The 144,179-nt window shown below is 44.2% G+C and overlaps 1 protein-coding gene across 1 annotated transcript; it reads right to left on the bottom strand.

Moving 5' to 3' along the window:
* Positions 1 to 34,142: 34,142 nt before the first annotated feature.
* Positions 34,143 to 98,753, bottom strand: mafa (MAF bZIP transcription factor a). The gene is made up of 3 exons (XM_084040197.1): positions 97,425 to 98,753; positions 90,789 to 90,854; positions 34,143 to 35,529 (listed from the first exon to the last, which is right to left on the bottom strand). The coding sequence occupies exons 1-2, from the start codon at positions 98,378 to 98,380 to the stop codon at positions 90,827 to 90,829; spliced, it is 984 nt and encodes a 327-aa protein (XP_083896323.1). The 5' UTR covers positions 98,381 to 98,753; the 3' UTR covers positions 34,143 to 35,529; positions 90,789 to 90,826.
* Positions 98,754 to 144,179: the final 45,426 nt, after the last annotated feature.

The following is a 144,179-nucleotide window of genomic DNA, read 5'->3' on the forward strand; positions in this document are numbered from 1 at the left end:
TTTTAATATCATAAAAGAGAAGTGCTCCTCATATTTACTGTATTACATCCGAGGAAAGACAAACGCCAGACGCTGTGTTTTCTGAGTGGAGTGGATGTTTCTCATTCATGAAATTAACAGCGTGACACCCGGCGCTGATTAATGACCTGAAGGTTGTTGTGGCGTGTCACCGTTGGTCGCGACTCTCCTCCTCGGAGGCGGCACGCGTCCCTCAGCTCCATCACTCAGCAGCCCTGCAAGACCGCAATGAGGGAAAGGTGAGGTGAGGAGATGTAAAGGAAGGAATGAAGGGAACGCGGCGACAGTCCCGCTGCTAAAGAGTCAGCTGGCTCACTTCTAAAGCTGTTCATCATCCTTCCCTGGTGACTGCGACCTGTGGACCCCTCCGTGGAAGGAGAGAGAGTAGCGTTACACAGACAGAGATAGATGGAGCCAGATAGATAGAGAGGCAGTAAGATTATAAAAAAAAAAGTGAGAATGGGAATGATCCCCCCCTCCTGTGTAGTCCAGATGTCAGACTGTGTGCAGGCCTCCCAGTGCAGGCCGCTGGGACGGGCCCAGCCTGGTGAAGCCCACTGACAGCACGGGGAGAACAGCTGTGCACAGGTCCTCGGCTCGGCTGCTCGCTGCTCAGATGTGGGACAAACAGATACCCCTCTCTGTTTACACATGGTCATTGTGTTCGCATCGTGCCTGTTTACTTGCTTTCCGCGTATGTGTTGTTTTTTGATGGTCTCCCATGACAGCCATTGTTCTGCATGGTCATCGTTTTTTGAAGTTTTGAGGCGCCTGGCAGCTGATGGATGTCCCGGGGTGTCGGGGATGCACGCCACAATGAGCATTTTATAAGAGGCCTTATTGGGAAAGTCTGCACCTGATGTCTGGGCCAGTATTTCCTGTACCTCAATACAATTCACCATTTATTCTCTTCCATTTACTTTGAGTTGCATTTAGTGTCATTTATGGTTAAACATAAATCCTTAGTTTTTTTCATATGTTTTTGATTGATTGATGGGTTTATTTAATTGTCAAACACCATGGTTGGTGCCCAGCCTCATGGGCTTATTAGACACTAATCATATTCATCAAATAATAATTTCACAGTCACATCCACGATAGCCACGTGAGACAATACAGAACACATCATAACATAACTAAACCATTGAAAATATGGATGCAAATACAAATGGATTGTCATATAGGATACAGAATACTTTGCCGCAGATACCAGGCCTTTTCTATATATTTTACCAAATCAAAAACATCATTTTCAAGCAACCAGCACAGAATCTCCCCTTTATATTCCCAAAATATATCAGGATACATGTTTTAAATCATAGGACAACAATCAGGAATCACTGTTGCTTTTTATTTTGAAAAAACCCCCAAAAAGTTTTAGTTTTAAACTTAACCTGCCCTCATGATGAACACACCAACAGCTGAATCCGATGCGTGTAAGTGACTGCTGCTGTCTCTGAGATCCGTAGCTGGATTCCCAGGCGTTGATAGACTCTTTGTGACAGCAACCCAAAGAGCTATCCATTATGAATGAAGCAGCGAGAACGGAGACTGAACCGAGTGAAACTGAAGAAGGCAGGGCAGAGTGCCTTACATCACTGCACACTTGACTGAGACCAGAGACAGGATTGCTTTAGTAATGTTGTACAAAGAACAATGAATGTCTACACTTTCCCCTTATGTAGTGGATGGCGATGGGGTCAGACGCCACTGGTTCCTGTTGCACTGCCGGCTCCCGGGTTTCCTTTCATGTTTAAATGCTAACAGCATTATGAGGGGTTTAAAGATGAAATGTATTGTTTTGTTTTGTTTTATTGGATAGTTTACAGACAGGGAGGAAGGAAATAGGAAAAGAGAGAGGTAACCTACAACAAATGCCCTTGTCTGAACTTGAACAGATGTCAAAGTTATTTAGTTTATGTGCCACAACAAAGGAGAACACCTACAAGTAGGGCAGGTATTGTTTGCAATAACATAATATTCATTAAATCTGTAGTTTTGTGTCTGCATGCATGCATGTGTGCAAGTATTGTTCCGTATTGCACTCTTTATAAGCAGCTGTGTTTGCATGTGCATATTCTAGCACACTTCCATGGGCCGGGTTCATACAGTGTGCAGCCAGTAACCGGAGCAGAGAGCCAGAGACCAACGAGTGCATTGTTGCAGCCAAATACCCTCACTAACCATATTATCAGTGTGTGTGCAGGAACCCAGCGGTTCCTGGCTTCCTCCTCTTCAAATGGTGATAACCTGTCCCAACCCCCCTCCCGTGATAACTCCAAGGTCCAAGGGGGTCTGCCAGCACCGCATCCCCCCACCGAGAGGAGGGGGAGCTGGGCCACAGGCATCCTGAAGACCGTCTTATTGGAGGGGAAACACAAGCGAGCAAACAAAGGGGTCTGCAGCCAGGAAGCCTTAATCACTGCCACTGCCATTAGAGTAATGAGGCCTGATGGACGCACAGTCTAGTGAGAGACGAGGGAGGGGGGGGCTTTCCTCACAGATGAGGGCTGATAACCCCCCTCTCATTCTTCTGCTCCTGCCACCGTACTCTCAGGGGCATATTCATGAAACAACAGTGCCCCTCTCTCTTTCTTTCAAGGGTTTTCTTCTTCTTCCTGAGATTAGCATTGTGTTGAAGGAGCGCTGTGTTGTTTTAAAGGAGACCCCGGTGAGGTGTGTAGAAGAGAAGAGGCAGCACCTGTAACCTCCATCGGACAAATCACATGATCGTAGCTGTAAAAGATGTCATTTTATCATATGAAATAATTTGGAAAGGCATCCCATAGTTGTCTAAATGTACACATGTTACATTTATGTGTGTGAGCTTCAGAAATGATGTGTGGCCGTGGTTATATGTGACCGTGGTGCTTTGTGAGCGGCGTTGTGACCATCACTATCCAGGGAGTGCCTATTGTGTACTCTCCTGTTTATGGATCTCATAGCTCTTTACAACACACTTCAAATATTAATCACCCCAGAGTCCCATACAAGTCTCCAGCATGCATCTGCTGAACTGCTCTGGCCAAGTTCGCTCACGCTGGGAGCGGCGAACAAACCGCCACACGGCATTTCATTAGGCGGAAACGAAAAAAAGAAAAAAGAAAAGTGCGCCTTTATAAGAACATTTCAATTAAATCACTCTGGAGAAGAATTAATAACTCACTGGTGTGTGTGTGTGTGTGTGTGTGTGTGTGTGTGTGTGTGTGTGTGTGTGTGTGTGTGTGTGTGTGTGTGTCATGTAACGTCACGAGGCACAGTTGACACTGATGTCTTGTCACAGCGCTATTTGCTAATGCTTACTGGACCGCCCGTCTCCCTGTGTTGGCTAATATTTCCAGCAGGTTTCAGTTTTAAAGCCCTCAGGTGGGCCTTTAAACGGTTGCTCAGACGACGGCGAAGGCCTCCCTCCAATTTTCCATCTCTCTCTCCTCCTGTCCACTGTCCTTTTCAGGGCCTGATTTATGGCTCACATACGTGTGCAAGAGACGCTGAGATTTCAGAGGAAGTCATAAATAGAACAAAACCAAGGAAGAGGGGAGGGAAGAGGAAACGGACTGAAGAGGTGACGGGGACATGCCGAGTGAAAGCGAGAGCGTGAGAGAGAGACGGAGAGCGATAACTTGACTGATGATTTCAGTCAGCGGTGCTGCAGAGAGACGGCTTTTCTCTGCTGCTGTATTTACTGTACTCACTGTCTGTCTCGCTGCTGCTCTTGTTTCCTTCCTGTCAGGTGACCTTTGAACTGCTGATGGTGGGTATGCCTCCCTGTGGTTTGTTCTCCTAATTAGAGTCAGGATGCAGATGCTCTGGCAGCTCAAGAGCTAGATAGATAGATAGATAGATAGATAGATAGATAGATAGATAGATAGATAGATAGATAGATAGATAGATAGATAGATAGATAGATAGATAGATTGCGGAGTATGTCTTTTGTTGTTTATTTAAGCTGGGATTTTCAATGCAGTCGGTTTTCCAAGAAATGGTGCTAAAGATCCCTTGTCATGGAAAAAAAAAAAAATATATATATATATATATATTTTTTTTTTATACTAGGAGTGGGTAAAAATATCGATACGGCAATACATCACGATACTTTGCCGCCCAATACAATATAGATTTTTCAACTCCAAAGATTGATTTAAAAAAAAAAAAATTCATGTTTAGACGCGTTGTGAATGCATTACTTTATCCTTTTTCATTTTATTTATTCCAGTGAATTTCATGGGAATTCATCTGATGTACATATACAGGTACTTGTGTTTTCATCTTTATTTAAATCGCAATATCGTGATATTGTGATACGTATCGTATTGTCACCTAAGTATCGTGATACGTATCGTATCGTGAGGTTCTTGCCAATACTCACCCCTAATATATACCATAGTCATCTATTACACATCAGTTGATGTGAGTTGAGTTTTCACGTGGGTTTAAGAGGAAACCAGTTCACCTTGAACAGCCTTTGTAAACCGGACTGAGCCCGGTAATGATCCCCTGTCTCGGGGCTTCCATCTCATTGAGACGCTCGGCTCCCGAACACCACACTGAGAAAGGGTTTCACCATCAGATCACCTCTTTATCATAATGATGAGGAGGCTGCTGCCCCTATGTGTCCAATAAAGCCATAACTAGGCGACCTATCATCCGTCCCACTCAGGCCTGATCCAGGCTGCTCTTTAACAGCCCGTTTGTTATTTCTACCCTTCCATGCTCGTTTGTGCTGATATTTGAAGAAGTAGTTTGTCGAACTAAACACGTTTCCAGGTGTGTGATAAAAGCAATAATGTACTGTACATCCTATATCAGCCTTTATTAGTATATGTTTTGTTTTGTTTTAATAGCAAGCCCTTTATGTGTACTTATAATATAGAGACAAAAAATATAGGAGTATGACATGGAAAAAAGTGTTTATATCATTGTGGTTAAATTCTCACTTTTTAATACTGACATGCTTTACAAGCAAAACCACCAAATCAGGACAGAGAGGTACCTCTGGCCCAGCAGCAGCACCCTGCTTGTGAATCTGGGAGCAGGGAGGTCACAGTGACCTTTTAACGACCTTTTTGTAATACACAGCTCAACTCTACACGATACGAAACTGCTCCATCTTTTCTCGTGTGTAGCTTCGTCTAAACTGGTGCAGTTTGTGCAGCTTGTGTGGATGCCTCTGGAGCGTCTTGATTTATTGTTTTACACTAAAATCAACTGCATTAAAGAACTTCCTCAAAGGGAAATATGAGTGATGATTTTGTCACAGTGATTAGAGGGAGATGAAACAAAATTCTAATATCGTTCCCAGTATCAAACGTCAGGTAATGTGTTTAGTTTATATGGTGATTACAGGGGAGAGAATCCATATTTCTGTGAGGTGTTGTGCCTTTGTTGCTGTGCGTTACCGTGTTGGTGTGTGTTTGTGGTGCACAGACGGCCCATACATCACATCCTCTTTACTGTGTTTCCCTGTGAGTCATTTGCATGTCATTACAGCTTTGTTTTATAAGTGAGTGGCTATTAAGGAAGCTGCTCCATAAAACGCCTGTTAAAATGGAGGAAGGCAGCAATACGGATCTTAAAAAGCCAAGAGCATTCTCCATTTTCTCACCTTACGTCGCTGATGAAAAGTGTCTGTGTGTGTGTGTGTGTGTGAGAGAGAGAGAGAGAGAGAGAGAGAGAGAGAGGCAGGGAGAGGGAACCCAGATGTCTCTCCTTTGGGATTTGCACATCTGTTGGGTCTTTTTTTTAATGACAGCTAAATTCATGCAGTCCCATTTCTCTTCCCACTTTCTCTGCCCTCCCTCCTGCTGCAGTCCCTCTGTTCTCCCCTTTTTTCACACATCTGGACTTAGCTGTGTGAGCCCTGGTGTGGTCCCCATCTGTGAAGGACAACACAACTGTTGGCAGCATTCTTACGAGCTCGGCTCAGGATTGGACGGACCATCCACGGCTCCTCCTCGACACTTTAGTTGTTTGTCTGTTCTCCTGGTGTTGGCTATTGTTATGTTTGAGACTAAAAAACATACTTTTGTTCATGTTTATATTCTTTTTTTAACATGTACAGTATAATAGTTCTTCAGCGTGTGTGACTCTTTTTCATTTCACTTTGTGAGGATCCTAAATGATTTAAAAACTGAAGGCAGTTTGTAAAATGAATCCAGCAACAAAACAAAACTCAAGAGCAGAATAACGCCATGTTTGCATGTTTGTTTTCTTGTAAAAGGTTTTTTTTATGTTGCTGCTAATGACACACCACAGACTGAGCTTGAGACCTGACTCCGATTGTTACGGGTGAGGTGGTCTGGGGTGTTGGAGGTAGCTTTGGGATTGGAAGCATGCGGCTCACATCTGGATCTGCTTACCGTGTCAAGGAGGGTGCTTTCGTGACAGCCAGGCACGTGGCAACAAAGTCGATCCTTCCAAGGGAAAATGTCCCCGTAACTCACTCGTGAAAGAAATGTTTGTGTGGCAGCAAATGTGACAAGCATTGTATTTCTACCAGACATGGACGAGCGTTTGTTCAAAGTTGAGCAACGTTTGGCTTTAGGAGGAGACCTCCTCACTTGCCAATACAAACATTGGAGCCGTCATTGTTGATTTCCAGGACAGATTGTATTTTTCATCCAGATAAACCTCATGCTTTTAACAGTCACGCTGTGTAACAAAGATACATTGTAAGTCCATTAATAATCAGGGGCAACTAATTGCCTTCTGCCCAATTTGTACGCGTTGAAATACACGGCTACAGATCTGGAGGTGTACTTTCCATCTTAATACATAAATGACTAAGTGTAAATTAGAGTCACTTGGACATTACAAGGTGTTGTTTTTGTCTCCGCGGGCCAGTAGCTTTCCTAATTCCTGTCTTGTCGAACGCTTCGTCGGCGAGCTGTGGTCAGAACAACTGGTTCTCATTTGCAGCACAAAGACTGGTCTGTTGGCGACGGGTGGATTCGTCCATCGTTACATGCATACGGTGTATTACAAGAGGGGTTTTACCTTCAGAGTGCCTTCTCCTTCCTCTGTCAGGTATGAGAAGTTGTGTTGATGTGCTGCGTGTACTACATACTCTTCATCTGTCGACTTGAGTCTTTGTCCTTTCATGTCCGTTCTTCACTCCCACTTTCTCTTCCTCCTCCTTCCTCTCCTTCTAACTCCTCTGTCCTCTCAGTCCACTCTCTCCCAACACTGTTTCTCACAGCTACCCCCCCCCCCCCCCCCCCTCGCCCCCCTCGCTCTCATGGACATGACAGTGTGGGGGGATAAGGGAAGAGTAATTATGGTTCAGTGAGGCTGCCAGGTGTGATAAATGACTAATAAGGGGAGCAGAGCCCTGGGTCCTCTAAGGAGGACTATTACAGTCTTATCAGCACAGGGCTGCAGCTCACAGCCTGGCCTGGGACAGAGGCCCTTGTAGCTGTGCTTGCTCCTCTCCTAACCCCTTCACCTCAGTCATCCTCCACAGCCAGCGTCAGACCGGCCCACCCCAGAGACGAGCTCCAGCGTTAACGCCTTAGCTGCCGCTTCTGAGAGTGCACGATCACCCCGCGACAATTTGTTTCCTTTTTATATGTATTTTAGTACGAGCACATTAAAAATGAGGAGGCACCATCATTATGTTTCTTTTATGTGCTTGTTTTACGGTAAAGATTCTGACAAGGTCAACCAAAAACAACCTCTGGCTATAGTCAGCAATGAAACATAAGGTATGTGTTTGTCAATTGTTCAGTGCTGCACCTACAGGTAAGCTGTATGCCATGTAAAAAACAAACAAACAACCTTCAGGTTTCCAGAAATCTGCAGATTTTGGCACCTCCAACGAAGCATCTCTTCCATTTTATTGGGCTTTTAAAAGCTCAGTTTTCTCGCAGATATATGATAGGTAGTCTACAGTACCAATGACTGTTGCTTATAAACAACCTATTTTTTTTCCCGTGGTGTGGTTATCATGCATCTCTGGCAATTACTACATGGAATAGTATTCATTTTCCCTCACTTTGGTAAATTAAATCAGATCTCTATTTATGGATGTTGAGAGCTCTGCAACTCCTCGTTGCCCTTAAAGGGGATTCATAGGACTGCATTGAATAACAATCGTGTAGACAACAACATATTGAGGCTATGGAAAATGTCCTGCAGCCAATGCATGGACCAACGTCACATTTGGCCAAATTGCACAAGCTGATACATTTAAATTGCACGTTCCCTGTTCATAGCAGTCAAATTTTAATCTCATCTTATGGTAAACAGCAGGAAGGCATGTTGTTGTCTCTTGTACCTCTGATACAACTAAGCCACACAAGTTCCCTATGCAAAATGTTCATGAAGGAACTACTGCTCAGGGCACACAATGTGTACATTCATAGGCTGCTGAATGATATCACGTCTGGTTTAAATTGCCTTGCAGACAGTTTTATCTGATGGCAGTACGGCTTTCTTTATGCATTACAACAGAAAGATGGTGTTCAAACATGATAAGGCCTCACTAAAAATGTTAAATGTGAACAATTCTGCTGCTCATCCATGTCTCCTCCCACCAACCTTCACAATAACGAAAATTCATATTCTAACCATATGCTCTTTTTCCAACAAAAACAGAAATAGCATTCCTTAATGATGTAATTTCCTCTGTCACTGGTCTTGTAGAACCCCCCAAAATCATGTGTTGTTATATCTATATATATATACTGTATATATATATAGATATATGTAAGCTGAGGCCCTGCTGCACACACCTACATACGGGCAACATTTACTGATTACAAGAAACCAGGAACTCCCTGAGTTGTAGGAGGGAGGATGTAGGAAAAACATATCTACAGTTTTACTTATTGGGTCACAAGCAACACTCAAGACGCCAAGATCCTTCCACCTCTTGGCAGCAACTCATTCCCAAGTCAGACAGGGAGATCCACTGTTTGGGATCCTATTAGGAGTGCTGACCTTCATCCTAACAGCTTCACAAACCGCCCCACTGAAAGTACAGCTGAAAGCCTGATAATGTTACCAGGACTACATTGTCAGTGAAGAGAGATAGAGGCATGAGGCCACCAAACTGCCCTTTCTTGAACCTTACATCCTCAGAAACAACAAACTGTATCTGAACAAAGTACAGCTCTTGCAGTACCACAGGCCGCAGAGAACCACCTACTTTGAATTATTGTTGAGGATGTGGTTTCGTGTCTCAGCAGCATAGCAGACAGGACACACCAATCATCTTTGGCCAGATCTACACACACAGGTGGACTGGACAAACTGTATGACCCCATCCACATGTAAAGAGTAAGGGTAGCAGTCTGAATTACAACACACCTTTCTATTCTCTGCTTTTAAAATTGGAGTCGCGACCCGGGCCCAACATGTCATGTTCTGGTGCTAGTCAAGCCGGCGTTTACCCAGATTCTGGGCAAAGGTGCTCTGTGCACTCGGCCTCTTCATGAGGTTCTTCAAACTGCTCGTTGTGTAAACGCTCGCCTGGAACCATTTTACCACAGGAGATCCTAACACATCTTCTGTGCTGGTGATTCCAGAAGAGAAACAGATGTGTTAGGAAAGTCAGTAATATTGACTTTAGATGAGAGGATGCAGGGAATTCTCCAAAGATGTGCCGTCTCTTCAAGTCATTGACGGAGGAAAAGTCCCGCAAACTTGAAGAACACACAGAAGAATGGTTAGGCTGGTACAGAAGATCCCCAAGGGACTGAACCCTGGTAGTACTATAATAAATAATACAGAAATAACATACGATGCAACTGAATGTTTTCAGCAAGTACTGATCAGAAACTCAGCATCGCAGCTTTAGAAACCCCCCTTGTCGCTTGTCTGTTTCTTCCTCATATTCCTTGTTGTCTATAAGTGATGCAGCATGTTCTCCCTGACTGCCTTGGCCTTGTTTATATGACAGTGTGACATCAAACCACCGACAGCCTCACCTTTTTGACTTGAAAATCAAACCAGAAGTGAAGCAAACGCACAAGATAATGGTTATTTACTCCTCTCGTTAGAGGCATGAATTATCCCCTCATGTTTAGTTTTTTATGGGTCACACATGGCAGTGGTTGTGGTTCTACAAAGAGGGATTATTTCATTTGGTGTCGGTCTACACTGTACAGGCCTACTGGTATTCAAGCATACTGGAAATGACATGTAGCCAACAGCAAGTGGGAAACGTTCAGCTCCCCTGGCGATCTTCCTCCAGCCGGCTGCCAACTTCTTCAGGCTTTTGTTGTGAAATGATGAGGTATCATGAAGAAACTGTAGATCCTCAGTTCAACTTTGATTTAACTGTTTCTCATCCATGATGGACTCCTGAAGCAAGTGACAGGAATTCAGTTCAACGGAACATCGCTGTGTGCAGGACAAAAAATAGATATTAATATCTATAGTTCTACAGTATTTGTTTTTTATTATTTTTATTTTTTGTTTGTTTTCAGAAGGTATGGACAACAAATGGGTTAAACATGCACCCCGGCCCTTTACCCCCCGCCCCCTTTTAAAACTCACGGCTAATTCATAGTCCCGCTGATTACCCAGGGGAATTCTTTTATCTCCCCCATTTCATTCCTGAAGCGCTCGGCGGACATTTTAATGGCTGCACTTTCATCGTCTGTCAGATATTTAAATGGAGAAGTGCGTTTGTGTCGTGAGGAAGTGGGGAAGCGTGGGAGCCTTCTCAGATTCTGCATGTCAATCTTTAATGTCTAGAGATATGGGCGAGCTCTGACCTCTCACTTTGTCATTTTGCCTCTCCCTTGCATAAATTGACCTCCCGATAATCATTTCCTGCTCCTATCTGCTGTAACGAGTGTTCCAGAGCACTTGACAGTCACATGACCCGAAGAGAGCCATTAGGCTTGAGAGATTGACCCTCCTGCAATGGCTAGGTTATAGAGCTTCCCTCTAACATATGGACTACAGTAAGACTGTTATGGCAAGTGAATTTCACTCCGCCTGTTATGGCCATGAACATTACAGAATGACATGTAATAGAAGGGGGAACCATTGGTATAATGGAACTGCCGGAGCGAGTCATTCGCCATCACTGCTATCTGTTGGTATTTAGAGCTAAAGGAATGTGTGGCTAAAGAGACGTGAGTGTGTAGTTTGATGGATGTTAGGTTCTTTTTACAGAATGTGGACCCGGTCATATTGTTTTCGTTGCTTTGGTCAGGTATTCTTCAACATTTTTGGCTTGGAATTGTCCCCTGATGGCCTTTTGAGCACTGCTGCTTACCTGGTTTAGCACCAGTTTAATGAGGCCCCCAGTTTCCTGTCTTCATCCTTCCCAGGCCACACTGCTGCAGCCATGTGCATATGGCTCCACACCTGCTCACAGCAGTGGCTGTTCACAGATGACCAGACACCTCCGACTGGGGCTAAGGCCAATAGAAGATGCTGTATTTTTCGACTATTCTGAGACTTTCCCTTTCCTCCTCCATCATATGATCTGTTTGACATATTTGCGTTCCTGCCCATGATGCTTTAATTTAATCTGATTTATCATCTGATTTTGCAAGCCTGTTTTTCCGGCTATGTTTGACCACAATTTAAAATAACAATTTTACTCCATCTGTATGGATGAAACCAAAACCCTGACCTTCTGAATGTCTCCAATTCTCCAAATGTGCCCACCTAATTAGCTCCAGATGCAAATTCTGCTTAATTAGTTTACTTAATCCTTTCAAGAATAATGGCCACACGCCAGTGGTCCTCAAATGAACATTTAATCCTTTTGGGGAAACCTCTAATCTTTTCATATTAAAAGCTAAATAGTCAAATGTGAGTATTGATCTAATTACACATGGGTTTCTCTGGAGAGTGCTGAAAATTAAATGGGTTTGGTATGTAGCGCCCAGCCCATGTTATACGTCAGGCTGTCGTATGTGTTGTAATGTGTATTACTCAGGCAGACCCCATGGTCAGTATTCATTTGCAAATCTATCGGTTGTATAAATGATTTTTAAGTTACCTCCTTATTTCCTAGCTTCACAATTTCCCCCTTTATACTTCCATTTATGTATTGGTATGCACACCATTGTTGATATCACACTCAGCATTATGCTGTTGTTATGTTGCATCCAGTAATCTAAAACCTTTTCATTCTATTTCCCTAGATGTGATTTGGCATTAAGTGGGCACAGAGTGTCCCTGATTGATTTAACAAATCAAAGGGTGATCTTTTTTCCCAGACAGTTCCTGCCAAGCAGTCTGATTGCATGCATTCCAACCATGGCTAGTTAGCTGACCTATCATTAACCCTGGTAGTTGGCAGTGTGTTTTATCCAGTTTCTGGGTTTTATTCTGATATGTAGGAACATATATGTGTGTATATGCTCTGGTCTGCTTTTGTTTTTGGTGACCCCAATATGATATTACTCAGATAGTGTGTTTATATTGTATTTTATACTGAGATATTTATATTTGTTTCCCCAACCCCAACATGCAAAACATATGTATTACAAGATTGTTGTGATGTGTTGGATTTGTTTGTTCTTTCACTCACGGTGAATTCATCTCCGTCCTGTCATACAGTAGATGGTCCATCGTGTGTTTATTGTCTTTGGAACAGATGCTACTACTCCCAAATGCTTCTATCTTTTTGCAAAATGTTTTCATAAACTGGTATGCAAACCTGGATTCGATTGTCCAAGGACATACAAATAACGGGGGATTTTTTCCACTGTTACACATGTCGTGCGTTGCTAAAGGACATGTGTTGTGCCCTTGGTAGTAGACGGTGCACTGGACTGGAAATGTAATTGCTTTTGTTTACTTTGTTAGAAATTGCAGTTTTTTTGTGCTTATGTAAGTGAATAATTTTTAGACAAATATGTACCCCAACTTGGCCGGCTCACAGGAATACCACAGCTGTGCTGTTGAAAAATACATGGTTGATATAATCGCTGAGCAAGAATAATGCGTGGAGGCAAAGCACGAAACCTTTCTTGTTCTGAGCAGCGAGGGCCAAACACGTCTATAGATCTACTAAATGATAGCAGTATTTTCAAACACATTTGTTTTTCTAAATCACTTTCAGATCATGTGATAAGTGTTTCCTTTTGAGATCATGTATAAATATGTGAACATGTGATTATCTCAGTGGTGTAATGCCACGCTACCAAGACCTACTCCATGCATATTAATGTATTTCATGGAAGAAAAACGTGGAGGTGGAGGCAGGTAGAATAAAACTTAACACAAAGGTGAACAAGTGCAAAAGAATCCAAGTAGAAAAGCATGAGGAAAGTGTTGTTTTTTAGTGCTACTGCCAGGATATTTTTTGATGCAAGATCCGAACAGGATCTGTGTCGCTCATCACGCAGCTAAAAGAAATTCAAAGCATATGTGTTCATCAGATTATATCAGTTAGATGGTAAAATAATTGATGGTAAATATGTATCCTTCTGTTCCAGTCAACCATTGGTTTCTATGAATTCCTGTAAATTACAATGAACAATTAGCACATGTTTTAAAACTGGCTTGGGTTGTGTAATATATATTGAGTTTGGTTATTGTTTAACAACATAACAACTAAAGCAGTCGTGATCTTTCCTGCGATGCAATACGCAACATGAGAGAGCCTGCTAATTCATGTTCATACAGCACAGAAATGAATGACGACCAATAGAAAGAGTGATTACAAAAGGTCTTTCTGTGAAATGCAGTGCTCTGTCCTGGACTCCTGGTCCTGTTAAACAGACTGTGGGATGCTGATGAGGCCTGATGGGAGTTGTGAGAAGTCTGCAGCGTTATACTGTTGATTCCTCCGGTCCATGAGAGCTCCCGGCCTGTCACTGTTATCTCCTTGTCCCTGGTGGGAGGAGACATGCTCCATGGGAAGGGCTATCACCATGGGCTGCTGTGGAATCAGATTCTCCTATCCAAGCCCCTGACCTCACTGTTATATGATAGAAAGTGAAAGTTAACCTGGATCAGTGCCTGGGGACAGTGTCTGCCTTTGTCGAGGGAATATGATGTTTCACCGCGTTCAAGTCTTCTCTGTCCTCGCACTCAGACGTGCATGTGTGTAGACGAGCACACACACACACACACACACACACACACACACACACACACACACACACACACACATTTTTAAAGCCTGGAAAATCGGTTCCGAGTCATGGCAGGCCACATACACTTTTCTATGCGTATTTGTTTATTTGAGGAGTCATTTCTTCGTGGGTCAGCCTGTTTACTCACCAACCTCTTTCTGCCTGGTAGTAAACAGTAAAAACTGGTGCTCTAAAGAGTGGCTTACTGTTAGCAGTTTCTTCACAGAGCATCGCGATTTATGTTGGGCAGGTGGCAACGCTGAGTGCAAAACCACTAAAGCAATAGAGGTTATCACCAACGCTGCACAAAAACAAGAAAACAAGAATGTTCTAGATTAGCGCTTCAACTTTTACACAGTACAGCTGTAGCTTTCAGGGCTGTGTGGGAGGAACACTGCTTCTAATCTGCTGGGGAGGATCTGTACATGCATTGTTCTGTATAAAGGTTAATTAAATTACACAGAGCTGCCATAGCTGCAGGTGTGCGCTCTCTCTCACACACACAGGCGCACTGAACAGAGACGGTGGGGAAAAGGACACGCTGAGCTCCATGGTTGCAAATCCAACGCCAAACTAATGCATGTTGCAAAATCTGCACATCTAATGTTATACGTGCAGCTTAATTGACCAGATTGAGAGATGATACACGGTAGGTGTTTCATGTTAACTAAATTCTCATAGATAGGATTGGTCATTGTCTCCTTTTACTTATTTCCACAAATATATTTCAAAAACATAGTAATCGATGAAAGCAAAGTAGCTTCTTTGGCCATATGTTTCATGAGGTTTTTATTTAACGTCTTGGTTTCCTGCAGCAGGTCAAAGGTCACATAGCGATGACTATGTCTGTGTCCGAGACGGCAAGAGTAAAGGATTTAAAGGAGCGGTATGAAAACGACAGCAGGACACATATATTAAGTTTCACTGTCTTCAGTCTGTTCTCCGTTCTGAAAGCTGTTTACAACTATGTCTGATCTCAGGGAACAGATGCTCGTCGCCCCCCCGCCCCCCATCCACTCATGCATCTTCAAACATTCATATCTCTCTGTGTTACTGTATGGCTTGTATTTGGAATCTATCTCTTATTCACTGTACAGTTTTTTTTTTTTTTTTGTCAGAAGTGAAATATTTCACTAACATTAATCTTATTGTCAGCCACTTTGCAACAAACTTGTTCAACAGATGTTTTTTAACATAGTAATCCCCATAGTTTATTAGCAGATTGTGGATTGTTTCCTTCATACTCTTAGCAGGAAAGAATAAAGCCAAAGGTTAGGTATTAAGTTTGACAAGACAAGAAACGACGGCATAATCAATAATGAAATGACAGACCAAATTAATTGTCATGAAACGAAAAAAGGAGAGATTGCAAAGAGCAAAACCATGGTAATAATAAATGGAAGGGGAGTGTGGTGATACTCTGGTGATACTGAAAACAAATGAAATGGAGTGGCATGGAGAGATGGAGTTAGAGACAGGGAGGGCTGGAGGGATACAGGCAGTGTTCTAATGACTTCACACCCCATTAGCCACTTAGTCTGATGCGTCACACCTCATTATGCTGCTGGAGCAGCAGTGCATGAACGCGTGAAACCGTCCACTCAGCCAGACCTGTCCACCCGCTCCAAGTGCTCACTCACTTACAGCAATTAGAGTGTGTGTGTGTGTGTTTGTGTTTCTGTGCGTGCGTGTGTGCGCAGGTAAGAAATCCTGTTTCTGAAAAACAAACGGTTAAAATGGATTGTTTTAGAGGCCCGATGAAGACCTTCTCGGGCGGCGCTGGCGACTCCCACTATGTGGCATTTCAACACGAGTTCACCATGGCTGCCCCGCGGCTCCAGCTGGAAATGCTGCGAACAGGCCAGGGCCGTGCTTTCTTTGTCAGCCTACATGGAGGAGGAGGACCGAGTAGCGTGCTCCAGAAGACTCTCCTTAATCACTCTCCCTTAAAGACGCCAACACACACACACACACACACACACACACACACACACACACACACACGGATAAGGAGATGGGATGCCATGCACGGGCAGCCCCAGTTGGCAGAGTGTGGAGTGTTCCTCTCCAGGACAAGGCCTGCTAACTCAAATCCCTGGCCAGCGGCCACGCTCCTCTCCATTACAAACACTAGGCCCATTTATCCCAGTGCCCCCCCCCCCCCCCCCTCCTCCCCCCCCACTCTTCAGTCACACTGCCCACCCTAGGGGGAATGCCACATAATGGCTCCGTAGCCACTGTAACTGACATCTCTTTTCAGCTAATGTTTATTGTCTTGCTCCGCTCGGTTTGTTGATATTCAACACACACAAAAAAAACAAAAATGAACGGCACACGAGGAAAAATCAAAATGAGTAAATAATTGTTTCATTGCGCCAAGCTTTGTATAATTCATGGAATCCAGACAAATATTCCATATTTAATCCGAGTAGTCTCCAGCCAAGTTCGACTCTAAAACCAAAGCGATGAACAAACTACTTTATTATGCAATTTACCTCTTTTCTTTTTTTTATGGTTGAATCTCTGCAGCTGACCTTAAATGATCCGTTCTTCCCCCCATTTAAGCATTGTTTACCTCATCCCAGCATGCTTTGCTTTGCTTAGATCGGGCTGAACAGGATCCTTCTTTGGCTCCTCCCAAGGTCGCTTTCTTTGCACATTCGGTTTAGTCTTTTCCTGATACATTAGTTCCAATAAAGGGTTCAGATTGGAGAAATCCACCACCTTATTGTTTCTCAATGTCTCTCAGCACCTTTTTTATGCTTTGATCCAGTCTCCCGCTACCACGGTTGGGTTTAGCGTGCTAGCTGGGGCCTCTCCCCTGACCTTCAGCTGCAAACCCAGAGATAATGTAATCATGGTCAGGGAGTCGCTGCTGTCAAACACGTCTCCTGCTTGTGATGAACGCATGCTGCGTGAACGTGTCAAACATCACACACCTGAACACCTGTCTGTTTCTGTCTCCAACCCCCCCCTCGCCCCATCGTACGGGACGAGCGAGGGGGGAAGGACGAAACCGGGAGGGGGTTGTTAAAAAATGCAGTGAAAGAGAGGAAATCCCCAAGTGTTAAAAAGGATCTTGGCGAATCGGTAATTTGCAGAAATGGAGGTTTAATTGCAGTGTTAATCCATTGTGTGGCTCACGTGATGGGGGTGCATGAGCAACGTAATTAGTCAGTTATCAAACCTGGCTGACTGGCAGCTGGGACAGTGGGCACAGCTTGCAGTGTGTTGGCCCCTGCAGTGTCCTGTTCCAGGGTCGCCGAGGCCTCGCGGCGCCGCTGTGTGCTGCTGACAGGGGGCGGCCTTTAGTGTCACGTTCTTCTGTGACCTCCCTCCCCTTTCTTCAACCTCCTCATCTTTCCTTCCTGCCTTCCAGGATCAAAACCTGGGGGTGTAACTCTTCATCAGCTCCGAGGACCTGGCATGCAAAAGAGCGGGCACCTCCATTGTTGTGCGTGTTGAAGTGTGAGTGTAAATGGATAACGGGGGTGAATAAGTGGCATCACCCTCCGTCATCCTCAGGAATCCTTTACACGAGCAGGCTGTGACTGCTCCACCTTTGAACTCGAACCTCCTCGCAACAGACATGTGATGAGCACGCCCTCGCCCCCGTCCAGATGTACAAAGAATAAATAGTACACTTTTATTTGGAAGACAGAGGCGCATGGGGGAGGGGGTGATGAAATATACTATGGTCAAATCTTCTCATTATCCCTCTCAGTTCATTATTCCCTCCGCTGCATCCATTTGCCGACCCTAAGCCCGTTCTCTCTCTCTCTCATTCACTCTCACACACTCCCCTCTTCTCTTTTGGACAGAGGTACAGAGGTATGGGTGAGATCATAATTATGTTTTGACACATGGCGTTAGCCCCTAGCGCGCTTGGATTTTAACTCAAAGTGGGAGTTGTCAGTGCGACAGCCCTTACCGCTCTTAATTGGAGGGGAGGACCAGGAGGCCCGCCCACAGACCAGGGTGGCACTTTTAATGAGGTTATGTTTGCACAGGAAGTCAGAGTTGTGACAGGAGGAAACTGTCATTGGCCCGTTAAACAGAGCGGCTGACATCTCAAAGCCTACTGTGTTCATCAGTGAGGGGGGGGGGACCTCTCCACTCCTCTCTCTACAGGTGGAAGCAGGCAATTAAAACAGAAATGAGTAAGTAAAAACACCCCGGGTTGCCACACCAACTCCAGTGCATCGCCACTAAACACCAATCAGAAGAGGAAAAGCTGCTGATAGAATAATAATTGTTAAATGAAATACTTATTAACCCCCATGGCCTCACTTCAACAGGCTTCAGTTGAAAAAGGAGCAATGATTACCTCAACTAAATGGCAATTAACACAAATCAAGACGGCTCTGTGTGTGTTGTTACTGGCTCATGCACACACATATGCAGTAAGTTTCTGTCTATAGCTACTTGTGCACACATATATACACACCCAGTGGCCACCATTGCATGCATATGCTGTCTGTATTTTATTACACGTCTATAGGTTTCTGCGTGTTTTGTGCATTTAAGTTCTGATGTTTTTCAGCCTCTGCAAAGGGGGAGTGAAGGTGTTGAAAGCAAAGCTGCAGACTCCTCTAGCCAAAACACTGGCCCAGTGTTCTCCAGGTGCACCCTGTTGAGGAAGGGTGCCGTTGCCAAAGTCCTGTGGCTGTTGGTAGTCTGCCCTAACAAACAGGCGGTGCGTAACCTTTGATCCGCACCACCCTATAAGAGAAAAAAGGTCCATTCCAAAATGTTTTCCATTCTTTCTCGAGGGTTTCTAACCAAAGCCGAGCGATCGGTCCAACACTTTCATTTCAAACGGACATTTATTTGGAATGGGAGCGGCATTTATTTTCCTAAGTGGTTTTTGAACAGGTTTGAGTTTCACCAACACTTTTTAAGCACACACACGATGTGCGGCGGCGTCCAACCAAAATCATCACAGAGATCATAGCCGTTTCCTCCCTGCGTGTCCCTCCACGGACCTCTGCATGGTTCAGACGCACCGGCTTTGTGCTGGCCAGGGATTCTGTGGGATGTTGAAAAGGGGTTTTACAAGGAGAAGAAAAAAGATTCACTCCGTTGGTGCTTTGTTGGAATAGCTCAATTTGTGTCTTTGAAGAGAGAGATGGTTTCCTTCCAAGCTTCCTTCTTCACTTTGTATGAAAACTGATGGCAGCTGGCTTGGTTTCCACACACATCACACTCTTTGCTTTGCTTCACCTGGACCATATATCATGAACTTAATAGACTCCCTTTGTCCACCGTGACAATATGTGGCTTCACACAATTAGAGCAGACCCCTTCCTGCCATACTGGAGATAAGCATCACCTGCTGGCCCTATAGATTGGAACAGGCTCTCCAAGGTTGTCTGGAGGGCGTTCTGTGTTTAGCTCCGCATTCGCACAAACACCAGAGCGCCGGCCCGTCCGAGGAGATGGAAGGGGGAACGTGGGAGGATCTGTCGTGACCTTGCGAGGCACGGGACATGGGTCATGAGGAGCAGAATGAGGGTGAGGTGCGGAGCGTGGTCCGAAGCAGAACGGGACAAGGTCACTGTGTTTTCTTCGATGAGCAGGAGGCTGTTTAGTTAGTTGACACGGCCCACAGCAAATGGGCTTATCAGGAGATGTAGACACCAAGGTGAGAAGGGGCAAAGTCCCATTTAAATCCAATCTAAATTTAATGCTATGGTGAACATGGTTCTTTCCTATGTTGCACATCAAAGCCCTCTGTGAGTGTTTTCCTGTGATCAGACCTGAAGAAACAAGCGAGTGAGGTGCCTTTTAATAGCTACTCCATCAGGACGCAGGGTTTCTAACATCTAACACGTATATCGAGTGGCTGCTACCCTCGGATATTCGGTTTCCACTCGTACCCATCGCTGTCGACCGAATCTGTGAGAACTGAGAAATGCGACTTTTGCTGTGAAACTGCAACGGGAACGAGAGGCGCGTGGTACGTGAGTTGAGATCATGTGTGTTAAACGAGTGTGTGTGTCATCCCACCTATGGTATCTGTCAATGCGCTGTGATCAGGTCTGACTGTCATCTCACCACAACTCGGGTTCACTCTGCACACATTCAGCCCTGGAACTTTGTCATGAGTTTCATTGGAGAGCACAAAACGGTCCCAATGCTGTTTGTGAGAGCTGCTACATCGTGAGAACTGACAATGTGTCACGTCAACACTGCGACGCAGTACTTTCAACAATGGGAAAACACGTACAGCTATAATATACAGCGTTCTGAGTGCATATATTTAAAAAAGGATTCTCTTTTTCTGATGTTTTGTAATATTTTTTCAGGATCAGGAAATGGTCATTAACGTTAATATATAAGACCATCAAATTGGACCAAGCTCTTTTCTTTTGCCAGGTTTTAAGGTGGAATCATTGTAGATGCATTACCTTCAGCTCTCCAGTAAATCCTTCTGTCACTCTTGTAAAATCATGTTGTACAGTATAGACTTTGCGCTGCCTCTACAGTGATCACCTCTGGTTAAATCAAGGATCCGTAATCCTCTGAGGTCCCCTTAGCCCCGGCTTCAAGTAACATTAATAATGCAGAACATTTTCCTAATGTAGGAACATATTTTTCCTTTTCCATTTTTCTTTCAACATGTTGGAAAACTGTGTTAATCAAGGCTTTACTTTCAGATTTCCTCTATAATGGCATAGCAAGCGGAAGGAAAAGGTCATGGTGCTAATAGACTGATGTGTAGTCCTCAGGGAGAATATCTCTCTCTCTCTCTCCCTCTCTCTCTCTCTCTCTCTCTGTCTCTCTCTGTCTCTCTCCCAGACAGACAGTCTCACTTCCAGACATCCTCATCTGCCTCCCACTGCGCTCAGCCCGGCTCGCCAGGATTTCAATCACAGGGCCAAATGGAATTATTAAGAGGTGTTAAACTTATTAATCATTAAATTAGCTAAATGATCCTCCAAGTACGGCCCAGATGAATGGCATGTCATTCTCTAATGCAATTTGCCTCTCCGGCAGGTGAAGGTCAGGAGAGGGCCCACAGCATGGCAGTTGATGGCTTCTTTTTCTTTCTTTTTTTTTTTATTCCCATTTCACATCTTTTCTGCATTCCCTTGATAAAAGCTTAAATGAGTTAAATTAATTGTATAGTGTACCTGACACTTCCTGTCGTCACTTCCCTTTTGATATCAGACACGTAGGCCTACCAAACCAGCTCTCGAGTTTCAGTTTCCTTCTTATCTTGATTTGATTGGCAGGAAAGTAGGCGAGCAAATGAAACGCACCTCCCACAACACCGATGTCCTCTGAGTTTAGTATGCACTGACATTCTCATGATATCATATATATATATATATATATATATACCCTCCTGATTCACAGGTTAACATGTTGGTGAATGCAAAAATGAAAATTCACATGCCAATATTTATTTTTACTCTTACTTTGATAACATCTCCAGATGAAGTCCTTACTTGGTATCATTTCTTTTTGTCGTTTAAGCGGTGATATTATCAGCTTTTTTTTCTCCTCTATCTTCCCGATTTATCTTCAGTGTAAGATCAGCAGAGCTGCTCAAAATACGACGGTGCCAGGCAATCAGTGAAGTTATTACAGAATTTACAGAAGGCTAACAAAGCGTACCTCTGCTCCACCAATCACAGCTGCAGTTAAGGTCAGCGCTGTGGATGAGCGAGGCTGAGTGGGCGGGGAGCTTCGGGAGGGACACGCAAGGTCAAATCAGCGGAAATATAAAAGGCTTCACACCGAAAAAAAGCTCCTCACAATTAAGCATTTTAATTTCAGCTTCAATTTCCACTGAAACTGATTTGGTCACATTGTGTGTCTCACAATGCGTATCAGAGAATGTGGTCAGAACTCTAGATCCACACACGTCCTTGTGCGCACAGGTCACACAAATGTTTTTGCTTACCTGCAAATTACTCATCTTTCCCCTGCTGCCTACGCAATGTTTGTGACTACAGCCGTGTGTGTGTGTGTGTGTGTGTGTGTGTGTGTGTGTGACATCCACACCAGTAGTGTAGATTACAGTCCTGAGGGATTTAAATATCATTTTAATTAATCTGCTCACCTGAATTTAATGAGACATGTCCGAGGGGCTGTGTGCATGTGTGCATGTGTGTCCATTTATCAGTGAAGGTGTGTGTGTGTGTGTGTGTGTGTGTGTGTGTGTGTGTGTGTGTGTGTGTGTGTGTGTGTGTGTGTGTGTGTGTGCCTGTACTGTATACGTTCACGTGTGCATGCCTGTGACTAATGAAGTTCATTGCAGGACTTTAAATTGCCTCCTTTATTTGGTCTTTTCTGAATTTGCATGTATCACCTGCACGTTATTGATGAGATGAAAGCCGGATCAATGACAGCGATGACAACGACTTCCTGTTTGTTCACCTCAGAACGCGCGCTCAAACACGGAAACCGCACTACACTTTTCTATAACAAATGAGCATCTCTGTAAATCAATGGCATCTGATATTAATACTGGTATGATGATATAATTAGTCGGAGATCAATATGACATTGATTCCAATGCAAACAAGGGATTAGGGCCTCCTGTGTTCTCTGGACAGTTCAGCAGACATGATGTGGACATGTTCGACAGGCTGACCAGCTGGCCCGCACAACCTTGACCAAGTTTACTCAATACCTGATTGAACAGGACACAGAGGTTATGGGAAAATATAGAGTTAGAAGTTACCAAAAGGAAGCATCTTTTAACATCATTTGTTGGCTTTGGCATAATCGTGGGATCTTATTTTTTTTTTTCTTACCGACTTCATGATCACAAACTCTTGTGAAGGAAGTAAGCACATGATGACATCAGTTAACTCTGGCTTCTTTATTGCTCTTTAAAAAAGTGTCATTTTGCAGGTCAAGGAATCAGCTTTAAAAATGTAACTCTTATATTAATATTAGTTCATTTTAGAATTATGCTGATCCTGTTTTTAGATGATTTTGCTTCGACTGTGCTCTTGAATGCTGCAAATGGATGGAAGGAAGCATGTTGATACATTTGTTAAAATATAAAAACAATTTCTAGTTTCTTTTAAATATTATGAAGGATGTGTAAAGATATAACGTTTACCTTCATGCAATTTTGCACCATGCAATTATACGTATTCCTTTTTATGTATGTTGAATTTTCAGTGTCATTTCTAGGCCTGTAAATCTGTGTGTGTGATTGCATGTGAACGTGTGTGTGTGTGTGTGTGTGCTCGTGTTTCTGTTGGTGTTAAGTGTGCCGTTGACAGAATGCAGTTGTCAGTGTGAAAGACGACAACAAACATGCAAGCGCGTTGCCAGACGTTACACAATAGGTGCACACAAAACCCTTCCTCCCTCTCTCAGTGTTTCTCTCCGTCGTGCTTTTGTTTCGTCCAGCCTCATTTGTGATGGTATTTATCTCGGTGAAGGATACGGGGGGGAAAAAAACCTCTCTCTTGTCTGAAAGAAGAGTCATTTACAATCATTTACATTAACAAAAACGGTATTTTACCATTACAATAACCTCAGACAATGGCACGTACACGCCGCGTTCATTCTGAGCACCAAACAAACAGAGGTACATCGGCTCACATTGTTCTGGAGGAAAATGTGCCCGACGTAATCGCCTCCCGCTGCACTCGGCGTATTAGATAATGAGAAGATGCTGATAAGTTCCTCAATACAATCTGCTCCCAATTGGCTAATCCACATCCTTCAGTATTGTGACGATCACAATGATGGTTTATTATTACTCATTCAGAGCTCAACAATGATTTAAACATTTGCAATATGGGAACAAGCGCACCGTCTCAGATCACTCATCCATTTAAGAGGATGCCAGTTCTGCTGAGCAGCAGCTGTGTGTCGCCTGTGAGGCTGCAGATCATTGTTGGGCTCACAGCAGTCCTACCTTTTGAAAAGCCGCATGACGGACTGAGATCGTGTTTATAAAAGATACACCAAGGATGTGTGTGTGTGCCTTTTGAAATGTGATGCAAGTGAGCTTAATTATACACGTCTATAGGTTTCCAGTGAAACGCAGAAAATGAATGTAGGATGGAAGTTGGACTGGACTGCAGTAAATGTTCCCATTCCACCAGGATCTTATAAAGAGAGAACATCTTCTGTTTAGCTCCCCGTCCCTCCTCACTGACACCCATGCCCTTAATGAGAAGCAGAACGACACCTTGGCATTATGGCTTGTGGCCCTACCTCGCTCCGTTTCTATGACTTGCTTTAATAAATTACTGTCCAATAAGAACTTTTATGATCTTGGCATATGTTGCCTTTTATAGGTGAAAATAATTGCGTTCCCCAGATCACCCTGCCCATTCTGAAACATGAGAATGAGACCAACGGAGCCTACGAAATGAGATAGTTTCACAGTGTCTGCACAAGTCCTTCTCATTTGGGTCGTTAGGCCTCCCCCTCCTTCTTTCTCCGTTTCCTGGTATACCTTCGCAGGCGCCACCCCCTCCCTTTGCCACTCTCGACTCCACTCATGCCTGGAGAGGCCTGCGCTTGCATGCCAACAGGCACTCTTAAACCCACAACACCATCCCCCAATCGACTTCACACACACACACACACACACACACACACACACACACACACACAGCCTTGTTTTTGAGTTCCCACTGAAGTGTGACAGAAGCCACTTGACAGGTGACACACACACTTGATGTTATCGGGTCAGGGCCAGAGATTCAGCCTCTTGAGTGATGAGAGACTGTCACTGGCATTGTTTATCTACGCTACAGGAGGGGAGAGAGGCAAACGACAGAGAGAAAGCTAGTGCTTCTTTCTTTGCCATATATCACTCAAGGGGAAAGGGGGGAGGGGAGGGGAGGAAGACAGAGCCTCACTCCCCACAAAAGACAGAGTCTACATGTGAAATTTCTGGGGCACGACCAGTGACTGAAACAACGTCAGAAGACAGAAAAAGATTCTCACGTTGTGTGCGATCTGTTGATAAGGTTCATTATGTGGCTTTCCTGCTGGAATGCCGGAGCAGACGGAAATAAAAGTGCTCTTCAATCATTTAGAGGAATGGGCTGAAGTCGGCTCAAAATTGATGTGGCTTTTGTTATCGGCATTGTCAATTGATTACACCTCAGGCGATAATGAAATAACTAATTGAATGTGTCCTCTTGTAAACAATTTGCGGAAACATGCGGAACACAAACGGCTGCGTCTCGCTCCCTGCGACTTTCAGGGAATTTTAATTAATTGGAGACTTGAGTCTGATAACCTTCACAAAACTATTAGCCATCCCTTTTTGTTACAGGTGAAGAGGGATCTCAATGATGAACCAGAACATAGGAATGCAGTGATACCAAGTACTAACATTTGCATACTTGTCTATACTTACTGATATGAGTACTTACTGATATGAGTACTTACTGATATGAGTACTTACTGTATATGAGTACTTGATAATGCCTTTTCAGTTCTGTACTTAGTAAACATGTTTTATTCTCATCAGATCTTCCTGGCTGCAACAAATTAAATAGACAACAACATTCAACTTGGTGTTTCCCTCATACAAGCAGCATACTTACAGTAGGAATGTTAATAATATAATGTTTAACTGTGGATAATAATTAAACATGTAAAATAAAAGAAAAAAGCTGAAAAATCTCAGTGTCACTTAAAGGAGAATAGTGCCGGTCCACCTTAAAGCAGCTAACTGTGGGGTCAGCCACCTTGGCTTTAATTAGCAGGTCACTGTCAAGAGTCGGGAGCTTGGCTCGGGTCTTGAGGACTTGTAGCATTTATATATATCGATAAATAAACTCTAAACACACTGCCCTGCTACATTCACGGCTGTAACGTTACTGCTAACTTCATAGTCATCTTCACGCTCTCTCTCCATCAGACACTCGCTAACGCTACGCCGGCCCTGCGATACGCCGTCAGAACCACTCACAGATTATGGCAGGCAGACACATAGCTGACACCTCGCAGCTAAAGGACTGGATGCAGTGGAGGCTTAGTGGGAAAGTGTCTGAGTCCAAGACAACGCATGCGACGTCGTGGCTGCTTAGTCTCCCACATGGGTACACTAGGGACTCAGTTGCCTGTTTTTGTGCATACATTGTGGTAAACAGTGGATTTAAGCTGGGCGGCTTGTTAGGCACGTCAACCACAGCAACGCTGCATGCACGGCACTAATCTTGTCCATCAGCGGTTCATGATCAGTTAACGAAGGTTCGCATGAAAAACCCCCCAAAAAAGGTTGATTAGAAGCCCTAGTTTGCATTCTGCTCTGCTTTTGTAATCATCACCTAAAATATCTCTTCAAACTGCTGCCTTGGCTCCTCCTCCTCCTCCGAGATTAGCACCACATTACCATAGAACAGTATTGGGTGGCGTTGTATCGGAGTAATACTACCATCACAAGTGTGATAACATGACCGCAGTATCCAGCCGATACTATTTACTGGTATCACACACAATATTTCATAAAGAACGTTTGGATATTAATAAGACTTTAACTCCTTCATGGATTTTATCTACTCATTGTTTTATTCACCTGGCTGTAACTATTATGTGTATACTACTTTAACTCATGGAAATGTGAGAGGAACAACCTGTCTAGTCTTGTGTTTCCTCTTTCTTGTTTTTTTAAGCCTTCTTGTTTTTTGTGAAGTTTGTAATTTGAAAATTTGAAAATAAAGTAAAAAAAAACAAAAAAACAACAACTTTGGGATCATCCACAGAATGGTGTACTTGAGACAGTCTGTTTGGCCAAGGTGAAGTGAAACTTAACCTCCCTGTTCCATCTTTCATGGCTGGGGGCCAGGGGTCAAAGGTCACCGTTTCTGAGACTGTGGCTTCTTTGTATTTCATCATGGATATAATGAGTGAAAAGACCCAGCACTTAAATCCCCGTCCAGAAGAGAGCACTTTACCAGGAGTTTAGTTATGAAGGCATTTAATAACTAAACTCTCTCTTCATCTCATCGTCTTCAGTAATATTATCCTTCATGTCCGTACTGGAAACCGTCCACAACTTGTTCAGAACACGACACATGTTTTCTTGTTACAATAATTATTTATTAAATTTAAAATATCTTTAGCACAGGTTAAAAATTAGACACTTCCATCTACCATGAGCGCCTTGGGATTTTACATGGTTCTAACATGGTTGAAAATAAACACTCTTAGAAACCAAACTGATTTCTCCCTACTTTCTCCATCACTATCTCCAGAAAATACCACATTAGAGTTGCTAGGGCAGAGGCAAATTTGGCATATAGATAATAATCCTTTTCACTTGACATAATATTAGAAATGAGAAAAAAAAAAAAAAAATTCTGTCAAAGTTTTCAAAATGTCCTTGCAAATCATGAGTTGGAGAATTTAGAATGAGTCAAAATAGCTTGTTGTACCAGCTTCGTAGTTGGTTTAATGGTTTCGCATTCATTTATCAGAAACACACGTGTGCTGTTTAAAATGACAGCACACTTTAAAGCTGGTGATATGTCTTTTTGGTGAGAACTGAAATGGCAGCCCATTTTCTATTGCTTTTAAGCAATGGTTTTGCCATGGCATTTTATTGGCTGTGTTAGACACTACTGATATGTAATTAGTTATTAAGTGTATGCATGTGAACGTGCAGTGGCGATGAAAAAAAGCGACTAGTATGGTCAGACTGCCATCCTTCCCCTCATCTTCTTATTCCCCAACTTTCCCACAAACCAGTGCTTTATGGTCCTTTTTGCCTCAGCCCTATCTTAAGAAACATAAAAAAGATAACAAGTAACATGAGCAGAGCACTGTAGTAAATGGCAGGCCAATGCATTAGTTATCAGTAAGAAAACATTAACAGCAAAGACATATATTTTCCAGTTTTTAACGTTGTTTACAAACCATATCCGTGTTCACAATTTATTAGGTTTTGTTTCTTTGTTTGATTTTTTTTTTTCTTTTCTTTTTTCCCGTAGTTACATGCCATATGAGAAGTCTGGGTTACAAAAGTACCTGAACAAATTGCTTGTATATTAGCATGCATAGCTGTTTGGTATTTACATCCTATTTACAGACTTGAACTAAGAAGAGAAGGATCTACAACGCATTTTCTTTTCATGTGTTTCATTTACATTTCAAGGGTGAAGAACAAAACGCAGCCTCATACCGATTTGCCGAGTACACAGGACATGCACATAAAATAGAATGTTTGCTTGACTGAACAAAGTATGCGTGTGTGTTTTAATCCCGATCACTGAAAAAGGAGTAGCTCGTTTCTGTAACAGTCTACGTCTCCGACCAGTGCAACTGCATTGCATAACACAGATCTATGTTTCTCCTTTGTCTGTATTGCGCACCAGTCTCTGAGCACAGGGGGCTGTGAAAGGTTAATTTACGATGTTAACCGTGCCGTGAAGGGAAAAGCAAATAGGAAAGAGCATGCACAGCACCAGAGAAGGACATTAAGCTGCAGCTACATCTTTCTCTTCCTCACTCCCTCTGTCTGTCCAGTGACAACAGTGGGTCTGATGTGTACAAAGACACAGAGCTATCACCATCCATCATTGCAGACATACTTAAAGGACCTTTCGTCAGGCTGGAAGCAGGCACACGCTACTGATGCCTCCAATGTTCTCACTTATTTTTTGATCCTAGTGTAATGCCCATATGCACATAACACATGCAAGAAAGAAATACATCCATTGGAGAACTTAGTCAGGATCAGGGTAACACAAAGAGGAAGACCGTATAACTAAAAGAATAAGTAACTCCAAAATGCAATGCTACATCATATCTGTATGCACATTTAATGTCCCTTTATGTTACGATAGTGCCAGAAAGATTGGAAGACGTGGATATATTTAGACAGCAGCCAGTATTTATAATCCAGCTGCTCGGGTGTTGCAGTCCTTAAAGATATTGCTCATTTAATGAGAATAAAATCAGTATCGCATCCTTAATTCTTCACACTATTACAGGTCCTTTGTCCACCTCCGGCAAATTTACACTCAACCTCTAATATAGGCAATGAGCAGCACTATACCCTCGCTGGGGGTCCATAAACACTTGATTTCGCAGAACTGCCTTTGACAAAGGGGGGGCGGCGACTGCAGGAGCATGTTAATGTGCTTTCCCATAAAGCTTATCTCTGACTGGGGTTACGGAGGCCAAGTGGCAAGGGGCTGATCGCCATAGCAATAAGACCCTAGAAGCCGTTACTGCAGCTTACGACCCCTCTGACAATAACGGAGCCGGCCGAGGCCTACCTTTGGATAATCAAACCCCTCATCCAGGCCCATGTGGGAAATAATGTGGACGTTTGCCACGGTACAATTGAAATGAGGGGCGAGCACAAATTAACCTCTGGTAACAGAGGAAGGGGGTTCATCATGATGGGAATCATGAATTTGTAATTGTCCACCACCAGCAGTGATTAAAAGCAACAAACTTGAACAAAAGAAACAAAGACAATTCATAGAAAAAATGCTCCTTCACAGTTCAGATGTATTGTTTTTTCTGGTTGAGCTGCGTGATTATTTTCCTCCTATTTTTGACAGGTGTATTGTGATGATATTGTATAATTTAGTGGACTAAAGACGGGAGCTTTGAAGAACACTTTGATAGCATATGGTTATCCCCTGCTGTCTCACCCTATCTGCTCTGTAGGGGGGCCAGACGGGATGTATGCATAACTTTCTGGACTCTGGCAAACTTTTCACTTCTCTGAAACTGAAGGATTACACTCTGTTCACAGCAGGGGGAACAGCATGTATCCTAGCATCTCCCTGTGAGCCACTTTAATCTCCATTTTACCCTAAAGACAAACCCTAATGTCCCCCCAAAGCACGGCCAGGCTCAGGTGGCAGGGTAAATAAAATCAATGCTATTGCCCTTTTCTTCCTTCCCGGTGTACCTGACCCTGACGGGAGTCCACACAGCCCGTTGCATGATCACAATAAGCTTGGTGCGGCTACCAGAAAGTCCATTCTGTGTTTTCCCATATACATTACTTTCATCAATAGTGTTTCAAAGCAGGCAAATTGGAATCTAGTTAAGCTGCCGTTAATTTTCCCTCTTTTCTGGCTCAGGTGCAGGAGACTAAATCAAGCTGTCAGAAAGCAGACTGCACAGCTAAATGGTGCACAGGCTGAAATGCCACCTGTCCACAGCTTCTGGCGATTTATTATTACCAGTTTATTTATTTATAGTGGCAACTGGGGGTATTTGTAAAAGTCCCTATACTGCTCATGACTTGTGTTTGTGTTGTGATACATTCACGCACAACCCTTTCCTGAAGGTTTGGACTTTTTCATCACGACTAATGGCTGCTAAAGGGACGTGTTTTCCTCCATTTTCATAATCAGATGCTAAAGATTTGGTTCGCAACATTTCTCAATGGTATTACACTGAGGCCAGCCCCGAGCATATTCTCCAATTGAGGCATTTTGGTTAATCCGATTCTTTCTAACCCCCCGCCCCCTACAAATCTTCTTGGGAGCCCATCTCATCGCCGTGGCTCGATGGCTAGCTGCTCACCCAGAGCACGAGCTTATGCACAACCCAGAATGAGGTGGGAGTAAGGGCTTTAAAGGCTGTATTATTCATCCCCATCATTAACTATGCGGCATAAGTAGGTCTGCTCTTTCCTGGCTGCTGTCTGGCTATTAGAACGACCCTCATCCACTCTATCTTAACATCCAAATCCACACTGCTTTAAATGCTCAGTTTCAAGCTTTTCTGTGAGTTCTTGTTCAGAGAAAAAGCCCAAACAAGTCAGTAATTCTGTGAGTAATGTCGGGGTTGTACACACGATGTGATGAGCTCATACATGTGAATACCCACTGTGTTGGCTCACTGTAATCCTCTCCCCTTTGACCCCACTCCCACTACTCCGACCATGTCTGGCTTCAGGTCACTGTTAATCATGACACCCCACCCAGACACACACAGGAACAGGAGTGTGTTTGTGTGTGTGCGCGGTGTGTGGTCGGTGTGAGGCGCCACTGGTTCCGTAAGTGTTTTCTTGGCCACGTTATGTAATCCCATCTTGAACAATATCCTCAGCGTTACTTGTTATAGAAACGCAGGTTCGTGTTATGGCCACAGGTTTTAATTATTTCTACTCTGATTCTCAGAAGTCATGTTTTGCCTTCCGGTTGGGCATGATGACAGCTCTGAATGCCCATGAGCAGAAATGTAAGCGTGACGCTTGGTTGTCTCTTGCTGCAAGGCACGTTGGGACTTGTAGTTAATGTCTCTCTTAAAGTTTTTTTTATGGACAAATGCTTCTACATTCTACCCTTTTAGCAAACAACCAGATATTATAGTAGTGCTCCAAGTGTAAATCACTGAGGGGGGAAATGAATGCGAGTTTCAAACAGCTTAATCCACTTTGAAACACTTTTATGCAATGTGAAGAGAATGTGTCATCTCTATGACTGATTGTATTTCATATGGGTTGAATACAGAAGCCCTGAACCACGTCCTGACCCAAACCAGGCCGAGGGTTTGGACTGTTGCCTGGCCACCTTAGTACCTGTTCTCTGTCTTACAGCTTGTTTTTCTTCCCAGTGTTCTGCCTCTATGTTTACTCTGTCACTTGGCTCCAATGTATATATGCCTCAGTAGTCCACTGAACACACACCAGTGATGACACTAATGGAGTGTTTAGTCAGGAGGACATGGACTTATTAACCAGTTGAGAGAATGGGCTAGATGGTAATCAAATAAACGGGAGATACGTTAATCAGCTCTGTGTGCGATGGAGTGAGCTACACAGGATTTATCTCCACTGCCACTTGTATGCTGCTCCTCACTGAGGACGCACACACTTCCAACACGGTTAAGAAAAGATAGCAGGGCATCGGCGTGAAGATGCATATCTATCAACTATGTAGTTTATCACATTGTTTGACTCTGTAAATGGTCAAATCTGTCCGGTCCTTGCTCTTTTGCTCACTCAGACCCTTGTTTGTTTTCTCCAAACATATGGTTTCCTCCTGCATTATCCCACTCTCACACGGAGGGAAATGGATTGTATCTGAGCAGGAAAAGAGTTAGTGGGAGTATAATGGAGGGACTGACGATAGAAAAAGTACGGAGACGAGGTGTTAGGGCAGAGAAATGGTAAAGAAAGGCAGGCACGTGGTGTCTGAGAAGGAGGTGGGTGAACGAGGGAGGCTGATTAAGTGGGGCCCGTACAAGGGAGTTAGAGGAGAGAAAGGCAGCGCATGGGGCCCAACAGGGGGTAAATCTGAGTCTGTAGTGCTCTATATCTTTCCTTTCCCTGCCCCCCCCCCTCCTCTCTCACACATATCCATCATGTTAATATACCTGCAGCGTGGCCCTCTGGGTAATATATCTTTGACCTGTGATTATGCTAACAGCTTATTGTTTGCACACGGAACAATCCCATTATGTGGACGATCTGTTTACATACAGCCTTTCTGTTTAGATTAGCACGGTGTGTGTGTGTGTGTGTGTGTGTGTGTGTGTGTGTGTCTGTGTGTGTCTGTGTGTGTGTGTGAGTGAGAGAAAACAAAGAGCAAAGAATGTGCCTCTATACGTCTGTGTCCATGTTGGTTCTATGAACATGTACATCTCTGCGTGTTTACGAGCCGTCAGGGTCGTTGCCGGATAAAAGCGGCCATGTTGGCTGACTATCGGGGCCGAGCAACGCCGCCTTCGCGTTGAAAAGCAGCGGCAGACACGTCGTCCTGTCGCGCGTCGCCCTGCGGCTGCGCAGAAACGGAGCTTTTGTTTGACTTCTAAAAGAAGTGGAAAGCCTCGAGGCTCAGAGAAGATCAGCGCTTGCTCAATGTCTTGTTTCCTCCCACATACAACGTCTCATGTTTGAGTGACATCTTCATCCTTCCTGTAGTTTTGAAGTGTCTGCTAAGTCATGAATCCTGGTTTCATGTTGACTGTAAATACCCTCGTGTGATCCAGTACGGTCTGACAGTATTGGATTTCAGAAGATTTCTTCATACATGGTGGTTAAATGAATCTATAGCACCTATGTTCTCCTGAAATGACTATTGTTCTTGACATAGGGTGCATTATGAGTTGTTAGTGAAAACACACCTCTTATTCACACATTTCATCTAATCTCTCCCTATTTCCGATGAGTTGATATCAGACATGCAGCCGTCGTGGGCAGGCACTGAAGAACTACTGGGACAGAAAGGTAACAAGTATTTCACCACATCTGGTGGAGCTGAGGGCCCGGCTCATTAACACAGAGTTAACCTCCGACAGGACATGAGGTCACGGCAGCCCGAAGAGCCGCATAATGGTGGAACAGTTTGAGGTTAAGGGGTTATTGAACTCTCCAAGGTGGCTGCTGGTCAGAAAAAGAATATTCTATAGGTGGACAGTCCAGGAGAATACTTGAACCTAAGCTCAGTGCAACCTTAAACGGCGGCCTCCCCCCCCCCCCATCCTTTTCTCCCAAGCCTCGCTGCCTTTCTCGGCTCTGCTCTCAGACCTCTCTGGCAGTCGCGTAGACTCATTGAGATGTGCAAATCCCTTTGACATAGGATGAATAGACAGTTGCTGGCAGGATGCCCCATGCCACTTTGTTTGCCGCCACTTAATTGGAGCGCCCCAGTTCGCCTCCTCTCTTCTCTGACCCACACTCGGCCAGGTTTCGCCTCATATCAAAGGCGAGGTTATGTGTCCCTTCAAAGGGGTTTAAAAATCTATCGGGGCCCGCGGTTTGGCTGAAGAGGACCCTTCACAATGGGATCAGGGGCGGTGGGACCATTTCTGTCATGTTACAGTTCACTTTCTCAAATCAAAGTAAGGAGATGTAGAGCTGACAAAGAGCTTGCATTGGCTAAGAGTCATTCCAGTGACCAGGCCTGCCTGCAAAAACCCCCTTCTGTGAGTAACGGGCTTCCAATCTACAAGTCAACATGCAGAGTACGGCGTCCGAGGCCGTACATAGTGGATATACGGTACATATACACAGCAACGTATTTGGGTGGCACTGTGTATGGTTGTGCATCTGTATGCATGCGCTCGTAATGCGTGAGTGTGTTCGTGTCAAGTGAACCAGTGTTTTTGCCCCCCCCCATTGCCACGAGTCCATCGGACCCTTTCCCCATGAGGCTACATGCAGTAGAGAAGTGCACTGAGGAGACAGTAGGGTCGCTGATAAGTCATGGTTTCCTACACTGAGAGGTAGAGGATGCACCGCGGTGGAGATGAGGCGTTCAACAACCAAGTATGCATGCCCTCTGTCCATGCAGAGGTCTTCACCAGCGACGTGGGAACCTTTGAGGTCGTCTCTTCATCGGCTCGGCATGTCAGTCCATTTGGTTGTCTTTGTAGTCCATTGAAGACGGAGGGTCCTCACGTCAGGGTTCATGTGTAGACTCGGGATCAGAGCACCGTTTCAAACAATGCAAAGAAAAGAGTGGCCCTCTCAGGCCGACAGCAGCTCGGCTAGCAGTTACAACCCCACAGGGAGAGGGCATTTATTGCAATAGAAAGGAATAAATATTGTAGGTATTGGGGCGAAAGAAAATGTAAACAACAATACAAAACAAAATTTTAATATTTGTAGTGCCAAGGTAGACTCGTGGCTTTGCTGGATTGCCTTTTCATCTTCAGTTTTTTTCCTGATGGAACTGATTGATACCAAAGAAAATCGCTGCTTTATCATCCTTGTAAGGTAGTCAAATAATAACATTACCTATAGCTTATGCCTTTATGCATCTATTTAAATACACAGGAAACGTGTCCAGATACCTGGGACTATGCCTCTAACTATCAGAAGTACTTTTAAAAAGGTTGTCTGAAATATCCACGTATTGAGATTTGTCATCTACTAGGGGAGTGGTAAATATACACTATAGTCTGTCCCATGCTGTTGTCCTCATTCATCTCTATTTACACATACTAGTGTGGATATTGGAGAGGAAGACTAGGCTGTTATGTAAAGAGAATAAGAAGAATAGGAAGTACAATTTTTACAGTTCAAATAACTCCAAAGAGTGGAGAAATGATATTGGAAATTATAATTACATGGTAATACTGACTTATATGGAAAAGACTGAACCATGAGTACTATATCCACAATCCTGAAGGTTTATGACGTTGGTGAGAGCGACTTGGTATGTTTCCTATATTAGTAAGAATAGGGTTTCATTATGGTCTATATACAGAGGCATGCATCAATGATCTTCCCACCAAAGAGAAAATAGTCCTTCCAATGTATCTGTCTGACATTGTCATCCATCTCATGAGTGTGAGTCTCTCAGTTGTTGTTTCTTTTTTTTCATTTTCCGTGTTTCGTAGAAAAAAGCTGGAGGTAAAACATCAGGGAGGGGATCGGAAGCGTAAGAGGCTTTTAAGAATTTCACTGTCGGGATTTCGAAGGATTTCAGCGGGTTGTTGTCTTTTGTTCTTCAGTGAAGTCATTTTTGAATGTTGTGCTTTGTAGGTGTCTTCGTGCAATTGGTCAGCTGCTCTGATGTCATCGTTGCTCAGTCGTTGGGTTCTGTTAGCGGGGAGGGGGGGAGAGGGGAGGGGGAGAAAAGAAAAAAAGTCATTAAAGTGTGACTCACCACAATACTCTCACACACTTTAGTTTAGTGCTTCCATGCATGTACACACACACACACACACACACACACACACACCATGAGGCAGTGAGTGAAGTCCACATTGTGAGCCATGCAGGACACTTGTCTAAACCCGGTCCCCCAGCCAGGGTTTATTGTGACACAGTGAGTCAGGGCCACGGTGATTGGGGGTGGGGGTGGGTGGAGCGGGGGGCTCTGCTGACAGCGGTGCCGGTGTGAAAACAAAGGCAGAGTGACCACTCTGTGAGTGTACATGGCAAGCCCACTTGGCTGAGATTCAGAGTGACAGTGGCGTCAGCATGGGGGGTGACTCTTTAATCAGCTTCAATTAAGGCCAAGGAGAGACGAGCAAGTTCAGTGTGGATGAGTCCGCTCTGTTTGTTTTTACGCAGAAAAACCCCATTCTTTATTCCGTCTCTGAGTCTGGAAACGGACACAATGTTGGGTGCGACCCCTCAGCACCTTGTGCACCGCGTGAGGGTGATTCATGTAGCCAGAAGGAGCACTTTGTGGGTGGGCCATTAGACACAGAGGCTACAGTGGAATCCAGCGACTATCTACTGGAGATCCAATTACATGACCCTCCTCTAAAGGTGCCCAGCCTGCACCCGTTATAAATCACCATAAACAAAGCAAAGTATTGACGTTGCGTTGCGTGCCGTTACGGCTCCACTCAGGCCTGAAGTCATTATCTTAGTCACATGCATCGAAGAGGGTGTTATTTATTAGCCATAAGATTAATTTTTATATTCAATAACAGGATTTTAGTATTCCCATAGACGAGGATAGAGCTGAAGACAACTTGTGTGAAGTCGTGACTATAATTGCACTGCATTAGAAAGGCTGTCTGATCGTACTGTTATTTGTGGTACACACAGCCTTTCAACCCGTCTCCGTGAGCCTTTCCACACATGTAGCACAAATCACTGCAAGCTATATGTCTGTGGCTTGTCGGCCTTTTGCACGGCAGCGAGCCGTGTTCTATGAGCTAATATCCTCACAACTGAGATCACAGCCATTGCCCCGGGGCATGCTACATCCACTCTCTCCGAGAACACCGGCAGTCGAGGCTCCGACCCCCCTTCAAGACCCAATGTGGTCCCAGGGTGTGTGATAACCTGAGGATGTGATGGGAATGCAGGGCCATTTGGTCCTCCAAAGCCAGGTGTTAGCACTTCAGCTCACTGCCTCATCAATAATTGACAGAGGCAAACCAATCAGAACAATTTGCTCCCCACAGCGAAGTGCCAGAGCCGCCTAACACCGGTGAATCATTAATGAGGCAATTAGCTGAAATGGTTAGACGGTTAGCCCTCACTGGCAGCGGCGGGTCTCCTCATACAGGAGCTGCACACGATGGGGCCGGCCAACGCTAGCTAAGAGGGAGTCCGGCTTTGGAGACGGAGCCGAGCCTCTTTAAGGTTGGAGTGTAACTTGTGTCAGCGATGCCAGCTCTCCATCTGTTGACCACGGATCACAGGGCCAATAATGGGAACACACCCAATTGGCCATTACCATGGGAGATTGACCTTTATTGGTTGTTGTTACCATCGCGCAGACCAACAGAAGCAGTCTCCCGGGTGATTCAAGTGTGGGAGAGCCTTTATGGACATGGATAAAATCGACCCCAGTGACATCACTCAAACATGGGGGAAGGAACAACAACAATAACAGCAAAGATGGAGTTTGCCTTTGAAGAGCGGAGATCCTGGATTGTTGTTTGAGAGGAAAATCAAAGGCCCAGGGGAGCCGCTCACAAAGCCTCATCGATCGGCCATATTGGAACCATTTCATAGTTTATCGATGCTCCTCTGCCTGCTCTCTCAGCCCCGGCTCCAGCACATGCTCAATTAAACCAGCAACCTTGATGTCAGGAACAAACCATAGGAACAATAAACGCTACATGGATTACTCCCTAACACACACACACTCTTATCTAAAGTAAATATTTCACCCTGTCCATTTGGTTTAGGCCGGATGAGATTAAAATGATGCTGTTTACTGTTCCTCATTCCCAGCTTTTCACTGCGAAAAAAGAGAAGTATTTACTGAATTTTTCAGCTGCCTAATCATCCTAATGCATTCTCAGTTTCAATAAATCTCTGTGATGGAAGGATTTGGAATGAGAGTGAAAAAGCAGGTGCTATAGAAATGCAGGGAGCCGGGCTGAAAGAGGAGAGAGAGAAATGCATATTAAACTCAGGGTCCGTTGCTGAAGGATGACCTTATAGCAGGCGACTGTGCAATAACGGCCCAGAAGTCTGCAGGTTTTTATTCCAAACAAAGCAAAAGAATTAGATTTCACTGAAGTATGCTGCATAATATGCTTTCAGAATATTTTCCTGCTATATTACATTTGCACATTTTGCCTTTTTTATCGTGTCAGTTTCCCACTGTGAACACACTACATCTTATACATGTTTTAATTCATGGAAATTGAAGGGTGAAGAACTTCAAGCAAAGTGAAGCATATAAACAGCATTCTCCAGTCACCAGATTAGAACCAGATTCAACAGTGTGTGGTCCTTCATTAATACAGTGCTGTCTAATCAGTTATCATAACATATTTTAATGGAATTTCCCCCATTGATCTGCTCCATTATTTGTGATAATTTCAACACTCTTAGGCTCGACACAGCAATCAGTTTAAGGAAATAATGATGTATGATGATCGCAAGCAATTCACAGTAGCTATAGAACATACAAAGTGGTTGTAATCTAAATTAATTTGATTTTAGTTTTATCCTAAAAAGAATATTGTGTTAATTCCGGCTGCATTGAGGGTCTGATTCTAAAAGCAGCATCGTGAGGATGTTAGAATCATATGTAGCAGACCTAAAGCCTGGTCAACTAAAAGGTCAACTATTAAGCATTAAAACATAATTTAAATAAAAACTGACGTGATAAGACTGCGGCCATTATCACCCTCCATCAGGCCTTTTCTATTTATTTTATACTATTTATTTGTAGCCTTTGATTTAGTAATTATTTGAGTTGTACTTTAATTGTAGATTTTTAAATTTGCTCTCAAATGTACAAATCATTCTTCCGTTTCTAATTGGCTAACTGAAGCAAGGTGAAGGTTAACAGCTCGTCAAGAAAATAGATTCTGTTCTTTTAAGGCGACGTCGACATCACGATGGATGCAACGGATCCCCTTTTCAAGAAACCATTTTTATTGTTGATGCAAATGAAAGATTACAAGTAATTGATTAGTAGCGTGGTTGACCCGTGTTGCTGATATTGACACTTGTGCAGATATTGTGGACAGCTAGTCTCTGTTTAATGATTGCTCTTCACTTTTATAGCCCTCTCAGGATGCCATCCTCAATAAATATTTGCAAACAGGAAATTTGCAGTATGACTTGAGAGAGTCATAACCCTGGCACCTATGTGTTTTGAGATTAACGTGTAATTAAAATAGTAAATCAATATTTATTAAGCAGTAGTACAGAGCAAATGAGAAATGTAACAAGGTTATAATGAGTCACTGGATGTAGGAGAGTTCTTTGAAGTAGCATTCTTTACCTAAAAGGGTATTTACCAAATCAGAGATACTGTGAATCACTTGGCACACACACACATACACACACACACACACGCACACACACACACACACACACACACACACACACACACACACACACACACACACACACACACAGTGCAGGTACAGAAACCTCACATCACCCTGAAGACCCCCCTTCCTTTCCAAACCACACTTTTTAAATGTGGAGTCTACGCCTATCGCTCACTCACCACAGCGTTCCCACAGTAATCGTTTTAAGACTTTCATGCTCACAGTAGCTGCGACTGCAGCGCCAGAACACCCCAAGTCACCCTCCACCTCTGACATTAGTGAGCACGCAGAGAGTCCATACTTTCCAGCCAATCCACTGGAGTATGGAAAAGAGATGTTAAAGGCTTAATGGACCGCTCCTCTTATTGTTTAAAAATTGCCCGCCATATAAATGGCCGAAGAAAACATTGGTTGGCCTCAATTATGCATTGAAAACAAAGTTATGAGCTAGTGGCTGAATTATTGATGCTGGCACCGGGAACAAAAGCATGTTGGCAATGTGTCACTGCTTTTTTTTTTTTTGCTGATGCTTCATCTTGTATTGATAATTTTCCATCTAAAAAGCCCATGAAGTCTTGATCTGTGAAAGATGGAAAAACACACCATGAGTATTGGAAATCTAATGCAATATTACTGGAAGAGGAAAACAGATAAGATCAAATAGAGTAGCATAATGGAAAAATAAATATAAAAGCATGAAGAAACGTGTAGCTTTGAGACGGGACTTAGATGCTGTCTGTTATTTGAACCATATCTGGTAGGATCCCCGAAACCTCTCATTTATAGGAGACAACATTACATTAATGCCATTATATGAGTGTGTGTGTGTGTGTGTGTGTGTGTGTGTGTGTGTGTGTGTGTGTGTGTGTGTGTGTGTGTGTGTGTGTGTGTGTGTGTGTCAAATAGGGCATAAAAGCACTAAGGCTCTTGGTCTAGGGACTGTCCCATGTGGCTGATTCACTTCCTGAGATGCAAATGCTCACGGTTCATCTGCCTCTCTCGATCCTATTTCTCTGTCTCAGCTATGCTATGCTCTAATAGTGTACTAGTGAGCTACACACACACACACACACACACACACACGCACTCAAGCATCGGCGTGTGCAAAAACAATAATGAAAATGCTTGCTGTAATATTAATTTTTGCAGTGATAAAGACTAGGGGAAAAAAATAAATGCATAAACTATAACTACTTTTTCCCAGTTTCCATGAAGTAGCTTTGACCAACACCAGCAGACGTGATGAAGCAGAGAAAGAAATGAATCTTAAAAAAAAGTGAACTCCCTTGATTTCCTGCAAAGTGAGCCAAACGGCGTCTCCAGCGAGGCTCGTTGAGCCGATGATTTGATGTGTGGAACATCCTCACCGATCCTCCGCTGATCCTTTCACTAAATAATATCTGCTGGTGTTGAAGCTCAGCATCTGATGCCGACTCCACCGGCCGTATCATGTTTCCACTTCGGATGGCCCTTTTAATCAACGTGTGCTCTTTTACTGAAGAACATGGTGGTTTCCCTCCGTACTGCTGAGCTATGATGTCAGACGTGACTGAAAAGAGTCCTTGTTTTGTAGTCGGGGGGTCAAGTGTGACTCTGCAGGGAGCGTGTAGCCGACTGACGAGTCATGGCTGTGCTCCGCTCTCCGGCCTCTTTTACCCTCAAAGTCAAACAGATACTCAACATATATGCCTGCTATGTAAGTGATTATATGAGCAGTGAGCGACGGCCCCTCAGCCCTTATCTGTGTGGATGTTTTGAGAGTTATTCCGGAGAGCTGTCTCTCACTTCGGCGGGTAAATGTGCTGTTAAAGAGACCATGGTGGAGACGGCGATTACCCAATCAGATCCTGTGTTTATAGACTTAGCCACAATGAGAGCGGCACCGCACTCGTTTAGTGTTTCACAATCTGCAGCCGCTTAGACGTCGCTGCAGCCGAGACACGGCCAAGACTTTCAGCAAATGTTTTTTCTCTCTTTGTTTTTTTTTTTTGTTTACATTTTTATCCGAGTGCAAACCGAGTTCATTCTCTTCGGTTCGATTTTGTTTTTAATGTCGTGCCATAAAAGTGTGTTTAATTAAAGTTCCCACATATACATACTTCAAACAGCTTGTACAAAAAATAAATATATATATTATATTTTCTCCTTTTTAGTTCCTTTAAACAGTATTTAGCACGCTTACAGAGATGAATGAGCCGTTTAAACACTTAAGACGCATAAAGGACGTAAAATTGAATTTCATTGTAAATTATAATACGTCTACATTTTTATATGGTTTTATTGTATCTCATTTACCAAAATATATATTAATTTTTCATTGTTTTGTAGTTGCATTTTTTTGGAGCAGATGCTTTTGATTGAAATTCTCGCTCTGTATTTTCTTTCTTTGAACGTGAAAATGGTTTTGAATGAGTTTTTTAATTGTTTCAAAAATCTAAATGTCAATACATTATTAAAAAGCACTTTTCTAGAGTTGTATAATACACAATGTCTTCTATAAAAACAGGAAAGTTTCCTGTTTGAATTTTCTCATACAGATACTACGCTCTACAGGCGTTTTCAGGAGGCATCAAAAAAAGCTCAATGAATCATCAGCTTTCAAACGCAGAGAGGTTGAGAGGTGGGGACAAAGACGGGAGGATCAAACGAGAAACACAGAAGTGAAACCGAGCCCGAGACGAGCGCCTGATATTTCCCACGGAGCGTTTTGACAGACTCGAACCCGCGGCCGGCTTCAGGTCAGTCACCATCGAACACCAGCGTTTCTGTCCTCGCATGATTCACGAGCAGCACTCGCTCACACTCGCTCACACTCGCTGCGGTGCTGCAGGGAGAGGATGTTTGAGTCAAACAACCACAGGTCACATCCTCAGGTCGTCATGCCCAGAAGCTCTCCAGCCTACTCATGTGTACCTTTTGGTTTGTGCAGCCTTCGAGAGAGAGAGAGAGAAAAGCAGCATGCGGAGATCTTTTCTGTGTCGGTTTCGTGCCTCCCGTGACTCAACTCCTGTCATGCTTATCTTTCATCTCAGCGCCGGTGACTGCTGAGATGCTCTTACTTTTATTTCCGATAAATGACTGATTTAATGTTCAACTGGCAGTCAGAGGCCACTGTTAACCTTTCCACACCTCCGCAGCAGTGTGTTTTTCACTTCATTTGCGAGGTGTGAGATGTGTGCGAGTAGAGAGCCGCCCACTCTCTTCCGTTCCAGGGTCCCACAACGTTAGCCGGTGGAGGACATCGATATCCATCAGGCTGCTTAAATAAATACATTTATCACTCCCTGATCCCCGCTGCAGCGCCGCCACGCCGTCTCCCGTCTGATTGGAGGCAGAGAAACTCGGCCTCCCCAGCAGCCCAAGTAGCTGCTGTCAAACTCTCGTCTACTGTTTCGTTAAAAAAAGGTCACATAACACAAGGATTGTCATTTTCAATGGGTTGAGAGAAAAGATGACAGACTCCCAAAAAGAACAATACTCGACTGTGTGCTTCATCTTTTGCAAGCGCTGTGTTTTAAAATCTCATCTGAGGAGAAACGCTCCTTCTGTCCTCCCTCTGCTGCAGATAAAGAACAGGCGTTTGAGTAATTATGGTGCATTATCGCCAAGGAACGTTTCATTGCTACATTTTAAGCTGTGTAGTGAGCGGTGACAAACGAACGACCATTTTAATTTCTATCAGGAGGAAAAACACATGGCTGGAGCCAATGAAGTCAGCTCTCTCATTCTGCCACTGACTGAGACCATCTGGACCGAATAAAGTTTTTCCCTTTGAATCAACAGCTGTTGGAAATTACACGGGGAACACTTCTCTATATATCAATCTTTTTTTTTTGTTGCCTTTGTTTAAAATCCAACCATGTTTGTTTTATGGTTTTACTTTAGTGCCAGATTTGATCAGCGCTCGCAAAAAAAGAAAGAAGCCAAAATAAAAGCCGACTTTCTAAATGCACCTGTTTCCCCTGGTTTCCGTCTCCCCCCTGCGTGTCTTCTCACTGTAACCCTGGCCTCTCTGCGGCGGTGATTGAAGGGTGCAACGTGTCAGTCAATCTGTCAGCGGCTGACAGTTTTACAACACATGCACTACACTGATGGCACCATCACTCACGTAACGATTGCCCACCGCATCCAAGTCAGAAGACAAGCCGGAGCAGAGGAGTGAAGAAGAGGACGTGACGGCGTTTCAGGCAAAAATAACAGTGAGAGGAGGAAAAAGAGAAGCAATTGCATATATTTTTTTTTTCAAGGTTTTAAACTCAGAGGTAGATTTTCCTTGATGGAAACACGTGGTTTTTCCTCCTTTTCCCTGTTCCTGTTCCATCAGCTGGCAGATTTTAACACTTCACTTTGTTCTGGAATGCTTTCATTATAAGGCTCTATACATTTAAATATTTTTGACAATTTCTTTTTTAATTATCTGTGTGTTTAAAGCAGTATTATTAATTTTTAAAAGTTCCCGCTTCACAATGAACAGAAACGTAACAACGTCTGATGTATATTTCCTTAAATAAACATTTGAATAGTTCACTTCAGTGGCATTTTCCTTCCACCTGCTCTTTGAGGGGAAACTGTCGGACCTCGGCGGCCGTCCTAGACGGCGCTGTCAGCAGGAAGCCACAACTATGCACATTTCAGTCTGGCTTTTTACTTACATTTCACTTTCAGGATAGAAACGACCCGGTGGTTTGAGGAAAATGGAGTTTGAATTGCCATAACCTTTTTTTTTTCCTCAATAAAAATACAAAATCAACATTGGAGTGTATGCACCTTGAAGAGGTCTCTAGCCAGAATATCACCAACCAATGTATTTAGCAAAACAGGAAAATATCTAATATGTAGTTCATGTTCACTTGAGAAACAGCTGACTCAGCCTTGTGGACGGCGACCCGGGGTCGGTTTACTTATCTATCTCACAGGCACCGACCAGGCTGCTAGCCTGTTCTTTTGAGGGAAAGTAGGAGCAACCATTTAATAAGCAAAAAACACAGCTATTTGGCTGAATATATCTATCTATATGTATATATTTTAACCTGTTTGTAACATTTGAATCAGTGAATATCAATCTTGAATGACAGCTACATGGCTAAATGAGGTGGGATCTGCTTTCAGCATCAGTGTGACACTCGACAGATTCATTAAAATAAATGAAAAGAATGAAATCACAGACGGGGAAGGAGGAACGATAAAGTCCTGAACGTTCCCCAGGAAGCAGGAGGCGCAGGCTGCCCAGAGGAGAGGAGCACGGAGCCAGTCTGTCTGTTTACGGGGGAACGGCAGCAGGAGGACCGTCACACCGTCGTTTGGGAGTCAGGCTCCCACAAACGCATGCTTAATGACTCCATTTATCCATCCCGTAACTACACCTCCGTCTTCTCTCATGGTCCTCACACATGCTCTTCCAGCTGACCTCCGGTGAGTCCAGGTGTGGGAACAGCGTTAATCCCTCGCGTGGACGGCGCTCCGGGACGCGGCGTGGCGGCGGGTTGCGTTTGAGCAGTCATGTGACGCGTGTCAGTGACATCTGGGCCCACGTTGCCGTGGCATCGATCAGGCTGTAGCTCTGGAAGGTCTCTCAGAAGCTGTATTCTTAAATCTATGCTGACAGGCGATGACATGATGGGGACGGGCCTGCTGAATTGATTGCGTCCTCTCTCTCTCTCTCTCTCCCCCACTTCCCTCGGCCTCTCTCTCTCCTCCCTCGCCTCTTTGTCCCATCACTCTCTCTCCTCCATGCCCCCCCCCTCCTTCTCCCTGCCTCCTTCTCTACTCATCGCTTGGATCTGTCGAGAAACAAGATGTCAGATTATTTCCCAGCAGACACTGCGCTGTGTGACAGAGTGGAGCTGTATATCACCCCCCTCCCACCCCCACAACATCAAATATGGCGGGCCTTTTTGATCACTTAAAAGGCTGGTATTAGGAGAGGAGCCGGTGCTTAAACAAAAGCAAACAGTGTTTCATCTGTCATGTTTGTCAGCGGGCCATATGTGCAGCGTAACAGCTTTTCTATGGGAGAGGTGGTAAACCACGGAATATTATCACACGCCCCCCGAAATGACTTCACTAACGTCTATAATCTAATCCAAACATGTAAATGTTTAAATCTAAAAACTACACTTAACTTAACTTGTAAAAACAAAAATGAAACCTATAAAAAAATCCCTTTTTTTTATGTTCACTCAAACTGGCTGCAGTCCATTTCTTGTAATTGTAATTGAATGCACTGAGGGCTTTGGCACGGTGGGCTCGGCCCACTATCCGGGCCGAGCGCTCAGCATATTGTCTGTCCCCCCCAGATTAATAACTCTGAGGTCGGCGCTGGCAAAGCACGCACGGATACCAGAAATTACAATACTAATTCAGGACTAGGGATTTATACAGCAGCCTCGCAGGATTTATGATGAAGTGAGCAAGAGAGGAGAGGAGAGAGAGGGAGGAAGAGAGACTAATAACGCCAGCAAAAGTGATTAGCTCAATGGGAGAAATTGTGCGTTTGTAGTCCTGCGATTATTATTGTGTTTCTCATCACATAATGAGTTTGAACAATGCAGTTAATGGCATTATTGGCGGGCCACCAGGAAACGGGGGTGTATATAAGCTTGATAGCACTTTTTCACCAATAAATCACTCCAGTGCACATGGCAATATTTAAATCTGTGTTATTAAAATTGTTGGAACAACACTATCAGATTTATGTTGTGTTATTTTATCATGGATTGATTATCATCATCACAGGCATATCTGATTCGCGTGGTGGCAGCCGGAGCGTGGTTGCTTTAATCCATTTTGATTGCTCTGCAGAGGAACGCCACTGCTCTGCTTGAATGGACAGCGGCGCACCTCCGATGATTGGCTCGGAGAGGAAATAAACCAGAGTGCTTTTTCCTCCACTTGTTTTCTTTTGTTCCACACATATTTGTTATTTCCTAGTTTCTAACGGTATTCCTGCCTCTTAATATCTCCATCTCCTCCCTCCTGATATCATCCCGAAAGGAAAAAAAAAGCACTGAACCTCCTCTTTTACTCTACTGGAGGCCATTTATCTTGCTAGCACTTGGGGAGTCTTTATAATCATTATCAGTTTGATGAAAGCATTATGAATCATTTAAAAAAAACAAAAAAAAACACAAAAGTCAATTGCATTCAGTGGAAGAAGACAAATGAAAAAGAGAGAACACTGGATTGAATTCCAGTTGCATTCAAAGTGGGAGACAGTGGGAAGAAAATGCATTAAAGCCAAAAACAGAATTAAAGGAGCAGGAGTGTGACTACCACACAGACACTGCTCTCTGTTTACAAAGCAGCCTGATGTGAGTCTAATTATAATCACTTTGTGATGAATATATTCGGTAGCCTGGACGACGAGGGGAAGAGATCAGTCTGAGCACAGAGAGGCGTCCGAGTACGTCCGCTCACCGCTACGCCGCCGCCGCCGGCAGCATTACCGGCTCTCACGACTGTGACAGCCCTGAAATTACAATTGAGTTTCACTCTGTCCCATTTGCACACCTTCCTCCGTCTCCCTTCCCTGTTCTCTCTCTCTGACGACTCAATAACAGGTGCCACGCTAAGAGAGCTGTTACAGCCGTCCCTGAGTGGTTGTGTCAGCAGCAATGTTCGGGTTGAGCTTTCCAACCTGCTCAGCATGCAGGAAAAAGGAACGAGAGGCGGAGGAGGAAAAAACCCTCCCCGGTCCCCAAATGATGCCCGCTGGGAGTCATCTTGCGCTAAATTTCGCCGGGTGGTTCTCCCCTGATTTCTGTCTTGTGGCCCCCGGACTCCCATTTACACACTGAGCCATATTGGGCCTTTCTGCATGGAGGGGCCCAAGCAGCTGTGTTCAGCAGAAAGACGGAAAAAAATGACGACAACGAAATAAAAAATCAACAAATGAGAACAAACGCATGAGAAAAGCGTATTTCTTTGCGAATGCTTGAATAAGGACTTTTGGCGTGCCATCTGCAGAAAATGAAGCGTATAGTTGGACCTTGATTGCAGGTTTGGCCTGACGACCCAGAACCCCCCCAACTGCTGTGGAAAATCCCCTGAAAGGTTGCAAATCCTCACATCGAAAACGAAACGTTTTCTGTGTGCCGATAGCGCCGCCTTTAACACCAACGAGGCGGTCTGTCGGCGTGATTGCTCGTCTTTAACTCGTCTTTAAGCGCACTCCTCGAGATCTGAGAGGCAAATCTATGCAAATGAAGCTGCTTCGTGGGAAGACGCATCGCCGTGCAGGAAGCCTGCAGCGGCCAGTAATCACAGACGGATTGTGTGCAAACAAGAGACGCTAAGCACCTGGAACGTCTGCGAGCGACAGAAACACACAGAGGAACACACCACCGGGGGAGGAGATAAGTCAAGCAGTCAGCTGATTGCAGAACTTTCTGATTATGTGTTGACTCTTGAAGAAATGTGCATAAATTGAAGGAAAATATTTCAATTGACAGTCACAAACACTATGACGAACGAGTCAAATGAGCAGGATCCGGCCTACATGTCCCAAGAACACTATGGACTTCCAGGCATCTCAGCATAATTCATAAACCTGTTTTTTCCCCGTTTTTGAGGGGAGGAGGGGTGGAGATATGTTAGCATATAGGTAATCTAAATTTAGCTCCCATACCATCTTGGGGCGTTTCATTTTACGCACACAAAAATGATAAATTTCAAAGGTGACCTGATGGGTTTCATTACAGCTGATTGATCGGCTTATGTGAGGGTGTCACCAAATGGACAGAGCAGACATAGTACACCTTCAGGGTCCTACAGGACATATAGGCCATCTCACCAGGGCACCTATATGCAGTCAGCCGGGGACATCGGAAGGATGTGTCTGCGGCTTTCTCAAATGTTTGAATTATTCAACGTTTTACAGTTAGTTTGTTAAAAAGAATATTTATTTAGTATCTAAACATGTGAACGATAGGGAATAAGAATGGGAATTTGTCTGAGACTCAAGTAAAAACACAGAGAAGCAACATTCATACATAAGCTATTAAAGCAAACTCATTTATATCTTATATAACTTATAACACTCAAGCAATTTTTAAGCAATTTGTGTCAAATCTCTGCTCATCAAATTGCAACTGATTTTAGTAATTTACTTTTTTTATTATATATTTTTTTATCTTTGTTTCTATTAGTATTGTTAATACTCATCCTTTGTATTATAAACTCGTCATTGAAAATGAGGGAAACCTCAATGTCTTACGAATATAAATGCGAGTATAAACGCAATATATTAAGTCTACTTTAAAAAGAATTAATGATTAAATATAAAGTTTGTATGAATTAAAAAAATCTAAAACACTTTTATTCATTAGGTGGATACATTTGAGGTTATTTTGGGAAGATTTCTAACCATCCCGGTTGGTGGAGTAAATAAACTCCTGGTAAACAGCGTTTCTACTTTTAGAATTAGGATGAGCGGTTATTGTTAAAGCTGCTGCTGCATTTATTACAACACAACAAAGCATGTGTGAATCCCTCTATGAACTAGTAAATAACCCCTGCAATTTATCATAAGAACAAGAAGGAAATGTCAAGGGCACAGGAGTCCCTGTTTGTTGAGGTCACACACACAAACACATAAACACACACACACACACACGTCTTTACATGCTGCATTGTGACCACGCTGCGCTACATACACGTCGAGGCATTGACAAATCACTGAGACCTGAAAGTGGGGCCGAGGTGGGACTAATTGAAATGAACTTTAAAAAAGGGGGGACACCCAATTAAACATGAACTTTCCTCGCGTGTGTTTGTGTTGACATCATGGGGCCTAAATTTAAGCTCATCTTTTTGTTTGGCCAAACCTGGCGATGCAGCTAAAACAATCCCGTACACGAGCACGGAGAAGGAATAAGGTCATTGCTTTTCCTCAGTGGAAACAGATTTTTCCTTGTCTCCAGTCACTCGCGACACTTCTTTTTTGCCGGAGTGTGTGAGGGGCCCATTCATTATCTACTGTTTTCCTCAGAGAGACCCGGCGCCGTATGGTACCTCGTGTGTGTTGTGGTGTTTATGTGTGCCGTAGGAGGCGGCCATCGTGAGCGGCTGCTTATTGGCAGACGTGCGGCGCGTCCTCGTGCACCTGAGTGAGCGTGGCCGGGGCGGAGGATGCAGGCGGGGGGTGTGTGTGCATGCGCTGCATTTGTTTGTTGCCGTTTATTGCTTGTTCTATTTTCTGTATTACTTATCCGGGGACACAGCCCCGGTGCAGGAGCTGTGAAGTTTCCCAGTAACAGGCTAATTCCTCAGTGGCTGTTTAGAGTGTCTCCAGCAGTGCTAAGTGTTCTCCTCTCTGTGCCTGATCAGAAAACAGGACCACTTTAGTCAGTTTGTTTAAGGTCCCCCGAGAAGGCTCTCATATCCTCCCTCTACTCAGCCCTTCCTTTCCCCTGCTCCGTCTCCCTCACACACACACACACACACACACACACACACACACACACACACACACACACTCTCGGTGCCACCTTCAACTGTCTAGCTGACTATTTGTTTTTTCCAGTTTGTGCATAAATAAAAAAATCCTTTTCATGTTATGTTAAGCTTTTATTTTGAATAAATACGATGATGATGATGATGATAGTGATGACGTCCTTGTTCTATTTGGACTCCATGCTACACTAGCCCAGCTTGCTCCCCTCCAATAGGATGCATGCGGCGGTGTATGAGGAGCTGTACGGATGCTACCAGCAGAGTCGGAGTCAGATCTGCATCTTCAAACAGCAACTCTTGGGTTCTGCATTCCATGCAAAGCTTTGAGTAAGCACTATTAAGCACTCTGCGTTTGTGCATATAGGACATCCAAGGACGGGCTTGGGTTTTTGAACAGACTGCGGTTAAAATTTATGCTGATGATAAATGTTTATGTTGGGTATATTAAACAATACAACGATGCATAAAACATTGCATGAACTTTTTTTACTCAATAAATCATACTTAACAGGTGTTTCCTTTCCATAAATGAACAATCAAAACCAGCAACTGCGAAAAAATGGTGCTAATTGTCGTCTCGTTTCCTGCTTTTGAGGAGTCTTCCTTAAGAAACGGTCACATTTTAAATCAGATGAATGCTCCGGTCCAGCTTGATAGCGCTTTTCATCCCACATCTAGGTCAGACTTATTAATACGCAGGTTCATTAATGGAGAAATAGTCCACGCATCCAGGCATAATCAACTCTTAAAGGTGCTGTTTAAGAAATAGTTTAAATGAATACCGCATGTTTATACTTCACGGCTCCACCTCACTATTTAATTGGATAGCAGCCGACTCGTTGTGTGAGGCAGGTGTGTACTTGCATACCATCACTTCACCACATCTCACCTGGTTCTCTATAGCGAGGTAATATAGAGCCCTCATTACAGCTCCTTTACACACATTCACACTCTGCATATTGGCAGACAAAGATATTCACTCAAACAATAATTGTGGCTGATTTAGACTCACTGTAGTAATACTAGAGAGCTATTTATTCTACATTAAATTCTGAAACGCTCCTTGCTGTGCACACCAAGGCTTGGTGACTTAAACTGTCTGTTGTTTAAACGTATGTATTTGAGTGTAAATTGTACTTTCTTTTGGTCAGAATGGAGAATAGGATACATTTGCAAGGGAAATTCTTTGCACGGATAATTTATCCCACAACATCAAGACGTATTCTCTCTGTTTTCTATGGAGCCGGCCTGTTCTGCCATCCTTGTGTAAAGGTGAAGTTTCCTCACAGGAGCTGACAGGTGTGAAATTACGATGGGAAGTACTTCTTACCCTGCCATTTACCTTCATTCATTACCACGCCACACACACACACACACACACACACACACAAACACACACACACACTCCCTACAGCCCACAGCCGCCTGGCTGGTATGGCAGTCATTTCTTTAAGGAGTCGAGGAAAAACCACACCTATTACGTGTGAGTTTTCTTTCTTTTCTCCCAAACTTTGGTAGAGTCCTCAAAGGCACCGGCTTGCCTTTGGAGTGGTATTGAATATGGAGGTACAAAGGTATTAGAAAAGAGGATGGAAGTAGAGATAGGCCTGCATGGATTATAGCTCATCTATACCACTGGTCTCCAACTAGATCCATATGACGTTCAAAGCAGCGCTGGGCCACGGAGGCTTTCCACCGCGAGGTGAGGCAGGTCACAGGGCACCATGTCCAGGGAACTCTTCCAATTCAAATGATCCAATCGCAAACTAAAGTGTGAGAATGTATTTTGTAACAGAATAGAAAAAAAACTGCTTTAATATCTATTAATTTCTATCTATCTATCTATCTATCTATCTATCTATCTATCTATCTATCTATCTATCTATCTATCTATCTATCTATCTATCTATCTATCTATCTATCTATCTATCTATCTATCTAGGTATGTATATCTACTGTAGATCTAGTCAGTGTGCGGTGTCTGAAGGTTACCTCGTTGACTCTGTGGTCAGAAGGAACTGAGGAGACACTGGGCGGTCATAAGTCTTTGTCTTTGAAGGCAGCACGCTGTGTTCGTATCGCTGTTGCAGCGTAATTGATACAGGCTCACGCTGTTGAGCTTAACGGAGCCCCATCATGGCCTTCCACTCAGATCTCTCACAGCTGTAGGGCTCAGAGTACTGAGCTCTCACAAAATCACACAAGCGTGTGCAGGCGCACACACACACACACACATAACACACACATATATAACACACACATAACACCCAGCTGGCTTCTGGCAAGATCACAGCTAAAGAGATACAGAGCAGAGCTGGTTAGACTAACACTAATGGAGATGAGCTGCCTGGTTAGCTCAACGGAAAATTCAGCAGCGCTGATGCTTATTTCATCACAGCAGCAGTCCGTTCCCTCGGGAAGACACCGTCAACTTACAGTGGTTTCAAACCTTCCTGAAACCAGAGAAGAAGATATATGGTGGTGTCTGTGAGGCCCTCTGCAGAGAGTGTGTTGTAGTGTATAAAACTGCATGTGATGGATGATTTTCCTCCTAAGTAGCATGCGCTAAAGGATCCATGTGTTGGGGCCCGCCGTGCTCAATCAGAGCTCTTCCACTGACAAGGAGCTCTCCTCGCTCAGCGCATTAAATCACGTCCCGGCGGTCCGTCCGGTGGATTCCAGGCCACACCTGAGTGCGTCTGCCCTGCCCGGCAGCACCGTAGCGTAGTAAAAACCCACCGAGGATCACTGGCAAGCAGGAGGAGGTCCTCTGCTTTTATCCCTCCGCCTGACATTCTGTGACATTTAAGAAGTCGTTAAAGGTGCGAGCGTGCGGACGGGGAGAGCGTAGCTCCTCAGGCGGAGAGACACCCTCAGCTCTGTCACCAAATAAAAACCTCCGTGGATGGACTGATTATGCTGTCAGAAAAAAAAACCTTAGCATTACATTACACTCTGCTTGGAGATGAAGATATTGTATTGACATGTACGCTATGAAGACGCCTCTGGCTGTGTAGTATTGTGGGAGGAAGGAGGAAGATCATCAGGCGGATCGCAGGCCGCCTCTGGCCCGGACTGATCCTGGTTGCGTTTCATTGTGGTCAGTCTTGGCCGTGACACAAACACACACAGGGTCCACAGGAGATAAGAGTCCCCTCTTTTATGAGCCTCTTCCTCTGCACCAACAAACAGCTATTAAAGAGCGGCCAGATCTGGCTGCTGCCGGCGCTGCTGACAGTTAATGTCCTGCTATTTGTCCATCTCTGGCATCCGTCTCCATAAAGGGCTTGCTGTAAAAAAAAAGCCCCGCTGACCTACATCGTTAGGGCCCGACCCTGTCTTTACAGCAGTAAATGTTTGTTTAGGGGCAGTCCCCTGTTCTGAAGTAGCGATTAGCCTTTGGTAGAGAGAGGAGCCCTCAGGTTCAAAGCCCTTCCTCCACTGACAGCCTGTCAGCTCCAATACTAACAGAAAACACAGACTGAGAAATGCAGAGGCAGAGACAGGACAGTGATTACAAAGCCTCAGCTCTCTGCTCTGGGCCCTGTAGTGCTTCTCTAGAGGAGGAAAAAAACAACTACCCTTCTCAACCCAGTGAACTGACAACTGGATGTGTGCAGGCGCTGTAGAGGGGAAGTGGAAAGAATTCCTCTCCCGGAAAAAAAGGTAGCTTGACATGGTTTATCCAGGCAGTACACCGGGATACACAGACCCTTAGTAGGTGTTGTGTGATGGGTGTGCCTGAAATATTCATAATAAGCTATACTTACACTTCTCAAGAGTGCCATTTTAATCTCAACAATATCACCATTGTTGTGTCTCTGTGTAAATCCATTTCCAGCTCATAACATTGCTGTGGATATTAATTCATGAGTAGTCATCAAGCGTCTTTGGGTTCAGAAAAGCGCTATATAAATTAAATTTGTTATTATCTTTTTTTCCCCATCTGTTATAAAGGGGTATCTACTGACAATACAAGGAGTTTAGATCAAATCTACCACCTTCATCATCTCACCTATTTAAAACCAGACATCCACGCATTCCCTTTTTTTTTTACAACTTGTATCCGAGGTTTTCACAATCCGCCCGTGATGCACAAAAGCCTCATGCCTGCACCGTGTAAATCTGTATCCATGAGCGAGAGAGTGAAAGTCAGCCAGGTCACAGTTAGACCTCTGCCCATCAATCTGAGCCACGTGCGCTCCACACAGGGAAGTCCTGACATTCCCACAATGCACGCAGGGGTAATGGAGTCCCAAAGACGCCGGGGGGGACATAAGTCACGGAGAAAAGAGATGGTGACAGGGTGACAAAAGCTTGCTACAGTTGGCCGCCTCCAGCCTCAGGTACACCCCCCCCCCAAAAAAAATGTAGTCCCAAATCCCTTTGTGGTAACCGGCTCAGGTCTGCCACATCCCTCATCACATGGGGAGGACAGGAGGGGGGGGGGGGGGGGGGGGATGTGATGGATGCTCCGATGTTGACAGCTGGAGGTTTGGGGGTTTAAATGGGGAGCACATCTGTAATATCCTGTGTGGCCTCTCAGCTGCTACAGTATACGTTTAAAATCTCTCGCTCTGTCTCTCAGTGTGACGGGCCAACATGCTGCAGTGTGAGCAGACTACAGATCAATCCTAGCTCCTCTTTCCCCACCAGACGTACGCGTCTTCAGAGCTTCTTCACCTGCACATGAACCTCCTCCACTACCTGTACGAGTTTATATACCGTATATGGAACTTTCTGCAGGCAGCTTCTCACTGTGGCAGCGCTGTGAGCTGGTATCTTCATGCAGAAGACTGCAAACATTCACATTATGTGTTTAAGCATCAACGACCAACGCAGTACAATAAACACATTTAGTCACTATGAAGAACGTTCTAAATGGAATGTGGCCATATTGAAGGCTCCCTCAGCTTTGTTGCCCACTTTTGATGAATAATTCAAGTGGCACTTTGAATTATTTACATAAAGGTTATAGTGTAATGTTATGCAAAAAAACTGGGTTCCCTGTTAGTGTAGCGCTGTCTTAAAGTTAGGGGTGGTTTTTCCAACCCTCCATGATAACACATGCACGCTGGAGCTGCTGTTATGATATGGTTGGCTTTGAACACTTTGGCGTCTAATAGAACGGGAGGCATCATTTTCAGGAACATCATTTCTGTTGGTTTTTTTTTTTTCTGGAAACCCCAGCCAGTCTGACCTGAACCTGTCTGGGCTAAAGCTAAAACTAAACACACAGACATCTGGTCCCAATAATCCTCTTATATACCCTCCTCCCCAAAACACACACACACACACACACACGGTCCTCAATGCTGGGTCTGGTGTCTGTGACATTGTGACATGGCAATTAACTTTAACTTATGTCCATTGATTATCCAAAAGCAGCTTAGCGTAGCAAGGGTCAAGGAACAGAGTTAAACTCTAAGCATTGAGACAAGACAAGAGGAGGCGGGTCAAAGGTCAGTCACACCCATCTGACCACGAGTGTGTTCATACAGTTAGATACACGACTCCACATGACGGTACGACTGAGAGACGGAACCAAATGTGTTGTATGTCTGGGGCTTTTATTGTGAAAGTTAAGAATGGAGGGAGAGTGGATCTGGTCTCCGCTGCCTTTGTCAAGGTTGGAAGCATTACTGAAGGTGCCATCATTTGTTTTTCATAATCATACAACTTGATTGGTTGATGCCTTTATTCAGGGTGCAAAAGCTAAGAAAAATCTCCACCTCGTTTTCAGAAAAAGTAAAAAACATACACTGATATGTGAATTATTCGCATGAAAAAATGTCTGTGTGTGACGGACTTTTACTAGGAAACAGTTACAGTATGCCAAAAAAGACCAGGATTCTGCCCACATTAATATATTTTACAGCACCTGGTGACTTCTATATTGGAGGAGGTGAATCTATATTTGACTAAATGACTTAAAAAAAGTTCTTCATTGTTTTTTTTATCGAGGTACTCAACTATAGAACACTTTACCAAACAGTTGCTTTGCACCGTTTTGGCATGATTTGATGCAGTGATTAAGTCGAGGCATTTTTTAAATATTTACTCCTGAGATTATGTTAACTATAGCAGTGTTTCAACAGTGAGCATAATGACATCTATCTATCATAATGATGAATCTATCCACCCCAATAATGCATCTATAAGCCCTAATAACCATAAAGCCAAAGCGCAGTGGTTTCCAGGAAAATAGACGGGAGAAGTTGGAGAGCAACAGGAAAGCTTAGGTGAGGGCCGAGATAAGAAAGAGGAAGCTGCAGTGTCCCTGCCACGGTGCACAACCCTGCTGTCATCACTCACAGCAACATCCTCCATCATCCACGTTTGCATCTCGTTGTTCTTAATTTATTACTAGTTCCACGTGTTAAGTGTGCGAATCTCCAGGGTGCAATTTTAACAGCGGCGAACTATCAACAAATCTTTGTTTCTCCCCTGGCAGAGCGCTTAGTAGAAGCCATAAAAGCCTTTTTGAGAGAAACAGACTGGAACAATGGTGGGGACTATGCTCTAAACGGCTTCCTGTTGCGCTGCAGCGCAAGATTGAGCACTGCTTCAGAAGAGAGAGAGAGGGAGAGAGAGATATTCATATCGTGGGTAAGAAGGGATTCAGAGTGAATGAAAGCGAGAGAACACTTAAAACAAACAGTTTATTGACTCTGCGGCGGAGAGCTCGTGTGAAGTCAGAGCAGTGCAAAGATGCATGCGTATTTACAGAAGCATGTCTGTAGTCTTCTTCTAACACCCTGCCTCGGGGAGCTCGGGGCAGTTGTTGCATCTCAGGGGTAAAAATACTAGAGAGCAGAACTGTGTTTTAGATATACTCTATGTAACCTTTCATTAAGGACTATAGATTTTTTTTTTCTCAGAGATTACACATTAATGCGCTTTGTGTGCAGATTTTCATCCCTCTCTCCTAAAATGTATGTTCATATTCAACAGATTTTGTTCCAGCAATTATGGGAAAGAAATTGAATGAATTTTTTCAATACAACAAAATGTTCACTGTTTTACATTTACATTTAGGTCATTTAGCAGACGCTTTTGTCTAAAGCAACTTACAATAAGTACATTTGTCAAAAGAAAGAAACCACAACATATCATTGCCGATAAAGTAAGAGCAAAAAAATAGAATCAAATGTTAGATCCTCGTCTGAGTAAAGTAGCATCTGTTCAGCAAACCTTAAGAACGACAGTGTTATGATCAAAGTGCTAAAGGTGTTTTAGTTTGTCTGTACTTTCCTACACTTCATTTGCACATAAAACAGTGAGAATCAAAGCTGGTGCATCAATATAACATATTTCCTGAATAGGAAAAGTTGTAATTCTGTTCTGTCCAACATGTATTTGGTGATGCAAATGATATACAAATCTATTTTCCCGGAGACAGGGTACGGTATGAAGGTATGCCGCTAATCTCTGAGAGCTTTAGCAATCTAGACCCATGTAGCTACACGGTACCTAATTATAGGTCGTTAATGACTGAGGCAGTGATTTATTCTAACCTCCGTCTCCCGTCCCAAACCGGCAGACGTCTGCGTGGAGGCACCCATAGCCTTGAACCAGAATCCTTGACGGGGCCTCACCCAGCTTAGAATACGGGCGTTCCTTATTAGCACAGTGCCCAAGATAGGATTGCGGAGGCGGGATAGGTGAGACCTCCCCCGGGGGGAATAGGAAGGCCAGATGACACTTTGGCTTTGACTCAGACCTATTTGTATTTAGTAGCACTTTGTCACTGTCTTGACTTGCAGACATAAAAAACCAGAGCTGCCACGGAGGCTCTGCACCGCACATCTGGTTTAGGAGCCTACACCGACTCCAAAAGAGAAGAAAAGAAAATATTAATGTAACTTGAATCACACCCAGACCTATAAATGTACATCTGAGCTGTAGTAATGGTAATCAGAAACAGAGTGGTCTCTGTTTTTCATTAAAATGCTGGCCACTGCTTCTCACATCTCAGTGTGCATTTAAATAGTTAATGGACTGCCCATCCGCTCGCTACTGTAAGTCCGGAGGAGGCGGGGCGGACTCCTTCTTCAAAAGTTTCTCCTTCAGATCCGAAAGAGTGACTTTAAACTCTTCAATATTCATGATGTGTTTAGGAACTCTATACCTTTCCCCGGCTTTGAAGTTAAAACATTACCACATTTCATCCATCCCTGAAAACCTTCAGCCGCCTTGAGTGATCAGCAACCGGCACCGACATTATATACATTTATTTCATGTATTTATTTTGAAGCTGCGACCAAAAGCTCTTTAGCTCACTGTTAGTCGTTCGGTCCATAAGCACGTCTCCACCCTTTGACGGCCACGATTTTGGCCGAGGAGGCTGAATTATTTTTGCATGGAGGTCAAAAGTCTGTGTGATGGTGTGTTTCTGTGTTCATGCTAATTAGTAAAAAAAAAAAAAAGGAGGTGTGGCCTATAAAATAATCCTTTTTTTGGGGATTCATCAGCTAAAACGTGTGTTCATACGTCCACTGACTGTTGAGGGGGGATGCTGTTTGTGGGTTCAGGTGAAGGTAAAGTGTGCGAGGAAGGAAATGAGTCAAGGAGAGAAGAGTAACTCTATCCTGGTCCAGGATCCCAGGTAGGAAGTCTGAACCCATACAGCAACTTTAGTTCGGTCAGCGGGAACTCTTTGAAGGAAACTATAAAATATTAAGGGGAAGCTGATACCTCACTTGGCTTAATGCAGACATGAGTCAGGCCACACATTGGCTCCTAAGATGAATCCACATTTTCTCTTTTTTCGCCTCTTTATCTCTTCCTCTCTTGCTCTTGCTGGGTCTCTCGCTCAGTCTGTGCGGTAAGAAAAGGGTCATGGAGCTGAGCAGGCTTCAAGTGTGTCTGTTGGCAGTGTTCCCTCAGGCGGGGGTGAAGTTCCTCAGTAACCCACCCAACAAACAGCAGCTCCACCTCCAGTCATTTCTCTGCATCGTATGCTTCATCTGAGAGAGCCCAAATCCACCTTCGTTCTGCTGCAGTGCAGCTGATTCAGACTCAACAAATCAAGGTGTTTTACTGAATTGCGATCTTCTCTGCTTCAATAAATGCTCGGAAAACTGTTAATTATCCATCCATCCATCCATAACCTGTAACTGGCTCATCCTATTCAGGGTCACAGCAGGGCTGGAGCCGATCCCAGCTGACAAAGGTCAAAGTCAGGGTCCTCCCAGGATTGGTTGGGAGTCTATCACATGGGCTGTCACATAGAGACAGACCAATCCCACCTAGAGTCACCAAAACTCTTAATTATCCAAATGATATTGCAAATGCTACACAATGGAACGACAACACTGCTTGGAGCTGAAACAAGAATCAATCAATTAGACAATAAACAGAAAATGAATCTGTGACAATTGAATCACTCAGTCAGTGGTGAAAGCAAGTCATCTTGGGATCTGGGAAACTGTGATCGTCATTGTTTTCTGACATCTTCTGGATCAATTGAGACAATACAGCTGAATATTAAGCAGTAATGAAAATAATCCTCAGTCGCAGTCTTAATAATGCATACGGCACCGAGAGAGAGAGAGGGGAATACATCAATCAAGTGGATGCCACTAAACTCTGGCTGCTTTTAACCCTACAGCTATCTGCCCCTCTGTTTCCACCCATCCATCTCCCCTCCTCCTCTCTCTTGCAGGACTGCTCAAAGTTACTGGTACACAGTATGCCAAGCCAGATGGTCAGCCACACGGTCGAAGCATGTACCACTCGGTTTCAACACCCCTCTAACAAACCCTCCTCCCAGCTCCAGATGGCATGCCGTGCCTGGTTCTAGTGCCACAGGGGGACTGCCACGGTATCAGTGTGACTCGAGTCCCTTGGGGCAATGGTCTGTCTGCGTGTGTGTGTGTGTGGGTGTGTGTGTGCGTGCATGCCCGTCCCTCTGGTGGGGTTGTGTGTTTTAGAGAGTCCCAACAATCAAACGGCCGTGTCTTGTGGGCTGCTGATTTCTCCCCTTTGGCCAAATTTGGCTGCTGAGGTTCAATATGGAGTGGCTTCACTAATAATCCTCCCTGCAGAGCCTCGTTGTTTAAGTAAGTGAAAGCCTCACTGCTGGGGGTCTTCAGTCCAGAATAAAAAGGAAATGTCCCTTTACTCAGAGAAATAAGCAAACTGGCACACTTTTGAAAATTGCATGGATGACTGTAGAGGTTGGTTTTCATTGCATGGCGGTGAAACTGCTGTTAACTTAGAGGAATCGGCTCCAGGAAGCATAACTTAACTAGTGATCACCTCCAATCAGCATAAAGAACCAGTCTGTCTGCATAGGTGGCTGTAGTACATGTATCATATATATCATGTACAAGCATTACTGCAGATTACTGAACCAACTAATCCAGGGCCCCGTGACCCGAAGAGGCCCCCAAAGTCCCTTCACTGTGCATTAAGTGGAGTGTTGTGTTCATCCAGGCAGAACAGTCCAGTTTCAGTCAGCTGTTTATGCCATATTATATGTCATATTTCTACATTGGAACTGTGCAGGTTTGCCGTTATCACCCCTCCTAATGTCGACGCCATGGCAACCATCCCACCTGCTCCTCCTGGTGTTGAAGCTTGTTTTCTGCTTCTGTTACTGACTTAAATGATCTAAGGTTGCTATGTGTCGCTACCTGAATTCTTTTTTTCATTTATGTTATCACTTGTGTGTAATACACTTGGGGATTAACGGCCCAACCATTTATGAAAGGTCAGTTCATCATCATGTGTTTCTAACTGAACAAAAAAAATATAAAGATACAACCTTTGCCTTAAAAACATTTCATTGAATTATCGTCTGCATTATTGTAACATATTTGATGCCCTGCTCTGATAAACTCCTGAACGTTCTTCATAATATTTCTGTGGAAAAATATGTCAAAATCAAAAATATTTATTTTAAATACCACAAAAGGTGATAGCAGAGGATAGTTCAGCAAGCACCAGGCTGATTCTGGGTAAAATGGAATTTTCTGGTGCGTGAAATATATTTGTCAGCATGGTGTGTGCAGAAATATTGCATTACACTACATAAGAAGGAAACACAGGAAAGGAGCTGCAGCGTGTGTCTGTGTGTGTGTGTGTGTGTGTGCGTGTGTGTGTGTGTGTGTGTGTGTGTGTGTGTGTGTGTGTGTGTGTGTGTGTGTGTGTGTGTGTGTGTGTGTGTTAAAATAACAGGGCAGGCCTCTGCTTCACCCTGAGACGGTCACAAGGCCTTTAGGAAAGCAGCGAGGGGGAAACCAGAGCCGGGACTGTCTCTCTGATCTGAGGAATATTTCCGCTGATCACCCTTCTAAATTAAAAAGCAGTTATGAATAATCGTCACTGGAGACTCCACTTAAATTAATGCCTCAATTAGATTGGGAACATTAAAGGTAGTAACGATTCCACTCCTCTGTATTGTAATTTAAGGCCTGCTTGCTCTTCGCTGTAAAAGCAGCTCTTTGCGGAGAATGTATTAGAGTAGATTGATGAGGGGAGGATGTGGAGGTGGCTGGCAGCGAGAGCTCGGCCGCCCTGCATCCTCTTTTCTCTCGCACTTTTTTAATGGCGTGGAAAAGGGGAGGATTATCAATCACAGGGGTTTTGTCAATCACACTTTTTGCACGACGCTTTTACCAAAAGTTTTTTGGACATAAGTGTAGCCGCCATCCGGGCAAGAGCTGAGTCCGGCCCATGGCTGTGTCGCCGCGAGTCCCTCCATGGCTCCACCTGAGCGCTGGGGTGGGGTTGTAACGATCACTGCGTGTAAGTGATCCATCCCTCATCGATCCAGACTGTCAGCATGGACCAGACATTCACCTCTGCCTGTTATCTCTATCTGTAAGGAAGCCTGCCTCAGTCACGCCGGTGACCACAGCCTAAACCTAGCCGCTCAGCTCCAATCACAGCCCACCGCCGCCGCAGAGACGAGTCACAGTTTGACAGTCTTTGTCGGGGCCTGAAGTCAGGTTTAACTTAGGTGAAATTAACAGCAGAGGGATGTCGGCTGGCTTATATTGTATTAATAGGTTAAATCTATGGTGACCTTATTTTTGGTGGAGCGGCGTGATAATTGGAAGTCCTGCACAACATCGGGGATTACCGTGTTTATCCGCGCATAATCCCCATAAACATTAAGACACAACAAGCTACATGCTGATTAGCTTCAGGCAGGAGCAATCAATCAGCGAGAGATAAATAGCCCCCTGGCTTTCTATCTACGTGGAAGAAGGGGAAGCAAATAGCTAATATCTGGCTGCCCGGGACTTTCTACGGCTTCACCACCTCTACAGGCTCTGTGTGAAATCAATGATTACCTCCTAAACATCAGAGCAGAATCACACTTACAACAATACACTTTAGAAGATTGCATTTTTCAGTATAATAACATATTTTCTGATGAAGTCTGTAACTTTAAATTAAAGTGGATTTTTTTTTTCTCCAATAAATTGCCAATTCTTTCCGAAACTCCTATTTGACAATCAAAAGTGTAAACATTTATCACATGCCCCAGGCCTGTGGGTAGGACGGGCCAAATTTGCCATGCTGCATATTTGCCTATTCAGACAGGGAATGGGCAGAACCCCTCAAGCAGAACATATTCAGGGGGGGTGCGTTTTTTGAGGACTTCATGTTTGCAAATGACTTGCAGGTACACACATAAAACCCCCTACCTGCTCTCGATAAAGAGACTTGTTGAAACCCAGACAAGCGCGGCTGCTCAGCGACTCTAACCAGATGCAGGATGGAGGAGACAGGTTGTGTGGTGAGATGGGAGGGGGGGAGGGGGGCAGGCGTACGCTCTTTCCTTGTCCGTGCGACGCCATGATAAGGAGACACTAGAGCTTGTTTACATGCAGCAATAGGAAAACAAATTGAAAATTCCTGCCAGGACGCAGATGCATATCAAAACAGGATTATTTTAGAAATAATCGCCCATGCCACAAACTGTCACCAGCTAATCTCCACTTTGTTAGAATTCAAATTACTTTCCCATGTTTACATTGCCATTACTGCAAGGGCAGGGACTAGGGACTCTATGGGGGCCTATTTGCACAAGAGTAGCAATAAAAAACAGATAAAATAAACTTTCCATAAATATTCCAGACCAGAGAGAATGCTCAGGTCCTGTACGTGCAGTAGGAATATTGAATAGGAGCTTTTGGAATAATGGAGACCGAGAGACCCGGCCATGAAGCAGAGACAGCAGACAGAAACCGGCAAAGGGAAGAGCCAATCAGAAGTGGTCCAAAAAAAGTGCCTCCGCTGACCTCCACCTGGCCAGGCCACGTCAGCCTCGGCAGGGTTGAGCCAAGCAAATCTGGACTTGGCTAAGAAGAATAGAAGTGCATTAAGTATGAAGTCTGTCGGAGGCACAGGCGTCTCTTGTCTCTGGATCGGGTTGCCGGTGTTTATCACTTCTAGCTGTGCTGGCATTGAGGGTGGACACACTATCCCTTATCCAGGGCTGTCAGTCAGCAGGACCGGGCCATCTCACACATATCGCAGCCCAGAGCATCGGCCTGCTTCAGCGCTGGAGGGAGCCATGGAAAAACACACAAGGCTTATTGCCCTGTATCCCACCGATCAATGGGGCTTGTCCTTAAGTGAGAACGGAAATGCCCTGTGCAAAACACTTCTCATGTATCGGAAACCTTGCCAAGTCATTACCATGTTAATTCTGAATATGTTGGTTAAAAATAAAATCAATAAATATAAATTCGAACTTGAATAAAAAAAAAAAAAGAACTGCAAAGAGTTCTTCTGTGCAAATATCTGAATGTTTGAAATCTGATTCGGAGAGACGAGCTCCTGCTGGAGACAAATCGTCCCTCCTTAAGCAGCATTAGAGGTACAATTAGTCTGCGTGCTTCTCGGAGAAAGCCTCCTCCTCCTCCTCCTCCTCCTCCTCCTGTGAGTGTCTGCGCCGGTCTATTTGCTGCTTTGCCGCGCTGTCATGGAGGTTGGCCTTATGGTTCCCAGAAGGATAGGGGATGTGTCTTGTGGTGAAAACCACACTGTGTGACAGACACAGAGGAGACATGAGGAAGACGGTTCTCATCCATGTTCAGTGCTGCAGTGGTCACATCAAAGACTATTAACTTCTTTCCCTTTTTTCTTTTTCTTTCCCCCAAAGGCTGCGAACGCATTCTTATTCGACAATTCTCTACAAATCTGCTTAAAAATGAAGCATTTCGTGGAAAAATTTATTTCAAGGCCTAAATATAGCGACGGGTCGACGAAACAAATTTTGACAGATTCAAACCCTGAATGTTTGGCTCATAACGCGTCTTTGTGAGTCTCTCGTGAAACAAAGTATGCAGACTGAGCGCGGTGACTGGAGTCAACGGCTCGGCTGTGACTTTGCTCTTCTGTTCCCAGCCCTTGCCTGAGGCGGGGAAGTGGCTTTGCTCACTAAAGGAGAGGGAAAGGAGGTGCGGCGTGGGATGGGAGAGCAGACAGAGCTAGGTTAGATTAGGTTTGACAGGGTAATGCTTTGAAAAGGGGCCCCGTTAGATGATTTATTCTCAAACACCTCTCCATAATGGGCTGGTGCGTGTTTCTATTAAGGCTGATAGATACTGTGCTACGCTCACTTTCTGAGACACTCAGTGGTCGACTGTGCCGTCTGTCCCTCCTTCATATCTTCAGTCTCCTCATCTTTTTTTCATATCGCAAACGACTCTCCCCTTATGCACTCCCACAGAGATGCACACATGCAAGTTCTTGCCACTCTTCATCCTCCTCCTCTTTACTTTCGTCGACATTACTCACTCATCAAACATTCCCAACAGACGCCCGACGTCATCGCTCAGGAGACGGAGCTTTATCTGGAGCTCACACCTTCTGTCCACAGATGCGGCGCAGCCAAAAACAGGCCCGTCCTTCTGAACGGTAGTAGTCTCAGTAGCTTCAGCTGCGGTGTGGGAGTGTCGTGGTTTATAGCTCACCAGAAATGGAGGAGGATGGAGACGACAAGTCAAATAGAAAACAACTCTGAGAGGGTGAATGAAAGATGATGGTTGTGCCGCAGATAGACTCCAGCAGCGATCGAAACCATAAGCTGTTTGTTTAATCTAAATGGGAAAGAGGACTACAATGCAATGCATAAAAAAACCCATACACAACATCAATTATATATAGCCCAGTGAAATCAGCATCAGTGTGTCTTCTGATATCACTACCTTGTTATTGTTCCGTTTTTATTTTTACTTTAGTATGCAGGCCTCCATTAAAAGCATTAAGGGACTGCGTTAAAGTATATGTTCCCGCTTAGTGTATTGTGTTTTTTTGCTTTTCTTTACCTGTTTTTGTAACCGTCTCTGAGGCCACGAGTTCAGAGCATGACTTCCTGTGACTGGGGGCGAACCACGCTGATAGCGGTGGTTTCAGTTAAGTAGGGTCAAAGTTGACAAAGGAACATTAGAGCAGCCAGTAAAAGGCACTGGTTGGACAAACCAAACAGGAAGCAGCGTTGCACTCTGCGAGGCTGACAGAGATACGGGTCTAGAGAGAACTACCATGGGGTTATGCTGAGATATGGATGCCTACTCGAAGCCATGGCAGGAAGGAACAGAAATAGATACCATTCTTTCCACGATGCTGGGAAGGTGCAGCGCATATCGGACAATCACGTTACAGAAGAAAGAAAAAAACACTGTAACTGTAAGATGACGAGAAATTAAGACTTTTGAGGGTATACACTCTAGACTCGCAGTGAGTAAGTCATCCGAATACTTCCTCTAATACAAACTGGGTATAAATACACTTCTCTTAAAGGTGAGCACAGATTTCCTTTTTTTTCTGCAACCTGTGACAGATCCACCAGCAGACTATCAATATTGAGCATCTGCTGTAATCTAAGGATTAAAGAAGCACAGTAGAGCAAATCCAGCGATCATACTATATTTTCTTTTCTTTTCTTTCTGGGTGTTTTTTTTATTTTCAGTCTTCCCTACATCGATTGTTTGGTCTCCACTCCTGCTTCAGTTACTCACAAAGTCATACAACATTAACAGGATGGTTTATTCTCATGCACAAAGCAGGAGGAGCATTTATATATTATATTCCATCCTTATTCCAAACAACCACTTGTCTGTGGGCTTTAAAACAGAATCTCCACGGCAACTCAGTGCACCCATTTAAGAAAGGAGTACATTTTTTAGAAATGTCTAACAATATAACTATAAATGAAACACACACACGCAGGTGACGACCGAGGTGGCACACCTACATAACAGGATGCTGAAGTGTTTTGTCTCCAGCAGCAGAAACCCCTGGGTCACTGTGTTCTGTTACAATACATCCAGATAATTCATTGTCAAGACAGAGTGCTGAAAACCAACATTCATTACGTACGTTGAACACGTCAGCGGGCGTTTTAGACGTTCAGTCTGTTAGCGTTTTTTCTTCTTCTCGTTTGCACAGCAGCAGCAGGAGCATCGCTGCAGTCTTACAACCCGGTGACTTATCAGGTGGTGAGGAATGATACGGTATCTGTGGCAACAGAAACTACCTCTCTCTCGCTGTCTTGCCCCGCCACCCCCCCCTCCATACTTGGATGGAGGTTTGCGCCTGCAGGTGCGTGCACACATCCACACAGTCCAGCACACATCTGTGAACCTCGGTGTGACCACCTTTACCACAGGCTTTCTTTAGAAAAGCAGGTAGGGGGGCTGTGGTTTGCGCTTCATAAGGGAAATATAGAGATGCACATTTTAAACCACACGCCACTGCTCCATACGGACATGTCCTTCATTAGCATCTCCAGTACGAACGCTGTTCGGGTAGAAACTATGCTTTAACCTACACACAGTTGGATGAAAATTGAAACTCAACTTGACAAACTTGCAACAACGTGAACTAAATGGTGCCAGACGATGAGAACAGATACCTAAAGATGAAGCTGAGCAGAGATAAGTGTGACCGAGACAGAGAGGGGGAGTTAAGTTTGTGAAAAGGAGGATAACGCATGCGTCTCGGATGGCTCACGCATTACTAGAAAACCAGGCTGGAGAGGTCACAACCCCCATACTGTGTTCTTGAGGGAGACGGAGTGTGATGATGATGAAACAACTGATGATTCACACTTTACTGTCAGAGGTTGTAAAGGAAATGCTCACTCACACTCAAGACAGCGTGTGATTGCACCATCGTTGGCTGCCATTGACTCACGACCTCGCCGCCACGCCGCTCAGCCAGTCGCATTTAGTCACGACAAGAGCGTCGTTGGTTCCATCTTATCATGGCTGCAGAATATACTTAACAAAAGTGTGTGTGTGTGTGTGTGTGTGTGTGTGTGTGTGTGTGTGTGTGTGTGTGTGTGTGTGTGTGTGTGTGTGTGTGTGTGTGTGGACGTATCTCAGTGGCTCGGAGTTGCAGATGGTGAAGTCTCTGTTCTCCATCGGTGGGATGGTTGCCCATGCAAGCCTGCCTGTGTGTTCCCATTGTGTCTAACCATGTCTGAGCCCCACGCCTCGTCTCCGTCTCCTCCTCCTCCTCCTCAACTTGGTCCCATTAACTCCTCACCACCAGGAGGTTGGGACAATGAGGATTACTCTATAAAACACCGTTAAACTTCCTGCCAAGTGGGCCACCTCCAGTCACAATGAAAGCTTGGGAAACAAGGGCAAACACACAGTAAAAAAAAAAAAAGAAGAAAATCATTGGCCATGTTAAAACGGTCCTCTGCCTAATGGTAGTTGTTAGCGATTAAATGGGCAGGGTTTACCACCGACCCATGCAATGAGTCTTAATAAGCTGCATAGGAAATTACAGACTTATTCAAAAGCAAATTTAGTACTTAGACCAACCGGAATGGTCCGGCCCAGTAAAAGCTACCCAAATGGTCCATCAAGCAGGTAAATATTCCCAAATGATTTAGCATCACTAATTGACTCTGGCAGAAACATAACATCTGATATTTCTGTGGCCTCTGCCTTGCTCTGTGAGCAGGATCTGTCTAAACACTGATACAGCTCTCCTGGAGATCCCTCGCCTCAGTGCAAAGAAGGAAGTGATCTTCCCTTTTAATGTGTTCCTGTGTGCTTTCTTTGTCTGCACACGACCAGCTGTTTTTATCGCATATTAGTTGCCAATTCATGTCTTTCTAAGTACAATTTAAATTCTGTTAAAGAGGGACATTTGTGGTAGTACGTGCATATGTTATTATGGCTGTTATTGATTGATAATAGCTTTATTTGCTTATAGAAGTAACCCACTGTCAGTTGTGGCAGTACTGTGGATGGGAAGGCACTTCTCAGATAAGAATGAACTCTGACCAAACAGGCATCCTGCCCCTGCTCCCCGTGCTTTTCTAACCCTAACGCAGGGAGCAGCTGAGGGTCTGGAAGCCTGCGTCTTTATGGTTCCCCCCGGGCTCATAAAGCTGCCAGGCCCAGGATGCAGCATGCTCTCACTCCACCAGCCGTGTCACTGCCAGCTCTCTCCACATCAGCGGTCCGCTCATGTCGACCGAGGGGCCTGGACGTTTGACGCTTGTCTCTTTGCATGTCGCTGGGTGTCGAGATAACAAAGTCAGGTAGTTTTCTCAGCCACCCGGTCTGCAGCAGTGCTTTACAGAAAAGCCATTTACTGTTAGCTGTGTCTGGGACTGAGAGGGAGGAGTGGGAAGGGTGAGGAGGCTGAGTAAACAGGATCGTAAAAGGTATTAAAAGTAGGCAGACAACAAAAGGCTAATGTCCTTCTTAAATGTCTTTGGGTTTAATGCGATTCCTGCAGTGCACACCTTCTGCTTGCAACTCCTGTTTCCTTGAGGTCTGCCTCGGTGACCTGACGCTTGATTATTTGTGTTTTAACTTTCTCGGGGGATGAAACGGGAGAAGCTCTGGCCTTCTTAGGGAACTAACCCGGTTAGAAAGGAGTGTGTTGGCCAATGTGAAGCACTTAAAAAACCCCTTCCAAACTCCTCCTCAGATGAAGTGCTGAATGCTAGAAGGCCACAAGAGCAGAGCCAAGAGCCCAGAACAGACTCCCATGGACCAGGTTATGTTACAGCACAACTGGGGACGGGCCTATACACTTTCAACACACACACACACACACACATGCAGTGATGAATCGCACACAAGCCTCGTGACCACGAACCAAATACTTGGGTTTGGTTTTAATGAGTGTACCAGGTTCAAGCTTAAGGTGGAATGCTGTTGACTGACCAACTGAGTGGAGGATCCTGTTGCCAGAGACCTGGGTTGGGTTGCTCTCTGATTAGCAAGTAGGCGGATATGATCTTACAGAGGTATTGTTGTCCCGTCTCATGCCAAATACACATATGCAATATTTTGTGTTCAGTGTTATAGAAAGATCATTTATAATTTTCAGAAGGAGTTATTGCGTAATGAATCACTCGTCTACATGTATGTGGGTATCTGTGTGACTCACCGAGAGAAAGGAAGAGACTGTGTTACTCACACACGGGTCAAGTAAGGGTCAGGGATTGGTATTTCTATATTATTACACTGAGCTCAAGCTTGCACACCCACAACTACATGATATCCAGTATATCATCTCGTCCTCTTAAGCAAGACGTCGCCACACACCACAGTGAGAAAGTAGGTTTTTCTAGAGGGATTCTGTGTGAAAGTGAAGAACACGAAGGAGGTCACGCTGTGGAGCGGACATGAAGAGGGAGGAAGAGTTCAATTCAGGAAAAGCCTGTATTCTGAGCTTGTGCTTGGCAGCCCGCGTGATCAATATAAATAGCACCAAATGGGCTGTTATAAAATTGTCGAGAGTTGTAAATGATCCCCGAAGACAAAACTGGAACATAAACGAGCACAAACTTGTATCCACAAGCGGAGACATGCAGCCAGACATATATTTGCAGCATGTGCATGCATCCAGTACGTAACGCCGCCCAAAGCCTCACACTCAAACGCACACCGGCAGCTGATTTATAATTGGCTGAGCAATCAAAAATGCCACTCCTGTGTGGAGGAAAAAAAGAGAGTCAACTCAACAAAATATGCTTTTCTTAAGCAAATTACTTTTTTTTTTTTCAAGCAAATAAATACTTGGCAAGCACACACAACATGTATTTTTAAGAATATGCGCACACACACACACACACACACACACACACACACACACACACACACACACACACACACACACTGCCGCTTAAAGCTGACCCAAGCCAATACTTTTCCTTCAATAATGCAAACAAACATCTTTATTGCTTTGTTTGGTGGATGGCATGATTTATGAGAAAGTTTCAGATCAGCAGTATTTCATTTGCGGTATACCAGGGGACAGTGAAAGGGCTGACTGTGGGGAGAGGGGAAGGAGACACTGCTGCCCGCTACATGGCACAGTCCCGACCATGCTGCCCCTCCTGGTCACACGTGGCATATTCAAGTGTAAAACTCATTCAACAATATTTCACTATTTGCGTATTTCAGAATGGTAAAATATTTCCCCCCTTTTCACTACCTCTCCCGTATAAACCCATGTATTTATCCCAGATAAGTCGAGAGAAGGAGATCCAATGATTATAGGGACTTATTGTATTATAACTCAGGCAAAGATTAAAGGGAGAAATGGGGGTGGAAGGATGAGGGAAGGCTAAAGTGCTGCGCTTGCATTTCGCGCACACAAAGACTTTTTAATGCATATGCATCCCCCAATTCTTCCTCACAAATGGGTGCACCTTGAGCGAATATATTCCAAGATATCTTTCCAACTAACTTTTGAGGTAAAACAAAAAAAGGAGGGGGGGCAGAGTTGGATTCCGGCTGACAACAGAAGAACGTGTGCGTATCCACTGGATGCACTCACTTTTCCAGAGTGCTCCCGGTGACGGTCGCTAACGGTAGCCGCGGTGTGGCAGATATCACACAGACTGGTTAATGAGCATTAGTATTATAGCTGAGAGACGCCCAGGTGAAAACACAGAGGAAGGAACCTCCTGAGGATATATCTAACTTTTTAAATCCCCCTTTTTTTCCTCTCCTTTATTTTCCCCCTACGGACCATTAGCCAGTAGATCCCTCCCATCTTCCACCTCCCCACTCCGCCTCCCCCCCCTTTTTTTCTTTCGTTCTGCACGGTGCAATTAGCGCTCTCATTGAATATTGAAGGTATGAAGAAGAATGGGGCTTTTTAGCCGTTTCTCTTCCGCTAAGACCATAGCTCCGCTGAGGGATGGCTGAAGGCTTCGACTAAATCAGGATGCTGAGCTACAGCAACAGCACTTAGAGCCAAACAATCACTGATCATTTATTTAGTCAGTCTTATTTATTCATCCCTGTTTGCTGTTGCTCAGAGCTGTGATTATTTCACTTAGAATTATTCTCATGTGCTTCTCTCTCCTTGAAGCAGACAACTGGTCCGAGCTCCTCAAATTAACTGGAAACCTTCCGCTTGGCTTCGCCGATTCAGGTGATTTTATCACATCTGATTGTTTGGGTGGAAACATCCAAAACATCAACTGGAGGGGGAAATTATATTGCAATCATCTCCTTTGTATTTACACCATATCACTATGATCATATGTTTCCTGAAGTGTGTGTGTGTGTTGTGTTAAAGAGAGCTTGCAGGATGTGTCCTATCTCTGCTTGTGTGTAATCGGAGAGAATAGCCCTACTGTACTCTGTCTGGTTGCATGGAAGCTTGCCTGAGGGCCGTATGGCAGAGGGGCCATGCAGATCTGCCAGCAGACTTTCTCAGGACTCAACACACACACACGTCTGCCAGCACAGAACACAAGCATTGTCTATAAACCCTCCATGCCCTATGGCCACATAATCAGACACGATCCTGATTAACACAAGCCTGCTCCAGCCATGTATAAACATCCACACATGCAAACCCACTGCGTGGACACACACACACACACACACACACACACACACACACACACACACACACACACACACACACACACACACACACACATGAAAACACAGTTCTCCTGGACCTTGAATTTTCACAAATGCTAGATTACAACGTCTCACTCTCTCAGAGTCTAATACCCGTACCCGGCTCACATTGCACTCTATTAATACATTATCAGTCTTAAGGGGACTCAGTATTAGGTCTGGTATGCTGCTGAACTCCACCACTTGTTGGTTGTGGGGCAGATAACCCGGGGCAAGGCTCCCTGGGGTAAGGATAGGTGAGGGAGGGTGGAGGCAACTCAATCCCCCTTGGATCTCTAAGTGTTTGGACTTGTCACTATGAGCTATTCTGCTGGGCCTTTTGGATTTCTTTGGCATCGACACATTTAACATCCCATAATCAGTGGCCTACTTAGAATCGGCAATCACTGCATTCACACTTATTTGGATCCGGCTTTTAAACCAGTGATTTAATGATACAAAGACTGTATTTTTCTTGAACTGATAATCAGGTGCTAACAGCATGTTGATGTTATGCAGCAGTACTGGAAGACACACGCACACTCACACACGCACACACATGCACTGATAAAGAAAGGAAAGTATCGCTGCCTTGTGTCTCCTACCACTTCCTTTCATATAACTGTGCACTGTGGTAAGAGCCATTATGCATAAGATAAATACACCGCACATAGACAGCGATGCAAATGCAGGAATGAAATACACACAGAGTCATTTCCAGGAAGTTACATCTCAGTGCTGTGCAACTGGCCACAGGCAGCAGCAGCAGCAGACACGTATCACTCTCATGTCTTGAGATTTGATGTGTCTCTTAGCGCTCGCTGCAGACGGCTTCATTCGACCACATTCAAATAACCACAGCAGTAGAGGAGATCGGAATCCCAAAGGGGAGGGGAAGGGATTGAAAGGAGACAGGTTGCAGCCAGAGAAGAGACCCGCTATAGGCAAGGGCCAGACCGGAGTAGGAGACAGGCTCCAGCCTTCCCTTACAGCACCATCAATGTTTAATGCAGTGGGGCAGAGAAGGGGCCGAGCCTGGGCTGCCACCCTCATAAAGGAGGTCAGCACCGGAGTCGCCGAGCTGGAGGGCGACTCCAGAGATGGTGGGGTGTGATGGAGACACACAAGGCACCCACTGGGAGTTTGAACAACTCAAACCACTTCTTTAAAGTCATTCCTAATACTCATATGTTCATATGTACAGATGTGGGTGAGTCCTGGCCACGCTGGAGGAGAAAAGATTCGATGTTCAGCCGTAGCTAATGTAAGGACTCAGCAGCCTGAGTGAGTCGAATCATGTAGTTACAAAGGAAGTGTTTTTATGACAAAGTCCCGTCTCTATGCCACCACACACTTTATTTGATTGCTGAGCCACAGCAAAGAGACAGTAACACAAAGTGGTCACCATCAATCCTTTCAATGCACATGCCCGCAAGATAGGAAGCATCTTGTTTAACTATTTTCCTGACTTGAAGCCAGACGGGACTTCCTGACTTTTTAAAAAATACAACCCCCCCTCCTCCTCCATAAACATAACCAATAGTTCCAAACATAACAACACCTGAAACACAGGACACACTGCTCCTTGTGCCAAAGCCTGACCATCGTGGGTCCACTTCCTGCATCGAGAAACCAGTGAACATAATCTAAAGCACAGACTCTCAATAACAGGGCAAATGATGATCATTCAAAAGTGACTCAAAATCCTGAAACTATCATCATTATTGTATAAAATTATTTTCCCATCCCCCTAATTGCCACTAAAATACGGAGGTACAGTATTTACCCTTTAGCAGGAACATGAGAATGTGGAGGACAATACTTTTATGAGTGCGAGTTAAAAACCTCACAAAGTTAGTGTGCGTTTGTGAGAGGACATCCTGCGATGATAAACACACCAGTTTGTGGCCAAGCAGACACACAGACGACGTGATCAGAGCAGGAAAAGGCCTGCTCTCTTCAGGTCCACTCCTACTCAGTGGGATACACTTCTTAGTCATCTCCTCTCGCAGTATGAAGACACACACACACACACACACACACACACACACACACACACACACACACACACACACACACACACACACACAGAGGAAGCATCCCTGCACTCATTTTAGGGCACACTTAAGCTGTGTAAGTGTCTTCTCTGTCATCGGGGCCAGCTGAAGGGTCGGCACAAAGACAGAAATCAAACATGGCACACATTTTCTTTAAATGTAACGTCTTTTAATGTAAGACTTTTAAATCTTTACTCCATTTATATATATATATATAATTTTTTTTAGGCAGTTTGGATGTATTTATCAAACTCGCAGACGCAGCGACGAAATCATCAGTCAACACACAAAGCATCCTGCAATGTACATATTAGCTCAAGCATGTGTCCTGAAGGGACGTCAGACCTGCGGCATCTGTGGTTGGCAGGCAGGGAGGGCTGGAAGGGGGGGCGTGGGAGGAGGGAGGGGAAAGTGCTGACTCCGACACTGTCTCTGTGTGCCGCTAACACAGGAACCAATTAGCTAGGAGCCAGCTTCCGTTGCCGGCGCTGTTATAGGACCTCCTCTCCGAGTCCCCGAGGGCCGACTGCAGCTTCAGGGATACGGTGGCACATATACTGTATACAGTAGACAAGCTATAGGAGAGACACAGATACCGGGGCAGACGTGCTATGGACGGGGGGGCGTGGCCTTCCGTAAAGGGGACAAACGGGAGAGCAGACGGATGCGGGTCAAGAGGTGAAGGGCGACGAATCGCAGTGTAACGGCGAATCCCTCGCAGGCTGACGTTAATGGAACGATACTCCAGCGATTGACCCGTGTCACCCCATCCTTATATCAAATCTCACAACACATCTGAAAAAACACCTCGCCACCTCACATACCACACCGTCTGCGACTCATTTCCTTTCATAACATTTTCCACACGACACTCGTCGTTAAAATAAACCACTCGCTCTTCTTGTCAAATCACCTCATCTTACCTTCATGTAGAAAAACAAAAGCACGACGTCATGCACACGTGCGCCTGCACAACAAAGCAGATATGCACTTGACATCCTCACGCGTTTCGATGCTCTTGCATATGTGTGTGTGTGACGCCTTCCTTCCCTAACCTACACACACACACCGCCTCGCTGTCCCGCTCAGAGAGGGCACCGGGTGACGCAGTCTTTTTATGACAATTATTGATCCTCTGGAGCGCAGTAAAAACTATCCCCAGACAGACAACAAAAATAACTGTAACCATATAACAGCTTCCTGCCAGGGGAACAGATCCCACAGAGCGGCCCCACGTGACCGGCCTATTCCTGGAGAACACTGTAGACCCCTAGCGAGGCCGGGGCCCTGACCAGGCATGCGCTCGCACACAGGAGGGGAGGAAGGTTACAGAGAAAGTGTACGTTTGTACTTTGTCATTCATTCTGGCTTGAAGGGGGAAAAATGAGCATTTCGTGTATTTCTGCTCACTGAGAGGCTTTCAATATGATTGTTTTTGCGCAGCTCCTCTCCCTCACCATATGGCGCTGCTCACTTTTAATTATGATAATATCAAAGTCTTTGTCTTGCATAGTCCATTTATGTAATAGCATTTTCCCGATGCAGCACTCGTGACACGCCGCCCACACACACACACACACACACACACACACACATTTCCCAGTAAAGACGTAACTTGTCAAGTCTCTCCTCTTCATGAAACCTAATAACTCTGGACTATTACACTTACAGAACACAAAGGAGAGGAAGCTGAATGCGGGCCTTATTTCAAGTGTAAAAAGGGGGGGTGGGGGGGGTATTGTATTCATGGCTCTGTGGTTGAAGTTGTACCGCGGGGACAATGGTAAAGATAAGTCAATATTTCTCCCTCAGAACAATTTGCTTGTCGGTGAGGAGGAATGAGGATTATAAAGCTGCCACTTTGTCATCAGCGGAGCTACAACACAGGACGGACTGGGACTACCTGAGATGAATGAGGTGATGACCGAGGTGAGAGGAAGTGGGAGCCCCAACAATGAGACGTTACACTAAATACTGAACACTGTAGACTACAGCGGTAGTCGGTTCCCGACCTGATCTCTCTGACGTACCCAGAACCCTTCATGGTAGCACTTCCATAGATGGGATGGCTTCGCGTAGTCATTGAAAGTATAGAGAAAACCCAGTGGCTGCACATGTGAATCCACACAAGACATAGTGATCGTGAATTTGTCAATGTTTTGTATTTGAAGCTGCTCCAACTCACTCAGGTCGATGGGAAAGTGAGACGTTTCCTGTGCATTCAGGAAAACGCATTGACTGAAGATCCTCTCACATATTCAGACATATCTCCACAGCACTGTGTCAACACCAGGTCACATGGGGGGGGCTGTTTGTTTCTTCAGACCAATCACAATCCACACAGGATGCAGTGCCGTTGCAGAATAGATGGCAAAGGTAGCTGAAATATGCAGCCAATGGCAGGCTTATACCCTTCATCCAGTGAATCACACTCATTGTGGAAATATTCTTCCATTCAATCCAAATGTGTATATATTCAGATATTTGTAATAATTGTACTTTCCTAATACCCCTAGTTCACTGGAGAGGTGCTGTGTGGGGACGCCTGGTTGGAGATAAAGAGGACAGATTTGATGGAAAAATAATGTGGACTGCTTTTTACGACTTTGTATGACAGTCTAAACTGAAGGAGTCTGGTCTGGTTAAGATCTGGTCTCAGATACAGAGCATTAAGCTCAAACTCTAACACTCCACAGTCCACATTCTGGCTCCCAGCCAATCGGGGAGAGAAACCTCTCATCAATGCCATTCCTCGCTGTCCTTAGAGTCCCCTAGTCTGCTGAGTTTGGACCACTTCAGTTCTGGTCCCAGACCAACATACGACATCGCCCCTGCAGAACAGGGATGGTGTTTCTGTTTACATCCTGCACGTGTCGGGTTTATCATGAAAGGCCAGGAAGGACTATGAAGAGGCACACTGAGAGAACATCGTCGATCCGTGTCATCACCTCGTTAGCGGTTGCAGCGCTGCCTTTACTAAACGAGACGTACGGCGAGCGGCGCTCGGCGGCCCTCCTGCCCCTCTAGAGGGGGCGGGGGTGGGCTCTCGACGGGGGAAGGGCTGTTTGATCTCCACACTTATCTGCTTCATTTCGGTTCTCTTATGTGGTACTCACCAGCCATCGCTTTGATTTGTGGTCGGGCTCAAGTCAAGTGCAATAACCACGTAGCACACGTGTGTGCATTTAGCTGCGTAAACACACACACACACACACACACACACAGCATCACAAAAGAAACAAACCTCAGAGGTGGGAAATGAATGCTCTTACTCACAGGGGCTTTGATGCCATTTGTGAAATAGTTTGTTACAACTGTATTCATGCACTGCTGTAGAAAACACCGGCACGCTGCCGGCGATGTGTTTCCTCTTTCAACAGGTCCAGAGTTTTATTTCCTTCGGCCCAGAGTGACTCATTTGCTCAGTACGCACTCGAGACAAATCTGTAAATTGCTCCCCTTCTTGATCCGAATGCCAAATCCCATAATTATTCCAAACGAGAGCAAAGTTCTGCACTAAAACAAAGTGATTCACAAGTCTTTTAACTGCTTTGGAAGATGAATCACATTCAGCCAAACAGAACACAAGCTGTAATCAAAAGTAAGCGTGGCTCCTTTTAACGACGGACTGCACACACACTTCTCTTTGGTTGTGTCAGGTGGTTTTGCATAGTATATAGCATTATTACAGACCGGCTCACGAGTCTTCCTGCTGGGATATCAGAAGGATTCCATCTCATGTGGCATGAAAACAACCTAAAGGAGCTGCTTTTGATGTCGTATGTGTTTGCTGTGGTTTAACTAGTAAAACCAGATGAAAATAAGACATGTAGCCTTTTTTAAATTAGCTGAATCCATTGTGTTAGCATTGTTTTGCATTTCATTTAGATGTCTGGTAACTGCCAGCAATTTAGGAAAGGAAGAAAGGAATTGTTTAAAACTGTGTAGTGTATTTCCTCTGGTATATTTGGCCCGCTGAGACAACACAGGCAACGTCATCAAAAGTATTCACAAATAAAAGCATCTATCGTCAGGCTGTTAAAAACGAGTGATTCAACACGGCTCCCTAAACATATCAGACAGTGAAGAGGCATCAGATGAGAGGGCCAGAAGAATTGAAAACACACCATTTCCCTGCTCTACATCCCTGCACGCTAGCCCTGTGCATCTATATGTGAAATGGTTTGCGATGCCATCCGGAGTCCTTCACGCTGCTTGGTGGAGGCATCCTTAAATATAAGGGAGGTAAGTGTGCATGTAGATTAGGTCGAGCACGGGAGACGCACCCCTAGAAGGAGTTGGCCTGTTTTAGAGAAGAAAAGTCTTTTTTTTTTTCTGTTGGAGAAAGAGAAGCACTGCAGGGTGAGGCTTTTCTGCAGTGTCTGCAATAAGAGTGTTCCTTTCTGGAGGTGTCTACTTTCTGTGGGGTTTGTTGTAAAAAAGACTGGGAGGCAAGACGAGTCAGGAGGTCTTTGGGGGGGGCGCTGGGGGCTCCTAGTCGCAGGTTATCTGTTTAAATAAAGCCCTGCGAAGCCGTGTGATAGGGGAGGAAAAGCACACATGGGGAATTCTTTTTTTGTTTTTCGTTTTAAAGCTTCTCCGTGCAGACGAACTCTCACGCATGGGCATAAAAAGCAACACATTTTAGACGTTACCATGCAAGCAAACACAAACAGTATGACTTCTTTTTTTCCCTAAAGCATAATGACTTATTATTTCCACCCTTTAGAGATGCGGTGTTCTGTTTGTCTGTTGTGTGTAAAACATGTTTTATAGAGAACTGAACAATAGCAAACAGAGATTCTGTGAGAGCAGATCTCTCTTCGTGGTTTTGCTTCTGGATTATTATGATTTTTTTTACTCTAAAGCTAAATTAGGGCAATAAGCATGAGTTTACCATCGCAAATGAAATACAGTTATACAAGACAAAACGCTCATTTTATAAGCCGCAAAAAAAAATCACAAGACCTTCTGCTGCTTTTTGTCTTCTCCATGTGCGAGGCCATGAACTAATTGTTTGCTCGTCTTTGCTTGCTTGCTATCTACTTGCTTATCTTCATGTCTGCAAGAAAGCCAGTGAGAGGAAGAAAGAGAGATAGCGAGAGGGAGAAAGAGAGCTGCAGACAGACAGAGAACGAGTGTGAAAGTACTGCAGATAAAGAGTGGAGATTTCCGATCTCGCCGTTAGCAGTTCAGCCATGATGGTGGCTGAACACAGCTGTCAGACCCAGATGGTGAGGTGCTAATAACATTCAGAGTTCTGCAGCGCACCGTTTATTTTCTAATAATAAAACTGTTAGCGCTTGCTAATAGCATAGCCACTGCCTGCCAAGCACACGTTCCGGCTGACACTCACACCACTCCGCTGCCATTTATTTGCCATAATGCCGAGGCGAATGGGTGCATGGTAGACCCTCACACACACACACACACACACACACACACACACACTGACCAGAGAGCTGTTAGGTGTAACCAAGCAGAACAGAATGAACCTAATGTAATGAACAAATGTGTTGAGTGTTATCAACATGAAGAAATAAATATACATTTGGAAGTGAATGTAAACACTCACACACACACACACACACACACACACACTCCCGTGAGCATCACAAACACATCTGAGAAAACTTGTCTCATATGTTGATGTTTAAACGTAAATGGTTTTCAGTAACTCGTTTTAAACTTAACCCTGCATTATATGAAGATGGCTTGGAATACATCACATGTCAGGAAATAGCCTTTGCATATGACTTCCAAGGTGATTCACGATACACCAGCCAATTCACATTGAACCAAATGCCTTTACATCTCAGGTGACTTTTCAAATTGTAAATATGAGTACGTCTGTGATTCCTGTTGAAAGTTCACTTTTAAATGTTCCACAGCTGCTCCTGAAGAAGCTTTGAGCAAATCAGTCAAATCCACCGCAACAAACCAACTCTGATTATATGTAGTATTTCCTACACAGCAGATTATTTGTGATAGTTTTGAAACCTGAAACATTTTAAATTTAAATGTTTAAATGTACTTCTCAGTTCAGTTATTAAATAATTCTATACAATTCAATCCCAGGAGGTGCAAACTGAGTGAGAGCACTGTAACATATTCAGAATCCCAATAAGAACATTTATAAAATGAGTAATAAATGAAAATAAAATAATTCTGAATGGTTGTGTGTGGACGGTAGCTCTGGGCAGAACACCCTCACTCACAGGGACAAAAACAAAAGGTGCTATTCTGCAGAAGTGCTGACTCATCAGAGTGTGTCCTACAATAGAGAACTACTGTGGCGTGACACAACATGTCACTGACCCTAAAATACTGCTGTTTCCTTTAATAGACTTTCCAATTTTAGGTTAGCGTGGCAGTGTGCACCCGCACATAATCCAAAATATGTTTTTATTTTGGCACTTTATCAGTGACAGGAAGTACTGAGGTGACGTGCCACGAAGGGCCACAGCTGGAATCCAACCTGTGATGGTTTTCTAACTCCTTATATCTGAGCAGCTCCGTGTAATGAGAGGAAGCTGTGAGTGTGTGTGTTTAAAAAAAAATCAACAAGCTACGTTTGTCGGTATCATACGAGGCTGTTTCACCTCACAACTTATTTATTAAATATTTCAACAGGAGCCAATTTCCTGTTAAGTGTCATTATAGTGTTTCTGCACACACGTACGCCTCCAAAGTGCCACAATTAATTGGACTTCATTTCCAGGAGATAATTTCCGACTGTTAGGCAGGCTGTAAAAGCACATCACCATGCACATAATTACATAGGAAGGCAGGAGCCGCCTGCAGAATTTATTTTCCGCCCCAAATATGAGCGGGCTGTGAGCGGGACTCTGCTCCGCCCTTTGAAGAGGCTTTTATGTCTGTAAATGAGCTCACGCTGTCGTGTCACTGGCATGCAGCTTCATTTAAACTCTCTGACTTCCTCAAACACATTTAGCCGATGAATAAATGACAAAAGATTAAATTACATCACCCTGGTGGAAAAACACAGAACGGCACAGAAACAATAAACATGAATTAACTCTGAATTATCTCTGAACGCTGCGCCGGGTCTCCTGCCGTCTCATGAGCTGAAAGCAGTAACCTGTGTCATGGGTAATTGAGCTCCCCTCTGCCAGAGTTATCATTTGTGCTTATTATGCAGAGATAACACGGTGGAGCACCTAGATTGTCTGTAGTTGGCTCAGAAGTGGAATCACCCCTGCACCGCGGGTTCAACATGCACAATACTACAGACGAGAGGAGGGACGGGGGGACTGCCAAGCGGCACAGCGGGGGTCTTCGTTAAAGGTCTTTCCAGTCAGAGGTTGTGGAGAACCGGAATAGAACACAGAGACGAGAGCAGTGTTGACTTAAAAAGGACATTTAACGATTCGTGAAAAGTCTATGAGGTGGATGAAGCGCTTATGGGTTGTTAACATGGAAAAATCTGCTCTCACTGTGCGTAGGCCTGCACGTCTGAAAGTGCGTGTGTGCACGTGTATGTATACGCGTGTGTGTGTGTGTGTGTGTGTGTGTGTGAGACAGAAGGTTCCGGGGCTGCTTTGTGCAGTACCGGCTGGCAGGGTGGCTGTCAGAATGGCCCTATTTCCTGTGTCAGCTCTAAAATAGGTCCAAACACAGCAGAGATGCACGACGCACTCGGGCTATTTACAGCACTCGCCCAGTGTGTGTGCAGGATGCTGCCAAGCATACGCAACCAGACGCACTCTGCATTGTACTGTATATATGCTCACACAGTAGAAAGATGTATTCACTTTGAAAAAACATACAATATGAGGGGGAAAAACGAAAGGTACAGATGGTTCATATCTTTTTGTGGAATGTTTTTTGCGTCTTAATAAAATGTGTGTGTGTATGTGTGTGTGTGTGTGTGTGTGTGTGTGTGTGTGTGTGTGTGTGTGTGTACGCCCTTGACCCCTCCATGTGTTGTGAGATGGTAAGGGCACCGTGCCCTGCTTATGTCACCGTTCCCTCCTGTTCACTGGAACGCCGTCCTCTGCGTGTCCGTGACAACCAGCAAAGCTCCCAAATGATGCAGACACACTGCCACCGTGCCGTCCCGCTCTGAGCATGCCCAGAGCAGCCTTCCTGTGTGCACATGCACGTACAAACAAAGATGCAGGAGTAGCAGCATTCTGGATGAGCTTCCACCGTTTTCTGCCTGATTGTTTGTGTGACGAGGCGGCGGCAGGTCTGTCAGCTGTCACATCCTGTCAGGTGCCAAGACGACACTTTGACCTCGACACGTTAACACACGCCGTATGACTCACGGAGATACTCAGTTTATCTGTTTCCATAGAAACATCTTTGTTTGTGTAAATGGGAGGCTCCCTGGCTGAGAAGTCCCGCCCCCTGTTATCTAGCAACTTTATCCTATTTATATCAAATAGTTAAATATTTAAAGATTCCTCACCAATCGTGTCACTCTGTACAACGACATTTTAGCTTGTTATTGTGTATGCCCACTACCTGGGTGTTTTTTTATTTTTTATCTGCTCATATTTTTAGTTTAGTTTTAAATCGAGACTCAACTTTCAGTCCCTGTTTAGCTTTGCGTCACTTTATCTCGTGCGCGCTCCTTCTCCACGCTTTCTGGCTTCCTCATGTTTTAGTAATCAAACATTTCCATCCCTGGTTTCATTAATGAGGCCAAAGGCTTCATTTCTCGGGTGAGGTAAGAAATGGGAAGCGAGAGTATATATTAAATGTATTTTTGTTGGTAAAAGTGACACTGAGACGCACACAAATATACATTTCCCAAAAATACATTGGGAAAACAGAGAGAGATAATGAGTTGAGACCTCGCTCTCCGATGTGCCTCCTGCCCTTTGAGAATCTTGGCACAACCTGTTCGCCGGCCTGTGTGTGTTTGTTTGTGTGTTATCGTGTGCATCCTCAGTGTTTGTGCCGGAGCCATGAAAGTCATTTAGTGGAGAGGAGGCGGCCATATGGTGTCAGTTCTTCATCATGAGGACCTCTGGTTGAGGAGGAGGAGGAGGAGGAGACTTTTCTGCAAACAGATAAGACCGCCTCGGCCCTTTTTTTTATTATAACAAAATTATTTTAATTTAATTAGAGAAGCAGAGATGTTTTGCTTTTCCATCAGTTCTTCCCTCCTCTTCCCTTCTGACTCTCTTCACCTGCAAACGGCAGCCACCATCCGGGCTTCGCTAAGCGAGTGTGTTTCTATCTGCCGGTGTTGTCGATGTGAGTAGCGGTGCGTTCCTTCATGTTAATACACAGAGGTCACCGGGACGATGTTTAACACCCAAGCACTGCATGACCGAGCTCTGAACCGGAAAACTCAACCCAGAAATCTCATGTTGGTGGTGATGCGTGCACGTGTGTGTACGTTTCTATGCGTGCGCGCTTGTGCTCCGTGATCCGGAGAGCTCGGGTCAGATGCCTCCAGTGTTGGGCTTAAAGCTGCTTTGAATGGGCCAGGCTGTGCTCATCTCTGTCTAATCTTCCTGCTCTGGTGAGTGTAGAGGAGGAGGAGGAGGAGGAGAAGAAAATCCATAGTCTTTTCATCCTCCTGTGACCACTGTGCCTGTGAGACGGCAGCCGTGGGAATGGAGATGGATACGGGCAGCCCTGCCTCTGACCTCCCTCTACTCCAACACAAAGGTGGAGATAAACAGGGCCACAAGCATCGCTCACATCTTTCTTTCTCAGGCACACACACACACACACACACACACACACAGCAGCACAGACGTCTCATTAAAGCAATAGTAGGTGAATGTTGCAGCAGCAGTGTGCCACTGGGAGAGAGGTCTATTAGGATACTATCAAGAGACGGGGGGGATGAGAGTCAGCGTGCTCCCTGTGTGCATCTAATTCCGCCACGCCATACGTGTTTGACGAATGTCTAATTTTGACCCCGAGATCGGGCCGAGGAGGCAGCATTAAAACGTATCGGCTGAATCATTATGTTAATGTGCCCGGAGAGTTAATGAAATAAATATCTATTACCCCGGCGAGTGCGTATCCGACAGAAAGAAAGAGACTTCTTCCCGTGTGATTCCCGTGTCCAAAAGTGAGAAAGACAGCAGAAAACAGCCAGCCAAGGGAGGCCATGGCAGACGTTTCATTCTAAATTACTCTCCCCTCCTCTCGGTTTCCTGGGGATTTTGGAGTGATACTCCCCTCCTGCTCCCTCGCTCCCTCAGCTGTCACAACCCGTCACCACAACTATTCCACTTCAGCCGAGGGATAGAGGGAAAGCTTTGTCCCTCTCCATCACCCTCCGTTCACATCCCTCTCTCCGCACCGGCTTGTACATTGAGAAAGCATCAACTCCGTACACTTCGGTTTTCTGCTAGCGTGACCTACTGGTCAAAGGACACAACGGGGAGCTAATGATGTTTTAGTTTTTGCTAACAAGGGTCTCTCACAGCAGAATGTCAAATTGGAAAGTAAACACAGAGCCATTCCTTTGGTCATGGTTAGTATCCATAGAGATGCATGTGTCTTATTATGGTTTGTTAGGGGTCATTGGTGTAATCCAAGCAGACAGACGTTTATACTGAGAGAAGTGCGCCCATAGTATTCTCTTTCTGTTTGTGTCTTTTTCCTTTTTCTTTTTTTCTTTTTAGTATCTATATGCAGCCGCTTCCGATAATGTCATCCTACACGGCTCTCCGCTCTTCGCAACCAGAGACTATCAGCTGCGAACTCATCGCTCTCCTTTAATGGCCAGGTCGCAGCGAGAGAGGGAGAACAAAAAAAAAACCTCATTGCAAAACTGTGACGATGTTCACCAGAGAGCCTGTGAGAGACAAAAGACAGTTTCCTTAGTTCTGAGAAAGCAAACCAAAGACTGTGGGTCTCTTGATTTCTGTTTTTGTCTCTGCCACAACATTCTTTCCCAGGGGTCACACACCCTTCAGAGGGAGACCAAGACGGCAGCGAGGTGACCGACCCAGTCCAAGGCTCTGGTCTGGCCCGGCATGCCTGTGTGACACTTAATGGCGTAACCTCACGACACATGGTCATTAACCCGATGCGCCTCCCCGGTACAGTAGAAGTGTGCCGCTCCTCAGCCTCCACGCTTCCAGCCCGAGTCCCTACACCCCTCCTCTGCCAGGTCTCTGAGGCCATGTACTCCTCAAGGGTGACACCACCCCAAACTCTGTAATTACAAAACGCAAAGAGCATTCCTCGGCCTGGTTAGCCAGAAGTATGAGAGAGAGGGACAAATATTTACCCCCTCCACCCGTTCCTCCTCCTTAAACACGCCCCCACCCCAATAATTTAACAGTAAGAGCAACTCAGCCTTGTAAACACAATAGTTATGTCTGCGCTCACAGAGCCATGAAGCAGACATGCAGGCTCCACCATCCCTGCAGCTACGACTAATACAGGCTCCTCTCCTCCCGGCTCCTCGCTGCTTTCTCTATATTTATGTTTCCACTGCATAAAGCCAAAGTTTGGGTGTCCTGACATTCAGCTTTCAGAATATTTTATTTATAGATCCAATGGGGAATGACAGAAACTCAATGGGATATTTACAGCAGTGTACATTTTGCACCGATTTAGATTGTCTTTCACCAAGTCTGGAAAAGTCAAAACAAAACTCTTTCTTACAATGACTTTGTGTTTTTATGTATATGTATATAGTGTGTGTATATATAGTGTGTTGAAGCAGCTCTGCCGATGTATCCTCATACATACATCCTCATACGTACATGCATGATACGGCAAACATCTGCATAAGCTCCAAAAAAAACTTGGTTGGGTTCAGGAAAAGATTGAGGTTTGGGTTCAAATACTCATTTGAAATACTTATTTGGCCAATGTTCTGCAAAAGATCTACTTGGTTAGATTTTGGTGAAAGATTGTGGTTCAAAATAACAAGGAAAGAACATTGTGTGACTGATAATTCCACGTTGACTTCTGGCTTCATAGGACACAAACAGAGGTGTCCTGGGTGAAAGTCTGGTGTATTTACACCCATCTGTCCACCCAGACCTCCCAAGCAGACGTTTCTATTGATTGCATGGGTTCTGTATAGTGTATTAATTTTCCTATGTGTATACAGATTAGGGATTCAACGGTTCTCAATATAATATTGAACCGCACGGTTCAATACGCACTCACGAATTCAGCTATTTTCGGTTTTGCAATAACATTTCATGTAATTTCACATTTCCATCCTTCCATCCATCCAGAGGAGCACTTGAACACAGCATGCGGGCTTCTATCACCTAATCAAAACACACTGCTCTATAACTCCTATAAATCAACACGGAAAGGCATTGATATGGAATAAAAGGGATTTTGTATTTAAAAGTCACTTTATGTTTAATGGTATTTATATTTAACAGCGACTTTTGTTTTTACACTTTTATTTATTTTATTATACAATGCACTGTATGAGTACTGAATGTGTCTGAATAAACAAAACTTAGCTTATATTCAAAGTAAAGAAATAATTATATATATATATATATATATATATAGCATTTTTTTTCTCCTTGCGCACAAAATGTGTCCCGAAACCGTAACCCAAGAACCGAGGTACGTATTGAACTCTTACTCTATTTTTGCACCCCTAATATATATATATATATATATATATATATATATATATATATAAAACTACATTTAATTTTGTACACTGACTCAGACGGATGGTCCGAGGGAGCTGAAATCAATAAATTAGCGAGGTGTCAAGGACATATGGCTAAGGAAGGAAGTGTTGGCCTTAATACAATCTGTATGTTTATTAATGTGATACCAAATATTGTTTTAATTGTCTAAGCCACGGGAAACATAAGCCGTTGCTGCTGCAGAGCACAGACCACACACGTGTTTGGTCTCAGACATGTATTAATAGGATGCTCCCCCAGACTGTTTGTCTTAACACTTTGTAAACAGCGTGATGATATCTCCGGCTTTAATTCTTGTGTCTGTGCATGCATTATGGTGATCCTGTTTTGACTAGACACCGTAACTCATTTTAATTAAATACATAAAATAGGGAATAACACCATTTTGGTGCGAGCGTTCCCGTCCGACGGCAGGGAAAGTGAGAATGTGGCATCGTCTCGGCGGCTATTTGTATTTGATGTTAACGGGCAAGCACAATGCATTAAACCTGGAATGTAAGTAATGTGCACTTAGACATAGAGCCCCGGCCACACTGTGTGGACAGCATCGTTTAATGTGCAGCAATAACTCTGGCCGGCTGCAGTTTCTCACTGCCTCTCTTTAACCCTGCAGCGTGTCTATATCTCTTCCCTTCGTCACCCTCGTGTGTACATTTCTTAAACGCTCCACCGGTATGAGCGGTGAAAAGGTGAGCGGCGGACACTGCAGGTCTCTCCGGGGCTTTTTACTTTGCACCATTCTGTTTCCCTCTGGTCCCGTTTGCCCCCGAGCGAAGCGACATACTGGAAATACTCCAGGAAAACATTTGATATGATGCACTGGTAGCAGCCCACTTTTATCCTCGCTGTAAAAAACTACCGAAACACGTAGTAATTTAAGAGGGGAGTTGAACTGTATCAGTAGGAACGCAGGCCGGCCTCCACGGAGGAGCTGCATCCCGGTGAATGACTGTGAGAGCTGCTGCGTGGCAGGATGAAGTGTGTTCATTTCCTTATTTATTGACTCACTTGCTTTTCTCTGAGTGTTTGAAATTAATAACAGCCAGCAGAAATCAGACAGAGGGATGAAAATCAGCACTTTCCCTGCAGTGAAGCCATTCATCAAGCTAACGAGGGGGAGAAGAGGAGTGGAGGAGGAGGAGGAGGAGGAGGAGGAGGGGAACGGTGACGTTTGGAGAGGGAGCAGAGAGCAGGAGGGAAGCAGGTGCAGTGTGAGGCAAGAAGGGGGGGTGATGTTGGGTGGAGAGGCGAGGGGAAGGAAGTTTGTTTGGGAGGAGGAGGAGGAGGAGGAGGAGGAGGAGAGTCATTTGGAGGATAGCAGGGCAGACAGAAGAGACGGTGTGTCACTCTAAGAAGAGGGCTGGAGATGGACAGAAAGACAGCGATGACATTGGAGTGTAATTAGAGAGGGAGGAGGGAACACAGCGAGATCAAGGAGGCAGTAAGGAAACGAACCAAGCTTCATCCACAAGGCCTTTAGTGCTCCAACGCCCAGCTTCATCAGCGATGATGACGAGGATTAAGGCAGATACAATACACTCCCTCTTGTTCACCATCTCCCCACCTTTTACTGAGGGGGGGGTGATGGGCCTGCCCTCTCCTATAAGCCTTCGCCCTTGGATTTGGACTTTGCCGCGATAGCTCAGTCCCACGCTGCTCCGCCTCCCTGACAGTCCACCAAAGACCCGACGGTATCTCACACCCAGAGCAGGGCTGACTAAGCACTTACTGTGAGCCTCTCTTCTCAGAGTGAGAGAGGAGCGCCATGCTGAGAACTCTGCCACAGGAAAATAATTAGCAAAGTGGAGCTCTGCCCAAACACACTGGGCTAAATCTAGTGCCACTTCACATACAAACGCAGCCATAAATCTTCCCCTCCGTCCTGCTTTCTTTGCTGGAAAAGCATTATTCCCACAATCAGGAATACAATGTGAGGTTATTGTTTTGTGGGGGGATGGGGGTTCTGTTTATGCTTACACATTTGAATTTAATAATTTGCTAATGATAACTCCAGTGGATGTGGCCGCCGCTACAAGCTGCTTTGCGATCTGTCTCTGAGCCGGTTGGAGCTGAACGCTGCGCTCGGTGCCATGTGGTGACGCCAGCCGTGCCCATCTCACTGTACATGGATATCTGTATTTTTAACTTTAAAGTTGGACCCGGGTCTTCGGTCACCAAGGCTAAATATACTCAGCTCCTGAGGAGTCTCCAGTTTCTCACTCCTTTCCGAGAGGCAGGTGGAGCAGAGAGGAGGGGGGGGGGGGAATATATCATCCCTTGACTTTTGACCCATATGAGCAGGAGGTTGTTTTGCACTTCTGTCCTCCCCCCTCTATCTATGGCCTCTGCCCCCCTCCTCTATCTCATTCATTTTCTCCTCCGTGTGACAGGTCAATCTGGATCGATTTCATCTGCCCTCGTTGACTGAGACCAACATCCTGGCACCCAGAAATAGAGCTCTCTGTGATAGAAGAGACTCCGATGGAGCATTACCGTTAGCGCGCGGCTCCGAGAGGGAGGTTGAGCGAGAGAGGATGCGGCAAAATAAACGTTTAGAAAACATTAGCGCTGTTTGCTGCACTGATGAACTCCACATTCATACGACAGCGGGAGGAACGGGACTGGATGGTTGTTTGCATGGGAGACCCCTAAACCACCTGCCATACGCTGGCCACATGGTTGGTGGCCTACCTGTTACTGTATGCTCATGTGATCACACACACACACACACACACACACACACACACACAAGCCTGCTTCCTCCAATCTATATTTGCACTGAGCGCTCTCTTTCTCACAGCCTCTTTCACACACTTACTGTGCATATACACACACCTGGTGTTTTGTCTTTGTCAGCATATTCCGGGTCCTTCAACTCCCCCGCTGGGCTCTGAACTTTGCATGACGAACCCCTGCCTCTAACACATACACACACACACACACACACACTCACACACTCACCAGTCGCAGGTGAGACACCCTGGCAGCCTCGTACCAACGTTAACCTCTCTTTAGCTCCCAACATCTCACAGTGTAAACACGTCTGTGCCTGGGAAATGATTTTTCCTGTCGCGTCGGCGGGGGTAGAGGCGCGGTGACACGGTGTCCTAGCGGTGTCTCGGCCGGATTCAGGACACTCTTTCCCCAGGCAAGGACACAGAGACCTGGCTCTCCGTCTCCATCACTCAGCCTGTCCTCCCGGAGCTACGTGGCCAGACTGCTCATCCCACCCCCACCTCATATGCATGGATTTGCATAAAACAAAGACACGGCTCTGCCTGCAACGTCTGCCCCGGTAGAAACGGCTGAGAACGGGGGGGGATCGACCAGACCACACCGCATGCAGCCACTCTGAGCTCGGCTGGCAGGTTGTCAGAGCGCAACATCAGTGTAGCGCCGCGGCACCGGCGAGGGGAACGGAGATTTACGAGGGCTGACTAAGATAGACACCCTCATGGTTTTCCACTTTCATCCGTTTAACATCCGTTCCCCTGGCATTGTTTATACTCCACACCCCGAGCAGCGAGCAGAGGGCACCTAATTCACGGTGATGACGTGGGAGGAGAATCGGAGCACTTAAAACACTTCATCTAAAGATGATTTGTCCTTGTCTTCCCTGATGGCTTTTGTCCTGCTTCCTCTCTCTGAAGTTAAGTGGAGCTGGAGAAAGGCCAGCTCCTGATCCCACGCCCCACTTAGACACAATCAAGTAAATAGCACGGGACACAAGTAGGTGTACACACACACACACACACACACACACACACACATTCTACTTCGCCAAGGCGTGAAGTCATGAATACAAGCTCAGAGCTCCTCTCATCCGTATGTGTCATGACCAAGCCCATCACGGCGTTTAACAATCAGTGAAGCCATTACGGGAAGAATTGGGTTTGCGATCTACATTTTGCCCGTTTCCTCTCCGTCTCTGTGAATTGATTTCAGGACTAGAGGCGCATTGTTCACTCTGCCTCTCTCCTCCTGTCCAACACACTGCTTCTCCCTCTCCGCCTGATTCACACGATCAGGAAACATGTGATTTACATCTGAATGAGTGGCTATCATGTGCTGGTTTTGCTGTTGATCCAGGGCGAGGAAAAAAACCATCATATCCGTGTGTGTGTGTGTGTGTGTGTGTGGATTTAAATAAGGTGGTAAAATGCACCCCGGCAAAGTTCTGGCACTACAGCGATAGAGACAGATGTGACGGAGAGAGATAGGTATTTACACTTTAGCATATGAATAGCAATTGACAAAGCGTGGTACATTATATATCCATTATGGAAGCCTTCAGACATGTGCTATATGCCATAACACACTCAATGTTATATGTGGTGACTGTAGCCTCTCTCTATTTGATATGAGAGAATATTAATGAATAATTCACATGGATTTCATTGTGTAGGTGTGTAATGGGAAACAACGCCACCAGTAATAATTCAGGATATTCAAATTATTTGTTTATATAATTCACATAGATGTGAGACTTTTTGTTTTTTAATAATGTCACTGTTATGAAGTCTAAATAGCAGAGGAAGGAATAATAAAACCGCAGATAGAGATGAAGTAAGTTTGGGTTTTTACCTCAGAGAGCCAAGGGCACGGAGGATTGGGGCTCGAAATCACAGATGGAGGAATTTTCTCGACGACCTAAAGGAGCGGATGAGATTGGACAAAAACATGAAAGAATAGAAAAATTAATATCAAGGCAGATACACATGCTGCCTTCTTCTCTCCCTTCCTGTTTCTGCCACACAGACGCCAACAAACAATTGCAAAGAAACGCAGATCCATTCCGAGCGATCCGCTCTCACCTTGTCTGTCTGGTGAAACAGTGCATGGATCATAGTGAGTGTTTGATGAGGGGGGGGGGGGGGGGGATGTAAAAAAATTTGCATGCAAATAGATTCTACAGGCAGAACTCATGCATCAAAACACTGTAACCACAAGAGGCAAAACTAAAATACCTAAGCGTGCCGCCACAGAAAAGGCAAGGAGTTCCATGCAAAGGCATTTACTTCTGCTCATCTTCTGAAATGGCATAATCAATTGTTCTAAAAGGGAGGGCATTTATCGTGCACACAAATAAAGGGTGGAAGGATTCCCTTTAAATATGCAACACGAGTAAAAACCTAGGCTCCCGTGCATTGATGCCATTCGGGTTCCCTTTAAAACGCTGTGACAGTGACCGTTGTAAATACTTTGCCCATCTATTATACAGAACCGGCAGGGAAGCAGCAGCAATGCAGCATGGTGATGTTAGAAAGCCATCAAATCGTTATCGTTAATTAGTGTCACAGAGTTTTAAAAACTGTATTAACTGTGCTGAAAAGTAAAAATCAAGAATATTCTCCATGCAAAAACAAATGGCTATTATTTTTATATGATCGTTCTTCTCTGAAAATGACTCAAACCTCATTAAAAGTGTTTTTTCAACATTAACAAAGCATGAATTAATAATAATATTTATAATAATGGACTTAAAAGGCCAATAAAATCTAAGATGTATGTATTGAAAGCTTGACTTTGGTCAGAATTTGAAAAACCACCCTCTACTTTGAAAGACTATAATCCCACTAATGTTTTTTTCCCACCTTTTGTCCAATAGGACTGCTGAATGATGGTGTTGCATTTATTTAAGTCACAGGCTCTTGGTTTGGGTCCATTTACAGACATATAAAATTACCCAGCAAGTCCCGACCACCTCATTACCATCATAACCTGCAGTCAGTCTTTCAAGGACGACTCTCTAATGACGTCTATTTGAAGCTCACTGAGACTTTCTGCCACAAAGAGAGAATTTATAGAAAGAGCAAAGCGTGCTCCAATAAAATAAGACGCTTAATTGATCCCTGATGTCTGTTTAATTCTGACAGAGCGAGTGTTTCTGTAGCGACCTCTTATACACCGTGAAGTGAGAGTCTCTGTATCTGCCATGGATCTGGTCACACCACCTGGTTGTGCTCAGACACCTGACTTCTGTTTCTATTATTCCATCCACATGTCCTTTATCGCCAGGCTGTTTTTCAGAACCAAACTCATAACCCATCAATAGTTTGATTTGTCACAGTGAAACATAATCTTATAAAATCCCAACTTTATGATACACACACTAAAATTCAATAATATAAAATGTGTTTTTACCAACTTCTTTGTTTTAAGTAGAAAAACCAGCTCGTAAAAAAAAAAAAGTAGATCCAATTTTTTTTTTCCAATTCTGGATTGATATTGATATTATTTTCAGACGTTATATTGTGTTTAACCCTTAATTAAAGTGTCAACTTGAGACTTAAGTTTAGCACACCCAGTCTGACTCAGTGGATATTAATAGGAGAAACAATTACTTCTGCTTCAGTGCCGCTGATTGTGTCGTTATGTCTTTGCTACACCCACAATGCAATCCTGCCATGACGTGGGTGTGAGAAGAACATGAACTGCTGTGCCTGCAGAGTTCTACATACTTTAACACTTAAATGAGTAAATACAAGAAGACCTAACACCATGTTTACACACACAGAAGGAACCTCACTAGAAAAAGTAATTTGATTTTGTTCCAAGCCTCACAAACGGACTTGTGTAATAAAGCGAGAGTGTAACTCTCGAAGACAGTGGTGAAATACAGGAAATGGGTTAAAAAAAGAAAGAAAAAAAAAAGGGGCAGTGTCTCCTCTTGAATTAACTGTGTACTGTAGCATGTCGGATGTGCATGTATATCTCATTCAGAGGGTTCTGGGCAGAGGAAATGAGCTGGAGCTCCCCAGGGCAGGGATTACTCTAATGACTTTGAGAGCAGCCTTGTGCGCTGTAACTTCTGACCTCTGCTCATCCTCCTCTCTCCAAAAGACGACGACACACACACACACACACACACACACACACACACACACACACACACACACACACACACACACACACACACACACACACACACACACAGGCACTAATCAACCTTGCACCCCGGCCAGCGTGAGTTAAGAGATGCAGAATCACACACAACAGCAGATCCTCCCCAGCCCTTCCTCTGGCTCCATCTAAAGCCTGGAAGAATTCAGACTCTCCAACCAGCTCTTGTTTTTGGGTCTGTCAACTGGCGTACTGCTACTTGAGTGAATATCGTGCTGCATCTCACGCTGTCAGCCCGCGTGGCGCCAACGTTCCATACGAGTGCATCATCGGAAAATCCATAGATTTATCACTTACATAACCATCGCGCACCGGTGACACAGAACTACCAGGAAACATCTCCCACAAATCAGATCTGTCTTCATGCAAATGTCTTTTAGCTGGAAGACCGAAGTATGTGAATCCCATAAATGCCAGCGTGCAGCGAAACAAAAGGCCGGGGTGAATGTATGCATTGTGTGTTTTCAGTTCTAGTGCATTTACATGAGAGGTCTGGCGGGTCCATCCCAATAAGGATCAATCCAAATAAACAAGCTAAAGAGTGTAAAACAACAGCCTCAAATAAAAACAGTTTCATAAGCCACCCTGAACACATCAAAAACCCAGCATACAAGCACACAGCCCTGAGGAGCAAAGCCCTAAATGGAGAAAACATATTGTGTGTTTGAAATGGCAAGTACAGAGACGTGTTCTTTAAACGGGGGGAAAGGCCAGCAATTATGCTCTCCGAAGTCCTTCAACACATTTATTGTAGTTAATATGAAATATCAAAATACAGCAGCGCTACTGCTCAGATCAAATAGATGTAATTAGATAAATTGAGGAAGAAGGAGAACGGCTTGGCTGTAAATTGCATGGTGTGTGCACGCTAAGACCCAACACTGGCACAGCTGCACGGAGCTGCACTTACGATTTATCATCTCTACATCGCAGGAGCCAGTGGCCCACACCACTATTAATCATCAGCAAAATCATTTAATTCAGCCCGAGCCCCGACTATTGTCTCAGTCTCCCCTCACTCTGGCAAATCAGCCACCAGCAGCACCAGCAGCACCTCCGAGGAAATCAGACAACAGATACAAGTGGTGGGTAAAACTGGCTTTCTTTTTCTCTTTTTCTCCTTTTTTTTTTTGCTGTTGGACAGGCTGCAGCACATCATCCCTGCAGATGGTGCACACAATGATTTTCTGTTCTGTAAATTCAAGTAGGACATTTCTAACTGCAAAGATTACTCACAGAGAAACAGTTGATCACTCCGTGTCGTGATCAAACTGACAGTGTGGGGATTTTATTTCACTTTTTATGAACGCTGGCCTCTGTGTGTATCCTCCTCACATACAAACTGTGGCTACGTTGCGAAAAGGCTGACAAATCCAGACTGAGTCCATCCTCAGAAACCTTAGTATTTCTTCAAAGTGGGTTTTGGCATGTGGGTCTTCCTGTTTCAACAAACAAATTGTTCTAGAACAGTGAAACAAGATGCCCACGCGGCCGTTCCTCGTCCCAGAACTTAAAGAACTATTCCATCAGAGCACCAGGAGTTATGTTGGAAGACGTCTAAACACCAAACTCCTTTTGGGCGCAGCAGCAGCGCCGAGCTCCTTTCTGCCCACGGCAGCGGCTGACTTACATTGGCACCTTCTCCAGCGCCCCCTCACATGCCTGACATGGCTGTGCCCCCCCCCCCCCCTCCACTGACAAACAGGAGGAAGCAGGGTGAAATTGGGAAAGCTAAACGATGACAGGCTAATGACAGTGAGCACACAGCAATGAAAAACACAGAGCGGGCGAACTCCACGTACACAGATCAGGAAGCACGGAGGGGAAAGGGCAAATCTAGAACATGCAAAGAAAGTCACAATGTCATCCTCTCACACACACACACACACACACACACACACACACACACACACACGTTCACACCTAGTTCACAGACATGCACACACACACACACACACAATAACACTGACATAAAGTAACCATATAAAATCATTAGCTCTCCATTGATGAGGATGTAATTTGTAGAGCAAAATATTTTAAATAAGACATTAATTTATTCTACATTATGATTAAGTTAAGATTTTGGGATCATTATTGTGAAAAGGGTTTTTCATTCACAGTTAATTTGAAGAAAATTAAATATGAAACCTGTATCAGACAAAAAAAAACAAAAAACGTTTTTGTTTGTGGTTTCATCATCTTATCTATAACACCGGACGTATTGATGCTGCACTCTGTCAAAATGGAGAAAAGTATCTGACTTTCCCTTTTTTTCTGTTGTTGTTTGATTAAATTTGTAGATCTAAAAAAATGATGTTTCTGATTGGTGCAGGGGGATTATTAAATTAGGGGGATAAAAACAGCAGCAAATTTAAACAGTGTTCATATGTAGTGCATAATCTCCATCCCGTTTTGATTCAAGTTTCATTATATTTCAGTCACAAAAGCACAAAACTCTCAGGACAAGCCAAAAAGAAAAGTGAGAAACTTATTGAAGACAATTACATACATTTATTGCATATCATTTAATTGTATGAAATGAAAAGAACGAGCACATATGAACATCACATATGGTTAGTGAGTGAAATAATTTTGCACAGCAAAATATATATAATTATATATATATAAGATGAAAGATTAAGTAACATATTTTTCAAGATTTATTGGCGAATGGTACTCCCTCATTTTTGTACATGCGGGGTGTCAATCCCTGACGATCTAAACAATGTCCAGACATTATCGATTTATAATAACTGTTATTGCTTTGCAATATTGCGTTCGAAGAAGCACAAAAACAACAGTGTCTCCTGAACTGACCATAAAGTATGAAAAATGTCACGATTAAGTCGCAACAGCAGGTGAAATGTGGAGAATTAATTTTCTTTTTAGTGCATTTCAGTCCAAAACACGTCAGTTCGTTGAAGACACTTGTCAAAAATAGAAAAAAACAAGCATGGCGATTTGCTTTCACTTCTACAACAGTTGTTGAAATACAACAGTGAAATGCGCGTGACCGATAGAAATCTCACACTTAGTTTGAAGCACATGCTGCAAAAAAAAAGAAAAGAAAAGAAAGAAAAAGCGCTGTTTATGCACCGCACAATAGCGCTGTATGAACTGGAGCCGAGCCAATTTCTCTAAACTATCCTTATAATACTTTTTGTGCAGAGATCTCCTCGTCGATCATCTGATTCAACCTGTAGCACGTCATCTTTTTTTTTTTTTTTTTTTTTTTTTTTGCAATTTATAAAAACTTTGTACTTAAATTACGCTGAAAAGAAAGATTATTCAAAAAAGGTCGTCAATGCAGAGTGGGATATCTTTAAATAACATGATAGGCTTTAAGCAACAAGGCTAAGCTTCCAGGGAAGGGTCGCTGATTTCCTTAATATGCAGTCTTTCCTTTCTCCCCCCCTCGCACCATGCAGGATCCCCGCCGATCCACTTCCTCCACTGCAGCCTAATGACAGCCGCTGGTGGTGCACTTCAACACAGCTGAAATGCACTTGAATAAAGGGGGGTGGGTGGGGGGAGTCTTGTCACTTTTTTGTTGCTGTCCCAAAAAAGTGAGGAAGCCATAAATGAAGTTATGAATGCCATGCTGGAGTCATCCGACAAGAATCTTCAAGCACAGAAAGATACAAAAAAAAAACAACAACAAAAAAAACCATACATGTCCAGCATGCAGGGAAGTTCAATAAGATATCTCTTTTTTAAAAACAATGAATAGTTTGTAATGAACAGTCTTTTTGTTGCTCAACACAAAAAAACAAGCAATGAGATGAAGTGGCGTCAAAACGGGCAAATCCTCCAAGTTTGGCAGACAAAAAAAAGTAAAAAAAAAAAAAAAGACCAAAAACATATTGTCGATGCAGTTTTGACTGAAATCTGTACATGAATTCAAAGTAAAATGATGAACTGAAGGAGCTGCTCGGTGTTTGCATGCAGCGTAAAGTTGGAGCAACTTTCAGAAAATCAGACTACAAACACTGCAAATAATGAACAAACGATGAGAAGAAAAAAAAAAAGACAAACAAGGCTATGCGTGATATAGCGAGTATGAAAACGTAGATTTTCTGAATATGCCTCTCCGAAATTAAACCCACGGAGGACAAAGCCCTCCAAATCTAAAAAACAGTCGATAAAAAAAAAACGTATAAAAGAAAAGAAAAGGTAAAAAGTTGACAAATTAGTTCTTGGTCTAGTGGGCATTTGCGCCAAATGAAGAAAAAAAATGTTTGATGAAAACTTTTGTAAGCGGGGTGAGTTACCCATCTGATATTCTTTTTTTTTTCTCACGATAACGTGGAGACTCACATGAAAAACTCCGGGGATGAAGGGTTGTTGTCGCTGCTCGACCCGTTTTCTCGGAAGCCGTTGCTGATGAGCTTCTCATACTTGTCTTTGTACGCGTCCCTCTCCCGCACCAGCCTGGAGATCTCCTGCTTTAGGTGATCGACCTGCTGGATCAGCTGCGTCTTCTCTCCCTCCAGGACGTGCCGCTGCTGGACCCGCTTGTACCGGCAGGACTGCGCGTACCCTCGGTTCTTTAGGGTCCTCCTCTTCTGTTTCAACCGGATCACTTCTTCCTTGCTGACCCCCCGTAGCTGCCGGTTGAGCTCCCGCACTGACATGCTGACCAGCTGGTCGTCTGAAAACCGGTCGTCCAGGCGCATGTGTGGGTGAATTGTCCCAGAAGTGCCGTTGGACTGGCCGGGGTGGCCGTTGCTGTGGTGGTGATGGTGGTGGTGGTGGTGCTGCCCTCCGTTCTGAGCGGCTGCCGCGGCGATGACCGCCGACACCACCGCCGCGGCGGAGCCCATCTCCTCCCCGGCCATGGCGCCTCCTGCCCCGGCTGCGCCAGCGAACTGCTGGCCCCTGGGGTAGCCATCGAACGACTGGAGCTGGTGACTGCTGTTGATCAGCGCCTCGACCGCGTCTTCGGGGCTGAAGCCCAGCGCCTCTGGATTCAACTGCTGTTGGTAACCGGACATCCAGTAGAAATCCTCTATGTGTGTCTTCTGCTCGCTCCCCGAGCCCGGACTGGGCGCCGAGAAGCTTGGGGAAGGGGGCACCGAGCTGCACGGCGTGCTCATCGGGGTGGAAGACAAGGATCCCCCGGCGATAAGGCGACTGCACTGGCTGATGTTGCGATTGGGCTCCACCGGCTCCTTTTTCACTTCAAACTTCATCAGATCGAAGTCATTAACATATTCCATGGCCAGGGGACTGGTGGGCAGGTCGGAGTTGCTCATTGCCAGCTCTGATGCCATCCTCTTGCTGCTGCTGCTGCTGCTGCTGCTGCTGCTGACAGTCCTCCAAGTGGGGTGAAGAGCAGCTGTCAAACTGGGCTGGTTGGGAACAACGTGAGCCAGTTTTGATTTTTAAGTCTTGAAACTACAAAAAAAAAACGAGCAAAAAAAAAAAAAAAAAAAAAAAAGCAGCTTTTTCAGCGTCCTTTCTTGCAGCCGCGGACTTGCGGGCTTGTGCGCGGAGTTTTTCTTTGCGGAGTCTATTGCACAGACGCGCCGGTGCCGCGCGCGCGAGGAGCGGAGTCCTTTTTCAGCACGTGAATCTCGGTTTTGTATTTCAAACATTTAACACTTTGCGTTTCTCCGGCGATACATTGCGCAAGCGGGGCCGAGGGAGAAGAGCCGAAAGTGAGGGGAGTGAACGCAGCCTCGCACGTTCCGAGGCGCTGAGTGGTGGAGGCGATTTTTTTTAGAGGGATCACACACAGCAGATGAGTTTAAGAGCATTGTAGCGGCCCTGACGTCAGGCTGGAAATAGGAAATTGACTCGGACGAAGAGCCAATGGGGTCGCACACTACGAGAGCTAATTAACATATTAGTCGCCCGACAGAAAGCAAAACTTTTCGCAACTGTCAGAGGCCGTCAGCTGACTGTCAGCCGGACTGTTTAACGCTTTAACTCCGCTTTATGCGTGCTTTAATCGCGCCTTTTACGCGGAGCAACAATTTCTCAAAGTTCTCAGCGCAGCAGCTCCTCCGTGCAGAGCACCGAGGAGAGGACACCGCAGACACATGCATGCACACTGGCGGGATCAAACCCGCACTCTATCATAATTAATATTTCACATTTTATTGAATAGAGAGCATTCGACTGGTCGCTTATATCGGCATATATCGGCTTTTAATGCAGAATATTACATTTTGTGTTTGTCTCTCCTAGAATAAAACAACAACAACAACAACAACAACAACAACAACACATATAAATGAAAGCATGTAATATTTCTGTATATATGTTGAGTGGTGCCTTCAGAGACAATTAACTAAAAAAAAATATTAAAAAGGTGGATTGAAGAGATTCGTCAAACCTCTGCGCACCATTCTGAAACTCAACACTGCCACCTTTTGGTGATGCCGGGGAATGAATTCCACCTTCAATCACTGAACTCGTCCACACATTTCAAACAAAGAAATCAAAGATGTAGTAAAACACACACACACACACACACACACACACACACACACACACACACACACACACACACACACAGACAACGTGCATCTTCATTGTCTTTACTGATGAAGTCAACTCTTGAATGTTATATAAGGGAGTGAAGAATCATGTCAGTTGAAGCGACAGTGAACCCAGTGTTCCATCCTAAACTGATATTATGTCCCATGCCATAAACATGACTTTATCTAAGCACGGGCCCCGGAGTCTACAGAGTCATATAAAGCTCGTACACTTTATCTCAGTTCAGAGGTCTCCTACTTTTAATTGACTCAGTGACATGAGGCAGTCTGGGGATTGTTTCCATGGAACTCCCCTGCTTAACCAAGTGGATCAAACAGTGTGTTTTTCATCTTCTCCACACTGTAAAGATGTATTTAAATGTGAGCAAGGAGGATACAGGAACTCTGTTCTTCTTATTCACGTTTATAGACGCTGATACAGTTACAGATGGAGCTCCTGATCTTTTATTTTAGTTTGATTCTTATACACTAGCCTGGATTCATCAACGTGTAATTAACCGAGGACTCGTGGCGGTTTACCCATCCCATGATAATGAAATTTGTTTGTGAAAAGAGTGAAGTTTGAGTCGGAGTGTTGGTTTCTTTTGTGGGCTCTTTTGACACGCTGCTAACAAATAACCATTTCTTTCCTGTGACAAAAGCCTATAATCATAGTCTCTCTCTCTCTCTCGCCCTCTCTCTCCCTCCCTCTCCAAGCGTGTGATCTCATCGCCGTGACGATGTGGACTCTTAGATTCCTGAGTGCACACTCTCTAATGATAGGCCAAATCAGGCACCTCCCTGCTGCCAGGAGGAGATGATCCTGCCAATCAGCCAGATATTTTCATAACCACAAGGAGTCCAACACGATTGTCCAAAACTGGAGCTGAGACGTGTGTCTGAGTTAGTAAATGTAGTGGTAACACTGTCTCTCCTGTGTGGCTGTGTAACTGTTGTAATAAGTGCACCAACATACTGACAGATGCTGTGTAGAAGTACCTTAAATATGAAATGTAGATAAACACTCGTTTCGTTGCCAGTTGCTGAATATTGCAGTAAAAGGGGGTAAACGGATGCATCTCCTTGCAAGCTTATGCACCGCTGTGTGTGTGGCTGAAATGAAAAAACTCAAATAGAACCCTATTGTTTCTATTTCCATTCTGTTGCCTTGTCATCTGTTTGGGCTTACCTGCTCACGGGAAGGCACAGCAGCAGCCCGTTCCCCGGGGTCCAGCCACAGCCGAGCGAGACTAATACACAAACGAAGGGAGAGCTCATTAGTCATGACAGAAGAAAGTGGCGGACCTAATTTAGCTGCTTTTGTGCCTTTGAAGTTATTGATGATGCGGGGCTGAGAGAGATCTACGCCGAGAGGAGAACTTAACAAACCTGGAGGGAAGAAGCGACGAGGCCGAACGGCAAATATGGCGTCCTCACTGGTTAGATTTGGCGGCCTCACCTTTGCAAAGGTGTGAAATATCACGTCAGCTTTAATGCAAGATTTTATTTAATGTATTTAATGTATTTAAAATCACACACATGTCAAGTTTGGGACTAAAATTTAGATTTGCAAATACAACATTTTCAGTACATCCTCAAGAGTTTCCATGGAACATCATATTGTCATCAAAGCATCTTGGGAATAAAGATTACAGAATGCATTATATCCTTTTTTTGGAGAGACAATTTAAGTGAAAACACACAGTGTGTAGATAAACACACACTCGTTAACCAGCACTGTGTACAGTCTGTGTACTTGTTCGTCTTATGGCAGGATGATGACTTCCAAATACTTGGTTTGGTTCAACACAAGTCTTTTCCTCCAACAGGAAGCAAACAAACACACCTGTTCATTAAACCAGAGCCGTCTGAAATATCAGCCTCACCCTTAAACTGGCGTCAGAAATGCTTTCGTCACATGATCTAATTTCATGTTATGTATCGCTGAAGTTTGAACATCAACCTCGGAGTCATCATAAGGGGAAATGTCCTCTGAGTTCTGGGGAAAAGACAACCTAGATTTTACTACCTGCTTGTCTATCGTGACACTTAGCTCCTTATGAGTCTCTACATATAAGCAGAGACATTCACAACGTCTGTCAGGAGCTCACAAATCCTCGTTTTTCCAGAAAATACTATGAAATGTAAACAAATGAAATCCTTTCATTCGTCTGAACTCGTCTCATTCTGGTGAGAGATGGAGGCGACTGAGTGGAAAGAGCAGAGGTCAGCGAGTTGTTTGCTGTATGTCTGTTAGACTGTGTGTGTGTGTGTGTGTGTGTGTGTGTGTGTGTGTGTGTGTGTGTGTGTAAGCTGGGGTCAGGTTGTTGTTGCCAGGGCTCGATAAGGCCATCTAATCAGCCTCTTTGCATTCCAACGCCTTTGTAAGCCGCCCCCTAACCTGAGCCTATTACAGTATCCATGTCTGCATTGGCGAATACCTGGAAGCTGATAGCACCTGCAAACAGAGACCAAGCAGGTAAAACAATGGAGTCACACAGCTTCTTAATGTGACACAGAAACACTTTGTCTGAGCGTCTGCTTTGAGCTTTAAGACGAGGGAGACAGAAACGCTAGCCCCTCGCTTTACATCCCCCGCTAACCTGCAGCGCCAGGATTGCTCTGGGGACGATTTCATCAACAGTTTGGTGAGAACAACAAAGCTGGAATATCAATTTTCACCCCACCAACAGAATGTGGGCACAGCCATGTCATAATTACCTTAATCCATGAGTCAGAAGGAGGGCGAGGCTGCGGAGGGTGCACCAGAGGACAGAGCAGACAAAACAAGGTCAGGCAGGGAGCAGATCTGGAGTCTGAGGTGGATTCTTTGGATGGCCTCTCTGACACCGGGGAAAGTATTTGGTGGCCTGCAGCGAGCGGTGTGGCGTCACTCGGGGCGTGTGGCGTGCGACCCCGAGCCGTGGCTGGAGGCCGAGGTGTTACAGTGCTGTGAACAGAGTCACACGTGTTTACTGGACTGTCTCAGCGTCACGTGACCACGGCTGACATCGAGCTTCAATCTTTTCATAATTATTCCCCCTTCCCCCCCCAACGACTGATTATTCGTTAAGTTAAACAACACGGATGCTAATTAATACCGCGCGGCCGGTAAACGGAGGCTCCTCTGCTCACCACACGTACGGGAATCGAACAGGACTGGTCAATATTGCACAAGAGTTGGCAGAGTGGCTTGCATGTTGGCCATAATTACATTCACGTGAACATAATGTATTGGTTTGCTGTCATGTGTGAGGTTAATGTGTATAGTAATGGAACGGTGTATTAGCTGTAGCTTCTCCAGGGTTATCTCCTCTGGACGCCTTCTTCACGCTAGACTTTCATCTGTGTGTGTGTGTGTGTGTGTGTGTGTGTGTGTGTGTGTGTTTGTGTGTGTGTGTGTGTGTGCGTGCATGTTAACCTGTGTACCTATGGGTGTTTGCCAGCACTCGTGTGTCATCGCATGCATTTGTATCTTCATGTTTGAGTTTCGATATGACTTCATGTTAAAACAAATACATGTCAGTTTGTAGGGAAAAGATTATTAATTGCATCATTGTTTTTGTTTGAACATTGAGTATTATACAGAATGGAGCAAAAATGATCTGTGCAGTAATGCAAATCAACATAAATATTAAGATCTTATAAAGCAACTAACACGTCTCTTTGACACTAGACAGAAAAATTAAAAAAGCCAGACTTTGTGTCGGGATATTGCTTGCACAATGCATCTATAACTCTTGTGCACCTCCTTAAAGTTCGGGCCAATAGGAATTGCAGCAATGTATGCAGGAGCTGTCGCCTCCTACACGGGTCTTTGGCAAGTCTCTGGTCTCCACCCCCAGCTGCTCCTGTGCCCTTGAGCTACTGTAGCCTGGAACTGACACTAACAATAAAGTATAATTTTCCATAATTACAGACAGCTAGAAAGCTAATTGCAGCAGAGATCCAATAGAACTATCAGAGAAGCAGACTTTCGAGCCTCCCTGGCTTGAAATGCCTTGTAAAACACTTTGCCCTGTCGTCTATTGTTGAGCACATGATAAGGCGTGGTGTGTGTGTGTGTGTGTGTGTGTGTGTGTGTGTGTGTGTGTGTGTGTGTGTGTGTGTGTGTGTGTGTGTGTGTGTGTGTGTGTGTGTGTGTGGAAGATAACACTAATCACGTCCACATGTACAGTAAGTAAACAGACAATCACACGGAGTTATTGTTTTGTTGTTGTTTAACTCCCAGATATTTCTTTATCTGTTTTCCTGATTCATTCCTCATCTCGTAGCGAGCTATTACGCCGAGCGTAATGAGACCGGCCCTTCATTGTATTCAACACAGTGTTTGTCAAACATGCCAATATGAGCCATTGACGCAGTGAAGATATACCGGAGCGGTGGCTGCCTGCCTCAACCACAGTCTGATAAAAGCTGCATCATTTCTACCAAACACAGTCGTATTCTTCTCCTACAACAGAGAATGTAGACCAAGATATTATATTATTATAGATATTAGAAAAGTAGTATCTTTCTCTTTGGCTGGTCTGACAGGTCAGTGATGATATATGGATGCATATTTGCGTGTATGATGATGAGGGTTGCCTTGTGTTGTGTCTTCTGATATCACAGATATGTCTAATCACAAACTACCAAGTAAATAGGAACACACAAGCAGACACGACGACACAATCCCAGTCCCAAATGCATGCACGGCTACGTGGATGCATGTATGGGGAAACACATGCGCATGCTCATACCCTAATGAGAGATTTTCTGACCTTTCTTCATGTACCCCTGGAGAATATTGATGAATCCCCTTTTAAAAATAACTCTCGCCTTGTAGGGTCATTAAATGATTTACAGTTATTTCACCCAGACATAATTATTACATTTATTATGTTGGACTGTCAGGGGCTGGGCCATTGTGGTGGGAGGTTGGACCTTTTAACACACAATAGAGACGATTCAAACTTTGTTTTCACTTGTTCTACACAAAAACGGGTTTTCAGCCTCTAGAGCGGTTAGCCACTATAAAACTAAACCTGTAGCATTTACAGTGCATTGTCTGATTAGTGAAAGAAAACCTTTATATTTCACTTTCTCATAATATCCTGCAACTTTAAAACTCTCAGCCATTTCTAATTGCAGGATTTGCATTGACATTAAAGTCTTTTTTCGCCATGCGATCTAAACCTTTATGAGGAAAACCTTTGTCACGATGAAACGTGAGCAGATAGCATTTAGTCCCCTCTCCGATCATTCCTATTACCCGTGTCAAATCAGACATAATCTAACACGGTGAGCAAACTCATCACGGGCATCGTCACGTTTGGTCTGGTGGCAAAAAGACTAATCGCCACATTCAAATCGCAAGGTTCCTGGAATGATCCCGATCGGACCTATTTCTCACCTGCAGATGTGCAATCGCCTGCTTCACCGTGCTGCCGACGTGATTCAGTGTGTGTTTGAATCCTGCGGTCTGCCTCGCTTCCTAATAATGATATCTTCTCGATTGTTATGCTGCTAAGCTGGTTAAAATGTCATCTGACTGTGATTGTGAGCGCGGGGCCTTCAAACACTCCCCGTGGGTGAGGCGCTTAATGTTCATTTGAGCCCCGCGTTGAGCACTCGGCATTAAAACCCCGACTGAAGCCCAAATGAAGATGATTTAAATGAACTCATTTGAAGAACATTTAATTACCACTGGAGCGTAATTGAATGTTTCTCTGAAGTGCTGAGTGATTCCTAATGAAATGAGAAAGACCGGGGGAGATCCTGACGAAGCTGAGCACAGATGCTGATCGTCAGGGGCCGGTCTCAGCCTGCTGGATGGATAGAAGAGATCAGAGAGGCAGCTACTGGATGAATGCATCCATCACTGTTCAATTATCTTCAAAAGTGCAAAAAGGAGTAAAAAAACAGATATCGGGTTGGGTGGTGTCACACATAACAGATGGGTGAGTAAGGGGTGAGACTATTTACAGGGCAGGTGTGCTGCTTGTCCAGTAAAAAGCCCTTCCTCTGGACACATGTTGTTAAGCCAAGCTGCTAGTGGCCCTGCTATTAAAGCATGCTCATTTCATGGCTTTTGGGAAATTCCCACACGGCAACATCCTCCCACCTGCACAATCCATCTCATCCTCCCGCCGCTCTCCCACTGTATATTTGTGCTTGTGTTTGAGAGGCAGAGACAGACAGTGAGAGCCTGCACACACGTATGCAGGTAAATATGTCGGTGTTTACGAGTGGCAGAAGCTGCTCTGCTCCCAGACGCCGTGGCCCGGTGTCTGGGACGGCTGGAGACGACAAACACATCTACCTTTTAGCTTCTTCTGTCAAAACAAAGATGCAGATAGAATATAAAAAAATCTTCCCCTCCTTTCTGTCACATCTTGTTGTTTTTCTGAGAGAGCCTATCTACCTACTGTATCTCATCTGTCAAAGTCTATTCTGTATTTGTAACAGGGCTTCGACATAAAGCGAGCGGAAACTGGTCGGTTAAATGCTGGTAACGCTATTATAAGGTTAAATCTAGAGTATACAAGCCTGCAGTCTGTATGGGGGGAGCACTTCCTGCAGAACAATGAGTCTCCAAGCTTGTCTGACACAGACACAGAGGGAGAGAGGGGGAGAGAGACAGAGAGAGATCACCCTTGAACAAACTGCACATTTGCATCTAAACTGCTTGGCAACTAACCTGATGAGGTTCAAATGTTGTAAATTGCAAACATAACACATGATGATAAGTCAATGTAGTGATTATCATGTCAGAACATTGTGATACCCTTTACTTTCTGGCAGCATGGTTGCACACACACACACACACACACACACACACACACACACACACACACACACACACACACACACACACACACACACACACACACACACACACACACACACACACACACACTCTTATAGCTTCTTATTAGGAAGCACCAGCTCTGCAGTGACTGGCCTCTGCTACACTTCCATACATCAATGCAAGGCGATACCACTAAATAGGAAATCATCTCCCCACTCGTGTACATTTGCATACTTGCCGACATCAGGAAAAAGACTTGACAAACAAAGTGTCCGATACTGTACACTATCAAACCTGACCAAACTGTCTATTGGGGAAAATCCAGCAGTGGCTCCAATTTATAATCATCAGTAGTTTTGTTTGATCACATCACGGTAATTATGAAAACGCTTTCTGCTTTTCTGTGTTTAGGGCATAAAATAAGCTAATATATCATTATTCAAAATCCCTCTTCGGTACAATTTAAAGTCTTTTTTTTGAGTCTACAAAATAGGATGTGAGTTCAACCACATGAAACTGAATTATTGTTTCCATCAAAACGAGTAGTATGAGAGCTTGTGAGGCTGCAGCTCCACATTAGTGGTGCATAATCTTCTGTGGACTCACACTTGACACCAATAACTTACATTAATGGCTGAGCTTATCAGAAGTCTAGCCCTATTTTCTTCAGTCAATCTGGAAATCAGGATACAGATAAATCAGATGCAATCACTGGGTAGTAAAATCTAATCCAAACTTATCTATTATGTAGATCAATAGTTATAAAGAATTGCAGTTTAAAAAGAACATTGCTGTGTCCCACTGAAAATGTTTAACTATGTATTTAATAAAGCCATCATAATACAGAAATAGTGATTTTCCAGCTGGTGACTACATGTTATGTGTATGTTGACACAGGCTGATCACCAAATGCTGTCCGGTGTCTGTAAAGAAGATGAACGCTGCACGGTCGTAAAATACACAAAGCATATCAGCTCAAGGAAAAACAAGCTGTTCTTTTTCACAGTGTGTACGAGAGTGAAGAAATGCTCAGCGCTTGTTTTAACTGAAGCATGGGGAGTGTGTGCACTATTATCCCAACAGCTTGGACTCCTGCCAGCCAGTGAGTCACAGTCGCCCACCTTACTCCATGCAGAGTGAAGGACGGCGCGAGATGGCCAATCACAATACAGGCGTTTGATTCAAGTTGAACAGTTTGAACCAAATCAATATTTCACTTTGAATTCAACACATTTTTAATTACAGCGTTCCAACATTATTCCTAAGTGTATCTAAAGAAGCTCCATTGCAACTTGTATATATAATATATAAGTATTGCTTCTGACAGGTAAGACGGATAACTTCAACTATCATGCATCCATACCCTGACCTGACCCCTACACACACACACACACACACACACTGACACAAGTATACTATGCTCTGCTACGTGAATTAGCTTAATTGTGGAGATGGACATCACATGGTTGTTGTACATTCAGACCAGTTAAATGTGAAATGGCTCTCTGTGCCGGACACGCTTCCCATGGAGACACGGGGGATGAAATTGGCTAATAAAAGCTCGTAATCCTAATTGTGGTTTGCGACTCCAGAGTTGTGGCGTTGGAGTGCACATGGACAATGACACCCAGTAGTCGGAGCACATCCTCTAAGCAGGCTGACATTCCACACGGCAATTACAGCACCGGGCCCACCGATCCAGACCCAAACACCTACTCACGACAACAATGGACTTCACTGTCTGCACACAAGGGAAACCCTCTTTGGACCCTCTCCGTTCCTCTGTCCTCGGACCAATCTTGTTATTAATCTTAACTTGTTCATTATAAGTCGTCGCATGTTCTCACACTAATGTAATGATGTAGCTGCCAGGGCTCAATCCCAGTTTTCAAATGTCTTTGTGTTTTTAAAGTTACTCTATGAGGATTTGCCTTCATCCCATCTTATTTAGTGGTTCTGCTTGCTAGTGGTTTTGTAAGTCTCCTGCATAAATAACAGTGGGCACATCTATCATAACCTATCTGTCAGAGGTCCTATTTGTTATAAATACCATGTGACATCTGGAGCAATATATCAATTATCAATGTACAAGTATGAGGGGGGTGTAAAAGTTATGTGGCGTAACTGTTTTGTTAAAATAAAACATCTTTGCCAGCTGACAGCTGGATAACGTCTGCCGCTCGCAGCAATGCCCAGACATGTTCTGTTCATTCTCTCACTTTCTTTAAGACACATAAACCAAAAAAAAGTCAATGCTGACCAAATGCTAATATTTCATACATGCAGACATTATTCACACCATGTAATTATGTGTTAATGGCCTGCACCGCAATTTTGTGGGCAAAATCTGGTTTGTAATTCAGTGCGAGATGAAACATCCCAGAGCTAATGGGAACAGCGTTTAGTCTATGGAAATGTTTTATACACAAACTGCTGGCAGCCATTTCTAATACTAATTACACAGTAAGTACATCACAGCTCATACGGTCCAGTTTAGGATGATGATGATGATGAAATAATGAGGCCGACTCGCTCACCGTTATCAGGGCTGATCAATACCAAGCAATGAGTAAAATCAGGGGCGTGACTACCCAGGGTCAGAGGGGTATGCAGCAATAATTTGGTGATATTATCAGCCACTGTAGGCCTACAATAATTATAAATAGTTTTATATTTAAATGAAAAAATGAATAAAAACAAATCAAATAAATAATATAATTTATTTTTGTTTTTTTGTCTGTTTTATATTTAAAAATCTAAAAATCATTTTAGTGACACAAACATCCTGTCAATCCAATATTTGTAACGATTGCGGATTTGTTTGACCAGATAGGTTTAGGGTTAGGTTTCAGTTCAGAGTTAGATTTAGGGGTTAGGTTTAGGTTTAGGGCAGGGGTGCAACTACCCAGGGTCGGGGGGTATGCAGCAACAATTTTGGCCAATTCCATCTCTATGTAACATTAAGGGAGTGCAGAAATAATTTAGAAATGCACAACAGCAGCTTAATATAGAAAATACCCCCAAAATAAATATTTATATATATATTTATTTTTTTACCATCGCTTTGGCGACCCACTGGTGCGGCGCCCCTATGCGCCACATATAGTGCATACCCACTTTTTGTGCCACTGTGTAAAATGCTTTGGCTCGGCCACAAGAAAGCAAAGAAAAGTTAATAAAGCAAACATGCATCCCACCCGTGCGTTGCATCACAAATTGATGGAAGGTTTCATGTTTTCCGCGAGCGTTTGTCGGAGGCATGCTTTTTTTTTTTTTTTTTTAAACCATCTGCAGCAAAAGTCGCTCGCTGCTGGGCTGTGCAGGAACCAAGTCTTGTGCAACACTCCCTCAAAAGAACATTTGTTCACCATCTGTGACTGCTGCTCCCACTCCATGCAGAGTCGGAGCAGAGAGGCAGCGCAGCTCACTTTCTTACAATGCAGACGGAGAAGTTGCTGCCGGATTCTTTAACCTTCTCCTTCCCACAAAAAAAAAAAGAAAAGAAATCTTAAAATGAAAATGATAAATCAACTCCTATCTATGGCAGTGAATCACTAAACCCAATGGGATCATGAAAACATAACCACTGCATAAATTAAACTCCTTTTTTTTTTTATCACCAAGACCCCTGGCCAGCAGAGTGTTTTGATGACAGCTATGTGTTTCCTGTTGCACCCCATTCAGGCTGCAGCTCGCTGTTAAACATATTAGTCTAGGCTGGAAAAATTGCAAGGGTGCCAGTTAGACTCACATCTCCACACCTCGACTCACCAGCAAACCTCAGCCACAAAAAAATGGCAGCAGAACGGATCCGTGAGAGATCACTCCATTCTATATAATATAGGTGTTTGTGATTTAACGTCCAAAGGAGTGCAATATTGATTCCACATATTTTCCCGCAGATGTTTGCAACATTTTGTGCAGAAGTTAGGTTTTTATTCTCTTTACATCCAAAGAATTTATGATACTCTACTCCTCAAAACACATTTATTAACAATACTGAAAAAAGTCCCAGTCAAGATGACTTGTGTCTGCAAAGGAAAGCTGATATTTATCTGTGTGAATTAGTGAAGTCTAGTAACTCAGGCTCGAGGACGGGCTCGTGACTCAGGCTTGTATGATGTTGCAGCTACATCAACATAGGGAGCTAATACATTCATGCCTCCTCTTTGTTAGCTTTCTCTCTTTCAGCAAACGTACATTTACATGTCCAGTCTACACTGTGTCATTGTCCAGCACTGTGGGATCCCCCAGCTCGTCCCTTTCTGTTTGGTTAGGCGGGGGCCAGAGGTTTGGCTTTGTCCACGTAGGTGGGGTTTTGGAGATCTGACTGCCCAGTGACAGTTTGCTGTTCTCCAATCAGAGGCTGTCCCGGGACTGAACACATAACTCGTCTGTTGGAGAGCATACTGTACGTGCCAGTTGAAAAAAAAATGATCATCTGTCGGAGATTTTTGAGATTTATTTGTTCGCACGATAAACCAAAGCAGCAGGAAAAAAAGCTTTGGGGCTCGTAGGAACAGTCTCAACTCAGCTGGCATTTCAAGTAAATACAAAAGTCATCAAGAGAAGCAAACATAAAATAAATTAAAAAAAACAATCATAAAGTAAGCAACATAATTTGAGCAGAGATTATGAGCCCAGTATGAACTTCCAAACTACTGGAATACCAAGAGGGGAATATAAGTACCCTGTGTTTTATCCTGTGGATTGTATCCAAACTTGACATTCTAATTATAAAACCTAGATCTAACACCAGTCAAGCATGCTGATAAGTGAATTAGCAAAGCAAACAACCAAAGTTCAGTCATACTTCAATGTTTTTATAGTGTGATTTTAGTTATATGGTAACATTTTGGGGGAGGAAGTGACTTCTTCATCTGCAGATGTGAACTTGGTTGTGTGAATGCATGAAAGTCTGCCTACATGACAAGGATGGGCGAGTTAAAGATGCTAAAGGGAACGCCGTTTCATTGTCAGGACTGAAGGTCTTCTTAGGTCTAGAAGTGTGAACCGCTCTGAAACAAATCCAAATACCCGTCACTTGGGCACTTTACTATGTCACGTGGAGCCATGTAGTGAGTCTTGCTCAAGGGCTAGGTTACAGTCAAAGGCAGCACAGTCTGAAATTTGGGCCAGAGGAGCATGGCTGGAAAGGAAATCCAAAGCTGGTTTAATGAGAGGTCAAGGGTCATTCTGGGTCAAGTACCCTGCCTGGGGACTACATGTTAAACACATTCCCCGGGGAAAAGAGGGACAACGTCTGACAAGCTCAACGACGCTGGCCTAATTAGAACAAACACGGACGACGGGGATCGGCCGAATCTCCGAAGAGCAAATGAAACCAAGAGAATCTCCTTGTGTGTTTGTTATTGTTGTTTTTAGATAAACTTATTTCCTTGAATTATTCCTCCCTTTCCAGTTAGTGCTGTAGTCTTCCCCACCAACAAGGATTTACCGTCTGGAGTGTAATTTGGAGAGGCTCCTTGAGGAAACAGCCTCCTCAGGGGGAAAGACAATTAGTCCTTCAACAAACAGCATGGATCAGTCGCTTTAATTAAACACCCTCCCCCATCATTGCCTCATCCCTCTTCCCTCCCATTCCCTCCCCTCTACTTTCATCTCTACTTTTTCCTCCCCTCTTTATGCGAAAGGAGGCCCGGATTTTAATCCTGGGCCAGATGACACCCTAATAATTTGTTGTGTGCCTCGGTGAGCTCCTGACCAGTGGATCAGATGGATATTGGTCGGCGGGGGCAGTTTGTGGAGTTAGCGCTAACAGGATTTACCATCTACTGAGTATATCAAAGGCAGAGTCCTGCGCAAGCATCGTGCACTTCACCAAATTAAAAAGTGACCCACAGGTGGGCTCTCTGCACTGTTTGTGCCGATGGGCCATGACGCTAATTGCTTTCTAACTCTGTTACGAGTGCCATCAAATTACACTCTTCAATTAGAGTGAAGAGGGGTGTATGGAAGGTCTGAGAGCTTATCCCACTGATCACTGCTGTATGCTTTACTTCTGTCATTATTGCACTCCAGACATCTCTCTCTCTCTCCCTCTCTCTCTCTCTCTATGGATTAAGGTTTTCTTTTTCTCACAAAATCATGCAAATTCTGCATTGTAATGTTATTCACAAGTTTTGTCTTCTTTTTTTTAATTTATTTTTTATTTCCATGCGGGCTAATCAGGACCAGACTTGCTAAGCAAACTTTCAACCATTTGAGATAAATACTGAATAGAGGTCACGGTCTGTTTATTCATACTATATCTGAGAACATCGGGAGCCGGTTAGAAGAGGTTGAGCTACAAACAGGCGGCACAGAAAAAAGCCTAGAAAGTAGGTGAAGTACAGTAGCAGAGTGAACAAAACTGAAACACCACAGGAAACTACTCAACTCATCATTTGTGTGGGAATGTGCTGAAGTGGGTGTCTATGTATGAGTGTTCAGTGTGTGTGTGTGTGTGTGTGTGCATTTCCTTCAATGTGATGTGGTGAAGCAGTGAGAGGAAGGCAGGATGTGATGCCGCATGTTCGTATATACCAACCTGCGATGTTGGGGAACCCCACTGTTGTCTTTCAACTATACGTTTCCTGTGCTGCTGTAACGTTGATATGTGATTGTACAGCGTTTCCTCTTTGAGTGGCCACAAACAAGACCGTGAACCTGCAGCCGGAGGGCCCACGCCCTGGGAACTCACTCCGTCATCCCATTGAGTTGCAAAGGGGGGGGAGAGCAAAAGATGGATTCGCAAATGAACTTCAAATTAAAAATGGTCTTGTTTCCGAAAGTTTCTGATTGCCTCGTGTGGCGCTGTGTGCTCTTCTGAAGTTGTGCTGACATCACGACTTTCAGGGAAGTCTTGGTCTCCGTGAACCTCAGCGAGTGACACGATGAGCTGGGTCGACGGATGGGGGTTGTGACATCTGCACACACTGATGCTTTACTGGCAGCGTGAGGCGTACCTTTTCCTGGAAGAGGAAGAAAATAATGGGGGAAGAGAACAAAGAGAGAAGTGACTCTCAGACAGCCAGTTTAGAGAACACACCTGCAGCAGGAGGTGAGCGAGGCGAGCGGCATGGTCGGGGTCCGAACTCCACCTGTGCCGTACTCTGACCGCCTGCGGCAGCGAGCGGCGATGAGTCGGCGTACAAATACGAAGATGTATTACAGATGGTGTGAGAGATTTCACAGGCAGCAAATTATAATGTGGTTGAATCAAGACCTTATTGACATTCTCACATTGGCTGTGCTGCGGGCCAGGAACCTACGCCCTCTCTGTTATCTCAGTTTGGCTCCAGCAAGGCATATGTACAACAGCTGTAGTCTGCTGCTCTTCAAGAGTTGGGATTTTCATTTTCCTGACTGCTTCAGGGCACCGCACCTTGAGAGTGGTATACTGCATGTCAAGGGTAGCGGGCCTTAAATAAACAAAAGGCTCCTGTTATACACCCGGTCATCAACGCTTGGCCTGAATTAGTGAGTTCCTCAGGCTGATATTATAGCCAAATGTCACTCTTTACAATCTGTAGCCTACTGTGTCCTTATAGCCTCACTTCGGATACGGACATTACTCCTGCATTGTCTATTTCAAAGAAAACCTTCTCAAAGACTGAAATACAAACAGGGATTTAACGCGGCCGCTTTAATCCCTCATCTACAGCATCTTACTTTGCTTTTTCTTGTCATTTAGATGCTTCTCCGTCTCTAGTTTCACGTGACTTGACAGTTTGCAGAATGAAAAGTGTTCTTGCATCAGATTTAGATGAAATCGCTGAGTCATGCAGTTGTCTTATCTTGAAATACGAGAAAAAGCAAGCAAGTAGGAGGATTTGTGGTTGGTTTGTTTTTTTTTGTTTTGCACGTACAATATTGCAAACTGTGTCTTTACGTGCGAGTGTGCGCGTGTCTCACAGTGCTACCATGCAGATGTTTCCAAGTCCTCCACGTGCAGCCGCATGTCCTGGTCTGGGATTGCTGCCAAGTCAGGAAAGTCTTGGTGTTAACCCATTGTGTTCTGGAAGCGCTGAGGGGAGGGACACATCCAACATCCAATACCTTTTCCAGGAGGCAGGGTCCGGAGATTGATGTTTCCAGGGGGAATAGAAAGGGTTAATGTTACAGTAACCACTGCATCTAGTGAGCTGGTGCCTGAGAGCAGCTGGTGGCAAGAACCCCCCCCCCAGTATTCAAAAAGTCAACGCTGCACATAACACTACACGGTGGAAGTGAGAGCCTCGAGATGCTGGAAATCTCTATGGTTTACTGAAAATAGAAAAAAGTAGCATTAAGCTTTGATAATCCAATGTCATTATAGCAATTAAGTAAGTCGCTGAAATCGGGTTTTCGTGCCCCACCAAGGGGATTTCAGGCCGCAGTGTCAGCTCACTTAAAGGCGCTGGTGTTCGTCACATGTAGATCCAAACAGGTCATTGTACAGTTCATCTAAAAGCAGAGGAGATGCCTTCTAACATACATCAGCGATCTCAACATTCTCCAAATATTTGACACAATGTGACTGATATTCCATTTTACAGGCACTGAAGTCACCGTCCGAAGCCTCGTTGAGCCGGTCTGCTTTCACATCGAACACAGTGGAGCTAAAACTGGGACTGTTAAGCTGATTTAACCCTGTATGATCCGATCTGTTGCATGTTTCCTACTACTGTATTATAAAGCAGGGTGGCAGTTACCCATAAAGCTTTACGTTGGTAAATGTAGGAAGATGCCAAATTATGAATCTATATAGTAGAATACTAGGGACAAATTATGATGAGATGAGTTCTCCTTGCCTGTCTCAGTGTTTGCATGTCAGTGAGGTGACTAAGGACCTATTTCCCCCCAACTCTACAAACCATTTCCCCTTCTGTTATTCAAAATGAGAGGGAGCTTGTGCTAATTAACACTACATAATTGTCCAACAAGTAAAACAAAGTAGTCTAAGAACCCAATGCTGTATGGCTCGTCGTGCAGGTTTATTTTTTTTGGCAGGTAGACAAGCCATTTCATTTGCACCCTTATTGTAAGAATAACATGGCCGAGGAAAAGAAAACATTCAACGGCGCAGGCAGTGGATGTGAATCGGACATCAGACGGGAATGCATTAAATTTGCGACCAACTGTGCTACACGCCACTGGGACACATTCATCTCACACCTACTGAACACCTGCTGCCCGGCAGGAACCGGAGAGCAGAAAAACAGGGAAGGCATAAATGTGGCACCGAAAAGGTAGTGAAAGGATATGTTTTCACCCCTTTGCTCAAAATGGTCTTTTTTTTTAGTCCAAAACATGAAGCAGTAACAGTAATAAAACAATATTCTTCCAACTATACATGAACAGTTTCCCCGTGCACAGATACAAGCCATCAAGGCGGCTCAGATCTCCAAACCTAAAGGTTGACGGGGGTGAGAAGTCGTTTGTAATCAAAGTCGAGTACACCTTGTCCCTCTTAAAGAAAACTCACTCCGTGTAGCATCATGTTCTGCCTACCCAGAGAGAAGTGTGTCTAATTGAAGAAGACACGATGTTTGTCCTCACGATTTGGGCAGGGGCCAAACGCTGAGCTTCAGGGGGCCGGGCCCCTCCAGGCCATGGAGCCTCTAAGATTACCTCCCTCTGCTAGCTTACATCTTCACCTCCCCCCGCTTCTCTCTCTCTCTCGACATGAGGCCAATTTGTTGTGGCAGGCGTGCGTCTCAAGGTCCAGATCTTGTTACAGAAATTTAGGTTTTGTTGGCGGATTTTGGACCTGGTCCAGACCAGATAGAACAAGGCAGCGTGTATCTCTAAGGAGTGCGAGGCAGTGAAGACATGATATTGGCTGTTTGGTTTGATGGGATTTAAATGGGTCGCTTTGTGTTGTGTACAAGCAGCATAATATGTAGGCTATAATGTTACAAATCACTTACTAAGTGCCGTCTGAAGAACAATATTCCACTGTGTTCCACTTTGTGGATCAAATATCCAAAAAGAAAACAAAATACTCTTCGACACTTATTATACAAGACATGGATATTATCATCCGTCTAAATGAACGCTGATTGAAGTTGTCATTTCAGTTGCTGTTTACTTCAGTTCTTTTTCGCGACGGTCCCGTTGCCCTCGGCCTCGTCCCACCAAGACCACAGAACTAGGATTAGCTAAGAGAATACTCATCCTTTCCTGGATGGATCTCTGGCACGGGAAGCAGTGGCCGTGGGTTTTGTGTTAAGAGGAAGAGGGGCTTCTATGGTTGACACAGCGCTGCTTTTATCTCCCCTTTGGTTGTTTTAGGGATTGGGTGGCTGATGAGAGTAAGCTGGGGTTGAAGTGTTGAACAGGGATGTCCGGCGGTGATAACCATCTCCAGGCTGCAAGTTTGATGATGGTCATTACAGATGAGATAGCAGGTCGTTCATGGTTCAGCAGCAAACACGCTGTTCCTCTGATCTGCATTTTCAGAACAATAGAAGATTTAAATCATCTAATTATTTAATAACTGCCTACACAAAAACATCAAACTTTAGTTGGAGGTAAATCCTCTGATATATTTTGGCTATTTGACATTCATTTTAACCCTTTTGGTTTTGATAAATACAAAAAATACCAGAGTAGATCATTTTGAAAGCCAACCAAACAACAAAAACAGAATGCATTTGATCCGTCTTGCTAGGTCAGTGTCGTGCTGTTTCCATACGCCTCCTTCTATATTATGTTTCCCTTGTTAAGAGTCATATTCTCCAGCTGGACACCGAGCATCCCCTCATCGATCTCTATCTTCCAGGCCTCAGTGTGAACAGGAAGTCCCATTCCTCTCCTACAGAGCAGGAGGCAGCGAGGCTGAGAACAGAGGGCAGAGAGAGGCCTTTAGAAAGTAAACAGACACAGAATTGAAGAAACAAGGAAGACGGAGGCATCTGAAACACGTGGGCAATATGGGAATGTCAAATTGGATGGACAAAGGCTTCGCTGTGATGGCTGGAGAGTGTGGAATTGTCCCTCCTTGTTTGGAAAACATTACACGATTATGACCCAAGTCACTTTCCCACAGACCTTAAGGTGAAGCATTGTGAGCTGTTTGCCTGACAGGCCCTTCAGTGTGCGGGCAGAGAGAGTGGGAAGGCATGTCGGTGAACCGTTGTCAATGAGCTCGCTGTCTGAAGAGTGATCAATTCGCTCGTAGAAATACTTTTTCTTCTGCTCATCGGGCTTCTTCAGGCCATATCAAGTTCTCTTATGTAAATCCAGCCTGTGGTCTGACACAAGCCGTGCATGCAGCGTCATGTAAGCTGCGCTCGGAACAGCCGAGTCGAAGAAGCACGAAAAGTCTGCTGAAAACGTGACATATTACTGTCATTAACAGCATTATCATGCCGGACTGTACTTATAATGCTGTTACACTGGCTGACAAGCAGAGGATTTAAAGAGAGCTGTATTTCTCTGCCAGACTCTTAAACATCTCATTTTCCATTAACATGAGACCTAGAGCAGCGTGTGTCACAGGAGGACATAAATCTCCACTCAGTGTGGAGAATACAATCCGGCCGGAGCTGAAGCTGCACTGGGCTACTGAACAACAAAGATCTCATCAGTTCACACAGGCTTTGTCATGTATCGTCCATGTGTTGCCTCTGGTTTAAATACCTTGTCGTTGCAGTGCCGATCAGGCAGTCAAAATCGTGGGTAGTGCTCCTTCCCTAGCCCCGGCAAAGCAGTCATTAGCCCTCATCCCCTCGCGAGAGGGCATCACAAACGCGGTGATGGATGACTCCTCTCAGGCGTCTCTCCTGTGGGCAGAAGGAGAGACCCCGCCGCCTGCTGTCTAATCTGCTCCGCAGATGACACGCAATCAGCCAGGAAAGAGCCCATTTGCAGCACTATGCTGTGCACTTGGAGGGGTATCGGAGACTGGCAAATGGTTGTCCAGGGCCTTTTTAATGGGCGTCTAGTTCTGTGCTCTCGTGGGGACCAGAAGCACACTGAGTAGTGGGAGAGGGGGATTCCTGTGGGCCAGTTCTGGTCAAAGACCGACTTCCATGTTTCCAATTTTAAACAGATCTGAGGAGATCCTCTCGGGATGAGATGAAGATTGTGGGTGGATATAGAGTCTGAGATCAGATTGTGATATCTTGTCCAGCGTTCATGTAGATAATGTGTCTCCGACATGGAATTAAAGGAATAAAATAAAAGCCCATATTGTGTATTTGCGCGGTTATATTTTGAAAAATGTCCACTTGGTTATTTTGTTCCATTTTTCATCCCTAAATCCAAACATGCATGTAAAATAGCTACAGATTTTTAATCCCTGCTGCCATTCCTCCCGACTCAATTATTCCCATTCAGTTCCTCTGCAAACAGACTCCTGAGAGGTTTCAACCAGGCCAACTGTGATCCGTCACTGCTAACAAGAAGCTAACAAACACATTTGTGTCCGTTATGTCTGTTCAGCCAAATGCTGCTCATGCTAACAATGGAGTTTGTCGAAAGCTGATTTTTTTTTTTTCATCTGTTAACTAACTTACTTTGGTTTGGTTCCGTTTATTCTTCCAGACTTCTTATACCAACACACTGACCTATGAATGCACACACACATTATTTGGTCATTAAGCGTATTCTCATTAGCGGTGAATGGGTCTTGATTAGGGGCAAGTTCACACAATCCATCTGATGGCTATCCACTGGGACTGGGGGAGAAGGGAGGCGAGCACCAGCCAGTCAATTAGATCGCCTTTAGAGTCAGATGCTTCTGCTGAGGGGGTCACATTTGGACACTTCTGCATCCCATTGCAGATTTCTCCCCTCCCAAAGGCGCACATATCCTTCACTCTCGGTGCATAAGCACCTCCACTTCAACAATCCTCTGTGGCAGATTCTGTACTGTGGCAGAAAACACACAGCGTACAAGGTCAAAGGAGTCAGGAGTCGTTAGCTGCCGTTGACACTTGTGTTTTCCTGTAATGTTAACTTGCACAGGTACTACTTGAATATGTCGTCATCTTAAAAAACAACACTGAGCCTCACATTTTGTCCACTGCTACAGTTTTGAGACTTGCTCTGAAAGTCCCCAGCCAGGACACTGATATACAAGTATATTTCATATGATATTTTTTGGTAAAGTGTCAAGCATGAACATGTTTTTTTGGTAAAACCAAGAAAAGTGGGATTCAGTGTGAAAGCAAAAATACACAAACTTTTGTTCTCTCACAGTGATAACACTAGAAGAGGAACATATCTATCTATTATTTTGCACGCTGAAATAAAATATTTTTAGTGTTTGATTCATCATACTGTCACAAATTGTTTTATTAGAAAGTATTATTTAAAGTGAGTTTAACATCATGCATGTTATTTTTCCTATATGACTTCAGACTTGCAAAAAAAAAAAAAAAAAAAGGGTGAAAATATTTTGAACAACATATAAAACAAACACACTAAGTTCGCCCGTAAATGTCAAAAGCTATATGAGGTGTCGGCGGAATGGAAAGGAGACGGCGATGCAGCGTTGTAGCAAAAAGGTTAGGAAAATGTGCAGCTGACTCCAGCGTATCCTGAAGTGACTCCAGACTCAGACGGCGTTCTCATATGTCTGGACTGGACGTGAGGCTTGGGGCCCGGCCAGTACCCATCACTAGACACCGCCGCCGGGCTCGGAGCTAAAGGCTCCGTATTCAGAGCTTCAGACAGCCGTTAGCAGGCTGGTGCTGCAGTCTGCCAACCAACGGCATGGAACGGATGAAGGAAAACTAGAGGGGTTAATAGGGGCGCTGGTACGGGAGGTATAAGGAAACGGAATGACATCAACGGATGAAGTTTTGCATTCAGGCTGTTGTATGTGAACGACGAGTGGGCAACGGTTGACTCGCATTCATAAATAAATAAAGGAAAGGCAATACCTGACTTGGAATAAGCAGAACATGAGACATGACAAGCATCAGGGTAATCAAAAAAAAAAGACAGAGTGGGTGAGCCAATTGAAAAATAGACATAGACGGAGAAAAAGAGCCAGAGAATGACAGGGCGCTGGCTCGGCCGTGTCCCACTAAGAAATCTCCAAAACCGCCGCGTCTCCAGAGGAAAATGTTTTCACCATCCTCTAAGTGCCCATTAACTGTCTATTCCCATTCCAGCCGCTCCACGCTGTGGCCGGAGCCGCCCACGGTACTCCAGGGAGGCCGGGCCGAGGACAGGGAAGCAGGGGTAGACATCCTGGTGTGTGAAGACATGTGGGTCAGTCCTCATGCACACCCTGCACGGAGCAGAAAGTGGGAGATCTCATAAACAGATGGTGTACCCCGGTTAATATTCCCCTCTGCTCTTTTTTTCAATACAAGGACGTTAATGCATTCGTCATCTGTTTGTTGTACAGGTATGTTCTTTTGTTGCTCTCCTTCAAAGATGGAGGCATGTCCATGTGGGCTGCAGGGCAAGTAGCCAAAACAATTTACAAGTATTAGTAGCTTATTTACTTTGTGCCATTTCCATCATAGCTTCGAACACCTGAGTGTTGGAGAGATTGCCCCCCAATTAGGGTCTGATAACTAATCAATCGCTGCATATTCTGCGAGCAGGAAGTAAACGATTAGGCCCCTGGGAAAAACAGTTCAATTTACACTGCTGTCAATGCTTAGAGGGGCGGGAGAAAGACAGGGCAAGACAGCACGGGGGTAGAAAGGGCAGGAGTATGGACGAAGGGTTTTAGAATACTGAAGGTGCAGAAAATGCTTGAAGGCCTTCAGTTTAGTCAACATGTTTTAAATGGAAGAACTCAGAACCTCCTGACCCCCAACCCTTCTCCATCCCAAATAAAGGACAGAAGGTCCGGTAGTGGAAGAGTGGAGGACATGAATAATGCCGTGTCACCTCGGTAGTTTGCTGGAGGGGCTGATCCGTACCTCCCAGGCTGAGTTCTGTGGAGTGAATCACTAGAAGGGGCTGTTCCTACAACAGCCAGCGCAGCCAGAGGCAGACCACGGACAAGGACACCACAAGTGGAAACAGGAAGAACACCACTGCAACCCTCCAACCCTGTGCCTTTATTTATGTATTTATTGTACCGTGCTGAAACCCCAAATATGAAGGAAAATATGCAAACGGATGCCAGTACAGGTCTATTTTAAGTGCTATATTTTACCGTTAGTATTCTGCTTTCGTGAATGAAATTATTTATGTTTTCAGAGCTCAGCAGCATTTTCATTTGGCAAATCTTCGGACACCAAAACGAATGGGATGGTTGTTTATATAATTCATCTACTTAATGATGTGTCTCTGGAAATAGCAGATTCTGACTTTCGAGGGAAAATGACTCTTTGTGATGACAAGAAGGGAAAGCCCTTAAATCTTCACCTCCACAAACCTTCCTTTTAAAGTATTATAAGTAGTAATCCCTTGATTTCTCTTGTGTCTTTTTTTTCTTCTGCTGTTCGAATGTCATCTCCAAGCCAATCGATACTTAAGGAATCATCCAAAGCCATTCCTTATCAAAGCACGGTGCTCCGGAGCGGTGTGGGCCGTCCTCCATGTGTGGATAGATTAGTCCTGTCTTCTTCGGCTCTCAATCAAACCGGTGAGACGGGGCCGGTCCAGTGCCAAACCCACTGGATCAAAGGGAGACATTTCAAAGAACAAAGTTTAAATTAGCATTTGAAACAACATTTGTTCTGGACAAAATTCACATATTCTATTTTCAATCAGCTTTACTGTCGGTTTATCTTCTTAACTGCTAAAAGGCCTAATATGATGTTGGTCATTGCAATGTAAGGGACTGTTAAAGTACCTCGTCATGTTTTTAAAATCCAGTCGATAGCGGTAACATTTTTATAGAATGTATTTAACTACATTCAAGCAACCTTAATTATAATGAAAAAGTACGAGGAATTTGAAGTTTTACTTTTGGTGGAGGAACTAAGAAAGAAATCGATTGATTACAGTCTTTATCCTTTGATGCAACCTAATCCGAGTCTTAGTGTGGGGATGTTGGGAGTAAAGCATCTGCATATGGAGAAGTTTTAGGCCCTAGGTGCTGCTCTTTGCTATTAGTGATGCGTTGCATTAGTCTCTTTTGCTGTCAGAGTTAATGAAATAGGGAGATAGATGTATGTGAGATCGTGGGTGTGTGTGTGTGTGTGTGTGTGTGTGTGTGTGTACCCATGCCTTCATGTCTGTGCGTGTGCATGCCCTTAAACCTCTGGCTCAGTCTCATGGTGGGTTTGTGTGAGGCCGACGGAGGAACTTAGTGAAAGGAGCATTGTGCGATGGGAGTGTTCTCCTGGTGGGCAAAGCTTGTAAGCCCCTCTACTCCACATGGGGCCTGCAGTCGAGGCTCCGAGCTGTGGTCTGGATGGCACCAGAGACCGCTCCCTTTGAGACAATACCAGGAACAGCCAGCTTGTTGCCCAGAGACAAGATGAGGGACAAAGAAAACATGCCATACGCATATGATGCAAGAGAGAAACAATGGAGACGAAGAGAGAGAGAGAGAGAGACTGGGACAAATGTATCAGAAACAAGGCCGTGTGTGTGTGTGTGTGTGTGTGTGTGTGTGTGTGTGTGTGTGTGTGTGTGTGCATAGCTTATATACTTGTATTTGTTTTACCAGTGATGCAAACACTGAGTTCTTACCGTCGTCTAGTTACGTAACTTTACTAACGGCAGATACGTAACAAGCCTAGTATCTTATGCAACAAACCCTCATTTAACCTCATTTTAATATTTCCCCAAGTCTAACCAAATGTGTTTATTGTGCCTTAACCTAACCACGTCATTTGATCAACCTACATAAGGGGTGTAGTTTGAAAACAGACTGTATGTAACAAGTGGAAACTGTACGTTTCCGGTTTACACAGAAGCTTTTTTGCACACTTTTGCATGTAACAAGCAGAAACTGACCAGCTGACGTGTCCAAAGCTGACACTGGAGGAGCATCTGGAGTTTGAAGTGTATCTGTCATATTGGATGAGTTGGAAGTCAGAATATGTTGGCAGAATGCTGGTCCTCACTTATAGTTCACCCTCCTCACAATGCCGCAGCAACGGAGAGGACCTCTGTATGTTAGCTATTAAAGTGTGGTTGCTTTTTATATTTAGCTGAAAAACTATATCTGGACACACTCTTATCAAGTCATACATCATCCTGTCACATTACCAATCTAAATGTGTATCTTTGCTCCAATGGCGAGTCCCCTGGAGCTGGAAACGGGACTGTCAGGGATGAGTTGAGGGAGGCAAGGTCAGATATAGTACACATGAATGGTCGTGTATTTGCTTCCACCTGTGCAGGAAGTTTATTTCACGCTGTAACGCTGCATTCCACGTCTGCGGCTTGTATGATGACAAATTCAGTGCGGGTGTCATCCCGGTTTACGGTGGGTGAGGATTGATGGCCTGCAGAGGCTAGCGATCCATCACCATCGCATCGGGATTTCAGGAATCTGTTCCTGATCACACCACACGGCGGGGGCCGCCTGGTAACGACCCCTCTCAGTGCGACACCACAGGAAATCGATACCAGGCACTCAAGGTCAATGTACTGTTGGAAAACTACTTAAGCCCTGACGGATGGAGGGCCTGCATGTGGATGAGACGAGCCGCTGACAGCTCCTCCTCCTCCTCCTCCTCCTCCTCCTCCTCTCACACTAAAAACATACAACGTGTTCTTCAACACATATTTAGATGTTTCTTTGTCCGTCTCTTCTCTACCTGAAGAGAGGGCAGAGCTGCTTGATATTTCCCACGATTTTAAATTAAAACTATTTGAAAAGTCCAACATAACTATTAATTATAATGTAACCTATTTTTAAATTTAAGTTCATACATTTCCTAAACTTTTAACACATACCAGGTTGATGAATCTGATGTTGCTGCTCAATCTCTCACCATCAGACATGGGAATCTCTTCTAGTCTGCGTGTGTGTGTTACAGCTATCTGTTATAGATACCATGAATTAAGAGACTAACATTTTGGGTGAATTACTGGGTTTGTCTCAGCTTTGGCAGCTACCGTGTAGCCACAAACCCAGAAGCTGTCCTTTCTTTTTCCAACCTCCTCTTTAGGTTACCCTCGTTTGCGTCACGTTTGCATTAGATTTCCAGCCACTGGCATCACACGCGGCTGCATCGCCGCTTTTCTGTCACAGCAAGGCCAGAAATATCACATCCATTGGAATGTCTGACATGTTCATAAACCAAATGGATTTATATCTGAATGATGCTAAATATGTGTTCATCACAAACAAAGCAACGATTCTTACACTTAAAGAAACCAACACCTAGCAGCAGAGAAAACAACCTTTTTGAAGTTTGAAACACCCCAAAGTGTTTATTCAAGGTGTACAATCCATTGCTGAAACCATAATTGCCCTAAAGAACAATTCATGAATGCACCGTTCTCTCTGAGCTGGAGGACAGCACTCATTGATTAAAGTGATTGTCTCAGATGTAGTAAGTCATGAATAAGGTTCCACAAAGCCACAAGGTACTTTCACTAGGCCTCATGTCTAGGCTATAGGTGAAGATCTACATCCTGTGTGGCAACAACATCAGGTTTTCATGAGAAGACCTCAAGAAAAAGTCCGGGTTCATTGAGAATCTGTGTTCCTCACACAGGAAAGCCACAGAGAGCCGTTTCGAGTAAGACATAAAGGGATTTTCAGCACAGCGCTCAGCAGTCTTCCTGATAGAGTAACAGTTGTGATGTGTGCTGGATACGGTAAAAAACAACAATGCACTTCCAACTGCTTTTCTATTTGTCCTCAATGCAGCAGGGTGAACTTCTATCACACTTGTGATAAATGTGTGTAATGACGTGTATGAGGATGCAAGCAGATCGCTCGGATATGCATACACATGATAATAGATGACCTCATGCCGTTCCCATCAGAACTCACTGCTTCTGTCACTGCATCAGTATGACGAAGCAGATTTACCAGCATTGAATCCACTGTCTTTCTCATTTATAATAGTCACAGATAATGACAAATATCTTCATTCAAACCCTTGGGATTTTAGTCATTTAGCGACTGATTTGATGCACAAATAAAAACCAAGATCTTAACTTATGTGTAAATTGAACATCTTGTTTGTGTGTTACCTTAAACTGACAAAGAAAATAAAAGTACATTTTAAATAGCGTGTCCTTGGGCAACAGATATATGTGGTATAGTGTACCACGTGTCCTTCAGTGTGGATTCATTATAACACCTGGTGTTATTTTCACGATATGCTGCTGGGGACGTAACGGCACAGTCACACGTGTTCTGAACTTCCCACCCAACACCGTTGTGAATGTTGCCTTCATCTCCATAATGGATTATGTGGGTCACCATAGAGCTTCTTTTTCTTTTTATACCTACAAATAATTAGTGTATCTAGACAGCTCAACACGATTGTGTTCTTACTGCTAACCTATTTAAAGTCTGACGTCCCCCACCTCTGCATTTAACATACAATATTTCCATATTCCCCCTTTCTGTGCCATATACTGCACGTAAGCTAATGCATTGAGGATGTTTATCTTTCTGCCTGTTGGAAGAACGATTTTTGCGTGCAGAAGCACTCAGAACCGAGCCAACGGTAGCATCGCCAGGCAGGAAGGGGAAAGTGAATAACTCAAGCAACAGGCCTGCAGAGCGAGGAAAATGTAAATAATCACCCATCGGTGAACTAATAGGAACAGGCCAGGACCGGAGCAACAGCCTTGGGTGTCAGATTACGTGGACAAGAGGGATCTGACCACAAGAGGAGAGAGCAGCAATAATGTGGTTCTGTGTAAAACTCAATGAGCTTCCAACTGCAGAGCTCTTGGAGATGAGGTCAGAGGAGAGCTACATTGCGTCACCCAGAAATGACACGCACATAATCACTCATTTGTTCTAATTAATACGTTAATGTTAGTGTGCATACAAGATAACTCTAAACACTTGGTAGTTTAAAGACCCCTCAACACGGAGGAAATCCCTTTCATGTTTGGTTTTAACTGCCCAGAAAACATACGCTCGTAATACCTTTCCGTGTACCAGGAAGTTGTTTGGAAAATGTGTGACATTTTTAGTGCTTTTGGTTTAAATCTGTCCCTTCCACAGAAGGCTGTAATGCAGTCCTCAGTGTAGATTGTGTAAAAGGGATCAGAGGCTCAGGTTGCCATGTTTTACGACCCCTGGAGGGCACCGACAAAACCTTACATTAGCCCGGGTCTGGGCCGAGGAGTGAGCTGCCTGTTTGAACATGAAAAATTAGCCAGGCCCTCAGACACCGGTCATTATGTGGTCGCCACTCGGCTTTTCCACCATAGCTGGGCCAAATGGGACGCGGTGCCGGGCCAAAGAGCCAACCCTTCAAGGCTAGCTATTCATGGTTAAACCTCCCTCAGGAATGGCAGCAGCACACGGGGAGTCGTGCAATTAATGGATGGAAGCGTGGAGGTGAGGAGCGTTGGAGGAGATTGAAAGGAGGAAGAGGGCAGAGAAAGACTATGAAGCACAGACCAAACAGACCTGCAGGGTCTGTAGAACAGAAGGAAGAAGTCGGGGAGCAAGTTGCTTTCAAAGGCAACGTCTGGTGTCGAGGCCAGAGTCTCACTCTGGGATCCACCAACATTACATTTAACCAAACACCAGATCATTTATTAATTACAATACAATTCACATCTTTCCATGCCTTAAAAGAATAAAAGTCCTAATTTATATCATTTATTGAGCAATGATTAAATAAATGCTTTTATGTAAATTGTGGGCTGGCAAAGAAAAAAAAGGCTTTCACAGCAAAAAAAAAAAGAAAAAAAAAGGGACAGTTTGTAGTAAATTGAAAGAAATGTGCTTTTCCAATATCAACATTTTCTAACTGCACTTTTTTGAGCCACGGTAGTAATTCCTTAATTCACGAGGTACTGGTAAGTACCTCGACTAATGTTGATGGTCTTGAGTCAAATGCATGCTATGTACTGTGTGCGTGTGTGTGTGTGTGTGTGTGTGTGCGTCGAACACATAAGTGGATACTTTGCCCCTAGAAACAGGAAAACACACACATAACACAGATTTCATTTTAACCTACTTTTAAATATGTTCCATCACTCGTATAGAATTCGTTCTTCCAGTGAGGTTATCTTTGGGGAGCTGACCCGCTTATAGGAGAAGGAGAAATAAAGAAAGATACAGTCCTCTTTAGAATGGGATGTGACTGCAGAGGCTTGTATGAGGCCATTGTTTACGGGCTGCAATCACAGACGGCGCTGTCATCGTTGTTTTGTGTAAAGCTCATCTTTCACCTCAACCTCACATGGCCTCTGATGATAATGCTGCTGCCTCCCAGAGCCTCCGGGGCTTCGGTGGGTGTTTCAGAGGAAGGAGACACCGAAAGACAAGAGGGACAGAGGAAGGAAAGCATATGAAGTGAGTAAGAGTACGAATATAATGGGAAAACAATGAGGAGAGTTGGATGGGGAGGAATGAGAGCGGCGGGCGTTGTTAGTGGCCGACTCTTGTTTCTGTAACCGCAATGCTAGAGTTCCTCATCACTGTGGCGTCCCGTCATGACAGAGGTCCGAGGACATGGGAATGATGCAAGAAGAGACCTCCCACTCCACAGTGTCCATGCCAACGTACAAATAATACAACAATACAAATACACACAGGCGTCCTTCAACATGGACATACACTGAATAGCATTAATGTCGGCTCATAGTGGGAACACTAGAGGTCCAGGTGTATCGGAACAAATCTTTTGTATTTTTCCAAACTCCATGGAAGGGTGATAAGTTGACCTGCAGTATCTGATTCATTTTATGAAATGCATTTCTTTTTCATTATGATCGTAGTTGCCATTTTATTTTACAAACATTACTTCATACATGTTAAACCGCTTTACTTCAAGTCACAGTGGAGACAGACAGACAGACAGACAGACAGACAGACAGAATTATTGATGCATTCATGTATTCATCACTTAAATGGTGCAGCTGTAAAGGTGAAGCTCCCTCTTACTTTACTTACATTTTCCAACACAATACATGTGAAAGCTGAAGTTGTCTGTTTCTAGCGAGCCAATGGGAATTTTCCATTCGATGTTGGATAATTCCAATAAGCTCTGTGAAAAACAAAGTTTTATGATACGTACGTGTTTTGTTCAACAAGACAATCTTCACAAATTAACACCGCTTTTATGGTTTTTGAGGCATGAATGAAATCAAAAGCTAACGTTTGTAGTGTTCGGCATGAAGTAGCCTCGTTTAGCCACTAGAGACCGCCTCTTCCAGCCATGTCAAAGCATGTATGGGGGATTTACTGATTATTTTATATTGTAGAAGAAAACATGAAAATCCATAAAGCTTATGATAAGCACAGACCTAGTATCAGAAATCTAACCTAAGACGGCTTCAAAGAACCCACTGGCTTTGACACGAGGCAACCGGAAGTGCAAAACGCTAACTCATTTCCAGGTTTCAGCGCTCGTTCCTGCGGCGCTCCATAGCCGACCGACCCCACAGCTCAACACACCGGGGCGGATTTATATCGTTAAACACAGCCTTTTAAAGGCATCTTTTACGACCCCACGTGACCTCGCCTCATGAAGGATCTCCTTTGTGTTTGCGTCTAATCACAGCCTCTTAAAGTTTTAATGGCAGCCAGTAAAATATCGATAACTAATATCAGCTGGAGGTTGGGCTGGGTTTTTGGCAGGTAGCTGGAGACCCCCTTCTGGGCCGCGTCCGCCCAGACTGGCACGCGTCCAGGAGCTCGGGGGTTGGTGCAGATGTGTACTAGACCCGAGTGTTGTGCTGCAGAGAGGAGACAGTAACTGATGGCGTCGTCGTAACACGTGGAGAATCATCTCGTGTGGGTAAGTTCGCCTTTTGTTTGAGAGCTGTGTAATGTCACAGGTTTTTTTTTGTTTGACTGACAGGTGAGGTAAACAGAAGTAAAGCCCTTAGATCAGCAGTCTGCTGCTTGCCCCGCAGGGTCACTTACCTGACAAACAGCGTGCTGATTCTGACGACCCCGAGGCGGTACCTACCTCCATACGGTGCACACTACGCCAACATGATGGGCGAACGCAGCAACATTCACCGGCGTTTAGCCCAAAGGCATACAAACACAGGTCACTCCTCAGTTACAATTACCCTCATTAAGTGTCAAAACTGCAATGAGGTGCACAAATGCAGCCGCGAGTGAATTAATAAAAAAACATTAGCGCCGCTGCAGATATGTTGAGACTGTCCAGTGGATGTGTGCGTGTCCGTTTCTCCGAGGATGGGAACGGGAACGTCGTGACATGAAAATGTGTTGAAATGAAGAGACCTTGTGGTGAAAAGAAAGATAAAAAGGCCGTGTTTACTCTCTTTGTAGATTCCGGGGAGATCTCCCATTTATCTCCTTCCTTAAACACGGTGGTTCACCCTGCTGCTTAAAGCCCACCTCAGCAGTTTCTCTCCCTCTCCTTACCCTTTAATATTGATGATTCTCACAGGATAAAATAAGTTAAGTGGAGATATGGTAATCCCTCCTCTGCTTGCTGAACTCGTTTGTTTACTCTGGGGTGACTCCGGTGATGTAGCTACGCCTTTCTAGTCGCATATAATTTCACGTTTAGCGAAGGCTCCCCTCTTTAAAGTGCCCACTATCAAGGTCATGAATAGCTACATTTTTTTCAGCCTCTAGAATTAATTATTCACAGATAAAAAAAGCAAATGAGGGTTTGCTCTTAAACACATCGGGTGCACTTACCTCTTTGTCCAGGATATACATAAATGGGATTCTATCTGTTTTTAGAGAATGAATAAATAATTACAAATGTATAAATAATCAAGAAAATCCCTATATATCGGTGTGTCTGTGTGTATATGCGTATGTCTGCATGCAGGGAACACGGTGGAGTAAACTAAGGTGATGGGATTTATCACTTTCTGGCTGTGTGAATGTGAAGATCTGGAAAAAAGCTTACATGGCACGGAAGTTTGAAATCCAATATTCTTCTCCAGCCTGCTGTTAAAAGAACTGAACATTTTGCGCTCAGTCACTGTCAGACTTAAGAACAAACTAATTCAACATGTTCCTGCGAGAGAAGTCTTCACCTGAGCATGAAATAAGTAAAGACCAGATTTATTTCCTGGTAATAAGAGCAATTATTGTGCATGGAATAGCTGGATTCCTACTCAAGGTTATAGTAGCGATAGGCCAGGACACCCCCGTGGATCCATTCTGCCCAAACATTGGAAATGGACTGTGAATTCCTCTAGATTAGGGCCAAGCTTCATTGTATAGTCTGTTTGATAAGGGATTAAACTCGCTAAATCCGTTACTTCATATGGGAGTCTGTGTTGGAGTTATCCTCTGCATTTTACAGCTGTTATTCTCCTCATACTTTTCTCTTATTTTACACTTTTGGCAGAAAACTGCTAGAAATATACTTTTTTATATGAGTTTTAATTTGTTGCATTTGTTTAGCAGCGACAGCGTACACAGAAATACTAAACTAATTATCAAATGCATCTGGTTATTCATGGGAATATTCAGAAATGAGAATTACTGCATGTGTTGTCGAGACACAAGTTAGCTCTGCACAAAGACAGCTGAGAAATGTTGAGCCATTAAGTGTTTAGATCGGCATCTCCCGACCGGTCACAAGATAATGTTCTCAGGTCGGAAACAAATTGAGCATTCATGTTAACAATATTAAGCCATTTGAGATCAATACAACTCAAATCACACAGGCTTAGGTCATGTTATTATGACATTCCTCCCACACTGAGAATAATTCTTATGGTTGCCATAACGACCTATAATCACTGACTCTCAGCTGATCTGGGCAACAAAGAATGAGAAGCCACACTAAAGAGCATGTTAGATGATGTCATAGTGGATTTCTGCATCAGGGTTCATATTCAGCTGTGTGCTCATGGTTTAATAGTTTATACACAACAGTGAGGATGTGCTGTACGTGACATGATATCAAATGTACAAACATATATATTAGATATATCTGTGTTTGACCTCGCCTTTCCTTTCCTCTCTGTGCTTTTGCTACTAAGAAAATGAAGTAAGTGATATTGACATATTTTGTATTCACACACACACACACACATAAATTAAAGGCAGTAAAAAAAAACCCTCATAGATGAACTCATCCTCACAGCAAGGCCACCCTTAAGACAGACACCCCAGCACGAACAATCCATTTCAGCCGCGGTCGACATTTGCAATTAAGCTTCATCCTCGCCGCTCTGTTGTCGGATTCTCACGCAGCTGCCTTCTCTTTGAATGAATCACCTGTACAGTTTAATTACTCAGTCTCCTTCCCCAAGCCCGACCCACCACCAGCCTTCCTCTTGCAGGCCGCATTATCAAACCAGGGCAACCCCCCCCCCCCCCAGCAACCCCATCTCTAATGCATAGTTGCTTTAAACAAGACTGATGATGGCCAATAAAAGTGATAGAGTGAAGCTGTATAAATGCTCCGGGATAAGTGGGTGGTTTGAAATCAAAACAGGAAGCCAGGGTGAGTCTGTGACAGCTTGAAACCAATGACATTACACGTCTTCCAGGTACATCGGGTTCAGCTCCGGCTGCTGAATCAGCCCAGACAGAGGGGGGGTTCTTAACGGATGAAGGATTTATCACAATCAGACCCCCAACAACTGTCCCTCAACTCTCCTCCACTGGTGCTTCGTAGGTTGCACACTTTTGAGCTTTTCAGACTCGGCCTTCATTCAAAACCTTTGGGTTCTTTTCACATTGTTCTGCTAAACCCTGTCCCCCCCCCACAAACGATCGCTCAGCTTTGATTGAATTACAGAGATTAGCAAAAAAAACCCGGAGTACTTCTGACCCTAACATCTGATTTCTGTCATAAGTGTGGAACTTCTGTTGTCTATCCAGCTCATTACCACCACTTACCACGCCATTCTTGGCCAGGACTCTCTGCTCAATGGGACAAACCTGGTTAAATAAAGGTTATAATGATAATAATCACCACATTTGTATCACATCCCAGTCATCCATCAACAAATCAACAGTCCTTTCCTGAAAGAGACTCCGCAATAATTATATAATTGTATTTTTAGTGTCATTAATGGGTTGTATTAGCAGGTTTTTCCACAGCTTCTTCCTCACCTCAGATCTCGGTGCCCAGCCATGTCTCCTCAGCAACAGCTAGTGTATGTGTGTGGGTGTGCGTGGGTGTGTGTATGTTTGTGTGTGTGGGTGTGTATGTCTGTGCATATGGCTATGTGTGTGCGTGAGTGTGTAAGTCTCTGTGTATCTCTGTGTGTATATTTGTGGGGGTGGGAGGCTTGGGTTTCATGGTGTTCTTTGTTGTTCATATCTTGTTTCGTTTTTGTTTTGTTCACTTTTATTTTCTGTGAGGCACTTTGTGCTCCTTTAAAGTATGAAAAGTGCCATATAAATAAAGTTTGATTTGATTTGATTTGATGTCTTATGTTATCTTGATAACTTACTTACTAATTTTCAACAATCGATCTGACATGAAATGCTCTTTATTTATGCGGTTCGTACACATTCATATGCCACGTGGCACTTTTTCAGGCAGAAAGGAAAGATAGTGTCAATTTTCAGCATCTCAGGGAAAGTACCGTATGTGACGCCGATCACTTTTTAAAGAGATGAGTAATCGCAGTGAAGTCGGGCGTCATGGCGTGTGCACAAGTAAGTTTAATTCATCAACAATAAACCAAAAAATGAAAGCACAAGTTCAGAGTTTGGTTGCAGTCATACTTGGACGACTGTGATGCACGCTGACTCGTGTGGGAGGCTTTTTTTTTTTTCGTTGTAAATTGCCTGAATGTTGAATTTAAGTACCGCTTGATTACCAGTTGTTATGGCAAGTGTATCTCCCTTTTTCCAAATTACCTCCACAAAACGACATAAAGGATGGCCCTTCTCCAAAAATGCAGATTAGCGTGAGCACGCCCTGAAGCTTTAAGTATCAATATGTGTATTGTATAGACTAGACAGCTGTGTATTGTGGCAGGGCATTCTTCAACTCCCCACAGTGCAACTGACAAAGCCATAGATTTCTCAAAGGACCCCGCTGCTAATGTGAGGCATGACAGATACATTTTCTTGAGAGACTATGTGGAAGGGATTGCTAATAAGCTTTCCCAGATCAATAAATGACTGCATGCTGCAAATTAAACTGTAAATCGCGTCAGGGATGGTGAATAATGTCGAGCAAAAGGTGTAAGTAATGTGTTTGTGGCCTCTGGAGAGACTGGAACTCAGAACTTGACATTTGTTCAAATGAGCCGCGGCTAAAAGATGGTATAAAGGCTTCATCCGGACTTAATAGGGTTGTGTTAATGTGACACAGGTTGATGTTGAGTATCCTTGACCAAAAATACTAAATAGAGTCTGCACTTTATGTCTTGGGGCAAACTGTAGCATGATAACAGGGCATGCGTCTGACAGCCGGAGCATGAAAACCAGATTCTATGGCAAGCAGGAAAGCACGATGCACAAACAGAGTCTGATTAACGGAGCGTTACCTCCATGATACGAGCGGAGAAAATAGTCCCGTATCAACTTACACTCAGAGTTGTGTATTTAACTATCAGAGCGTGTTTCAACAAGGAGAGTGGCATTAACATCACTCTGTGTGAGTGTGTGCAGAGTGAGGCTGAAGACAGCCCTGACATTGTGGTTTCACTCGCTGTGTAATGACTTAATTGTGGCCTTGTGACTGGAAAGGAGGCAAAAAAAGGTTGTTTTTTTCTCTTCTTGTGTTCGATGGTCTCGGTGTAATCGATGTATCACTCTTCCTAGAAACACATTATTTCCCTTTCAAGGATTTGGTGAAACCAAATCTTTTATTTGGAGAGAATTTGGAACGGCAAGCGTTATATTAAAAGAAGATCATCTTCTCCAACCACCGGTACTCATAACTGTCCTATTTGGGAGTATCTCTCTGAGCTGTGGTCACGGGAGCTCATGGGAACATCGCTGCCCTGTGGCTTTCGTACTGACCACGGAGGCCAACATGGCCCCGGGCAACGACTGGTCCGAGCCGTGCCCTTCCAGCGCGGCTCGACCGGGCTCAGTTCGGAGAGGAGAGAGGTCTGGACGATGAGGTGAAGCTTACTATGGCGGTGCGTATGTCATATGTGTTGTCCCACTTTCCTCTCCGCGGTGCCTGTGATGAAACCCCCTTTTGCCTTTCCAATCTGCGGTGGGAGTCCTGGAGTCCAGAGGCCAAATCTCTCGTGGGTAGCCATAAGTCACGTCTGGGTTTAGCACATTGCTGAGGCTGGCTGAGGTTCGCTGTGGAACCACAGTCTAATTCACCCGGCACTGTGAGGAGACGGTCCGTCTACAGCCCAGAGCCATGACCAACCAGTGGCTTTACTGTGGGGCTGCACACCAGAGATGTTATCCCCCTTCCTTTATTGCCAAATGACCCCCTCCCCTCCTTTCTTTTGACTATTTATTTTTTGTGTTTCACGTCTGTTAATGGGGGCTTCTCTTATATGTGCATTCTACTTCTCCTTCTCCCAGGTGGATGTGTTATCTAACGCTCTATTTTTAAACGCAGCCCAGTATCACTTCTTAGGATCCGCTCGCCGTTCAGGCGGACTTTCTTGCCCCTGTAATAAACATGTGACGGGCTTTCGCTGCCAAACGACAAGTGAGATAAATGTGTGTGTGAACATTTCACTCAAGTGCTTTACAATACTTGAAAAGATAATCCATTTTCAAGGAGAGAGGAGTGGGTGGGAGAGTTTGGGGTTTAAACAGCACAATAATCTCTCCATATCTCCTCCTCGACACGGCACGCTCTCTCCCCGCCACTTACTGGAGATGTGTGGACGTGATAACGGAGGGTAAACACACACACACACACACACACACACGCATGCACCCTGCTTTCAAATCATTCCCTGGTGCCACCGCAGCTACTTTACAAATAATGGCCCCCATGTGTGTTCAGGGCTCCAAGGCTGTGTGAGGCAGGGGGACTGGGCTCCGTGCCCAGTCTGAAACGCTGTCAAGATCACTGTAAATTTCTCCTCGTTTTCAGCAGCTGTAATTTAAAGGCCAGATGTGGAGGAGACTGAGGACAGAGTCAGATAAACAGCTCGTTACATATTTATTTTCCGTGCGTACTGTCGTACATAGATACGCGTCCGCGACGCTCTCCGGTTTTCCAGTCCGTCTGAAATTGATGAGCAGTACACAGCGCAGTCTGCTAAACAGTATATATCATATTTATATTACATTGTGTCAACACTGCTCCGCATAGTCACGGGAATCTAAAGCACAGCCTCCTCGTTTCCAAAACAGGAAAAGCACAAGCCTCCACTAACTAACACTGACATGCCACCATGTGTCATAAACATTAGTGCAGAGCCTCCATTACTGTATATATGTGACAACGCCTTCCCCTGCAGCTAATGCTCCCAAGTTTCCGAGGGGTTGAGAAACACAGCGGTGCTCATCCAGACATTGGCAGTGTAAATAGTGGGTCGTACACTGAAAACCATGGTGAAGCCTTGAAAATCCAAGCTAATTGGAAATATAATGGAGGATGAAGGGACAACTGCTGGACGAGGTGGGAGGCCTGATGAATGTGTGTGGATTGGACGTGTAGAGGAATCTCTCATGTGTTTTGGCAAGGAGGGGGGGGGGGGCAGCCTACTGCTCAGGCATTGTGTGAAAAGTCACACTTTATAAGTCGGAGTGACCGGGGCAAGACACAGTATGGGAGGTCATAGCGGACTACGGATCTGAGCACAATGTAGAGGAGTGTGTATTTATTCAGCAGACATCCAAACCTCATCATATATGAAATTCTGTTTGGGTGACAGAAATAACACATGATCAAACTCCTTCATCTGAATTTAAAAGCTGATCGAGATTACTGGTAATTCAGAACGCCGTCCACATAGAACAGAGATTATTATGCATGTACGGGAAAGCATATTCCTAATCACGTCTTTGTGTCAGTGAGTTGAAGCACAACCTACACACACACACACACACACACACACACCTTCTCCTTTTCATTTCATCCTGTGGCGCCGCCACTCTCAGCTCACAGCTTCCACATACACACAAGATTAATGCTGCTTAATTAAGAGTACAAAGTGACTAATTGAGGGCGCATGTCAAAGGTATATGTGTAATTTGCACATCGGTAATGATAAGTTTGGAGACATCCCTTGTGTCAAAACATATTTAATTGCATTGAGGATTTATAGCATTGGTTGTTAATTCCAGGGCAATTAGAGATGTAGGGAGACACACGAGAACGTACACATGTTGTACAATGTACACACATGTTTAAATCAACTCTTTGTCTTGAACCTTTCTGTATATGGTCATGAGACATCTCATGACATGAGGACAAACATTCCAACATTGTTGTATGGACGTGGATCGTGTAATTATTATATTCTGCTGCTACAGCGTTGATTGTGGCGATAACACAGATTAGACGCACCGTTTCCCCAGTTTGTCTCATGAAAAGGTAAAGTCACAGTTATGTCTCATTAAGGAAGCAACCTGGTGTCACATCGGGAAGCATGAATCTATGTGAGTAGGACATCTATGGATGGGTTCATCAATGTTGCAGGCTCCTTTGCATTCGGGTAGAATTGGGATTTTGAGGTCAAGTGCTTCCCCTTAATCTCAAATTTGCTCCACGTTTGAATGTTGAAGAAAGTTGGTATCAAAGTGTGTTTCGAGGACACCAGTGTTTCATATGTATAGGAAACTGAAAACGGATGGCAGGTTTCCAGTATTTAGGCAAACAAAATCTACATGGAAGTAGGAATCTAGTCTTTATGTCTTTTCTAGTTTTGTGTCAGTGTGATCCAGTCAGAAGCAATCAACTGCTGTTTCTGTTGTTTTCTACACGTATCCACTCAAGCAGCGTCTTTATGTTCGTCATGTGTGTGCTGGGCAAGATATATTGTGCTCTTCTAAATGTGTGTGTGTGTGTGTTTGTGTGTGTGGGCGTGTGTGCATCCTGTTAAAACGGTTGCAACATTGGCCAAAGCCAGACAGTCTGTGACCACACAGAGAGCAGCAGCGGGAGGTCGACACCTCCCTGGTTTACAGCCTTCTGAGGAGGGAGCCTCATTTTCTCCCGGTGTGCTCCACTCTTTATTTTTCTGCTTATAGTACGAGCACTAATATTAGATCAGCCGGGACTGCAGCTCGATATAAAATGCTTTATGCTTGTTAAAATAATTGCTCTCAGTTTTCCAACTCATAAAATTGCCTTTGTAATTCGGTGGGGAATGTATCTTCTGAGACAATCACTCTCACGCCAGAGCGATGGCAACAGTTTTAATTAGTGGCATCGAATTTCCACAGAAATGAATCCTGGGTGCAGCGCGGAGCGGTAATTGTTGAGGTAATAGTCTTATTAATTCTGCCACACTTAAGGGGGCAAACAGCAACTCCGAAACCCCCCACACTCACCTATTCAGGGGCAATTTGAGCGTTCTGATTTAATGGAATTCAATTCACCGAATATGGATAATCATTTTTTTGTACTCTCATGCTGTCGTTCTTTGCCATCCGGCCCGTATGGAACGGTGCCGTCGGACGCCGGCAGAGACCTACTGTGCTGATTACAAAGGCCACAGCTCTGTTAGGCCTCCCGAAGAATTCCAGCGAGGATTCCTTTGTGCCACGGGGCTCCGAGCGCCGCACTGGTTGCTACAGAGGGCTTTCACATGCACGGACCCTACTGGTATAATCCCATAATCCTACTGCACAGGGGTCTCAGAACCGGCCTGGAAAGTGGGGTGGGGTAGTGTGCTTTAATTAAGATCTGAAAAGGGGGCAATAATGTTGATGAACAGAGGAGGGAAATTGAAGTAATGGATGGAAGTCGAGAAAAAAGGGTGTAAGAGAAAACATGTCGGTGCATGCACACTTTTGCATAAGATCTCATCTACACAGTGATACTGCATAAAGCACACAAATGCTTAATTACCTTCTTATCTTGAAGAAGACAATCGTGATGAAATACCGCTGATACAGAATATTTTATTATTTTTCAAAATTGCATGTTGCAGGCCAGCACCACAGGGGTCCATGCTTAATGAAAAGCCTACTTTTCAATACAAATCACCTTATTTACGTCTTCTGTCATCTCTTGTTTTGTCTGATTTCATTCCCTTCAGTTAGTCTGCATTATTGCCTCCTCTCTTGTGCTATTGATTTTGGTGAATATGGTTAATACAACATAAAAACTATTCATTGTGCCGTAGGAACCAAGACAAAAAGAAACGAGTAGTAACAATCTCATCACCAATTTACATTCGATTCAGCTGTAAAACAGTTATTTCTGCGTCGGCAATCAATGTTACTTACAGAATAATTGGAATGTTATTAATCTAGCAATATTCCTATGTCGATGCATATTATCCTACTATGGATGTGCAGGTGCGGCAAACCAGAAAGATACATTACTATGTCTTTAAAGTTTCTTCCAGTTTATATTTTTTTGTTAGTTAATATATATTCAGATTATAAACAGGAGAATTCAGAGTGTTTAGGATTTTCTTCAACCTCACATCCCACTGAGAGTCTCTTGGGTCAATTTTAAACTTAAACGGTCAAAGGACTCCGAGGGAACAGGAAGCACCGGTTCTCTTAGAGCTGGCAGCAATGCCAGACCAACTCTAATCCAATCACTGCCTGACGGATATTTCTCCTGTCAACACAAGACCACAGATCCATAAGTCTCTTCTTTTGGTTGTTTTGTATTTCTCAATATACATTATTGAATATCACACACTCATTAAGGCCCACGATGTTGAGTTTGCTGGTCATCAGGTCAACCTTCAAGGCTCTGATCATAGCTTATGACCCCAAAGTTATCCACTACTCTTTAAATTAAAGTATATTTTCATAAATATATTTATGACCATGATTAAATATAGTTAGCAGTGAAGCTATATAGCTGCTGACAGAACTAAAATATATATTCCCAGTTAGGTCACCACAAATGAAGTTTTGTTTTAGCAGAATTATTCAGTTTTTTTTTTGTTTCCAATATATATTTGTTTTTGGTTTTTTTCCGAAGCCCTCCGCAGCGTCACCCCTGCTGTACCAGCATCGTGCTCCCATGGAAATGAACGATAGCTTGTCCAGACAAGCAACTGTGCAGGAACGCAGTGTTAGTTTACATGCTGGTAGCGTCCAAGTGAATCAAATATTTATTATAAGACTCAATTTAAAGCTTGGGCGCAAAATGTAAAAGAAATGTAACCTTAGTATAGGAATCTAACCAAGCTATTCAGTAATGCTAATCAAGCCAAATGAAATGCTTCAAAGCAGGACTTCATGTATCATTTCAGCTATTTATTTGAAACAGCTAATGAGACTCAGAAATAAAGAATCCTACAAGGCCAAAGGCCCCATGTTCATACCGAAATGCCTCCCTTATCAGAGCACAACGTTGTAATCATATGACACGCACAGTTGACCCGGACAAGAGGCTTTTTTTACTGGCTGATAAAATCTAATTACATCTCAAAGGTTTCCAAAGCAGCACCAACAGGAGGAAACACCCCTGTTACAATTAGAATGTCATGGTGTGTCTCTGTCTACTGTAGCTGCTATGTAGCGCTTTAAGCTACTGTAGAAAAGGAGCAATGCAATCCGGTACCAATATGTGCCGTCTGTGTTTTGTTACCACACTGAAACACGCAGGCCAGCATTTTTAAAATGTGTCCACTTAGAAGAGCCTTTTTGTGGATAGACAGCCGAAATGAACCCCCAAAAAATGATCCGCGTAATGTGAACATGGCCTCCAAGCTGCCATATGAAAGCCTCACTGAGATCGTTTGGCTCAGGTCTCGCTGCCTGACAAGTCTATGGGGTAAGAAACCTTTGACTCAGCCAGGAACCCTTGTAATTAGGTGTACTGCTGGAGAGGCCAATTGTAATACAAAACTACATGACTACTTATTCTAAAGTCTCGCAAACCCACAGCTAAAAGGATAATAGCTCGGCCTTAGAGTGAAACATAGCTGAGCCACGGAATGAGAGATATTTAGCTGGATTGCTCTGCTGAATACGGAAACGGAATCAAATGGGTGTAAATTAAGAGATTGGTTAATTACACCGACGGTGAGTGCGATCCAGTTAATCAGAGCGAGTTGAAGAATAGACGATTCCCTGGTGGACGGCAGGATTACCTCTGTAATCTCTTCTGTCACATATAGTGAAGCCCCAAATCTCCCCCTTGCTCTGAGGAGCGTTCAACCCGTCAATTGGAATGAAAGAGGCCTTAACGAACACCTCTCTCCCACTCACGGAGCACTCGCTTGTGTAGCCCTGCTGATGGTGTGTTCGCTAAAGCTGGGAGATCAGAGTCCTGTTGAGGTGCAGGGTGAGCTTGAATCTCATATAAGAAAAAGGGAAAAAAAGCGCACTGTTTTTACTTTTTGGCTGTGTGTGTGTGTGTGTGTGTGTGTGTGTGTGTGTGTGTGTGTGTGTGTGCGTGTGTGTGTGCGTGTGTGTGTGCGTGCGTGTGTGCGTGTGTGCGTGTGTGTGTGTGTGTGTGTGTGTGTGTGTGTGTGTGTGTGTGTGTGTGCACTCTCATTGAGTAGGCTGTGAGATCACGAGACATCAATCTCAGATGTCTGCAAACTATTCTACGACAGTGGAGCATACAAAAGTTACTAAAATGAAATATTACAGATTTGTAATGTTAACTCTGGAAGACAGAAATGTAACAGTACTGGAAATATGCTAATATTCCAATCCCCAGTTGGAGTTAAGGGACTAAGGGTAGGAGTCCTGTTTCTCTTATGCATTATCATAAATCATAGTAGGCCTATTTAGTCATTCAATACCACACTGTCCCCGAGGACCATAATCTGTTTACAGGAGCACTGCAGCTTTGCATAGTACTCTCAAATCCATACCAAATGCATTTTTAATTGGTAAATAAATGCAAAATGCATGCTAACAGGCAATTGTAGCAATGCTCCTGAATGCTTAAATATGGTTCTAAGCATGATGTTCACGTTATGGATTTTGCATCACCCTGTGTTTCCAAGGTGATTTATAATCAGCCAAGCATCCAGTCTTTCTTCTAGCATAATGGAAGGTCTTGAACCGTGCTATGACTTCATCACATTTCAACATGAAGAGTGAAGATTTCACGGAGTCTCTGAAGGAGAACCCTCATAATGCAGCCAACTCCTTCTATTTATTGTTAAGCCGCTACCGTAAGCAGGTGCTGAAGTGTTGTGTACGTTATCAGAGTGTCATCCTCCACACAGTCACATACCTGCTGCATGATAATGTAGGTATGAGCACAGGGAACAGAACAGGGACGGACCGGCCCACCACTTAAGATCACAAATAGCCGGTCAGAAAAACAATAAATGTGATTTTTTTATGTAAGTGTTTTGGGCAAACCCAGTGTCAATTGTAAGAACAATGGGCCGCCGATCTAGGCCTTCCACTTTTATGGTGGCCCAGGAGAACGAAGACCTCCAGGGCTCATGGACGGTGAATCCTTCATACATAACAAACTGTACTGCTGTTGATTTTCTCTTTAAACACAGCTCCGTCGTTTCTTTTCTTTTTTTTCTGCACTGACTTGGTTAATTATTTTTTCTATCGGGACGGAGAGCGTGCTTTAAAATGTGACTGCTGTTCCAGAGCCACCCAGAGATCAAAGGTCAAGGCACAGGACCATGTGAGCACACGGTCCTGTCATAGGCGGGGGCATAAAGTGCTAAACATCTGTGTGATTGCACAACAGTTATCAGAGACGATAAGTAGCCGGTGAGAAAGGAAATCAATGGTGTTTTTGGTGTTTTTGGTGTTTTAGGGGACTGAGACACTCGTCAGGCGTGATTAATGACTGACTTTAGCAATTTAAAGAATACATTTGTGATGCTCATCCCTCATCTACTCCATTATCCTTAACGTTGGCACAGTATTTAATACACAGTGGGACATTTTCACTGCAAATATAATCTTCTCTATTTGATTATTTTCTATTTTCCGATGGGATTCAGTGTTTATCCAAGCTCCAGTGAACTTTCCTGGTTTTCAAACGGACTGATTTTGATTTATGAATATAATGACTTTACGGCAATCAGCGCCGTAATACTAGCCTGTCAATAATCCCTGGCAGCACTCCAAGAGGATGCAGGGTCCAAAGTCCAAACATTACGTTTTATTACTTTAATTGGGGGGAAATGAAGATAGGCATGTGTAGCCTTGCAGGAATATGCAGTAGTTACCCTGACTTTATAGTTTAACAGTTTTGTTTTATTTAAGTGTTTTACGATGAAAAACATGCTATAAAAGTAAATTGGTTTGAAACTTGGAGAGTTTGATATCAAGCTGACTAACATTACTGTAATTTGTAGATCGAGATTATTTGGCAAGAACCAAAAAGTATACTATTAGTTTGGTCCTAAAATGATCAGCCTTTTCAATGCAATTTGGTCTAAAAGTATTTTTTAATATGTAATTTTTCTGTTTCTTAAACTAGGTTTATCATGATTTGGGATAATAAAAGAAAAAACAATTGATGATCTGCATGTAGCGTACTAAGACAAAGTGCAGGCAGATACATAAACTGAAGATATTTCATACATCTCTTTGACTCCATGCAGGAAGGAAGGAGGCGGTGATATGCCATTTGTATGAACACTGGCAGTAAATCAATACGGCCAGAGATTTAAGATACCGTTCTTATCGTGCTTTTATCGCATCCTTATCAAAATATGAGTTCCTCCAGCCTTGTGGGTGATCAATGAACATTCCTACTGCTACTGAAACAAACACAAGGGCATCCTGTGCTCAATCCGTCCTTATCTAAACAAGTCATCACATGCTCATCAGACATTATTTCATCAGTGATCAAAATCAAATACTTTCCTTTAATCTGTTTCACATCAGACTTTGGATTGTAAATTCCTTTGTAAAATAAAAAAGACCACATATTTAAGGAGGGAATCATGTGATTAAACAGTTTTTTTTTTTATATATATATATATGCTCATAAAAACTGCACGGGGCCACTGTACCGCATGTTACTATAGTATACATGACTGCACTCCATGACACTGTTCTACCACCAAGCTATCTGTCTCTTATCTAAAGCTGTATAAAGCTGGTGTCAAACATGAGATGCTGGGAAATGATCAACCACGGGGATATGACAGCACGGTCAACGTGGTAAACACCCAGGGATGAAAAGTCGACCCAATCCTAATCTTAATCACAGTATTCAGATGTACTCTCTTCAAGTTGTGTTCAAACTAAACCCCCCTTTATTATTCTAATTCCATATACATATATACATTCTGCCCACAATCAGATATGAACTCAGTTGTTGCACACAAGGATACTGCAAACATTAGATATTAATCAGTACTTCTTACAGGCCCAAATCCTCCAACCATTGAGTGGTGAGTGAGCACAATGTGCACAAATGTGTGAGATTCCTTCCACGTAACCTATCAGACCCATTTTTAAACATTTATTTTCTTTGTTCATATCCCATACAGCAGTGTTCCTGCTATATGAGACAAATATGACTGCCAGAGCTCCAATGTGGGGTAACGAAGAGCGAGCGTGTGTGTGTGTGTGTGTGTGTGTGTGTGTGTGTGCCAGAAAGGGTGGTAGACAGCTTACACAGACCCAACAGCATATCACCTCGTCTGTCAATCAAGCCACAGGGGAGGTGAAGGGTAAGGAGGAGACAGGCATGCTGGCTAATCATTTTGTAATCAGGCGTCAAAACAAAACAAAAAAATGTTTATCTGATCAGCGCGGGCGGCTGCCAGAGTTGACATGGATGTTTTTTCCCTCCCGTGTCA

Source organism: Eutrigla gurnardus (genome assembly GCF_963514095.1).
Source record: "Eutrigla gurnardus genome assembly, chromosome: 1".
NCBI lineage: Eukaryota > Metazoa > Chordata > Actinopteri > Perciformes > Triglidae > Eutrigla > Eutrigla gurnardus.

Coding starts and splice junctions, on each gene's coding strand:
- mafa (XM_084040197.1), bottom strand. CDS start 98,380: ATGGCATCAGAGCTGGCAATGAGCAACTCCGACCTGCCCACCAGTCCC. Junction 90,855..97,424: donor TCATCCCCGGAGTTTTTCAT/GTGAGTCTCCAC, acceptor CCGCTCCTTTAG/GTCGTCGAGAAAATTCCTCC.